At 42.8% G+C, this 144,179-nt stretch overlaps 5 protein-coding genes across 7 annotated transcripts; 2 read left to right on the top strand and 3 right to left on the bottom strand.

The window, feature by feature from the left end:
• The first annotated feature begins 4,495 nt into the window (after positions 1 to 4,495).
• On the top strand, positions 4,496 to 8,029 carry zmp:0000001048 (retinol dehydrogenase 8). Its single transcript, XM_056400457.1, has 7 exons — positions 4,496 to 4,637; positions 6,032 to 6,187; positions 6,290 to 6,451; positions 6,547 to 6,726; positions 6,821 to 6,914; positions 7,072 to 7,255; positions 7,375 to 8,029. Exons 2-7 carry the CDS (start codon positions 6,091 to 6,093, stop codon positions 7,582 to 7,584), a joined length of 927 nt encoding a protein of 308 aa, XP_056256432.1. The 5' UTR covers positions 4,496 to 4,637; positions 6,032 to 6,090; the 3' UTR covers positions 7,585 to 8,029.
• Positions 8,030 to 8,179: 150 nt separating this feature from the next.
• LOC130184513 (microfibril-associated glycoprotein 4-like) lies at positions 8,180 to 10,014 on the bottom strand. Its single transcript, XM_056400458.1, has 5 exons — positions 9,828 to 10,014; positions 9,528 to 9,725; positions 8,942 to 9,038; positions 8,553 to 8,720; positions 8,180 to 8,460 (listed from the first exon to the last, which is right to left on the bottom strand). The coding sequence occupies exons 1-5, from the start codon at positions 9,828 to 9,830 to the stop codon at positions 8,198 to 8,200; spliced, it is 729 nt and encodes a 242-aa protein (XP_056256433.1). The 5' UTR covers positions 9,831 to 10,014; the 3' UTR covers positions 8,180 to 8,197.
• A 617-nt stretch (positions 10,015 to 10,631) lies between these two features.
• notch3 (notch receptor 3) lies at positions 10,632 to 41,223 on the bottom strand. The gene is made up of 33 exons (XM_056400828.1): positions 40,891 to 41,223; positions 39,709 to 39,781; positions 28,554 to 28,696; positions 28,122 to 28,457; positions 27,364 to 27,486; positions 27,032 to 27,265; positions 26,791 to 26,946; positions 26,524 to 26,709; positions 25,306 to 25,419; positions 24,069 to 24,182; positions 21,546 to 21,779; positions 21,263 to 21,373; positions 20,964 to 21,156; positions 20,635 to 20,780; positions 20,168 to 20,401; positions 19,868 to 20,020; positions 19,521 to 19,749; positions 19,184 to 19,385; positions 18,899 to 19,055; positions 18,613 to 18,797; positions 18,358 to 18,490; positions 17,989 to 18,246; positions 17,769 to 17,881; positions 17,127 to 17,656; positions 16,697 to 17,023; positions 16,439 to 16,587; positions 16,122 to 16,350; positions 15,915 to 16,005; positions 15,588 to 15,756; positions 15,138 to 15,442; positions 14,870 to 15,017; positions 14,655 to 14,752; positions 10,632 to 14,557 (listed from the first exon to the last, which is right to left on the bottom strand). The coding sequence occupies exons 1-33, from the start codon at positions 40,949 to 40,951 to the stop codon at positions 13,058 to 13,060; spliced, it is 7,434 nt and encodes a 2,477-aa protein (XP_056256803.1). The 5' UTR covers positions 40,952 to 41,223; the 3' UTR covers positions 10,632 to 13,057.
• Positions 41,224 to 74,522: 33,299 nt separating this feature from the next.
• Positions 74,523 to 81,175, bottom strand: rdh8a (retinol dehydrogenase 8a). Its single transcript, XM_056402515.1, has 6 exons — positions 80,802 to 81,175; positions 78,245 to 78,406; positions 77,020 to 77,199; positions 75,976 to 76,069; positions 75,694 to 75,877; positions 74,523 to 75,536 (listed from the first exon to the last, which is right to left on the bottom strand). Exons 1-6 carry the CDS (start codon positions 80,905 to 80,907, stop codon positions 75,309 to 75,311), a joined length of 954 nt encoding a protein of 317 aa, XP_056258490.1. The 5' UTR covers positions 80,908 to 81,175; the 3' UTR covers positions 74,523 to 75,308.
• Positions 81,176 to 90,111: 8,936 nt separating this feature from the next.
• Positions 90,112 to 137,392, top strand: col5a3a (collagen, type V, alpha 3a). Of its 3 annotated transcripts, none has more exons than XM_056401097.1 (67): positions 90,112 to 90,431; positions 99,556 to 99,723; positions 100,057 to 100,270; positions 100,758 to 100,920; positions 105,840 to 105,962; positions 107,482 to 107,877; positions 108,809 to 108,928; positions 109,013 to 109,123; positions 109,229 to 109,282; positions 109,393 to 109,434; positions 109,914 to 109,976; positions 111,574 to 111,648; positions 111,824 to 111,907; positions 112,067 to 112,123; positions 112,486 to 112,539; positions 112,685 to 112,738; positions 112,864 to 112,917; positions 113,557 to 113,610; positions 113,864 to 113,917; positions 114,475 to 114,519; positions 115,806 to 115,859; positions 116,056 to 116,100; positions 116,369 to 116,422; positions 116,604 to 116,648; positions 117,064 to 117,117; positions 118,042 to 118,086; positions 118,498 to 118,551; positions 119,139 to 119,183; positions 119,315 to 119,368; positions 119,474 to 119,581; positions 120,061 to 120,114; positions 120,458 to 120,511; positions 120,634 to 120,678; positions 120,886 to 120,939; positions 121,281 to 121,325; positions 121,505 to 121,558; positions 121,696 to 121,749; positions 122,020 to 122,073; positions 122,203 to 122,310; positions 122,629 to 122,718; positions 122,989 to 123,042; positions 123,238 to 123,345; positions 123,671 to 123,778; positions 123,911 to 123,964; positions 124,169 to 124,222; positions 124,314 to 124,421; positions 124,554 to 124,607; positions 127,787 to 127,840; positions 129,429 to 129,482; positions 129,631 to 129,684; positions 129,800 to 129,907; positions 129,999 to 130,052; positions 130,141 to 130,194; positions 130,378 to 130,431; positions 130,544 to 130,597; positions 130,710 to 130,817; positions 130,932 to 130,985; positions 131,152 to 131,205; positions 131,294 to 131,401; positions 131,497 to 131,550; positions 132,332 to 132,367; positions 132,825 to 132,878; positions 132,980 to 133,280; positions 133,468 to 133,580; positions 133,724 to 133,792; positions 134,575 to 134,808; positions 135,042 to 137,392. In XM_056401097.1, the coding sequence occupies exons 1-67, from the start codon at positions 90,347 to 90,349 to the stop codon at positions 135,186 to 135,188; spliced, it is 5,598 nt and encodes a 1,865-aa protein (XP_056257072.1). In that variant the 5' UTR covers positions 90,112 to 90,346; the 3' UTR covers positions 135,189 to 137,392. The 3 variants fall into 3 exon arrangements, with proteins under 3 accessions (XP_056257072.1, XP_056257071.1, XP_056257073.1); XM_056401096.1 differs by having other exon boundaries at positions 107,482 to 107,889; XM_056401098.1 differs by lacking the exon at positions 107,482 to 107,877 and having other exon boundaries at positions 90,113 to 90,431.
• Positions 137,393 to 144,179: the final 6,787 nt, after the last annotated feature.

The following is a 144,179-nucleotide window of genomic DNA, read 5'->3' as shown; positions in this document are numbered from 1 at the left end:
TTTTCACATTTTTATGCCTTACTATACTATGACGTTTTTATGCCATACTACAAAAATTTCTGGAAAGAGTATGTTGGTGGTTAAGTGGTTAAAGCTCTTGCCTTACAATCTGAAGGTTGTGGGTTTGAGGCCTGCACTTGGCCTACCTTATGATAATACGTCATTTTTTTCCTTACTATACTATGACGTTTTTTGACATTAATATACTATGACGTTCTTTTGACATTTTTATGCCTTACTATAATATGACATTTTTGTGCCTTACTATAATATGACATTTTTGTGCCTTACTATGACAATTTTTGACATTTTCATGGCTTACTATACTATGACATTTTCATGCCTTAATATACTATGACGTTTTTTGAAATTTTTTTGCCTTACTATACTATGACATTTTTTATGCCTTACTATACTATAACATTTTTTGACATTTTAATGCTTTACTATACTATGACGTTTTTGACATTTTTTTGCCTTACTATACTATGACATTTTTATGCCTTACTATACTATGACAGATTTTTTGCGTTACTATACTATGACGTTTTTTGAAATTCTTTTGCCTTACTATACTATGACATTTTTATGCCTTACTATACTATGACATTTTTTGACATTTTTATGCCTTACTATACTATGACAGATTTTTTGCATTACTATACTATGACGTTTTTTTGACAATTTTTTGCCTTACTATACTATGACATATTTTTTGCCTTACTATACTATGACGTTTTTTGACTTTTTTTTGCCTTACTATACTATGACGTTTTTTGAAATTTTTTAGCCTTACTATACTATGACATTTTTATGCCTTACTATACTATGACATTTTTTGACATTTTTATGCCTTACTATACTATGACGTTTTTGACATTTTTTTATGCCTTACTATACTATGACATTTTTATGCCTTACTATACTATGACAGATTTTTTGCGTTACTATACTATGACGTTTTTTGAAATTCTTTTGCCTTACTATACTATGACGTTTTTATGCCATACTACAAAAATTTCTGGAAAGAGTATGTTGGTGGTTAAGTGGTTAAAGCTCTTGCCTTACAATCTGAAGGTTGTGGGTTTGAGGCCTGCACTTGGCCTACCTTATGATAATACGTCATTTTTTGCCTTTCTATACTATGACGTTTTTTGACATTACTATACTATGACGTTCTTTTGATATTTTTATGCCTTACTATAATATGACATTTTTGTGCCTTACTATGACAATTTTTGACATTTTCATGGCTTACTATACTATGACGTTTTTGACATTTTTTTATGCCTTACTATACTATGACATTTTTTATGCCTTACTATACTATAACATTTTTTGACATTTTAATGCTTTACTATACTATGATGTTTTTGACATTTTTTTGCCTTACTATACTATGACATTTTTATGCCTTACTATACTATGACAGATTTATGCCTTACTATACTATGACATTTTTATGCCTTACTATACTATGACCTTTTTTGACAATTTTTTACCTTACTATACTTTGACAGATTTTTTGCGTTACTATGCTATGTAGTTTTTTGACTTTTTTTTGCCTTATTATACTATGACATTTTTATGCCTTACTATGACAATTTTTGACATTTTCGTGCTTTACTATACTATGACGTTTTTTGAATTTTTTTTTGCCTTACTATACTATTATATTTTTATGCCTTACTATATTATGACGATTTTTGATATGTTTATGCCTTACTATACTATGACGTTTTTATGCTTTACTATACTATGACGTTTTTATGCAATACTACAAAAACTTCTGGAAAGGGTATGTTGGTGGTTCAGAGGTTAAAGGTCTTTCCTTACAATCTGAAGGCTGTGGATTCAAGTCCTGGACTTGGCCTACCTCAATATAATTTAACATTTTTATGCCTTACTATGACAATTTTGGTCATTTTCATGCTTTACTAAACTATGACGTTTTTTTGAAATTTTCATGCCTTACTATACTATGATGTTTTTTCACATTTTTATGCCATTTTTATGCCTTACTATACTATGACGTTTATTCCTTACTATACTATGATGTGCCACACTACAAAAATTTCTGGAAAGAGTATGTTGGTGGTCCAGTGGTTAAAGCTCTTGCCTTACAATCTGAAGGTTGTGGGTTTGAGGCCTGCACTTGGCCTACCTTATGATAATACGTCATTTTTTGCCTTACTATACTATGAAATTTTTTTGCATTACTATACTATGACATTTTTATGCCTTACTATGACAATTTTAACCTTTTTTATGTCTTACTATACTATGACATTTTTTGAAATTTTTATGCCTTACTATACTATGACGTTTTTATGCCATACTACAAAAATTTCTGGAAAGAGTATGTTGGTGGTTCAATGGTTAAAGCTCTTGCCTTACAATCTGAAGGTTGTGGGTTTGAGACCTGCACTTGGCCTACCTTATTATAATACGTCATTTTTTGCCCTACTATACTATGACATTTTTTTGCATTACTATACTATGACGATTTTTGACATTTTTATGCCTTACTATGACAATTTTCGCCTTTTTTATGTCTTACTATACTATGACGTTTTTTGAAATTTTTTTGCCTTACTATACTATGACATTTTTATGCCTTACTATACTATGACATTTTTTTGCCTTACTATACTATGACCTTTTTTGACAATTTTTTGCGTTACTATACTTTGACAGATTTTTTGCGTTACTATGCTATGACGTTTTTTGACTTTCTTTTGCCTTACTATACTATGACATTTTTATGCCTTACTATGACAATTTTTGACATTTTCGTGCCTTACTATACTATGACGTTTTTTGAAATTTTTTTGCCTTACTATACTTTGACAGATTTTTTGCGTTACTATGCTATGACGTTTTTTGACGTTTTTATGCTCTACTATACTATGACGTTTTTATGCAATACTACAAAAACTTCTGGAAAGGGTATGTTGGTGGTTCAGAGGTTAAAGGTCTTTCCTTACAATCTGAAGGCTGTGGATTCAAGTCCTGGACTTGGCCTACCTCAATATAATTTAACATTTTTATGCCTTATGATAATACGTCATTTTTATGTCTTACTATATTATGACGTTTTTTGAAATTTTTTCGCCTTACTATACTATGACATTTTTTTGCTAAGCTCTTGCGTTACCATCTGATGGTTGTGGGTTCAAGTCCTGGGCTCGGCCTACCTTATGATGATATGTTATTTTTTGCCTTACTATACTACTACTATACTATACTTTTTTGACATTTTCATGCCTGTATGACGTCTTTTGATATCTATTTACCTTACTATAGTATAAAGTTTTATGACTTTTATTCCTTACTATACTATTACGTTTTTATGACTTTTAATGCCTTATTATACTATGATATTTTTATGACGTTTTAGGCCTTACTATACTATGATGTTTTTATGGCTTTTTATGCCTTACTATCCTATGACGTTTTATTACTTTTTTGCCTTACTATAATATGATGTTTTTGTACCCTTTCATCCCTTACTATACCATGTTGTTTTTATGATCTTTAATCTTTTGTATACTATAACGTTTTCATGATTTTTTTGTGCCTTACAATGCTATGGCTTGTGACATATATATGATATATTTATACGTACATCAAGATTGATGTTATCATAAATGTCATCTATATATATATATATATATATATATTTATTTATTATTATGACATATATAAATCCACTGGATATATGAAGATATAAATTTATAACATATATGAAATACTCAAGGTAAAATGCAACTTCATTACATCAACATGTCCATTAAAATTTTTAATGTTTGTATATCATTTTCTTAATAATTTCTTATTAAATGTAACCATAAATGAATATATTTTCTATTTACATATATAATGAACATATTATTACAGTCTTTGGGATTGATATATATTTATGTAGCACAGGTCTATAATATAAACCTATAATATAAACAGACATACGTAAATAAATGTTTCTCTTAGGTAGGCATTCATGTCAATATATGATATATGCAATTTCTAACAGGTTTCATATGTAAGTTTTACATATTTAGGCTATACTGTGTACATGTATGATTTTACTTCATATGTACATATATCTCATATACGAAAATTCAACATATGTACATATATTACATTTGCATATGGGCATTTCTGAATGTAAATTCAGATATTCTATGTTAATAAACCGCCTGGTTGACGGCATTAAAAAGTCAATCTCTTTGTTTTGGAGGGGGGTAGCGTTCTTGAGTCCCTATCGATGCTGGGACCAAACCTACGCCCTTGAAGTTTTGTATTTGTGGAAGGTTTTTTATATTTACAGATTACACATTTACGTACGGTTTGTCAATGTGTGTCCACACAAATAATATTGAGATAAATCTACCTCGATAGCATACAGGCATGCATTATGTCACTCAGAGAACTACAACTCCCACAAACTGAGTCGGACTGTGTGACCCATTTAGGTAATCGCTCGGCTTATGTAGCCGTGTGTCCCCATATGACTTGGCCATGACGTCCCTCCTGCCTGAATGCTTGCTGTAGCGTTAGTTTATCGATCAACTGGTTTATCACGATCTCTGTTTCCCACATCTACCGCTGTGGAGGACGCGCTGCTCGCTCTACAGGTTGGTAGACTACAGAACCACCTACAAGCAGACCTACACGTCTGGACTTCACTGTAGTCAACTCGTCCTGTGGGGATTTACAGTTTCTTCAGTACTTACGGTTTATAGTGACCTCTTCGTATATTTGAGTCCCTGTGATGACACTGTAATGTATGTGCACTTTGGATGATATTGCCTACAATTAACTCAGTACATCACTCAAGTACTGTGCTCAACCACAATTTTGAGGTACTTGAATATGATCATTTTATGCAATAATTCATTGTATTCCAGATAGAAATATTATACTCCACAGATCTGACTCCACTACATCAGTTTGTAGTTAATTATACAATCTGATGCATTGTTATAGATCAACTTCCCCAGTGCAGTCAGGTTAAACTTGGCTCCAGCTCTGTGGAAGCAAATAATGGTCATAAAGAAGCAACTGAATACCTTCCTAGTGAATACTTTCATAAAAACGAATTACCACACACTGATGGGTGGGTCTGGATATCCAAAATTGTTATTTTTCTATTGTCAGGTTGTGCATTTCAAAAATACTGACCATACCTGTCACAAGGTTCATGTGTGAATTAAGGGCCTGTATGTACCATGCACTACAGCTGCTGTTGTAGGCATTCCTGGATAAATCAGATCAGAGCCAATATAATCTTTGAACAAATACCAAACTAGCCTCAGTGGTGCCTCACTGGGCCAAAGTCGGCTTCACACATCCAGTTACTTAATTTGTTGAATTTTGATTTAAATCAATTGTGTACAGCAACGGCTCTTCTACCTAGAAGTCGTGGTGCAGTTTTCAGTTTTCCCATTTATGTGTAAATGGCCAAATGTGATATTAAGACTGACTTATTATATAGATATTTGCAGTGCAAGCACAATGAGATTACATTGCAAACATCAAGCTGTAGCATTTGGGTCAGCTCCCAGAGGAACAAATGGTTCTCAGAAGATTTATTATTTTGCATCAGCATGCAGTGATTTCACAAAAGAAATAAAGATGATTTTTGCCTGTTTGCACCAAACTTGTTGGGAGGGATGGGCCATGGGCCAGGAAAGAACCCATAAGATTGTGGGCAGATTTGGATCGTTTACTATGAATTTGATGCAGTCCGGTGTGTGTTGTTTGACTTTGGCCTTGGCAGAGGTCTGTGCTCTCTGAATGCCCTTCTAGTTGTTACTGTGCTGTTGTTATCACTGTCTCACATCCATTTTCATGCACTTGCTCTGGGGATTTTTAGAAAAGCATTCAAGGCAAACTCAGAAATCAGTAACTGAACAAAAAGTTCACCAAAAGGGGAATTACAACAATTCAACACAAAATAACATAATTGATAACAATGACATCATATTGTGAGAGGAATATTGCTTGAGCTACATTTCCTTGTCCACAGCATTTTTTAACTGAGCATTCAGGATCCTCCTGACCCTTGAGATCAGAGGTCAAAAAGCCATGGGAACCAGGAGGGTGTTGGTGACTGGGTGCTCCTCTGGCATTGGCTTAGCTGTGGCTGCACGGCTGGCTAAAGATGAGTTTAAACGGTTCAAAGGTAAGCCATTCACTCTCCTCAACCAAATAAATGAAATACTGTAGATGAAAGAGATATTTAAAACTACTGACACCCAGTATATTCATTATTTATCTGAGGCAGTGGTTGCCACAATGAGGGATCTTGGGAAACGGGGGCCTTTGGAACAAGCAGCTGGTGATTCCTTAAATAAAACCTTGGAAATCAAACAGTTAGATGCCTGTTGTGAAGACTCCATCAGAGAGTGTGTCAACAGCCTGCCAGACAGAAGGGTGGATATTCTTGGTCTGTCCCCTCTCATTCTCAAAGACATTTTATAAGTGAATTTAAGCTCTCTCCACAAGCATACAGTGTAATAACAGGATATTCTGCTGTTATAGTGAATAATGCAGGCACTGGCATGATTGGACCGCTGGAGTGCCAAAGTATCGTCGACATGAAGGAGCTCTTTGACACAAACTTCTTCGGGCTGGCACGGCTGGTGAAAGAGGTGCTGCCTGACATGAAGCGACGGAAGAGCGGGCATATTGTGGTGATGAGTAGCGTCATGGGAATACAGGGTGTGTTTGTTTGTGTCAGTGAGATTTCAGGAGAAGCTAACAAATAAAAGAGCTCTAAGAGGTTACTAATAGGTTTCTTTATATTTCTACACAGGGCTTCTGTTCAATGATGTCTACTCTGCCTCCAAATTTGCTGTGGAAGGATTTTGTGAAAGTCTGGCAGTGCAAGCATTGAAGTTTAACATCAAGTAATTACAAGTCCTGAAAAATACATCTTCTTTATCAGCTTGATTCAGCCTAAAACTTGAGATATCTGTACGCACACAGCAGTAGGATTTTTACAACTTGTCAACTGTAATGCAGCAGCGGTCCTGTGTGTGTGTCCTTTTATATCTCTGTGACAAGGACAACTCTAGTGGAACCTGGCCCAGTGGTGACAGAGTTTGAAAGGAAAGTGTATGAAGATGCAGAGAAGATGGATCTATCAGGAACAGACGAGGAGACCGCCAAAATCTTCCGTGAAGTTTACCTCCCATACTCAAGAAAGGTCTTTGCCTCGTTAGGCCAGACACCAGAAGAAGTGGCCGAGGCAAGTGATTACAGTTTTGTTTCTATCTGAGTTTAAAGGTCACTAAAAATAACTGGATTTGTGAAAATGCACAAGGAGGTCCCTTCCAGTGTTGAAATGTTTTTATTTTTATCATTCAGCAAACAGTTGAAGTGATCACAGCCAAGCAGCCTCCTCTGCGCCACCAGACCAACCGCCTGTACATGCCCATGACTGCACTGAAACATGCAGATCCAACAGGTCGCCTGCCTCTGGACACCTTTTATAAGATGATCTTTAAACATGACAGCGTGTTCAATGCTACTCTAGGGGTGCTGCGCATGCTGCAGAAGAGGGTAGGGAAGAAATAAAGATTTGACTGTCGAGTTGCACAGACCATAAATGTTACGCTTAAGGAGTCAGTGATTGACTGTAGTGTAGTATATACATCTTGTTGTCACTGTATAATATCCAGCTGTAAGGTGACAGAAGTTTCCCTCTGAGGAGCTTGGATCGGGGGCCACTGGATGTTGTCTGTCTGTTATCTGTGTGAGACAGCAACTACAAAAATAGTAATGATTCCTCGTGTACTGTGTATATGCACCTGACATGTATTGACTTTATATCTTGCTGTGCAATATTTTAAACTTTTAAACTTTCTCCAGATATTTACAGGTAAATACTGTATAGTAACAGAAATGTGAAACATAACCACTCTTTGATTTTTTGCTCTCATGAAGTAACAATATTATATGTTTGACTGTTAAATTTTAAGGAAAATAAGAGCATGATAATAAAACCAATACAGAAATGATATGTTTCACAGTGCTGTAATGAGTCTATTATTACAAAAATAGTTAAGTAAGGAATGATAGCACCACACTGCATATGATCTTTCATATTGGCAGAGAGAAATCAAAGAAATCAATACATGACGAAACAAAATAAATCAGCCATATTTGAAAATAAGAAAAGAGTAAATATTTAATTGCTAACATTACTGTCACTGGCTCTTATCTTCATTGTAATGGCTTTCAGAGAATATTCATATCCTTTCCAAGACTCCCAATTGATTCCAATCCCAAAGGTTGAGCTGCCCCACGAGTAAAGACCATTGGCATTAACAGCGTGACATTCTCCATACCACCATCCTCCCAGGTATAGCGTGGCACAGTTTTTAGCATGAGTATCCTGGTCTTTGTCAAATGTAGAAAACTTGAGACCATTATGTGCAGTTAGTGAAGCCCCTGGAAAAAAGAAAAAGGAAATTGATTGATCTTGCACTTGCATGTTTAGTGACAGACACTGAACCTACCATTTCACAATCTATGAGACTCACCACCTCCTCCGTCTGTGAAGCCACTAAGACTAAGTTTGTAGCCCTCCAGCTCTGGACCCACAGAGAAGGTGGAATAATGGACAAAGGTCTTTCCCCCTTCAAAGTCTTCCATGTCTACCCTCAGTTGATAGCTCTTCCTCAGAGTGAGGAGGTGAATGTTCTCCAGACCTGGCAGAGAACATTTACACAAGGATGGAACAAAGGCACTTTGGAGAAAAGTTGTGTACACAAAAACAAAAAACAATTAAATTCATTGAATTAAAGTTTATTTTCAAAATCAATTGCTTTTCCTTCAGCAGTGTTATAAAGAAAAAACAATTTATACAATATACTTGAGAGCAACCATGCAATAACACCAAAATCTAAATCACCGATTTCTTAAGTCTTACCCAACCAGTATTCTCCAGATGCTTGTCCAAATCCAGTTCTGTACGGATCCCATCCACGGTAAAAGTTAACGGTGCCGTCCTTTCTTCTTTGGATGACCTGGAGTGGAATGTGTAGTTAGGGGCAGTGCTCCAATATAATGTGTCACCAGCTGTGCTTTGTTAAACTGGTCCTAAAAAGAATTACTTTCCCCCTACTTGATCAAAAAATATTAAGTTCAAATCATAGCATGCTGCTAAGTGATTTTAGATGTGAAAATATCAAATCCCTTTTTCTCACTCAGCTTATGCATAATCGAGCAAAGTAGTAGCCCAACCACTGTAAATTGAGGCCAAAGGTTCTATATTTACCTTACTTTTTTATGGCTAGATTTTCTTAACTAATGCTACTCGGTTGCTCAGTTGGCTGCATGTGTTGGCTAACCTAGCTAATTTCACATTAATATTTTTTTTTTCAGTTTTCTCACTGGCACTCATTTTTAATGGCCTAACATAAGACACAAAGTGCAATGAGATATCCTGCAGTGGAAATGAAGTCTAAAATTATTTGATGAACAGCCGTTAAAGGTTGAATAATAAACACACATACCGTCCATTTACCGCTATCAGGTTCATCCTGACAGCCCATGTCACAGTAGACCTGGACTGGGGAGACTGGTCCTCCTGGGTAGATGGTGTAAACCCCACTTTGACCGAAACCTCTGTTGTACAAGTCAGTGCAGTCAACTGGGAGAAACACTGGGGAGCAGACTGCCACTGGGATCAGGAGGAGTAAAACAATAAAATCCTGTAATGAAAACACAAAACCTGCAGTAAGAACCAGAAATATTTTCTCTGATAGTGTTTTAGTGAAAAATACAGTAAAGTGCATCAGTCACACCAAACTCACCATTATTGCTCTGATGTAGTAATTTGATGGTAATCCTAAGGGGTGTCTCCTAGTTTGGCACTGTAATTTTCTGGGTTTAATCTCCTGTATAGCAGACTTACAGAGCAAGCTGAACTTGAAGTAAACAGTCAGTAGTAGTAGTCTGTGTACAAGTTCACATACACATTAAAGCCTTGTTGATTTCCTTGGTTTGACTAATTACCAGTAGCAGCTGCTACTCACAGCCAAAAATAAATCAGGAGATTTCATTCGGTACTTATTTGGACAGAGGGGTGTACTAGAATGAGGAGTTGGTTATTTTTATCCCTATCTTTCTATCTCCATTTCAGTCTTTCAGTATGAAAGTACATTTGATGGAAGTGGACACAATAACCTGATCACCTACATATACAATCTAATCTAATATAAGTCTGCCACAAATACCAACATTGTGAAGCTTGCACTGTACATTGTTGATGTAAATTGACGCAGACAGATCAAGAGGTGTCTTGTGGTAACCTTTTTGGCTGTTGCTTGTATTGGAGCACAAAACAACAGGCAACATAGAATATAATGCAATCCTATACAATATTATCACAAATTCTGATTTCAGAAATCAAAAATTAATTATCAAACCTAAGAATCACCATGATAACACTTATTGTAGGGCTGTTGTATTGGACTGAACAAGTAACATTTCAGACTATAAAAATACCATGTAATTCATCTTAGCTACATCTCATACTTATGATTGTGGGAACCTGAATTCATGAACATCCTCCTTTAAAATATGAAATAATCACTGAACACGAGGACACAAAAAAATGTAGTTCCCTACAGTTTTTATTATAAGTAACTTATTTTACAACTTTTGACTGTAGAAAGAAAAACTGTGGAAAAGTTTTATGTACAATGATTTTGAACTACTTTTAAACAAGTATTGAAATTATTAATGATAGACAATATCTATGACTGTTCTAATAACACAAGACCAATAAAATATCAGTCACAGCCTCAGCTTCAAATAATGCTAAATGAAATACATTTTATTTTTGTCCTTTTTAGTACATAACAATCATTTTAGAAACATAAGACTTCTCAAGCAAGGATCTACCCAGAGCAAACATATTTACAAACAGAAGTTGGGAGGTTGAAATGTACAAAAACACTTAGTGCGACCTGGTAGGGAAATTAAAAAGACCAGATATATATAAAAATAATAAAAACAAAAAACAAACAATAAACAGTAAAATTTGAACTGGACTGTGAACAACAACATGTTTCCCAGGTCTGACAGAACAGTGGCTGAGTCTATAGTGAACAGGATAAAACAATGAATGGAAGATAAACTCAGTCTATGACACAGTAAGGGGGTGTATTAGATTACCACAATAGTAGTAGCAAAGAGTGGTGGCCTTGTCACAAGATGAAAATGCAATGGTTACTTTCTCAAAATTCTACAATTATCAATTGACTTTATGCTCAAATGTCCATAGTGTGTAAAAGAGAGGATGACCTCTATCCTGCACACTCAGGTCAGGATAAAGAGTTGGTCAGACATTACACAAGGTGTTAGTTGGATGACTGGGAGTGTCATCTCAGAATTTTGCAAAAGGTTAAAGGGTGCAGCACTACATAGTAGTGTTTTTAACTTCAGTCTCTTCTAACAATCATCTTAAGATGCAACTCCATGGCCCCTGGACTGCAAGCTACTGTAGATGCAGGGGAACTGTCCCACTGCATGCCATAAAACACCTCCCTGAGGAGTGACAGGGCATAAGCAGTCACAGCCCAGCAGCCACACCCTCACACTGACCACTTCTCCTCCACAGACAGTACCAGACACGAGGTGAGAGTGTCAACGAGACCTCAACTGCCACACATAGTCCAGGAATGTTTCCATATAGTCCAGGGAAGGACGTGATGCGACCTCACCAAATTAAACTTCCACCTATCTGTCATCTGGTTCTTTTCTGTGTTGGATGCTGCTGAAAAGGCACAGAGTCCAGACTCAACAAGACAGGCAAAATGTAGGAATGTTTGCAGGGAAGAGTGATATAAAATAGCAGCTGATAAGCATAGCTTAGTACATCCGAAGTGATGTTAAAAAAAAAGGTATCCATGGTTTCCACAAATATACAGAGTACAAAACAACTGGAACAAACAAAAAATTAATACACAAACTAAAAAAGGGCAGTGAGAGGCTGATTTTAGGCAAACAATTCTTTCTTAAAGTGAATGAAAACAAGCTTCAAAACTGAGGGTATCAGGGCTGGCAGTAGACCTGGAGGTAAGAGTCCTGTAAAGTCAGTGAGAAGCTGCAGATGAAATGGGAGCATTAAACCTAAAATTTTACTCTGCTCATTTATTTTGAAAAGTCATAAGTAAAATTGCCATGGATTAAATGCCACCCATGTATTATAAATATCCACGGTGGTTAAATGTTGTATTGTACCCACACTTGCCCTGTGAAGCTGGTCACTTGAAGTGCTTCAGAGACACTCATCTACATTCCTTTTCATAATACTCATATGGAAAATAATCAATTACCACAATTCAATCAAATCAGAACATATCACTACTGCTGAGCAACTCTCAATATATATTTGCTAGAGCCAGTTTATCATCTTTACCAGCTGTTGTTGGCCTGAATAAATATCAGTCAAGAGGTGAAAAGTCCTCTGTCTGTCTGTTAACTGGTCTGAATAATGAATTATATTCCTTTACCGGCCACACTGGCTAAATGTAGGCGGTCTGTATAAAATAAGACGGGGTGGCACATTATGTGAGAAGCTGGGGGACAGAAAGAGGGTGACAAAAACCTAAAGAAAAAAGCAGTTCAGAGAGATAAAAACAATAAATAAAAATAAATGAATTCCCTTCAACATTTTACTTTTTTCTCTTATCTACTTTTTTAAATGTTTGTTAGTTTAAAGGAGAGTATCCCTAAGTCTTTGAAATGAAAGACTTGGTTTTCTTCATATACTTTTTTTTTATAATAAAAAACAAGTCCATCTGTGACAGAATTACTTCATTAAATTGTCTGCTGTTTTTTTCAGACAACACACATTTCCCTTTACTTTTTTCTCTGCAACAATCACTAGCAGACGGTCCTTGTGATAAACATAGTCAATCCAAATCCAATGAAAATCTTGGAAACAGGCTGACACATAGAAACACAGACAGGCCCAAGAGCCAGTCCACAAATTCTTTTACCCCAGGTCCCTTTTCAAGCAGAGGCCATAGGATCTTCATGCAAACACCTGCATTTTGCCATTGGCCTCTGGGATTTGAGTAATTTGGGTCTGGGCAGGGCCAGCAACTGCTGGGCTGGGTGTGGAATCTGACCAATCGGAGACGCAGTGAGGAGAGGGGCTGGACCAGGGCTCAGGAGACTCTGGGGATGGTGTCAGATACGGGTGCTCACTGGGCAAATGGAGGTAATGCTTGGGCGTGGCATCCATTGCGGATGAGTAGCTGTGCTGGGAGGGAGGGGTTGGGTAATCCTCCGTTCCTGCAGTGCTGCTACTTGGCTGGGAGGGCAGAGCCTGAGTGGGCTGGGCTGCTGGCGTGGCTGCCTGTGGAGGCTGAGCAGGGGGCTGGGGCTGAGAAGGTTGCTGTGGCATCTGCTGCTGCTGGAAGAAGGATGGTGGAGGTTGTGAGGTCTGAGGAGTCGGTGGGGTGGAGGTGCCCATGCGGGCCATGCTCTGCTGGTTGGTGATGGTGTGGTTGATGAGCTGCTGCTGCTGCTGCTGTTGTTGTTGCTGCTGCTCAGCGATGGAGGGCAGCTTGACTGGGCTGATAGTGGGTGTGGAGGTAACAGGAGTGGGCTGCAGCATAGGATTACGGAAGATCTGTTGTTGGTGCATCAGCATGTTCTGCTGCTGCATGGCTGGGCTTTGGGGGTGCATGCCCGCCTGGCTACTCTGCACAAGATTCACCACCTGCTGACCACACTGGGAGGAGGGGGTCATCCGGTTGTGCCAGTCAAAGGGCACACTGACAGGACTGACCATGCCCATGTTGAGCCCCATCTGGCCTGAACTCAGCACATAGCCATGGTTGACATCAGAGGCCATGGAGACGCGTCCCTGCAAGGACATTCCTCCAGCTCCCAGGTCATTGAGCTGTGCTAGAGACACAGCAAAGGGCCCACCTCCCTCCAACATGCTACTATGTACCATTGGGGTGTTTGGAACAGACATGGAGGAGTGGAAGAGCCCTGGTGACTGCATCGCCACAGGAGAAGTGGGGTTGGTGATGTAGCCAGCGTTGCTAGCTCCCCCGTGGGGTGAGTCCAGTGAGTCAACTGGGGACAGGGTAACTGAGCTCTCCAGTAAGGCACTCTGCATGTCCAAGGTCAGCTTCTTATTGCGGGCCTTGACTGACTCCTTCAAACTGGAAGCATGCGGGCCTCCCAGGCTAGAACCCTTGGCCCCAGGCCGACGATTCTTCTTGCCCTGTGGGGTGTTCTTCAGACTAGGCAGGAAGGCACTGGGCGGGCACATGAGAGGAGACAGAGTGTGTCCACCAGTGAGGTGGTGTCCAGCCCCTCCATGGCCCTGGGGACTTCTCACTGTATTGTACTCATCAAGAAGCTGAACAATGTCGTGGTGCATACGCTCCTGAGCAATGTCCCTTGGCAACCTGTCCATATGGTCTGTGATCTCTCTGTTTGCAAAGTGAGCCAGCAGAACCTTCACAGCCTCACAGCTGCCCTCACGGGCTGCAAGGAACAGAGGGGTCTCCTCCTGAAAAGAAAAACAAAACAGAGGCAGTGTTAGACACATATATACCTCTAGTTAAGCCAATGCTGAAAGTGTGGTAACAGTGTGGTAGATGGTGTACCTTGAGATCTTGCATATCTTTGTTTGCACCGTTCTTCAGTAGGGCAACAGTTGCATCCACATTATTAACTGCAGCAGCCCAGTGTAAGGCAGATTTCCCTAAAAGAGAGACGACAAACAATGACATTACAAATCTATAGTATCCGTAAATATTGTTGCCAAACAGGAGAATCTGCTTCTGGACATTCACTTGAGTGAAACATGACAAACACGTACCCAATTCATCAACTGCATTGACATCAGCATGACAAGTGATGAGTTCCTCTACCATGCCCTCTACTGCCAGCCGTGCAGCCAGGATCAGTGCAGTGGAGCCATCGTACATACGGGAGTCGAGATCTGTAGCCCGGTTTCGGATCAGAATCTAGGATGGAGGGTGGTAAAGATTGGGTTCAACCTTATGTTTTATATAACATGTGAGCTAAAATAAGTTATAGGCATTTCTACCTCTGATGTGACCAATGAACAGCATGTGTTTGTTTACCTGGAAGACACCCTGTGCATCTGCAGCCACTGCAGCATGTAGCGGGGTACGTCCTGTGTTGTCCTGAGCATTGGCATCTGCGCCGGCATCCAGAAGCCTCTTAGCAGCATCAGCACGGGCGTAACGGGCAGCCAGGTGGAGTGCTGTCTCACCAGTCCGGTCTGTTTGCGCAGCAAGGGAAGCGCCCTGGTAGATCAGGTCAGAGATGATGTTGGCTGAACACTCCTCATTCTCTTCCTCCTCTGCTATCTCAGGCTCTAAGCCGCCTCCGCAGAATGATGCCAGCATCAGAGGTGTAAAACCATCTGGTGGGAGATTAAAACAGGTGTGGGTGAGTTTATGTCTATTCAAGTACTCAACATAACAGATCATACAAATGAAGTATAAAAAAGTATAAATGTGTAAATCACAGTTCTAGTGTGAAAACTAAATCATTATCTCACTACTAACCTGGGCCTCTGACATTAACGTCCATGCAGTCACTTTCAAACTCTCCTTGAGGTGGGGTGAGGGCCATGGTGGGAGGCACACGAATGTCTGCGGCTGCGAGGTGATGCTGTGTCCACTGTCTGCTGTCCACTGCATCTTCACTGTCCGAGAGCATACTTGGCTCCTCAACCTGAACACACACAATCACAGAAGGAGAGAACACAATTTCATGACTTGCTATAAATGCAGGCTGACATGCTGTTGCAAAATTTACATACAGAGTTTGTGCTTGTGTTTATGTAAATTGTTCAGGACAATTTATAAATGTGAAGTAGCTGCGTAACTGACCTTGAGCCTTTTTGCCTCGGGGCAGTCTGAGTCCATCCACTGGTCACTGTGATCTCCAAGGAGAGATTCCTCCACAGTTTTTGGCATGTGTCTGTTTTACAGATACAAATATGTTAAACCATGCTAACCCCCACCAAAAAAGTATAAAACAATTCCAAAGCACATTGCTAAAGCAATTCAGTTAACATTTGAACACAAGTAACTTACTTCAATCCCAGAGCATCCTGGCCAACAGGTTCCCTGCGGTTCTTGTTGCTGCTGGGTTCCTTTTTTAGGAAGAAGCCCTCAGGGAACCAGAGGGTGCTGTGTTCTCTCTTTCTGCGAGCAATCAACATGCCTATCACAAGGATGACTAAAATGAAAAGAGAAGCTATCCCCACCAGCATCAGCTTGATCCATGGGGGTATGGTTCCAGACTCAAATGGAACTTTTTCACCTGTAAAGAGAAGAGAAGTACAAATTACATATTTGCACCTCATTAGTCCTACAACTACTTTTTGTGTTCTTTATGTATCCCTACTCACCACGGGCTTCTTTGAGAGGATATGGGAAGCGGAGCATTTCTACAGCTGACAGGGCTCCCAGGTACTCTGCAGCACTGTCTGCTGTAGGGAAACAGTCCACGGAGTCCTGAATGCACAGACGGTTGTCTATTTCCAGGTACACTTTGGAGCTACAGGAATAACAGAGAGGCAGGTGTTTAGTATAATGTACAATCTACAATCTACAGGAAAGACTTCATGTTTTATGTTGTTGTTTTTGTAGCTGTATGCCTGACTGACCCGATGATCTCGTGATGAGGCTGCAGCTCCCTCTTGAGGCGTGCCTCTCGGCGGGTGTAAGGGAGGATCATGGCTTTTCCGTTGCGGTCCAGACGGAAGCGCAGTGAAGTGTGGAGGATAGCACTTAATTTCTGCAGAAAAGCTGTGCTGGTGCGGAGAAGCTCCTCTGGAGGCAGTAGGACTACCAAAACCAAGACACCATCAGCAAGGTCTTCTGGAACCTTCCCTGCGCAGTCCAAGCCATCCCAGCCGCACTCCTCTGTGTTGCAGCCCTGGTCACACCGCCCATCGGCATAGTGGTCGATACAGTAGGTCTCATATATTGGACTGGAGATGACACAAATAGAATGATCAGCTAAAGTTTATTTTTTTTCCCCAAATCAGCACCGAAAAAACTGGGGAATCCTGTTAACAGTAAAAGTAAACTCACTTGCAAACTTTCTCCTTGCTTTTGCAGTCAAAGTTGTCATACAGACAGTCCGGGTTGTTGCAGGACTCATCACAATGGCTGTTATTGAAGACACGCCAGCAGCGAGGGTCTGTACAACGAGCCCAAGGGTTCGCCGCTAGAGAGCAGTCGCCGCCGTCCCAGCGGCAGGGGAACGTGTTGCACTCCTTGTCACAAACACCATCGTTGGCTTTGCCATGGCAGTCTGCTCGAGGGCATGACGGCATTAGGGCATCAGTGGCTCTGCTACTCTGCTCACACCGCTTACCTGCCCAACCACTGGGACACTGGCAGTGAAAGTATGGGAAGCTGGTCTCTTCTGTGCACAACCCTCCGTTCCGACAGGGCTGGGAGGAGCAGCCTTCATTACTACGATGCTGACACTGGGGGCCGCCATAACCTGGAGGGCAGGAGCAACGCGCCCCCCTCGTGGTAAGTGCACAGCTACCTCCATTGTAGCAGGACAGCTCCCGACAGGACAGGCTTCTTTCACAATTGGGCCCAGTATAACCCTAAAGATAGACATCATTCAGGCACTTAAATTGTAAACTTTCAATACACCAACAAGAAAAACTGCACAGCACAAACTCTAATTAGGTGTTAGGTATATGAACTGACACTTACAAGCTGACACGTGCAAGTGTATCCCAGTGCAGAGCTGCTGGATATAGAACAGGCTCCTCCATTCTGACAAGGCTGAGACTCGCATACACTGAACCTGCTCTGACACCTCCGACCTAAAAACAACACATAGATGGTAAAGCTCCACAATTGGAAGAGAGTATTTTGCACAAAGAGAATGCATATTGAGGAGCCAGGTGGGAGCTGCTGGCAGTTGTCTAACCTGTGAAGCCAGGCTTGCAGATGCACTGGTAGTCATTGGGCAGCTGGATGCAATCAAGGCTGTTGGAGGGGCTGCAGGGGTTAGAGAGACACTCATTTATGTCTCCCTCACATCTTTCTCCCGTGAATCCAGGGGGACAATTGCAGCGGTATCCACCAACTCTATCCACACAGGTGCCATTGTTCAGGCACTTAGGGGGAGCACTGCGCAGCCTCAGGGGTGGAGCACAGTCATCTTCATTGATCTCACAGAGAACACCTTTAAAGGAGAGGATTAATATACACTGTTATATTCATTATCTTTTAGTCACATATCGTGAAGTCTCTTTAGTAATAAACATATGTTTCTGTTTAATATGTGCATGCATACCCAGTGTGCCAGGGGGGCAGGAGCAGATGTAATGTCCCACCAGATCAATGCAAGTGCCTCCGTTCTGGCAAGGATGAGACTGGCACTCATTGATCTCTATCTCGCAGTTCTGTCCAGTATATCCTGGCATACACTGTAATGATATGCAGATGACAATTACATAATCTCCACAACTGTGACGAAGCACTATGTGAATGCTGACTTTGCTGAATTCTGACAGAGAAGAGCATAACATTGATAAAGCAATGGACTCACATCACACTGGTACCCTCCCACATAGCCCCTACAGGTGGCGCCATTGCGGCAGGGTTTGTCTTCACAGTGGTCCACTTGGCTTTCGCAATAGCTTCCAGTGTAGTCATCAGGACATTTACAATAGTGGGTATTCCCAGTGTTGACACAGTGACCACCGTGGTGGCATAGGTCATCTGTCTGGAGCCCTGATTAGAAAGATTTGGGAGAAAATTGAACTTTAATTATCCAGTCATAACATAAACAGACCAAGATGTCTAATGTCATCATATACAGAACATCAAAATACCTCTCTGCCGCGCAGCTGTTTCGCATGAGACCCTAGGGATGTCACAGTAACGTCCAGACCAGCCATTACTACAATCACAGATGAAGTAGGCATCCTTTTGGCGACAGCGTCCTCCATTTTGGCAGGGAGATGAGCGTCTGCACCAGTCAACTGGTGTCTGAGTAGGCGAGGGGAAAGATGGAAAAGGATCAGCATTAATTGGTCTAAAAACTAACATGTATTAAATACTCATGGTCTTAACAATACCAAGATTCAAGTAAAGAGTATCCGCGAGTGTGCGTGTACCTGGCAGCGGTTGCTGGTATAGCCCTTGGGGCAGGAGCAACGGAAGGACTCTAGGGCGTCTTGACAGATGCCTCCGTTGAGGCACGGCTGGGAGTCACACTCATTGACCTCGTATTGACAGTGGGAGCCAGTGAAGCCTGAGCGGCAGGTACAGGTATAGCCATTGATTTTATCTGTGCATGTCCCACCATTGAAGCAAGAGCTGTGGAATATGAGTAAAAATATTGATTTAAATCTTCAAGTACTATCATCATATTCAATAGTTATATAAATGTTTATAAAAGCAGGTTGACAAAACACATCATGAGATATTTCAGAGACTCAAACAAAAACACACCTTTCGGTACAATCAGGGATGTTGGTTTCGCAGTGAATGCCAGTAAAGCCAGGCCTACAGGTGCAGGTGTAAGAGTTGACATAGTCTGTGCATGTGCCTCCATTTTTGCAAGGGGAACTCTGGCATTCATTGATCTCTAAAGCACAGCGAGGCCCAGTGAAGCCTGGCAGGCAGCTGCAGTGGAAAGAGTTCATACCATCTGTGCAGGAACCTCCACTTAGGCATGGATCTGTTGGAAAAAAAAGGAGAGGGCGACTTTGGTCAACTACAGTAAATGTGCATGGACCTGGTATTGTATTTCAGACAATTACAGTAATAAAGCACACTTAGTTTTCATGGCCACTCACTAGGAGCACAGTCATTGATGTCTGTTTCACAGGTAAGCCCAGTATATCCAGCTCTGCAGGAGCACACAAAGCCTCCAAGTGTGTTAGTGCAAGTCCCACGGTTCTTGCAGGGGTTTGAGATGCATTCATTCACATCTACGTTGCACAACTGACCTGAAAAATACAAAGGACAAATACAATGAGGTTTAAGTCAAGATTGTGAAAAAGTGTATACGCACAAAGACTTTCTGTAAGCTTCCAGACAGATTATCTCACGATATATGAGCAGGCACTGAGATACTAAGTACAAAATTTGCTTACCTTGCCATCCTGGTTGGCAGTTACACTGATATCCCAAATAGTCTGGTGTGTGGGTGCAGACGGCATGATTGGCACAGGGGTTAGGGGAGCAAGGTGTGAGGACCTCAGCACATGTGGGTCCACTGTAAGGCAGCTCACACAGACAGGTGAAACTTGCCACACCGTCCACACAAGTACCCTTGTTCAGACAGGGACTGGAAGCACATTCGTTGATGTTCACCTGGCATAGGTTACCTGTTGGAGGCACAGGGGAGACATTAAAATATATTGCAGGACTGTCTTGGCCTGACACTGGTGAATTTATCTGCACATTTCTAATACACCACTAGGGGGAGGTACATGCCATTCAGGAGGAGGAAGATGATAGAAGACATGGTAGGAATAATTTAGACTATGAGATGTTAATAAAGTCTATAAGATACTGAGTTATAACTTCACTTTCTTGTGCTACTTTGCCATCCTCTCACCTCTGAAGCCTTGACGACACTTGCAAGTGAAGCCATTGAGCTGGTCGATGCATGTGCCAGCATTCTGGCAGGGACTCGGCAAACAGTCGTTCCTGTCCAGATCACAGTTCTTTCCCACCCATCCTGGCTCGCAGTCACAGCGGTAACTAGAAATACAGGAGTGGTCAATTATCAAAAGATGCCAAATTGTAAAAGTGAAATAACAACGAACTGACGGGCAAGTTGAAACCTGTGGGATTAGCAACAACCTTGCAAAGTGGTGATACTTGTAGTTTCGCCTTGATATAACATGAATCATTTGACATGACGAAGGCTGTAACAGTTCATACCCGTTGATGTCATCCCTGCATGAGCCATGGACACAGGGGCTGCTGCCACACTTGTCCACCTGGGAGTAACAGTAAGGGGGCTTAAAGCCCTCAGGACACTGGCAATGAAATCCATTCTCTTCATCCACACATGTCCCCCCATTCCTACAGGGGCTAGATGCACACTCATCTATCTCCACATTACACTTGGGACCTGGCAGGAAAGATGTTAGATACAATCAAAGTGTGTTTGTCAACATTTCCAATCAGGACAAATTTTTTCATCTCACATTTGTGCTTTCATTTTAAGAGGGCCTTACCAGTGAAGCCAGGTTTGCAAACGCAGTCATAGCGGTTGATGCCATCTTTGCAGATGCCGTAGTCACAAGGGTTACTGGCACAATCGTCAAAGTTAATTTCACAGTTTGTGCCTGTGTTGACCAAGAGAAATTACTACTTTAGGCTTGTGGAAATATTATAAACATTTTACAGTACAGAAAGTACAGAAAATATAAATAAGCATATGACAGTGTAGCCCACAGTGTCAGTAAATTTGCTGTAAAAGTTGGTGAACTTTTAAAAATAATTAATTTTTCCTGTTACCTGAGGTTCCATGTTGGCACTGGCAGATGTACTTGTTGACCAGGTCCACACACTTGCCTCCATTCTGACAAGGGTTGCTGTGGCATTCATTGAGTTGGTTCTCACAGCGATAGCCTGTGTAGCCAGCATCGCAGTTACAGGTGTAGCTGGCAATGCCATCTATGCACGAGCCATGGTGGCATGGGTCGGGCTGACAGTTGTTGATATTACTCTCACAGAGTGTTCCTTCATAACCTAAAAGAGGAAAAGAGCATAAATGGAGATTCATATTAAGGAGAGATGGGAAAATGTATTGAAAGTCCATATATCATCACACAAAAACATCGCAAAATGTATCACTAGGTCTCGCAAAGTTTTTTGTGGGTCAGCTACTTCTTAGTTTTGCCATTATGGTAACAGAACATAGGTATATAGCCATACACTGTCAACCATACATGATTTTCCTGGCCTATTCCATACTTTGTACTGCAGAGGGCGCAACTGCCTTTATTATAAGAAAGCCGTCTCCTGAGAACTACACCCCTTAAAGATGGTAGCAGCAGGAAGCAATGCTAGTAATACAGACATGGAAAGTGCTCCACCTGCATTCATGGGTCATGGGTGTGGCAGTATTTTGTCTTTCCTGTGAAATGTGGGGAAAATAATTAAAGAGTTGTTGTTGTCTTGTAAGTTGTGCAAGACGATAATGCCTTATGCAACATCTAACACCACCAACATAAGCACGAATGTACACCTCTACCACAAAGACACGACCAAGGAAAAGAACAGCGAAAAGTGTCACGGGACCAAACAACAATAAAAAATAAAAAACTGCTGAAATCATTTTCTACCCCTCTTCCACAAACAAGTGAGCAGGCTAAAGAAATTACCAAGGCAACCAACCAACCTACAGCCATTTTCTATTATCAGAGAGAGCTGAACGGAAACACCAAGTTCCATCAAGCAAACACTTTTCTAGAATAGTCATACCAAATCTTAACAAAGAAACCAGACAATGTGTTATGGAAACCTTCAAAGTGACTAACTGTATTTTGCTAACAACAGATGGATGGACCTCCCCAGCCATTCAGAGCTATGTCAAAATAACAGCGCTCATTAGGAGGGGGAACTGGGAGATTGCTGACTATATCTTGAAAACTTGCCCTCTGTTTGAATCACACACGGGAGCTAACATTGCAGAATTGCTTCATTTGGCTGCAGTGGAATGGGAGTTGGACAGGCCATATCACAACACTGCCGCTGTGGTGACAGACAATGACAGAAATATGGACATTGCCAGATGGACACTGTCAGTTTCTTGCAGTTAGCTGGCTGTTCAAATGTTCAGCCCAGTTGTTTTGTTGACCCTTTATTTTACCCATATTTATTTATTTAGAGGTTGTCGTATTTTTGAGAAATAGTATTTGCACTTAGTTGCATATACATTTGTTTTTGTACATGTAAATCAACCCCGTGCCGAGTGTAAGTATTCTGGAGTCATACATTGTTGTCATTGAATTTTTAATTATATCATGATTGAATTGAATCTTAAACCCTGTATCATCAAATAATGCATCGTCCCATCTCCAATGTTAGGGCATTTATCTGACCATTTGACGCAGCAAAGCTTCAATCTTTTGCTCGACAACCTGATCTTGGCTTTCCCTTGTCCGTCTTAAAACATTTTTCTTCATTGATTTAAGTTTTTCCTTGAATTTCAGATTTTCCTCTTTTACCCACTTTACTTGTTATGGTGTTGAACTCCCTCTGTCCGTTTCTAATTTTTCTTTATAAAAACCTTCCAGAGTTTTGGGTTCTGATCACTGTGGTGCCTGTGTGTTAGACAACTAAGTGTTGGTTTGTGTGGTATGTGTGCAGCGCAGTGCTGAGTTGGGCAAAGCAGTAAAGAAGGGCCCTACACAGGCCTCCCAGCCCTGCTTTTGTTCTCAGTGGCGGAGGTAACAATAGACTGCGCCACGTCAAACAGGGCCACTTCACTCAACAGAAGGGGCCCAGAAACACAGGGAATACCAAGCAGCTGGCCACTGAAACAATGAAGCAGGCTCCTCCGTAGACATAGGTCCAAACAAACATGTTAAATATCAATACATACACACAGTCAGCTCATACATGCAACCTTACTATAGTTCACTGTATCAGGGCTTGCATTGAAACATGGATATGAATGGATGTAAAAGAATGAAAGTTAAGATGCAGCATAAGGTGGTGTGTGGGGGTTTAACAGATGAACAGATGTCGAGGTGATGACCAAGGCTCCTTTCTTGGCAACTGCTGGTCCTCAGTGACCCCATGATCCTGAGAGCCGATGAGGGAAAGAGGGGGATTAGGGGCCTCAAGTCAGTCTGCTTCGCCAGCAGACGTCCAGAAAATAGCTGACCCCCCAAAACACTGAACACTTAACAAAGACCAAACACAGCCCAACAAGTGGTTAAGGCGCATCTGCTCGTCTGCCTGGGAAGACTCCTTGAGCTGTGTACTGTCTACAACTGTTCAGTGACAACTATTAGATACAGAAGCCCTTACCTTCAGCACAGCGGCACTCGAACCCATTGGGCCGGTCGTAGCATTTTGCTCCGTTCTGGCAGGGTGTGCTGGCGCACTCATCTATGTCGATCTGACACATGGTGCCAGTAAACCCTGGGACATACAAACACATAGGTGAAGGGTCAGAAAGAGGGTCCAGTGGAAGGGTCCATGCTCAGGTCAGAGGGCAGTTCTGTCTGTTCTAAGAAGGGCAGGGGTCTTTGGCTAGATTAGTGACGTCTGGCTAAGGTTGGGTTTGAGAGTGTCTCGACTGGTTAAGGACATGTCATCCGTGCACTTGGACCAGTGCTGAGATGACCACAACAAATGCACCAGAAAATCTGTGACCTTGATAATGCTTTAAGTGCATGCAAGGTGGATCTGAAAATATATGAACAATGTTATCAGGTGGTATGGAATCACTGGGCAGCACAATGCAATTTATGCAGCTTCAGCGCACTTCAGGTTATAGTAAAGTTTGTCCGTACAATGCCTTCTCTACACACGACTGTGATATATAAAATTATATGGAATGTGTGGAGAAACTAATAATAATAAGAGTAGTAATAATAATAGTAATGAAAACAACTCAAATCTACTGTCTTGAAAAGCTTGAGAAACTGAGCAGGCTTGAAATCTGTGGGCACAGTGCCCAGACAGGGGTGAATTGGTGCATTGGTAGCACACCGCTCAGTTGATTAACAGTGTAAGGACAGTCTGTGTGTTGGTGCTTTTGGGAGGGGTGGGGTGGGGGGTTAGAGGAGACAGTGGGATTGTTTTCTCTTTTGGGGAACCCCCCCACCCCTCCTTCCTGCATCAGCTCCACTGGCTCAATAGCTAGATGGGGGGTGGTGGGGGGACGTCTGTCCCAGATGTAAATTGCGGACCTGGAAAAGAATCTCATTAGCAGGACTGCTGTTCCCCCCTCCTCTTCAGGATAGGATGAGGGAGACTGCTGTCCCTTCCACATTCCACAGAGGAGGGGAGCGGGGGTCACAATAGTGTCTTTGTTCAGGCAAGAGGATAGGCAGCCTTTTGGGCTTGCCTTTTTATAAGAGTGGTGGCACTCAACACCAGCAGGCAGAAATAGCAAAGCTGACCCTCCTTCTTCTGGTTCTGGTGGACATTTAAACTTTGGCTTTCTGTTCTTTACAACTGCTGCTGACACTGAATTGGACAGGTTAACAGGGAAAGAAATAAACACATGGAATAGAAATACAAGTCATAAAAGTCTCACCTGGCTGGCAGGTGCACGTGAAGCCATTGACCATGTCCCGACAGATGCCATCATTCACACATGGGTTGCTATCACAGTCATCAACATCAATCTCACAGTAAGTCCCCATGTAGCCTGGAAGACACAAGTTCAAACTGAATTTGCGTTTGTTCTTGCAGTTGAAACAGACTCACTGCGTTCAATTATGTACTTGCTGCTCTCTCGACCAGGTTACTCTTGAAAAAGAGATTTTAATCCCAATAAAACTTTAACCTGGTTAAATAAAGGATATAATAAAAATTAGAAATGTATGGTATGTCAGTTCAGGCCAGTATTTTGTGCATGCAATTGTGTGGACACTGGGGAAAAGATCCCTAGAGCATCCCTAGTGTTCCCACTCTACCGACCTGAAGTCACCACACCCTACTGTCCGTAAAGCATAAACCCTCCCTAGGTCAGTGTCCCATTCACCAGATGCATGTTATACATTCTTTGTTAGCAAACTATGGAAGACTCCTTCATTGAGGTGAAACAGAGTGTGGATCAGAGTGCTGCCCCTGAGGAGAGGCTAGCGTGGAATCAGAAATAATCAGCCGCTCCACATGAGCTTTGCCAGGCTGGCTGATGAAGAGGAGGGTGAAGAGGAAGGCCCTGTCTCTGGAAATGAAGGGGGAGGGGGAGAGGCTCTGGGAAAAGGCCTCTCTCCCTCTCTGTGTGTATGAGGGGTGCAAAGTGGAGCACAGAGGGGCCCTATTGTTCCGCTCCATTCCCACCACTCTACCACTCATTAGTATTCACAGCACACTCCTCCCCCTAACTGCTCGCCCTCTCTCACATCCAGTCCTATAGACCCAACTCCCAGCTCTAATTTGTATAGTTCCCAAAACCCCAGGATGCATGTAGGGCTGTGCGTGAGAGTTTCACTGTGTTTTTGTCACTGAGTGTCCAAACCATCACTTAGTCCAAGCTAATACCCTGTCTGGCTGTACAGTGTATTGAATGTAGAGAAGTGCCTCCATACCCCAAATGTTAATGGGAATGTATTACATAACAGTCTACACTGGCAGTCGGTATGGCAGCACTGCAGATAATGCTTCTTTAGAAGGTCCGGGTTAAATAACAAGCTGTTCCCCTCTGCTATGGTTTTTATTGGTTCAATGTGAATGCGTCAGGCTGAATTGAGATGTCCTGTATTGTTTTATTGGCAGTGCTGAAATATAATTTAACAGGTCTGAATACCTGGCATGCAGATACAGGTGAACTCTCCGATGCGGTCCAGGCAAGTGGCGTCATTCTGGCAGGGCATGGATAGGCATTCGTTTATGTCAATCTCACAACGTGGACCGGCATATCCCCGACCACACTGACACTGGAAGGAGCCCTCTGTGTTCACACATTTCCCAAAATGCTCACACGGGTTTGCACCTGTGGGTAAAAGGCTGGGGATCAGTACATGAAACACACTGAAAAGAGAGAAAGCGAGAGTATACAGCCCCAGTGACTTACCAATTGAACACTCATCCATGTCCTGGTTGCAGGCACCTCCTACAAAGCCAGCAGGACATGTGCAAATGGCGCGGCCGTTGAGAGGGTTGGTGTCACACACTGCCCCCTCATTGCAGGGGTTACTCACACACGCATCATCCAGATGACACAGCAAACCTGTGGACAAAGAAAGCACATGGCAGTTATCATCGATTTAGCAGCCAGGACTGCTCAAGAGGGGCATTTTGACTAACCCACATACCCGTCTTTCCAACTGGGCACTCGCAGAAGAAGGATGCTACACGGTCATGGCAGGTGGCACCGTTGAAGCAAACGGCTATGGCGCAGTCATCGATGTTCTCACTGCAGTCATCTCCAGTCCAACCATTAACGCAGACACAGGTATGACCGCCGATGGTGTTGAAGCAAGTACCCCCGTTATGGCAGGCGTTTGGTTGCATGAGACACTCGTTCACGTCCTCAGCACAAAATTGCCCTAGTGTGGTTACATGACAAATATGGAGTCACACATACTTATCATGACACATAATGTATATTTGAAGTTTATTTCAAATATGATAAACAGATCTGTACCTGTCCATTCCGGTGGGCACTGGCAGTTGTATGTATTTACTCCATCCACACATATTCCTCCATTCGAACACTTATGCCCTGGACAGTCATCCACATTATTCTCACAGTTGTGTCCTTCAAACCCTGAGACAGATGAAGAGAGTGTAAACATGGGAGTTTATTAAACATGCAGTGGTCCCTGTTCCAGACACTACACATTTCTACTGATAACTTTGAGTCGTATTTCCCACACTAGAGGAAGTGTGGGGCAGTGTGGGCAGTAAAAAGGTTCAGAGGGTGTCTGATTGTTTACATCTTCACATGACGGTTCCCATATGATGCCAGCAACAGCCGTGACTCCTGCCTGCTTCAGAGGTCTATACTCCCCACAGTGTTTGCTTGTTTTATAATCTCTCACAGTTTCAATGACTTCCTTTCTGGCAAGAGATATTTCCTGCCAGCTCCCCAGTGGGAAACCAGGAGGCCCATAAAGTAAATTCCTTCAGTTGTGAACAGAGCAAAGTAGAGTAGAGTGCAGGCGGGCTGCCTCTTCAACTCTCCCACCATCCCATCTACCATCAGTAGCTATTAATAGCAGACAGGAAGCTGACCTGGGACAGAAGCGTAAATCCCAGCAACAGCGCTAACAGCTACGTCATCAGCCTGAGAAAATCTGTATGCCTTTAGCGCTGTGTTGGGGGGCCTGGGAAAACAGTGGGCTCTGCAGACAGACTTTGATTCTTTGTGTGTTCTGTTATGAAAGAAGAGAGCTATTCTACCTGGTAGGCAAGCACACTCATAGGAGTGGTCGCTGATCTGTCGACAGGTGCCCCCATTAAGGCACTGAGATGGGGCACAGGGCAGTGTGGACACCTCGCATGTGCGCCCGCTGTATCCAGGTTGGCACTGACAGCGGAAGGACCCTTGGGTGTTAATGCAGATGCCGCCATTGAGGCACACGCCAGGCTTGCGGCACTCATCAATGTCATTGCGGCAGTTCTTTCCCTGGAAGCCAGGTGGGCAGGAACAGTTGTAGTGGTTATTCCAGTTGGCACAACGGGCCCCGTTGGCACAGGGACTTGTGGCACAGGCATCAATGTTCGCGCAGTCTTGGCCTGAAGATAAAATAGTGAATTGTATTCAGTTAACATGGGTACCCTGATCAGACCAAATCTTTTGAATGAAGACAAATTCTGATGGATGTACTGTACCTCTGAACCCTCTCTGGCACACACAGGAGTATTGTGGGATACCATTGACCACTTGGCTCTTGCAAGCTGCTCCATTCAGACATGGCGATCGATGACAGGGATCCTGGTGCTGACAGAGAGGACCAATGAATCCGGGACGACATCTGGACAAACAAAGTTACACATAGACAAATATTAGGAGGTCTTTGGACTGCTGATCAAAACATATCACAAGCTGACAAACTAAGTTATTTGAAACAGAGCTGTGACACTCCAACTCCATTGTAGCCCAATTCTCATCATGCTCTGGGTTTGGCAATCAAGGCCCAATGACACCTTGGCAAAGTTTCCTGCCTGACTCATGCCTTGGCATAAGTAATGTTTCTGGGCCCTGGGATGAATTTGTATCAACATAGCTTAAGTAGCCTACTAATCATGCAATGCATTGTTCATGGGATGAGTCACACACACACAGTAAATTCACAAACAAACTTTAAAATATGAAGATGGAGGGAGGCCGTCTTTCTGTGTCTTATAAAGCAAAGGCTCTGTTATTTCCAGCTGGAAAGCTTCAGTTGTCGGATAACATTCCTCCACTATTACAATTTTTCCACACCTCAGCTCTTGTTTCTGTTCTTATAAGAACACACCCAGAAACAGCAGTCTGGAAACTTAACAATTGCCAACCAATATGGACATGAGAAAATCGAGGACAACACACACAGCACACATAAACGGAATGGGAGGAGCAGCTGTGGTATTTGAATGAAACAACACATCCTCTGCCCAGTGACTTTATACTGACAGACCAGTGTGTTATCTTGATAAAACACTAATGGCTTGTCTACACACGAGGTGTTTTGGCCACATATTTCAGTTTCCATCTCACACATTTCTGATGAAACCGATATGCTTCTATTTTAATCTTAAGATACTTATATAACACAACCCGATGTGTATTTTTATGCCTCAAGTCTATCCAGCTTCTTCTTCCATTTGACGCATGCAACTACAGTGATTGTGTATTGCGCTATGAGCGCTGCCAAAAAGTGAGTGACTTACACTCAATACTGAACATATCCTGTGTAGACACAGGTGGAGGAGTGGAGCTGCTGCCCTGCTGATGTGCTGCTCTTGCTACATGTGCAGTGAAGACACTGTGCAAGCCTGACCTAAACCTGCTACACTAAAAAGTAGAGATAAACATATAAACAGGGCTTCCTACAGCCCTCTTCAGAGGTCCTATGGGAGTTTAGACAAGCTTTGGACTCACTAAGGGTCAATATGAGATGGTAACTCTACACCCAAAGTGGAACCACTGGCTGGGGACAAGGCCCCTCTTCAAACAGGCTGTTTGATGCTGATGACAGGGCAGTGACGGCTGGGTTTTTGCCCTCCCTCGGGCTCTATCGTCTCTTTCTTTTGAGAGGAACCCCTGGGCAGGATCAACAATAGGTTTTCATCTGTTCTTTTTTTTTTTTTTTTTTTTTTTTTTTTTTTTTTTTTTTAAACACAGGAGCATTACCACTAAACTGGTGTTAGTTCACCTTTTACTTTGTTTTTTTATCTGGTCTCCCCACCTAAAACATAGGCTAAAATATTTTTCTGGCTCTTGCTCCCGGCAAGGAGACTGAAGCTGTTCCAGGTTAGACTAAAGAGGATGAACTGATCCATATCTAGATTTTCACTGAAATAGTCTGCTTTCTTTGTGACTGGTCTGCGCTGGTTCAGAAAAACTGGAGGCCACTCAGTTTTGTTTGGCTTTTTTTCCAGACTTACAAAGACAATAGTGAAATGGAAGAGCCACAGGGCTGAGCATGAAGGAGCCAGGCACACAGGAATATCCACAAGAATGTGCATATACACAGCAACAGTGTACCAAAAGTAAATAGTTTGCTGGAATATAAAAATTAATCAAGGATCTAAGCATAACAACTATAAATGCCATTCGGAAAGATTTTCCCATGAAGATGGCTATAGTACAAGGTCAGCACTAAGGCGCTAAGACTTGGTTTACTGTTAAAGTGAAGCACCACTAGAGCTGGCATGTTGGGAGAGAGTTTGCACAGTTAATACAGCTACTCTTCCATCTCCTAAAGCCCCCCTGAACGCCAGCTTGCCTTCCCCTCCCCATACAACCCCCTCCTCTCACGCGCTGAGAGGTCAGATGTCAGAGGTCCCCCGTCTGATTGTGATGATAATGTCACGGCTGCAGGGAGTGGGGTGGGGCCACTCTGCAGGAGAGAATGTCTTTAGAAGGTGGAATTGGTGCAGAGGGTGACGAAGAGGAGGAGAGAGTGGTCTGGTCCGGCAAGAATGTCATGTCATATTTCCTGTAATCCCTCGTCCCTTGCTCTGAAAACACCGCACTCACTCCTGATGCACGATCCCCGTTGCCCGGGCAACCTCACAGACGAACAGGCAAGCCTGACACCAAACCAATCGCCCCTCCCCCTCACCACCCACCCTGGGTCCCCATGGCTATTTGTCATGGCTTGGCTGGGTTTATTTAGAGGCAAATTAACTATGTCTGGAATCTAGGGTGTCACTAAAAAATGAAACAAAAATGTGTCACAAAGAAGGCTGTGACAGGTCGGAGGAAGAGAGTTGCTCTTAGAGCTGAAAAATACAACATAAAGTGACAGTCAAATTCTTCTGAAGCCACTCTGCACTGTGGGCATTTGACTGCTGATGAAAGCCATAGAGCTACAGTCTGAACAGGCTGTTGTTCTCTGAAGACCATTGTGACTCTTTGTAGACAGAATAACTTACAACTGATCTAGGGAAGTATTGTGTGTCCAAGTGCATGTTGATGTTGCACTACAGAGACTAAAAGAACAAGGTACTTGGAATAAAGGTGTGTTCAGCTATGAGAATTAAGTGGTGTGTGTGTGTGTTAGTTTATATGTGTGTGCACGTGTGTGTGTGTGTGGGTGGGCGTGTAAAAATAACGATAGTAGTAATGTCTGATAAATTATTTCTCCTCCCATACAAATGCACAGTGAACTGAGAAGCCAAAACACACATTCTTTTGTCTAGACCTGACTCATTGCCAACATGCTACTCCCATAACACACAAATCAGAGTGCTATCAGTGCCGAGACTGTGAGAGACATGCAGCTTTGTCCTGGTGCAACTCTCCTTATCAGGCTCTTTACAACCTTGTGGATTCCACTGCCTCTGGGAACAGCGGGGCAGGATCTGTGCCATCGCCTGGGCCCAACCTTATTTGTGGCGGATGTACAAGGCAGGTGCAGGCTGCTGTTGTGCAATGGGCCAATGAGTCATATTTAGTGAGCGTCGACTTCTGACCTTTGAGGAAGAGAGTGCAGCAGATGAGGAGGAGGTCTTTGAGTGCAGCGGAGGGATGGCCAGAGTGGGTAATCTCTCTGTGTCAACACATATGAGGGTTTTTGCCAGCTGCTGCCCCGGCAGCATGCATCTGTCCGCATCTGTCAGTGTACCTCTGGGTGTCCGGCATTTACCTCTCCTGCCAGACTTTAAGCCAAAACAACTGTGCTGTGTTGCTCAGGGGACTAGTCCAGCAACCAACACGCGCACACACACACACACACACACACAGGCTATTTCACACCACTCAGGAGATGTAGTCATCCTGCACAAACACATGCATTAACAGTTCCTCGTAACACACCTTCAAGACTGTTAAGGAAAATCACCACTGCAACAAGGTAAACACATGCAACAATCACTGCACGCCCGAACACAAAGAAAAGAAACTTACAACCAGTCTCAGCGTCTGGGGAGGGGGAGTATTGTGAACCCATAAAAGAGAAGATCCATTGAGGAAATTATAAAAGAAGATAAAAGAAGGAGGAAAAAGATGGCAGATGTGTCAAACATTTAATGAAGAAGAGTTTAAAGAGCAAATAGAATTTTTTTTGTCATTCGAAAAATGCCATTCCAGCAGTGCGCTGTAAGAGCTGCATCAAGTATCAGGATCTTCTGACTAAAACCATTTGATTTAGGTATGTAAGTAAGTCCTGTCACCTATGCAAGTGTAAGACAATGCCAGTTTTCCTGCTTTCTGGGTCACTGAAGCAGGGTAACCTGAGCTCATCCTCTCCCATACAATAGCTGCTACTCTGCCAGAGGTCAGAGAGTGGCTCACCTGTGAACAAAGAGTCTGTAATCTCTGACATGGTTCATACACACAGTCATGCTCCACAAAGCAACAAGTATAAAGGAGTCTTCCTATCTCAGAGGGCATTTCCTGAGACAAATAGAGAAGAAGAGCGAACTATAATCTTTTGACTTGGGGCACAATTTTAACTTCTGTATTGCATGGGGAAGAGCTAAAGTTTTACAAATTCTTTCAAACCTAAAGTCACTAGAAAGAAATATTGGAATCTTTGGGAAAACTCTTTCAACAGTGACTCTTTCTCTCAACACAACCCTCTTTTCCTCACCCCCTCCTTCCACAAGCAAGCAAGAATCAGTTCTACTCCTTTATGAGAGTCCATACTGACACCACACTGCCAACAGGAGCCCATCGCCACCCCCCCACCCCCCTCCAACAGCCTCTTCTGCTCTGCTCTCCTCAGCTTGGCTCTCCCTTTCTCAGCAAAGAGCCAGATTGGGGGTTGGGGAGTGTTTTGTGGCCCAAATAAAAGAGCTAAAGTAGTCAGAACTCCTTTGTATAAAAGTGTTGGGGGGGGGGGGGGGGGGGGGGGGGGGCAGTGACCCAAACAGCTAGTCTTTCAGGCCTGGGTTTACACGGACCAACAGGCCTGGGCTGTAGCCTGGCAACAGTAACCCATGGTGAGAGAGAGACCGAGTGAGAGAAAGGGGGTGATGAGGGACAGGGTTTCGTAAGGACAGTTGGAGCACTTTAGAGGACTGATCCCCTACATATGCAGGTAGCACTGAGCACTGCGCGGGGCCCATTCAGTCTGGTAATTAACAATGATCATGTCTAAAAGGATGCGTGTTTCACAGTTTAATGTGCAAAGTTTGTTTCAATAATTGTGTTTAGACACACAATGGAGGTATTGAAGTCTCCAGGAGGAGGTTTCCAGAGCACCCCCCCGAGCATGAATATTAAACATGTGAAAACAAGGACATTTAACTTTCTCTTGAGGAAAAGCAGTGATGAATCGGCCTAAAAGGCTTGGAAGGCTGTCAGTGCATCCTTCTCACCTCTGATAGCCCCTTATCACTCAGATCTACACGTACAAGGATCAACAATGGATTGGACATCCCCTAAACTCTGCACAGACCTGCTGAATGAAGACAATAAAAATGTACCCTTGTTGCTGCTATGAAAAAGCTTGCCATTTTTACACTTGTAGTTCATGCACTATCTGAGCTAATTTGCCTCAAGTGTCAACAGATTTTTGGAAGAATCCTCCCTGACATTTTTCAAATAGCAGTGCATTTGCCCATAACCACATTGCATGAATCCCAGGGTCGAGGTCTTTCAAAGCATTCTACACTGAAGTCAACCACAAAAACCCCACCCAACCACCTAAACTGAACCAGATTTCTGTACAACTTTGAAATTGAAATTTAAAAGACCCTATCCCGAACCTAGGATGAAAGATCAACTTCAATGCCTTGTCCAATGTTTTCTCTCAAGTTAACCTTCAGAGAAAAAGATTATGTGAAGAAAGATATCTCAGCTGTTCTAATGGCCTGTATTGCTATTCATTTCACAGCAAACATTTGCTGCACAATGAATGTGCATTCAATAGCACGACAACAACATCTGATAAACCACACTCCAGTTTAATAATGTTAACAGAAACTGTTGCACAGATTGACTGAGACCAGCATAAACCGTCACATGCTTATAATCTTGAAAGAATGAGATTTGTTTATGGGGAACTGGTTAAAGCTTTTAGTGATGAGCAAAGGAGAACACCAGAGAGTGTCTATTATGTCAAGTGCTGTCACCCAAAGAAGTATTAGAGATGTTAAAAAAAAAAAAAAAAAAAAAAAAAAAAGGTGTTGGCCAGTCATATCTAATGACACATTTTATAAAACTAAAACTAATACATACACTAATGTAGAAATCTTGGTTTTTTTTCCCCATGTGACAAAGTATTTAAGTCCCAAAACCTCTGATAAATCTTAAATGAGGAAAAGGTAAACACTGGCAAAATGCTGCCTGGTAAAATCAAGATGTCTGTGGAAAGTGTGCTTGATGGAAAAGTGAATGCCTTTTCCTGAATCATTTAATGATGGACCCATCCCTTCCTCTTCTGAAAGGGAGGGAGAGACAAGGGAAATTTCACTGGCGGACCTCAGTTATTCCAATCAGGCCTGCCTGAATGTCTCTTCAGAAGTCATCGTCTCCCGGATAAGAACAAACAGCCAGGGGATGAGACTTCAGAGGCAGGCTTATCCCTACGTAAGTATGTGGTTCAGACATACATCGGCTCCAGAAAGAATAATAATCACAAAACCCAACTGGAGCTTCCTGTGCCAACTCACAATAATGGCAAAACTGACATTTATTACCACACAGGGTTAGTTTTCTGATGTGACGTGCGAGCGAGCCCACAATTTCTCATTTCCACATACTTGGATATAAGTTCCAAGTAATAAAGGATGAAGCAATTTTAGCACAATATAGCCATGTGGCGGGAAGGGAGGATGAAACAAAATGAAGCAAAAGATGAGTGAGTTGAGTGGCAAGGACACCCCGGTGCGCTGAGTAAGCTCTTTAAGCTTCTCTGATAAGACAGGATGTGCGTAGCAGGGAGGTCAGAAGGCACCACTTCCTGTGATGGGGCCTGGGAACCACAGCTCCCAGTCTCCAGTCATGACCTAAAGAGAAGAAGGGACAACAAACCCAAGTCCTCCTTCCTATGATGGCGTAATATCTTCTCCTGGATATGACCACTGTCATCCTATTAAGTCTATACTGGGTCTGCAATGCGTCAGTTTCCCTGGATAATGACATGACAATGGCTCCATCTGTCCGTCAGGACAACATGAGTGATATGGGCTATATACTGCCACACAAAATTGCAGAATAACTAATTGCAAATCAAACAAGTCATTCTAAACATCCCATTTTCAATGAGACTAGGCTGACAGTATTGTTAAAGGCATTCCTGAAGGGGCTACCAGGGTGAATGGATGTGAGGTATGGACAATAACCTGAAAGACCCAGAGAGACAGGAGGAATCTTTACTAAGCATTCCTTTCTAATCCACCATAAAGATGCCAAAGAAAACACTAGCCCTGAGGTGCTCTGAACAAAACTAACAATATAATCTGTCTGTATGTGCCTTGGCATATTTGTATATTTCCACCTCTTAGTGAGATGTGTTCCCCAAAAATGTATTTTTTCATCTGTTTTTGATAAAACAGTTAAGTCACATGTTGATGCCACATTTCCTATTTGGAAAGGTTGTGATTTCTCCTGAGAAAATGTGATTCTTTCTTATTGAAAAAAAAAAAAGGAGAAACAGTATGCGTCCTTTCAACTGAAACACATATACAGTTCTTGCTATTTTTCAAAAGTGAAATAAAGTGGGCAGATGAAAACTATTCACTAGTGAAACATCACTCTGCACTGTCCCGACAGTCTGCTCCCTATCAAAGTCAAAGATGTCCTCTTTCATCATGTTCTAAGAGGCTGGGAGTTGCTGCAGGGTCAGAACAAAACACTCACAATTTATATGGAAACTCTGCTCCTGAAGCAGAGGGCAAAGCATTCATAACATAAAGAGGACCACTGTGTCCATCCATGGGCCTCACACAGCGGAGAATCCCCACATTTATCTCCATTCATCTCAGAGGATCTGGGAGGAAAGAGTTGTTCATAATCTGTGATCTGCCACTGTGTTGAGAGACAGAGGCGGAGGATGAGCTGCCGGAGCTGGGACAACATGCAGAGAGCGAAAGAGCGGACCTGGTTGCTGCTGCACTGTGAGAGAAGCAACATGTGCTGGAGGGGCTGCGAGCTACCGGCTTCATTCCTCCACGAGCTTGTCTCTCACAGTATGGGGGCGGCTGACTGCTCAATGGCAGCACCTGGCCCTATGCTTCCCCTTTGTCAAGATCTGACTTCACTGGATTACCATCACAACATCCACCAGCTGTCCTCTACGCAGACCACCCCCCCACCCCCTCCGCTTCCTACCCAGCCTCCCTCTACCCATTCCCTACCCCCAGTCAGATCCCTCCAGCTGGATCCTCTCTGAATGACACCCTCTCAATCTGCCTAATTATCTCTCCTCTGGCCATGCCGCTGTGGCCCTCTCTAGGCAGCACATTCTGCTCGCGGGGCAGAGCTCGGGGGCCAAAGGCACTTCAACAGGACTTCCTGACTGCTCACCTAGAAGGCCCCACTCTCTGTGACAATATCAACTCTTCACTGTCAAGTTCAAAACTCTGGGCCACAGTAAGATCATAGGATGAGTATTCATTGTGTATCAAGTAGAACAGAAAATGTACACGAAACCCCACATGACAAGATGAGTTTGTGTATGTTGAAACTATGTGATGTTCAGTAGTGATATTTAGAACATGCTTGTAAAATGTTTATCATCAGAATAACCAGTAAATGCTGAATTGAAGATTGGCCGCAACTGAGCAACTTTATCTCTGAAGCAGACATGCAGAACTACAAGTTCTCGCCTCCATGTTGTAACTTATCTGCATGCATCAAACAAAGCCCGGTTTGGTAAAAGCCACACTCCCACCAGGGCACACAAAGATTCAAGAGAGAGAAGACTCAGACAGAGAAGCTTGTTTCAGTGCCTCTCTGTCATTGGGAATTATCTTCATCAAACTCATTTTAAATTAATTATACCATTTCCCAACACTTGTATGAGATGGTTTCTGAGCTCAACACATATCTGACCCCTGGTTACAACTGCAGTTGCACTTATGTTTCACTTTCCATGACGATGCAGTGGAGACTGGCAGTGAGAACAGAACAGGATGAAACCAGCAGTTGCAGGCAACATCATGGAGCCTGGCTGGAATAGTCAACCTTTTCAGACCGACTTTTACTGTGTCACTGAAAGAGATGAAATGGGTATCAGAAAGTTTGTTTCCTGAGGATTACTACTGTAATCCCCTATCAGCAACCCTAGACTGCGACCTTTACTAAGTCACCTGAGGAGGAAGCCAGCACAGCTGCAGACTCACAGAAACTAGCAAGATAGAGAAGAATTGAGAACTTTTTCTTGCATGTTAAAGCTATATGGTGTTGTGTCGTAGTTGTGTTTGCCAACAAGACAGGAGACGAATTGGTATCTGGGACAATAACAATGGCATCTACTACACAGTATTACTGTCACTTCAGAAGCTACTTGCCATAAGAAAATTTAAATAACACAGTGGCTGAACAATAAGCGGGACAAGATGACCATTCTCTTCGCAGAACAATGTCTGTGGTTCTGTGGAAGCTCTGTGATTTCTCTCAAGGTTGTTTTCTACTGGTTCTCTTACTTCCTGTCAAATGCCAAAACATGTATGTATGTGGATTTGTTTCCATCTTTCTAGTCCGTATCGGCCTCATTTTGCTGTGGCCTTTATTCTCTCCCTCTCTGCACCCTGTTTAGAAGGTGCCAGGTTACAGCCAGGTATCTAGTGAAAGAAAGGATCTTTTCTGCTGTTTTGGATCTCCTGTTTCTGTAGGCTCCCTGGGGAAGGGGTGGGGTGGCTCCACCACTCACCTCTGTCTAGGACTGGTCTGACCACTCTCATGTGGCCACGCTTCGCTCCATTGCTCTGCCCCTGCTATGGGTCTCTCTCTACACTGTGTGGTATGACATTTGTCCCCTTCCATTAGAAAACCTCTCCCTTTGCGCTTACTTCTTTTTTCTTGGCACTGGACCAGCATAGTGATTACAAATGCCCCAACTCTTACACCTAACACATACATGTACACAGCACAAAGGACGGGAGGAACACAAAAGATGAATGAATGAATAACCTCTTCCAAAAAAAAAAAGAAACAGTCCTTGTGATGTGACGACAGTAAGCCTACAGATTCTCTCTAAGATAAACATTGAGATTATTGAGTTAATTTTCAATAGATGACAGAATGTGATATCTGTGATCTGCATGGTGAAAAATGATGTCAGATATGCTGAAATAAAAAAGGTTCTGGCTGCATGAAATTATACATTCACTCACTTAGTGACACTCACCCATTTTGGCCTCAGCTAATGATTGAAAAAATGTGGGTAGTGGTTACTTGTTCCACATGCAGCCTAGTTACACATTGGCTAGTGTATAATAGCCACTACTGGCATAAATGCGTATATAGTTGTCTTATTATTTGCTTGTGAAAAGTGCATTCATGGCAATGGCTCCACGTTGACCCCTGCAGTATGGGTAAACTACCAGCCCACTCCAATAAAATAATAAATTTTACTGTTTTGCAGGGAAGCAGCTGGCTTCTGGCTGTTCTACAAATGACTGTATCTCCTCAATCTGAAACACTCAGGCATGTTTCCTAAACTAACACTGAAGGCTATTTGATTTGACTATTGTAATAGGTTCCCACACCCCACACACCCGCCACCTTCCCCCCCCCTTGCAAATTTGAAAAACAAAAGCCTTATCACTGCCAAAAGATGTGAGAACACAAAAATGCCCAAGGCAGGCGGGAAACAAAGACAATTCATCAAAAAAAAAGAAAAAAGAAAAAAAAAAGTTTTTTAAACCATTGAAATAAACTCAAATCGCGGGGAAAATACCCCACATTGAAAATAACATTGAAATAAAAACTGACAAAACACAGAAGGAAAGCTTTACTCATGCTATGTGTGGCATAATGCTGTGATTTATGTTTGACAAAGCTCCCTAACAGGTGCAAGAGATGAGTATGGCAGCCAAACATGTTGGAGCTTGCTGACGCTCATCTGCGTAGGCCTAATCAATTTGTCCTATCTTTCACCAGTTTAATGTGAATGTTGTAAATTACTGGGATATAAAGATGGGATGTTCACATTGTTTGAGACAGAGTATCAGACTGGAAAGCAATCTTTCCCCCGACACCTTTAAAGAACAAATAACAACATGTGTAAATCAATTTACACACAAGGCCTGCACTTTAGGCTTGAATGCCTTTCAAAGCTGAGTTTATGAAGTGGAGGCAGGAGAAAACTTGGAGGCTTTGTTACTGAAAGGAGACTTCAGCCCACAAGTCTTATCCTGGTACATCTTTACATTATGTTCCACTTACATGCATCGAGTGGGTGAATCTAAGCATGTCCCTCCATTTTCACAAGATCTGTATTTATCCACGCAACGGTACCCTGTGGAAATTGGAGAAATCAGTTAGAAAACCACACAATTGACAAATCTTTTGATGCACATATAACCCTTAAGGTAATAAATCACAACAAAACTACAAATAATGCCCCATTGGAATAGTCAAGGTATGGGAGAACTTGATAAACGTTCTGTTAAATATCATAAATTGATATAATGGGCTCCTCAGCATATCCCTCTAGATAGCAGGCCTTTGCCACTTGTGGCATCTTGCAGACACACCCGCATGGTTCTTGTTTACTTTGTCAAAAGCAGATAAAGCTTCGACTTTCCTCGATCGAGATACAGTCTGACATGTGGACACTGAGACTGTTTCTGCTTGGAAACAAGTTTATCTCAGAGACATTCATTTATCTGGCAGCCACTGCTCCACAGCTTCGAGGGAAAAAAATATTCAGCTGCTTAAAAGGCCTTTGTTCAGCAAGAACGAGAGTGGTGGGGGGGGGGGGGGCTGGGGGTCTTCGGCTCATCACCCCTTCGTAGGCTACAATAAAAACAGTTTTTGGAAACTTATTAAACATCCTTGCACATGTCCGCGCCACTCAGCCAAACTTTTCCAGTGCAGCTGATGTTGCAGGAGCTACTCTTTTTTTTTTTGCGCTTTGAGTTTTGTTAACTCTGTGGAGCAGCAGCGCTCATAGTGTCACCAGACTTTTCCCACAGAGGGAAAAACCACCTCTACTTCAGAAAGGTCAGATGTAATTTTGAAAAAATATCTGCTTCCTCCATTCAATAATGCCTGACCTATTCACAAAAAACAGCTGTGTGTGCGCGTGTGTGATATTTTGACACGTGATTGGGTGTAAACGTCTTCTGTAAGCATTATCTGTTGATTAATTATTCCAAAGAACTGAATGAAAACTGTAGATCTGGATTATCAGCTGATACTTGTAACTCAAACTACAAAATAAAAGAAGAAAATAAGAAGTTAAGGTCAAAATCAATTTGGCACAAATCATAGACCAGATAGTTAATGATAGCACCAATTTTATTTGGACCCGGACTGTGGATGTGCTGTCAAGACATGTTCAGTCAACCTGTGGATATATCCCACTCTTATGCTGCAAGTGTTAATTGTTTCAAACAGACTTACCTTCACAAATATGCATACAAAATAAAAGTGACAAAATAATCCATGGAATATTTCCTTCCATTTCGGTGGAAAAGTTTCCAGCGTTTCAAGTTGGGCTTTTAGTAAAAATACATCCTTTGTTTAGTTCACAAAAAAATAAAGGCTCCAAAATCGATGGGGAATTTTTCATAAAATCAGCCGGAAAGCGTAGCGTTATAGATCCCAGTCCCGTATTATCCTCCGCAGCTCGCCCACGGCTGCTGTGATTCTCGGTTTACCTCCTGAAACTTCTGAAAAACTTTTTCCTTCCCGATCTGTCCCAGCGTCTGGAGTCCCCGCCTCCTCTGTGTGTCTCTCCCTGTGTGTCTCTCTCACTCTCTCTCTCTCTCTCTCTCTCTCTCTCTCTCTCTCTCTCTCTCTCTCACTCTCTCTCTCTCTCTCCTCTACACTAGATAGTCCCTGTGCAGAGCTTCCCAACATTGGGCCCTTCAGGGACCCCTCCCTCCCACCATCTCACACACACACACACACACACACACACACACACACACACACACACACACACACACACACACACACGCACACACACACACAACCAAAACTGCAAACTTTGATGTATTACATTCCCTAAAAACCCAGAGAATGGTGGCAGTAACATACAGTGATCAGAGTTACAAACAGTTGAGGCAGTCACCAAATCTACCAACAGATATGGGCATTTTGCTGAGACACTGATGGAAAAGCTGCCATATCAGATTTGAAAGACACAAACAAATCTCTCGCTGACTCTCGTTCCAGGACCTACGCTGAATCAACAGATGTTGATGATTCTGTGGGTTATCTTAGAGCCATGTTGCTCTAAAACGACATAGCCTGCTTTGGAAAACTCAGAGAACTGATGGACCCAGTCTTAGGAAGGCCGGGAATGTCAAGAATTGTCGCAAACGCTTCAGAAAAAAACCTGAAATCCACTGGTATCTCATGAAAAGTGTTAATTTAGCATTTTTTTCTGCATATCCGGAACCACAGAAGATCTATTTTGATATAAAGACAATGACTGTGGAGGTTGGAAGACTCTGTAAGTCGCATAGGCAACATAACTAATAGGTTTTAAATTAGTGTTAAATTTTAAATCCAAATCAGATCTTTGTTTGGAATCTAAAAACAACAGTAAGCAACTATGAAGAAGCAGCTTCTTTATTACAGTAGCAGACTGGAGTTTGTCTGTGCAAGCTTACTTGTTTGTTTGTGTGTTTACAGTTGATGAATTGCAGATAAGGGAGTGAATTGTGTTTACATGGTGGCGGAGAGGCAGACAGCATTCCTATTATCCCCATGGCCCCATGTACGGAGTTGCAGTCCTGCTCCCTCAGCCTGCACCTCCTCAGCCTATGGCAGTGGACTCATTTTCTGCAGCCGGTGTATAGTGCCTCAGTTGTTCTGCGGCACAGAGCGGAGCCGGTTGCTTACAGAGACAATAGCCTTGATTTGAATCATAAAAGGAGTCCGGCATTATGACACAGTTTCTCTCTGCAGGGGAGGGTAGCACACTAATATTCAAGCACACTGCTCCTACCCCACCGTCTCCCCTTCTTCATCACAGTATTCCTGGTCCTGGCCTTGAATAAATTACAGGCATGGGTAGGGCCATGAATGTAACAGGCTGGTTTGGAGGGAAGTTCGTTAGTGCGTGTGACGTCATCTATAGGGGTCAGTGAAAAGAGCTTGTTAGGCCTCACAGACACCTGCTTCATTTGGCATCCACCGTGTGATGAAAGTTGGGCAGTGCAAAGTTTTCAATGGCTTGCTTTAGCTTTTTGTGCAGAGTGACATGATTACTTAATCCTGCATTCCTCATTAGCATTTGGATATTACTGCAACTGATTGAAAAAAAACCTCTTTAAAATCTCATGCAGGCTTGTGTCCAAGATGATATGTGCATGTGTGTTTTTCACTGTGTCTACAGCTGCAAGTGAAAACTAGATAGAGACAAGGAGGAAGGTGTAATAGAGTTTGTGTATATTACAAATAGGTGTAATAAGCTGATTTTTGTGCTTTCATCTGGCTGTGAAATATGTCTCTCACCCCCCGGGGATGTAGTAGACGCACTCCCAGCTCACTCTGGCAGGTGTTGGCAGTATTTTGACTGGCTTCCAGTTGGAGGAGGTCCCAGGGAGAGATTTCTCAGTGTGCTCAGGGACAGACAGTTGTATTTACAGTATGTTGATATCTAGGCACTCAAAGTCTACAAATGCCTCATGTGCCTCATCCTTCTGGAAAAACTGGAGGCCTTCATCATTCCATGGAAAACAGCAACAGCAACAAAATTTCACGACTAGAGGCTGTCATCAATCAACATATTATAGTAATAAGAATGTTCACAGAAGAATGTATTAAATATCCTAACATGGATTTCCTTAAATAAAATAAAATAATCATCAAAATTGTCACTTATAAAAGCAATTAAAGTATAAAAGACAAGATAGAACAATTTTAAATTTCACTTTGATGAAATTTTGAATATTTGGTTCTTCAGTTTTTCCTGTTAATGAATTCTCAAACCCAGTGTGTAATCAGACGTTGAAGGAGTGCTGCTGACAGGCCCCCAACACTTCCAATTTTCTTCACTGACAAGCTAAAATGCTTTTTGTTTAAGAGGAGTTCAATCTACACGGCTTGACTCCAGGAAATAAATACTCACTGAGAAAATTCCAGTTTGTCTTCCTTCTCTCTGATCTCATTAGTGGAAGTGGCTGTTCCAGCCCTTCCCTCTGGAAACATGACCTCTCCTCGATTGTTTGAGAAATGTAAGAGAGAGGTGATCTAAATCTTGTCTGAACAACAGCAGTGGGACAGCCTCTGGTTTCTCTACCATAGTCTGTAATGTGTTATTTCAATCAATTCTTAATCATATTACATCTTTGTCTTGTTATCACCTCTGTCTCTCACCCTCTCTCTCTCTCTCCCTCCCTCTCTCTCTACACACGCACAAATAAGTCAGTGTTTTGTTTGTATTCGAGAGAAAGTGTGAGAGTAGAAGCCCTGGCGACAGAATTCTCGCGCAGGACTCAGGGGGAATCTCCAATCACACAAACAAAGATGTGACAGGTCAGGATTTATAACTCTGATCTCTGTTGGACAGAGAGCGACCCCACCCCCCACGCCCGTCTTTGAACAGTTGTTAGCATTGCTCATCGTTAATCGATGAAAATATGAAGTAATAGCGGGCCCATCAGGGCACTGTAGTGTATACATTTGATGTAGATTCTGCCTTTGTAGGAGCACCTTTCTGCTTTTGTGTACCCAGCTGTACAAATTACTCTGTAAATCCTCCCATTGAGCATTTGATACCTTAGGATAACATGCACTATTGTGACACACATTCCTAACAGAGCAGCTTTTATACAAAAATGCATGTGAATGATACTGTGCGATTGCAGAGTCGAGAATGAAAACTAACCGAAGCCTGTTAGGTGAAGACCACCCATGGATGAGTACACTCATGCTATCCCCATCCTTCGTAACCCTGGCTTGCTTTGCACTCACACAGCAGGGGAGTGTGTCCATACACTGCAGGGGTCACTTAGGCCAATATAATATTATATTTCTCTAACATATTTGACTTTGCATGCCATTCTCATGAGAATTGAAGCTCATGGTAGCTGTGGGGAAGTTGAAGAATTTCTCGTCACATCTCGCATACACTGTCGTCTCTGTCATGACAACAGCACTGAGTCAAGCGGAGCTGCCAGTAAGAGCCTGCACATATACAGTGTGGTCAGCCAGCTCCCTCCTTTCATGCCCTGTGGCCTTTCAGAGCTAGCACGCTCCATGTGATAGGGGTGCTAACAGGCAGTATGTGCGGACACAGTGGACGTGATGACTTTACCACCCAGGCCAGACTGATTTATGTGGGAAAAGCCCTAAGAGCACCCACAGAGAGTGTGGAGAGGATTAGAAAGCCCTCTACAAAACCGGTCACGGCCAATCAGCAGCTGAGACCCCCTACAGACAGACATCAGGGGCCAATTGCAGCGCAGCGATCAATTTGATGATTTGGCTGCTTCAAAATTGTATAATGTCTTGTATTGTATGATCATTCAGGGTTTGTGGGTAAGCACTTTAGCTTGAAGTGCAGTTGGCTTCCAAGGTTTGAGGAGATAGTGGGCACCCTCCCGATGTTTTTTCTCTGGGTGTGACAAAGGCACAAGTGGACCCCATGCACACAACACACACACACAACTGTATTTCAAGGTGATAAGATAACTCCTCTTTGGTTTAGTGCTGTTCAAGGAAGATGGAATTTCTAATTAGGAAAGGAACACCTCCCTGCTCTTCCCAGGATCCTGTGCTTTTGTTTGTTCAGCTCCCTCTCCAGACTTTTTCAAGAAAATACACAGCAAAGAAACAGCAAAAATATTCCTGCGCATTCTGTTTTCAAGTTTTAAAGATTTTTTTTTCCAAGATTAATAAAAAAAAAAAAAAAAAAACATAACAGAAAGTAGCGAGGAATTATTTGGATTCGTACCTTGCAATGTTATCCTGAAAAGTGTGTATTTATGTTATACGTTCATGTGGTATCACTTGGTCTGATTGTCACAGTGTTGTCAAGTCAAAAAGTTTTGAATACACCATTTATGAGCATCTCTCTCTCTCTCTCTCGTAACATAATGTAGCCAAACAATTGGTCATAATTCACACTTAAGAAAAGAGGTTTCTGCTGGACTTGTGCCTGTATTCATACTTTCTGTATCCTCTTTCATTGTGTTTTCTTTATTCTTTTCCTTCCACCCAGTCTGACACGCACAGTCACACACGGTGACTTAGAGACTGGGGCTTTTTGCCTAAAGTAAACACATGTGAATGATGGATCTTTCCTTGGATTGTGGGAAAAAGTGTTTGACTTTCACACAAGCTCTCTAAACGGCTATTAAATTCTATATGTGTACACACGTTCCTGAAAAGGACGGGGACAGACAAGGAAGAAAAAATAATTTTTAACTACGGGAATATTTTTTTTTTTCTGTAGCTCTCCTCACTGTTCTGTGTTTCTTGCTAAACCGTTTACTCGGACCAGAAGACAGTGGGACACAGGGATCTTATGGAATTTGTAGGAATAATATCCTTCTCCTCCAAGATCAGGATCCTCTGTCACTAATCAAGACGGGAGAGAATTTCTGTCGCTTCCTTTTGAGATATAAATCTACGGAGGGGTGGAGAGCAGACGGGGACTCAGTGGCAGGTCTGGAGGCATTTGCATTCACAGAGCAGTGCGAATGGAGGGCAGAGAGCGCAATAGACATCTCTCTGCCGGAATGTATTTCAGACAGAGTTGGAGACTGGCCAGCTGGAGGAATTCAGAAAGCTATGACACTGTTTCCGTGTGAAATAGCTACTTAAGACCACTGTGAACAGCTGCCGGACAGTGCCACCCCCTCACCGCCACCCACCCACCCACCCCCCCTCCCCCCTATCCACCTCCTCTCTCCCTCCATGGGGCTGTAAATCTTGAAGGAGAACGGAGGTGCTGGCGACTTGCTGAAAGGGATCCAAGGAAGATCCTGGGGTTTAGTGCAAAAGGTCAGGTCTGTGTTAGCAGGCCCCCGGTGCCGAGACTCTGGGCTGATACCCGCTGATGACCCGACACACACGCTTGAGGCTGGGGAGCTGTCCACCCTCGGGGAACCATGGATCTCCACTCTGTTGGCAGGATTAATTGATCTGGTATAAGGAAGAGGGCACTGAAGGCCTGCTGCAACAAGAGGGCTTATCTTAACGAAAGGCAGAGGGTCATTTAAGCTATTTAACAAAAACATGTTCAGATCCATGTAATCTGACCAATAAAGCAGAAAATAACTTGGGGTTGTCTGCAGAATCATTGCAGTGACAACCTTGAAAAGTGTTTCAAGCGGCATATGTTCCACTAAAAATGTCAAATAAAAGACATATTGAGAAAAATGACTGAATTATAACTGCGACTGATCCCACATTTGCCTCTGAAAACCAGAGGAGAAAGACGTGGAGGGGTCCCGAGCTCTCTGTTCATCCTCTGTCCCTCCTGAGTCAATTGTTGGGGAAGCATGGTGTCAACCCTGCGCCATCAATCACCCCCTTTCAGAGGAGGGCAGACAAGGCGGGGACCCGCCCCCCAGGACAGGGGGGTGGAAGTTCTCATGCCCTCCCCGCCTCCTGAAGCCCTGCGCCCCTACAGACAGAACTTCGACAGCTGGTCTGGCCATTAGGGGTAGGCCGAGACCTGAGGGCCCCTGCACAGCAGCAACAGCTGCCAGCCCACTGCCCCCAACTGCCCCGCCAACACAGCTCTATAAAATCTGTATTAGAACAGCAATTTATTGTCATTCCTTTACATTCCTTCACAAAGATGGGCACATCATAGTCAATTCTTTTCACTTGAGAACAAGGGTATGCTGGTGAATATCTGTAGAGATTCATGTATGTTGTTTTTTGGGAGATGTGGTTTTGCAAATGTTATTCATTTAGGGGAACTTCATCCATTTTTGCCAGCACTTGACTAGTAATTATGTAATTTTTCTCTCAGTGGGTGGCTAGGTTGGTTTGATGCCATAGTTCAGTACTCATCTCATAGCAGAAGATGATAGTCTACTGGTGAAAACAAGGCTTAATGACCTGGTGATTTGTATAAATTACAAGATTCGTTAATGGTACTTTCTTCCATCTGGAAATATAAAAATACTTGCTAAAGCCAGAAGGACATGCTAATGGATGCCAAGGATTATTATTGGCTGTTATTATTTATATATTTATTAGTCATCAAGTGCTTTAATCAATCCATCCGTGATCTAATCTATACCTGCTTATCCTCTGCAGCTTGCTGGAGGCTGGAGCCTATCCTAGCTGAAACTGGATATTCATATTACTGAAATCTCCTGTGTTTGCATTGCATTTATTGTGTAATAAAACCTCACTAAAACTAAACCACACTTTATGCAACATACTTGTCCAAATGGTTGATTTTTATGATGTGATTTGTCATGCAAGCTCTTGCAGCAAAGTTCAGTCATTTTAGCCCAACGATGGAATCAGGGTATTATTTACCTGGCTGCGACTGTATTTACAATACAAATATGTTTGTGTCTATGTGATTTCAGATTGAGCTTTCATTTGAAGATTGCTGTTTGCAAATGCACACTGATTTAGATAAATGCATGAGTGAACTCAGTCTTCTCAGTGAATGTGTGTGTTCTGCTGAGTGAGAGAGAGAGAGGAGACTAGAGCGTTAGAGGAGATTACGCCACACTCCCTCAGGGTCCTTGTTACTCATGCACTACTGGCAGCTGAACGGTTCCCACACTTACACACTGAGGTGAGAGAGGCTGCACCCACAGCCCCACCTGTGCCTCTACATGTCCCAGCAGAGCCCTCGTGAGCTAGGATCTTCCTCAAGAAAAAGAACAGGGAGAAAACACTAAACCTGTCTAGTGTGCAATCAAAACAACAGCCAGTGAGTAACAATTCGAGTGCATCACTAAGGTATAATTACTACTAAAGTAACCAAGAATGGGATAATTAGCCTGTACCTGCCTACCCCCCCAAACAACCCCCTGCTTCATCTACACATACACATGCACATAACAAGATTTTTTATTTCCCACAATCATATAAATCTTCATCTACATCAGAGATAAAATAAGACAGCAGTTTTCAATTCTTCCAGTCTTATTGTAAGAAGCCAAGCAATGGATATATATTTGTTGTTGGTGTGTTTTTACTAAGTTGACCTGACTGGTTTTGAATGGTTTTTGATGCTTCTGTGATATTATGGCCTTGTAGATGGACAGTGTCTGGCATGAGTCTTGCCTACGCTGTCCAATGCGAGACTGATTCCTTGCCAAAATCAACAGGCCTGCCTGCTTTGTCGGCCAAGCAGTCTCTGATCGCAAAATCTGTCATGGAAGCCCCTGGCCCTTTTGTCCAAGCCCACTGAAGCAGTGTGAGATTACATGTGTGGTTGCCCCGCCACCCCCCACCCCAACAACCCCCACCCCCTCACAACCACCATTCTCCTCTTCATCACACTGGATTGGTTGCGGAAGGCAGAAATAGATTCAGCCAAAGATGTTATCGTACACAGACACGCCACAGCCGGTGCCGGACTGCATTAAAGAGTGGCTGATGATGCTCTGTGGTCAGCATAGGGAGTGAAAGCGAGGATCAATTCAAGAAAAAACAGGGGGGTGAATTTGGGAAATGGCAGGCCTATTGGACACAGATTGGAAGGTGCATGCCGCATTCCTTCCTCAGGCAACGGCTGGCCCAGAGGCACACTTGTGTGTGATAAGGAAATCAGTAATGGGATGAGACAGGGTGGGTCTAGAGTGAAGTGTTTGGGGTCGATATGGCTTAAGTGCTCTGTGCCTGAGGGCTGACTATCTTGCTTTTAAAAAGGAAACTCTTAAAGGATTGTTGGCCGGTCTGTTTGTAGCTCCAAACATAACCTCCACACATGCACACTCAGGCACAAACTACCCTAATATACTATCTTTTGTGACAGGCCAGTCTTCACCTCCTGTTTTCATATACTGAGATAAAACATAGGTCAATTTTAAGCCCAACTGACTGTCTCTTATCCTGTAACTGTTATTATTATTTTCTTTAGATATGCGTCACCGGGGTCAAAAGTATTTTTGAAACAAGTAATACCCCCGTTCAGAAAGACTTGATTGTGGTGAAGAGTGGGTGGAAGGGGTGGCTGACAGCAGCCGACATTCCACACCGCACCACCGAGGGGCAGAGAAAAGAGGAGGGCTTGCAGTAATTCCACTTTTATTAAAACATATTGAAGAAAAACATCATGCTGGTCTATGGCAGGAGGAGGAACAAAATCACCATGACGGCTGGATCCAACCTCCCTCCCACTATCTGGAAGTTTGTGCGTCTGAGCTTCCATGAATGTTTCATCTTTTCCTCTCAGTGCTCGCCTTCCTATTTTCCCCTCCTTCCTTCTCATCTTCCCTCTCCACTTCCATCTACTGTTGTTCAAACAGCTGTCCAGCTCCAGCAACCCACTCCTTTAATCTCTCTGTCTTCATTTGTACTCCCCGCCCATCCTCTCGCCCCCACTCTGTCAAACTCTTCTTCCTCTATTTCCTCTCCCATGCCTTACTATGTTCATCCACCTCATGTGAACCCCTCACAACGGCACAACTCACAGATTTTGCCATGTGGAAACTCTGTGATTCTACTCCCTTACTGCTTATCTTGTCCTGTGTTTGGCATGATGTCCTGCAGCTGTAGGTAAAGGTTGTGTTCCTGGGTGGATCCCAGGCTGTGTAGTGCTAATCTCCCCTGAATGGCCACTACACCATTATTGAGGCTGACTTTATTGTCTGGGCAATTTTACAACCATGCCTCTGGCAGCACTGACCTCAGTGACCTGGTCACTGTCTCCCCAGCAACTAATGAAGGGAGTGTGATAATGCAAGAGAGAGGAGGTTTCACCTCAGGATGGTGTGACTATTGGGCAGAGGGCAGACACCATCAGCCTGTCACAAATAACTAACATGGTCAATTCCTCTGTCCCTGCTGTTCACTTATATTAATCTTCCAATATCCATCGCCTGCATATGTGGCCCCCTGATGCTTCTAAGCCAGCTGGCTATTCCAAAGGAATGTTTAGAATATGAGGTCAGGAATGCATTATGCAGAGATGTACTGGATTACTCGGCATCCTGACAAAAAGTTAGACTTAGTTGCAGCTATCTTCCCAGGATTCGAAGGAAGAGAAAGGCCTTCCAGACAATCCAGACATTCCTGGTTACTGTTGTGTTCTCTCCTACTCTCTAATTTAAGAGCAGCTGTCAGGCCCTGCAAACCCTCAACCATCAAAGCTGGGTCAGAAGGTGGAGGCGGGGTGTGTGAGGACAACCGATGCCCCCTGTCTCACTTTTTTTCATTCCAAGCTTGTGGCACTGACTCTCAACGGAACACCTGTGGCAGGTAGGATAGAGGCTTGATTACAGGATAGGGGACAGACAGGCCCCAGCAGTAAAAAACAGAAGTCATTTAACTGATGGTCCTTATGAGAGAAATGTAGAGCTGGTCCACATTAATGTGCATAAATCTCAAGTCTTTACACTTGGAAACAACAAAATACTATGGAAACAGTGAGAATGATTGGTGGAATTAACATATATAAAGATTTAGATTTAAGTCTTTGTTTATTCTGTCATTCATATGTAGAACCTTTTTTACCAATCAACTGTGTTTTCAAATCTGTTCAGTCAGAGAGTGTTGGAAACATCAGGTGGTGGTGCAGCTCTCACGTGGACTTCAACCTTCTTTGTGGTTCTCACACCGGAAAGTAAAGGCTCCTGCTGGGTTGTTTGGACTGAGGCAGGCACCTGCAGGTTTGAGAAGAAAAACAGGCCTGAAATCACCTGTTGCTTGATTCATTCATATTCCTTTAGTCAAAGGAAAGAGTGATGATTGCACTGTAAGTCATGAGATCTCATGCCTCGGAGGCTTCTCACAGTGGCCATGGATTCCTCCCGACATAGGGAGCCATGTTTAACTTTAAGAAAAAGTAAAGCAAATGAAATGTTCTAAGAAAATTGGATGAAAGATTTAAGCATTTTTAAAATTAAACTCTATCATTTTATATAAAACTTAATTGTCATGTAAGAACATGATGTAGTGCTGTATTTGGAGCAACCCTGTGTGTTTAGGTGTGCTTATGGGCTGAGTTTCTCACACTCTGGTGAACATGTTGAGACTTGAAGTCCCTTGGGGATCCCAGATGTGGTCCACACTCTGCGCTGCACTAACCCCTAATTACACTATTGGCTCCGTTATGGGACGTAATTACTAGGAATCGTTGTGTGATTCAAAATAGTGGATACCAATTGATTTATTTCCTACTCCTGTCTCTAGTGCACATGCATGCACTCAGATACGCTGATAAGAAGCAACACTGACAGTCACTCACACAACACAAAAAATGTTTGTCTTGTCATAGGTGACTAATGCCGTCATTTATTTTGCAATGCTAGGCCATGCCACCAAATCCTCATTCATGCATGTTGCATTTGCTGTTGACAGATCAGTAAATACTGATAGCTCGACAGTCCACGCTGGGCTGTTGCAACTTAAATATTTTGTTTGACTCTTTGTGGGAATGTGGGACACAGACTTCTTCCTGCTTTAGCAGTGGGCTTTGGAGGTGGATCCCACATATATGAGAAAGGCCATCTTGGGGGTCTCCTTGACCTGCTCTCCCATGAAAGTGCTGTTTCGACAGCTTGTTCTAATTCCCCTGCCTCTCCAGACTCCTGTAGGACAAACAGGGAGGAGGAAGCACTGAAGCCCCACATCGCTACAATAAGAGCAGCCTCAGGGGCACAAGGAGGAAGAGGGTCAATGCAATCACAGTGGGGCTTGAGGCACAGGAGTGAGGGGGTCGCAAACAACGGAAATGGGTAGCCCACGCCCTCATATACTAGGGAATTTCTCTCCTTCACATGGGGTCTGCTCTTTTTGCGGTTTTACGCAAACTGGCCTTGAGTCCCAGACTGTTTGAAGTTCTGCTGAAACTTAAATCCTTGGTTAAGATCTCATTCCCCAGAGCGTGCCGGTTCTACCCTCAACTTTAATGTTTCCATGTGTAATACCGGTCCCAGTGACAGTGTGTAGGAGTGATCTTGATAAGGCAGTGAGAGTTCATTTTCAAACACAGGAGACAGTAAAGAAAATTGCATAGAAACATTGAACTGCATTTATGGATCTGTTACAATTCCTTTACAAAACAAACCACATTTCACACACCGCAATTAGGCACCACCACCTCTGCGGTTGCTGAAATCAAGACTAAATGAATGAATGTGGGGCACTGTTTAAATAATGATCACTTCTCATACTCAGTACAAAGACATCAAAGGCGAGCAAAATGTGGCAAGTCCTTAGGAATCCTTTCATTTACTTGAAGTCAGAAAGTCCCTCCTGTGACAGCACTGAAGCGGCCCGAGTGACTAATGCCTGGATTTCCTTTTCAGCACAGCCCTCACAAAATATATTTTCCATCATGTCATGTCTTGGATAAAGGAGCGTTGACTGGATAGCTGGATTTAGTGAATGATAATAAATGATGCAGGATGAAAAGTACAAGTCTTGTTTGCAATCATACAAGTATGACTAATTACAGTTTATTTTTGGTATCTTTTGGGAATGTGTATTGAAATGTATGACTTAAAGTTTATATTGGTTGTAGCATGGCCAAGTGCAGTTTTCAGAATTGAAATAATGTGATACTTGGAGAGGACAGGTCTGACCTTGACTGAGGTGAGTGAAACCTTTGAACAGGTGGTGGGTTCACTGTTGCACACTCTGGATTGCAAGTTATTTGGATGTTTGGTCTTCTCCCTCACACATGTGGCTCACACACAGATCTTCACCGCTGCTTTAACAAGGCCAAAATGTGTTTCATCTCTCCGTGCTGATGGGGGCTGCAGCCTGAACGCTGGCATGTTCAAAGCAACAAGAACTCCTTCAGTGACAGGCATCCAGGGCATACAATCCTCCTGATGACAGAAACACATGCTCTGTGTGGGCCAATGGTTGGCTTTATGGCCCTAAGTGACTCAGCCTGGCACCCTGCACATTCTAATGTTTTCCACCTTTCACTCATGCCCAGCTCTCTACATCCTCCCTTGGCTATTACTCCCATACCCTAATGAGACTTTCTCTTTATACTCCTTTCCTTACCAGACATGTTAAAGCCAGGTTACAGAGTGCAGCTTTCAGAAGCTCTGATGCCTCAGTAAATGAGATCTCAGCGTGTCTCATTTTAGATCTGCTCCACATGCAGATGGCAGGCTGTGTGTATTTGTTTATGCTGCTGCGTGAGGGGACTCTGTGTGGGAAAAGCTGCTCTCCATGGTTGGGATCAATGCGGGAGAGATAAGGGTGCTCAGTGGCCTTGGTTGAGCATGTACGAAAATCATTTTCTTGTGTGAGAACTTCTTCCCCATTTTGTAATTTCTCCATAATATGAGCAGCAGAAAGATCGCCCCGAGAACTGGTCTCTGTGTGTGCTAACAGGAAAGCATATAAGGGCTAAGGAGCGGAGCATTATCTAGACGTCCTCACTGGCGAAGTTTTACATCAGTGCGACATACAGTGATTTAGCAGCTGCTATATTTTAGCCTTCTCCAAAACAACAGATGTGGCTAGCAGAGGTCCAAAAATGCCATAAAACTACTACAAACAGCTAGTGTGGTGTAATCAGAGTCTTGTGAAACCAAACAATTGTGCTCTGGTTCCAAAAGCACAACACAAGTCAAATATCCACTATTTGGGTTTTTCCATTTCTCAAAAGGTTGCAGTTGTGTTACAACATTCTTGTGGAGGAGCCTCAAATGTTCTTGTCATTTCCTTCATCCAAATGGGTGAGTCTATACAACTTGTTTCTGACTTTGCAGAAAGAAATAACAATATGGATACCCATACGATTATAGTCCTTATAGATATATATATCTATAAGATATCTATATTATATAGATTATAGTTTTGTTGACTACTTTAGACAGTCTTTTAGAATTAGTTGTGCTACAATATAAAAAATAAAAAAATATATATGAAAGAGGGATTGTATTTTTGTAAGGTATATACCCAATATTTACTTTATCCCAGATTTCCCATACTTTGCAGATAATTACTCGGCTTTAGAACAACAAACTCTGCCAGTTTTGAAATTCTAAAAACACATTCATCAGGCTCTAGTGTTTTATAGAGAAGACTGAAGCAAAGGTATTGCTATGCATTAATGACACAAAATGAAGTCATCTAAAGCCCTTTTGCTGATTTACAATTTCAGTGTAAAACCTTTTCAAAACAAGGGAAACAGTGAATGTACCATGTCAGAATTTGGTTTGGTTTCTTTTTTTTTTTTTTGTGTGTGTGACATTTTCTCATTCTTTCTTTTTTAAACTGTGTGACAGAATAGTACCCCCCACAAGAATCCTGGAAGGTTTTGGTGTCCCTGTGTTTTTGGATCTTTCCCATCACCGATAGTGCTTAGTGTGGGAATCAAGGGCAGAGATAGGAGGATGTGGGAAAATAAGAACTGTGTCAATCAAACACATAACATTTAGAGGGAAGGGGCTCAGATAGGGTAGAAGCCCTAACTTCCTCTTCTTCCTTTTCCTTGAAACCATAACTTTGATCGCAAATCTTTCGCACCGTACATGTGTCAGGCCTCGAGTGCCAATAAGTCTCTGGGAACCCAACGGTAGATATAAGGATAAGTCAGCAACCTGTCCATACGTGATTTTCCATCCACATCTTCCACTCAAGCTTATCAAGTTGATCCTTATCTCTCACTTATCACATTCACTTTCTAAAAAAAAAAACACACACACACTTTTTGCACACTATACTCTGCCTGCTCCTGCCATGTAAGATTTACCATTGGGGGTCTTAACTGTACGAATCTCAGATATCATCCCTGCATGCAGTGTGAAGGCTGCTGAATAATGTCTCTGGGAACTGTGTGTTCAACCTCGACTTTTCCCTTCTATCTGTATCACACAGTAATGAAGGCCTTCTCTCTCTCTGCCTGAAAGCAAATATATATCACCTTTAACAGGCACACATTCCAGTGCTAGCACCATGGGAAAACACAAACTGGGAGCAGGACATTGTTTCCAAAGTGAGTATTAGGACAGAAAGGAAGAAAGGCAGGGGGCTGGTGGAGGGAGCTGAGTGAGAGAGAGAGCGAGAGAGAGGGAGAGAGAAATTTGATTGTAAAACACCACAGGCTAAAACCAAAGAAAAGGTCAAGCGAGAGAGAGAGAAATTCTTTCTTAAGGCTGTTTTAAATCAATACAGATACAAACTGAGTGACTTGAAGAAGTCATAAAGAGAGCATATGCACAGTGAGTGTGTCAGCCTCTGTTCTGGTCCTCCTTTTGTGGCGGTTGAAGCGACCCTGTGTGTGGTCTGAGTGGTTCCCGTCTTCGAGGAGTGAGCAGATCTCTCAGACACTTCAAGCTGCAGTCTCACACACAGCCGCTGATGAGCGCAGAGCAAAGAGAGGGAGAGGTCCAATAAACAAGGCCTGTTTGATCCAGCCGCAGCCCAGCAGCCTGCCAAGTTCCCTTTGTCTTTAGAGAGGACACCACAGCCGTCACACAGACTGCCGTCTACCCACTGCTCTTAGCTGTGGTGAGGGGCATCATTCACATGCTGCTGTGCCAGTGGAGTCAGACAGTGAAGGAGAGAGACAAAGAAGTGGCTTGAAAATGGAGAGACATGAAGAAGCATGGGCATTGCTTTGTGCAACCAAATGTGCATGTCTGGGTTTCTGTTCATCTCCAGTGTTCTCTGAACAGCTGCAAGAGACTATTGTGCAACATGCAGGTGATTAGGTGGTAATGCTTTTTTTCAGAGCCGTGATTGATTCAGCCCACTGCTGCTGGGGAGACAGTGGGGGACTGAGTGTGCAAATCCTTGCGAAATACACAGAGGGAGAAAGCCAAGTCCAGTAAATTTGATATTGTAGATAAGTGGAACCAGAATATTTGAGCTATTGTTCTGTTAGACAGTGATCCCCTCTAAATACTGAACTTTAAAAAAAAAAAAAAAAAAGAAGAAGAAAACAATTGGATCCTGTTGTTGCATCTTTAGTGGGACGCAAGTTTTAAATGAAACAGACGCAGTTTAACAATGCTGGTAATACAAATAATAAAATGTAACGAGAAACGGACTGTGTTCCAATGTTTCTTTCCATTTTCCTCATTACAAACAGACCACAGTCAAATCAGTGTCTAATTTCACTTTTTCGATGGTCTAGGTATTTGTACATCAGGAACATCAACTATGAAATCAGGCCTAAGAATTCACCTTACCTGACCCTAATGCATGCGGACAATAACTGTCAGTGGGCCTCTTCAGTTTCACAGAGTAAACAAGCCAAACTGAGATACTGTATAATGAAAATATGCCCCTCGCCCTAGTGATAGTTGGAGAGGCTACAGTTGAGTGGCGGAGCCGTGCTTATCTTAATGAAATACCATTTTGCGGAGCCGATCTTCTAAGTCGGGTTTTGTGTGTGCTGGATCCCTGTTTTCCTCTTTAGATAGGAGGAAACTCTAAACTGAGCCCTGGATCAGGTGCAACCAGCACAACTATTTCCCACAGTTGAGGCCCAGGCAGCAACAGCCAGATATCTGACACTAATCACCCATTAAAAGTATAATGCAGTTCTGTGCCAGGGGAGAGAGAGCGACAGTGACAGCTGCTGCTACCACATCCAACTGAGGGATTCTAGGAACACAGACAAAACTTCTCTCGAACACTGGGGGATTGCACTTTGTTTGTTTGTTTGTTTTTTCTAATTGCAAAGCTGCTTTGTTGTTTCACCTCAGAGTTTGACTAAATGAGACTGTGAACAAGAGAGAAAACGGATGAGACAATAGGGATTTCCGAATGAAGTGAATCATGGTGAGAGAGTTCGCTGTCAGTCATTCAAAAGATAAGGCAGGAAAAGGGTGTAAAGATGATCCTCAGATCAAAGCTTGTCCCTGTGTCTTCACTCCAGTATCAGTTTTCCTCCGAGCGTTTTTCATTCTTTGTTTCGCTTCTGTCTTTCCTCTTTTTAGTGGCCCTCTCAAGGCCTGATGTTATCCCGGCCTGTGCTTTCGTCACAGATCGGCGTTGGGTTTAACAGCATGCCAAAGAAAGGGCCGTTCCGCGGGCGCCTGCAAGAGAGGATCAGCGTTAAGCCAAAGAGAGCGGTTTCGGGGCAGTTTTAATGCAGCACCTGTCAGGGCTCAGCTCAGGCCCAGGATTCTGCAGGACCCTGCCTGTGCAGCTGTGCGGGTCCAGCCTGAACCTCGGCCAGGAACACAGGCCAGAACCCACTCTTTCCCCTCCCACTGGCCTCTGATCTGACACCACACATAACAATGAAGCTCCTCTGTGGGTGCTCTGACCTTAGCAGGCCTGTAATCTAATGATATGGAATATGTCTCTAGTGATCTAGTAGGTCCAGGAATGCAACTTGCACAAGAATGCTTGGTTTCAAAACAGTCTTATGGAGTTGTACTTTGAGACTGTGCAACAGGCAGAGCTTGTGTCAAAACATTCACAAGTCATAAGCCTTATCTGATTATATTTCTATCATTGCCTTCCGTTTTCTCTTTATACGCTGAACATAAAGAGGAGGAAGACAGACAACTTGAAAAAGAACAAGACAAATGAAAAACATAAAGTAAATCAAATGTCATACACAATCTCTGGAGACTAATTGTTTCAAACAATCAGCCAAAATTGCAATTGTATACATTTCAGGTTAAACGCGCACTCAAAACACACAAGTGTATGTTTTCTGCTCTGCTGAATGGAAAATGCATGGCCCCCAGCACCTCTCCATCAGAACACTGGTCTCTTGAGATAGGGAATATTAAAGAGGCCAATGTGACTGGAGGGCTCTGGGCTGTCCTTACAGGGCCGCCTGCTTGTGAATGTCCATTTATAACCAGATTGGTCCAAATAAGCAGAGGACGCAAGAGCTGCACTTTCCCACAGTGCTGCAGGAGGCCAACACGACTTCCCCTTTATAGTTCATGACTGCATGGAAACTGCACTCCCACTAAGAGCTCACAGAATGGGCAGACTGGTGGACCGTGGCAGCCCAGATAACACAACTTGACCAACACTGAATCTGATTAGCCCAACTTGAAACCAACCATGCACACTGATAGTGGCAGTGCTGGACAAAGTCATGGAAAGACTCAGAGCATCAGCCTGAAAATTAGATTCCTGCCACGCAAGTAATACATCCCTCAGTGTTTATTCTGTGGCCATAAAATAAAGGATTTTAGGGCAATGTGAAAAGAAATAGTTCCTTTATTTGATTTTCCAATATAGGTGTTTATTATATGTTGTCTCTGATGTGCATGTGATTTATATTTTTTAATTGTTTCTCATGCGTGCTTTTGTTTTTGTCCTCACATTGAAAAAAGAAGTTCCTCCTTAATAATATAACAGTCAATCAAGCAATCTAAAAATATCCTTAGAGTGCAAATCTTGGGAACATAATATTTTATTTGTGGGGAAGAACCCTGGATGTTTGCGCCAGACCCGAGTCCTTTATATTGTTTCGTGTGGCAATGACAATTTCAGCCAACTGCACTTTGAAATCATGACTACTTTCTGCTGCAGGTAACCGAATCCGCTCGCCACCTGCTCCCGCCCAGTTGTACCCAGGTTTGCTCTCCACAACAAAGCCTGTGTGACGTCCACATCGTTCCAACTCACATTTCCTACTCAACATGATTCCTCTCAGACTCCTCATCTGTATGCCTGTCTCTTTGAACCCCCCTTTTGTGCTGTTTTTTTCTGCAGCAGGTTCGTTTTGTGGGTATCTTATTTCTTATGCTGCAGCTTGGGGCCTGCTGCTTGACTGTGACGTTTTCGTTCTGGTTTTTAAAACTTCTGTAGCTATACACTCTGGAGGTTGTGACCCTTGTCTGTGTGTGAGTGACAGGAAGGAACGGAGTCTTTTGAGAGGATTTACTGTGAATTAGCACGCCGATTTGATGCTCTTTTTCATCGTGCTGTGTTCCGGCGAGAGCAGACTGCTCTGGCCCCTGTACAGATGGGCAGATTGCGTTTCAGCCACTTTTTTTTAAAAAGCCATGCGCGCAACAGATACATTTCAACAATGTCATTGGTCAACTGTCACATCTGTCAACTATATTCTTTTGAAGTTGGATTTTAAGAATATGTAAGTTGGGGGAAAAAACTAATCTCTTGGCGTCATTTTTCACATTAATCCCCTCTGTTTACAAACTCGTGGTATTCTGATTTCACAGATGGCAATCACTCACAGTGTGTCAAGGGGCAGGTTGTCTGGCCACTTCTGATATCCTCAACATACAATGGACAGCCAAAGACCGCACCAAAGTAATCTTTCAAGTATTTTCACATTTTCCAAGTTCAATTTGGAGAGAAGGGCACAATGGCTGCTGGTGGAGTGAGCCAGCTCTCTCTAATCAGTTTGGAGGGCAGCTGTGTAGCAAAGACTCGACAGTTACCATCCAGCTGGCTCAGACTCTGGGAACCCGGCGAGAAAGGCTAAGATGTACAAGCCTATGCATGGTCTCTCTCCGTCTCATTTTCTTTCTCGCTCACTCTTCTCTCCCTCTCTTTCTCTTTCACACTCGCACACAAAAACACAGCAAGATCGCACCAAAATGCACGAAGTCTTCGACTTTTACCCCCTGGTTAAACTATAATCTGTGGTTCTGTTCCAGGCCTTCTTCCAGAATTTACAGCATCATGTGGTCCGAGATTCCCACATTACAGAGAACTGCATGTGGTGTGGGCTGCATGTTCCGTTTCCTGCAGATTAACTCTGTATGGCTCCCTCTTTACTGTGACAGACTGAATCAATCTAATGTAAATAAGCATTCCTAACTTTCAACAAACCTATGGCCCCCGAAAAACCAAAAGCTCCCCCTTAGTTGAAAGTGAGAGAATTCCACCAGGAGATCTAAACTTCCCTCTTTCCCAGATCTCAAGCCTTGCCTTCCCACAGACGCCCCAGGCTCAGTGACGTTGACATTCAATTTCCCACATTTAAGAGTGACTAAAAAAAGCATCTTGTAAATTGCAACCATAAGTTGTCTCTCTTTTTCTCCTCCCACACACACACACACACACACACATACACAAGCTCTTACAATCCTAATGGGGGCCCTAAACACTGGGAAAACACAATTCTCCAGCGGAATAATTTGTCGTATTTCCCATTTCACCTGTCATGCTCTCAATCAGCAACACAGAAACACTCTGAGGGAAGCCAGCAGTGTTGTTCTGTGGGCTGCATACTGAGTTGGACCTTCCAGTGAGAAAACAAGTGGACTGGAGCACGAGGAAGAAAGAGAAAGAAAAAGAGAGCATGGAGTAGGAGCCTCCTGGCTGACTGCACAAAGGAGTCAGAGGTCTGTTCCCTGAGGATATGTGAGTTTGACTCCTCCACAGAATGAAATAGATCCACTTAGTGAAATCACTTCCTGTCAGTGTTTACAGGGTGGTAAGAACTTGGGTAAGCGCATGGGCACAGCGGGAGAGAAGAAAAAGTTTATATACTGTACGTGGCTTGTGTTGTAGAGCTTGAATAAACATTTTTGCAGAGTTTGGCTGTCGTTGTACAAGCAATTAGTCTTACTGTGAAAATTGACTTTGTACAGCTATTGTGGAGTCATTTTCCTACCCTTTGTAAATGTATATACAGTGCAAGCTTTATCTTGTTCAGAGAGGTTTTCTTTTAGGCTTGATGGTGTGGTATGGAACCTGATCTCTGTGAGATAGTCAGACAGTTTATCCTTCACACTCGTCCCAGCAGAGAGCGAGCGAGCGAATGGAGTGTGATAGGTGTGTTATTGTTACACTTTCAGTGAAACTATGCCAGCCCATTCATGGGGCCTTTCTGATAAAGTCGACATCAGAAAGACTCCACTACAACCGCAGTCTTATCTATTGTAGCATGTAGTAGGCCCACATCAGGGTTCATGGAAGTGTGTACGAGTTTACATGCAAAAAAAAAAACGGTGTCAGGCCAGGAGGTAGAATATGCATCATTAGTAGACACTACAGAGTACAGAGGAGGAGCAGGAGGACTTCATGGTCAACAGCAAGGTCAACGTGCAGCTGGATAAGTCCTGGTAGTCGAATAGTTTCTGATAAATGATTAGAAAAAAATGCAATGGTGGAATGTAACTATGTACATTTACTCAAGTTTTGTATTTAAGTACAGATTCACTTTATTTCTCTTTCATGCTACTTTATTCTTTTAATTCACACAGCAGTATTGTACTTTTTACAGCTTTAGTAACTGATTCATTTTCAAATTAAGATTTTACATATAAAACATTCAGTGGCTCATAAAATATGATGCCCGGTTACAGATTAAAATACCCAACAGCACATAAATAATTAATAGTATCTCTACTATGACCAACTACAACAGTACAATGCTACTAGTACTATACATACTTGTACGTGAATGCATCAGTTGTGTTGCGATCCAGTAGTATAACCTTTTTTCAGAATTATGTGTACTTTTACTCTGGATTTTTAAGAACATTTTGGTAATAATACTTTTACTTAAGTAACATTTTCAATGCAGGACATTTACTTGTAATTATTATATTACAGCATTACCACTTTTATTTAAAGGTGGGCCACGGGTATTAACAATTATACCATAACATGAATGTGAAGGAATGAAATATTGCAAAGAAAAACCACTTAAAACATCAAGAAAGTGAGCTCCAACACGCAGAAGACCACACAGGACAACTAACAAAGAGACGAGGACAACAATAGGATGACTTTGTGACATCTGTCCAGGGGCTAAAGATAAAAATAGCATTTTGGCTAACTTGCATTTACCTTTGCATCTATTGCATTTACAGCAAGATAATCAACGAGCTGTTCTTCTGTTCTGTTGAGCAAACAAACAAAGAAACAAACGTATTCATTTGTCTAATTCCAACTTCCTCCAAAAGCTTAGTGTTGTTGCTGAAGTACCTGCGTTTAGTGTTTTATATAGTATGAATATAAATTGGGCATAAAAATGAACATAAATAAATATGAATGATAGAAAAAATACAAACGAACAGGCTACAAGATAGTTACCAACTATATCACTCTGTCTTACCTCGCTGAACTACATCTAATCATTAACTGTATGAGAAAGTGAGCACTTCGATGTCCATCTATCAGTGGTGGAAGAAGTATTCAGATCCTTAACGTCAAAGTACCAACACAGCAATATATAAAAAATACTCCATTACAAGTAAAACACCTGTATGAAAAATCCTACTTATGTAAAAGCACATCAGTGTTAGCAGCAAAATGTAGTAAAAGTACTGGTTTCATCCCTCTCACTTATATATGACTTCAGTATTATTAAAACTGAGGCATCAGTGTGTAAGCAGCATGTTCCTGTTGTGGCTGCTGGGGGTGGAGCTAGTTTGAACTACTTTATACATAGTTTTATTTATAGGAACACCAAATAAATCTGTGGGGTCTTGAGATGATTAATGGGAAAGAATAAAAAAACAAATACGAATCTGTTTTTTCAGTTTTTTTGACTTTGACTGACTGTTTTTGGTGAGATGTTGGAACATTTGAACATTTATTGAAATGAAACCATGTGAGATGTTTAGAGGGGATTATCACTATTTGGGGGAGCTGTTAACAACTCATAGACATGGACCACTGGTTTATTCTTTAACAGTGTGTTGTATTTTGAAAAGATTTCATATTTTCCATTGTGTAAAATCCCCCTCTTAAAAGTAACTAAAGCTGTGAAATAAGTGTGGAGGAATAGAAAGTACAATATTTACAATATTCCCCTCTGAGATGTAGTGGAGTGGAAGTGTAAAAATACAAGTTCTTCAAAATTGTACTTAAGTTTCTTACAGTACAGTAGTTTATGATTTGCAGTCCAATTGGGCATATTCTGTCACAGCACAACTGTCACCAGCCTGTCACACATCACTGCTGCTGAAAGCCCCTCGTCTCATCTGGCTGACTGTTTAAAAAACACACAACTCTATGAGGGTCTTAGTCTAACAGAAATATTTAATAAACCCTGTCATGGTCCATAACTCACAATCCAAATGACCCTTAGTGACCCTTTCATCTTTATACTGTAAGACATAAATACACTACACTGACACAAACTGCATGCATCGTGATGATTCCATAAGAGGAGAAGAATTAATGAGGTATAAAGTATACTTATATGTTGAATATATTATGGGTTTCATTTCTTTATAGTTGTGCAGCTCAGTAACAGAGAGTTAATGCAGCATTGCCTTGTTGAAACTGTCAATTATTGTCAAACAATCTGAGGACGGCAAATAAATATGTCAAGACGAGTTATTTGACTCTTCTTGACATATTTATTTGCCGTCCTCAGATTGTTTGGCAGATTGTTTAAAAGAATAATAGAGCACTCTTTAAAGTAGTAGCAACAATAGTGGCAAGTCATCATCTGTAAAATGTGGGGAAAAAATAGTATTTCCATGTCCTTGTAGCCAGTTAATATTAGCAGACAAATCAAAAGCTATTTATTACAAAAATAGAAGAACTTTTTGCCATGACTATTTTCTGTTCTTCTGCTTTATCTCCTCATGTAATACTTAATGTATGTGTGTGTGTGTGTAAGTTTCTGTGTCACACCCACATTCTAAGAAAAAAAAAAAATCTGAACAGAAACTAGGGTTATAACCTCACTCTTGGCCCTCTGCAGTGGGGTTGTGAGAGCGAAGTTTCTTTCCCCAGGCTCTCTCCCACACCATCTCACCCCATTCCCCCTTTCCCTCCTCTGTATATGAGAAAAACCATAAATCACAGCCACATCCAGCTTCAACCAGCGCAGAGCTAGAAACTCACTCTGTTGCACTAACCGTGTCTTAGGCGCAGTGGTGTTGCAGAACAGATACACCTTTTGCAATAGGCTACAGCAGATGTGAAGGTTGAGTCATAGCAGCAGCAGCAGCGGTGCTTCGGGGTGAGGCGCAAAAGTGCCGAAAGCAATGATTGTTCGGGCTACACACTCAGGCACGCAGACACACTCACACCCCTCCTCCCTTTCCCCCTGACTTAAAGGCCAAAAACAACTACACTCGTCCCTCTCTTGGGCTTCATTAGATGGAAAAACATAAAAGATAAATAAATGAACTAACCCCAAAATTGTTGTGCTTGCGTGGGAGAGTTCAAAATGCCCCAAAATAGTCTTTTGTAAGGACATAGGAATGAAGGTCTGCATCTTTTCACCATACAAGGGCCTGTTCCCTGTACCCATTACCCTGCCGAAACCCTCCACCACACTCGCCACAGTGACCAGTCCGCTGTCACGTGGATCAGACTGCTGTGGCGTCCGCGCATTTTCTATGTGCTTTTGTTCTGTGGGATTCACTCGTGTGTGTGTGTGTGTGCGTGCGCACACACACACACACTTAATGCACACGCAGCCACATTTGATGGGGGCATCTGTTTTTCCTTCTGATTTGTGTGCATCTACATTCAATACGTACATGTTCCTGGGTTTCACAGGATGAAGTGGCTCCTGTTATTCTGGTTGTAATGAAGCATGTCCCTATTTGCACATGCCCACAATGCGTGACGAACATGCACACACACGCACGCACACAGAAACACAGTGACAGACATACAGTTAGGCAAATAGGCAAACAATCACAGGTTTCATCAGCAGCAGCTTCTTGGAAGTACGTCTTTGAGTAATCTGAGGAATCAATAGCCTCTGCAGAAGCAGAAGTGAAAGAGCACTTTGCATTAGGGGCTGGAGACTCCCACACTCCAGACCTTTTAGACAATAGAATGACTCAGAGACACAAACAAACAAGTGCACACTGATCATGTCCAGACACCCTCGATTTCGTCACTACAATCTTGCTGTGGTATCGCTGCACCACCCCACATTATGTGTCTGTACTTAGTTATGAGGCTTGTATACACCACTTTTTTAATGTGTATTTGCTTTTGTGTGTGTGTGTGTGTCTGTGTGTGTGTGTGTGTATAGGCATTATGTTTCAGTCAGTCATTCAATATGTCTGTGATGTCAACGCTGTTGCAAACATCATCAGCCCATGATGATTGCTGTGTTTATCTGTCAATGGCCAACAAATGGATCCAAGTGACACAAAGCGTATACAGTTAGAGCCAACTGAAATACTTGTCTGGCTCAAGAGAGTCAGTGGGGATAATCCTGTGTTCCTAGGCCCACTGACCTCCAGACATTTAGTAGTGTTGGCACGTAGCAGGAGCTGTCAGCCGAGCATCTATGGGAGATCTGTGTTTAATTTGCAAAAGCGGACCTTGCCAGAATACAGAAAGAGAATGAGGGAGACAAAGGGAGAGGGGGAAATAAAGCCAGTACTTTTGTGTGTGTGTTTGAGTGCCAAAAAGAGCTACATTTCTGAACTCTGTCGTGGACGATAAGGCCAAGGCTGGACGTCTCCGAGATATGCGTTTGTGACAGACACAGCCATTTTGAGCTTTTTAGTGGTTCTGAGTGTCTGCTGTGGAAATACTTGCGCAGGAAGGGAAAGGGTGGTGGGGGGTCCAGTACTGTTTTTACACAACTGTGAGCACCACACATCACAAACAGCTATAGTGCTCAGTCATTGAGAGTTTCTTCTAAGAAAACCGCACTATGAGCACAAGCCAGACCAACTAATCCTCACCGACGGTTTCAGTGTAGAAATAGTTGTTCTACTCTCAGTTTGTGTGTCCGGACTTGTCCGAGGAGGTGTGTGCAGCCAGTGAGTTGGGAGATGAAAGTGACAGGTAACAGTGATTTTTGTCAAGTTTTTCTGGTTCTACTCAGTGACTAGGACAGTCAAGCTGAGGCCTGCCCTCTTACCTCCAGCCTGGGAACCAGACCGGCGATGCCTGCTTGCCTAAGTGCCTGGCTGCTCTCGCTGTGAGCTGTTCCCATCCTACTCATCTGTTTATTGTTTTCCTGTGAGGGCTTGTGTTGTAAGAGGAGAAAGGAGGGGGAGTGGGGTGGGGGGGGGGGTGTATGGAGGTCAAGTTAGAGGGAATATTCTCCCATGTTTCATTGACAATACCTCTAGAGACTGGGATGGTGGGTTTTTGAACATGATCAGTGAAGTCATGAAAACTGTATATCTGAAGGGAACTCGGAAACATAAGTTCTCTGTAGCAGATTTTGGTTAAAACCTTGTTTGTTTTATTTTACTGGGCTTGGATTTTGAGGCAAGTGGTTTCACTTGTTGGTTTGCTTTATGTGAAGAAGAAAACATAGCAGGACACTAACCTCAGGCAACAAGACTCAGAAAACAAAGCTACAAAGGAGAAGCGTTGAAAATAAAAAAGCACATAGACACATGTGCATAATAGACAAGCATATCCCAGCTTACATCATGTCCTCCTTGGATACAAGCACATTTTAGCTTCAGGTTTGAACATCTAGTTTCACATGACTGAGTAGACATTACTCACCTCTTGTGAGTTATCACACTTCCAGTCAAGACTAATGTGCAAAGCCCATACTATGTTAACAATTTACCCTGTGACATGCATTTGTGTTTGGGCAGACTGAGTGTTAGAGGAATTGTGAGGCTAGCTGTGTAGCAGATTTTTTCCACCGCTGCCCTAAGGGATTCTGGATGGATCTGCAACATCAGCTGTGGGTTTTGTGTGCTGCAGAGAGAGTGGGCACTGAGTACATCTGACCTCTGACCTTCCCACAGCCTCAGGAGGAGAAGCCTTTTCGCTGAGAAAGGGAAGACCCTCTTGCCGGTCCCACACGGTCCTATCAAAGTCACATTCCAAGGGATGCTTTTCCCACCATGGACCAAATACATGTCTGTTCTTTGCTGGCAAAAATCCAAGTGAGTGGGCGATCACATAAGTGGGGTCTTGCCCAGTACTCATGGCAGACCTGACCTTCTGCAAATGCCACAGTTAGGCCATTCTCCACAGGTCAGGGGAAATATGGAGAGGGCCTGGTTTGGGAGAAAGGTCTGCTCTCTTTAATATGGAGTAGAAACATTTGTGTCTGATTCCATCAAAAATGTTTTTACTTTCAACTGTATTCACGACTATACTCCGAGATATGGGATATGCATACTATAGTATCACTAAAATGATATTTTATCTGTTGATTTTATACAAAAAATTTGTAAATGTTGATTTTTTTTTTTTGGTGACTGTTTAAACATCCAAACACCCCATTTAAAATGTAAGTTTTTTACCTTTTTAAACTATAATACAACATGAGCGAAATAAGCAGTCAACGCCATAACTGAGTATTTCCAATAATGGAACTGCAGTGAAGTCTCACAACAGATTCAGACAGCCAAGGATTCATACATCACATACCTAAGGAACCAATCCCGTAAACTTGGGACAGGGGAAACCTTGTTAGTACACAGAGCGAGAGTTTGTATTAGCACAGCCACTAACACTGTCTCAGCCACTACCAGTTGCAAGCTAACAAATAACATAAATAAATAAAAGATTCTATATGCGCTAACCATTCCTTTATGTCTGCTAGTTGTCTGTCTGATGTTTCCTCTAACACCAACCATCTTGATCAGCACCGCTCTTTCACCAGTCACCGAAACCTTGTCAGTACAGAGAACAAGAGTTTGCAACAACTCACTGCCGGTTACAAGCTAACCCACAACTGAGTCTGGGTCTGACTGAGTTTCAAACATGTGGCCAAAGCTGTTTCATCTGTCAACCTACCGCAAGCAGTGGTGGTGGGGCAGGGCACAAGGCCTGATCCAGAATTTCTCAATGAGCAAGTAAGCGTGGATGTGTATGGAAGTAGTACAGAAGCGTAATGCATTCACTTGAGAAAAAAAAAAAAAATCTGCTGTTTTTCTCTTAATTCAGAAAAAAACAGCACTTTTTCTTCCCGAGTGAATGCCTTACGCTATTGTGTGTGGTGATCACTATCTTAAGGCTCACATTTAATACATGTCTCCAATTACAAAAACAAGACTGGAACATTTGTTTTTTTTGTGTAGAGCAATTCAAAAACAGAATTATACTACAGTGATCAAAGACTCTATCTTGTTACCTCATTAATCCTGTGACCATATTTGTCCTCTGCATTGGGCCTAACCTATTTCAGGAGCAGTTGGCAGCCACGGTGAAGCGCCCCAGCACTTCCAGTTCTGCGGCGAATGGCAGTTGGCAGGGCAGGAGTGTTCATATTACCTAATGTGCAAGTTTTTTAGGGTGGTTGGAAACTGGAGCACCCAGAGGAAACTGAGGAGAACACAGGCACAACATGGATACTCCACGCAGAAGGGGCCAAGCTGGGTTTCAACATACGCATTTACCCAACACATGTTCTGTACAAATATAAAGGCTATCTAATGAATTTGTACATTACAATAGGAAGAAGGGAAAATTATTATGGTAAGAACATCGCATAGGTTACTGTGTCTATTGCAATATATATATTTTGAGGTGTATTATTAATCTTTAATGTAAGGTTTAAACAAATACAGAAAAAAAAAAGATCGCAATGACTGCTGGAAATGTACTTTAAATACACAAACACAAAACTGTTAAAACAAAACTTGTAAAACAAAAGGACAAATGTTCAGTACAGTCAGTGGAGGACACGCTGTGGGTTGTGTACACAGCGTAGGAAAAATAATCTTGCCTCTTGCGAGATCCAGTGACAGCGTGCAGAACGTGGAGTGACGTAGTGCCCACATCAATACGACCACACTCCACTGCCTGAAGAACAAGCATGTGTGCATAGGGTTCTCAGTCATATACTTTCCAACACTGAAAACTACTCTCCTATAGGATTCAAAAGAACCGGCCAGTTGGCACATGATGTACTTTGCAGTGTAGTATTTTGAATTACATTTCCAAATGAACAGAAGATTTTATTTTTGAATGTTGTACCTAACGTAGAGAACTGTGCGCAGTGTTTAGTTTCAAACATTCGTAACATTGAAAACTTTTAAATGTTCAACTCCTAATGAATAACTTTAGCATAAGCGTAGTTAAAATTGATTTGGTTCTGGTCTTGTTTTTCCTTGTAACGTAGCCATGGATCTGGAGGTGAGCAGTGTAGTGTGTATGCATTACTTTTTGTCAAGGAAACTGTAAACTTGAACATATGACATGGACCTGGGACATGAACCCCCGTATTTATCAGGAATCCAGCATAAGTCTACTCCCTCAGGGACTCTCCTTACATCACAACACTTCCCCCTCGAGCAACCGAAACCAGGCTGTGCACAGACAAGCAAAGTTAATGTATGCCAGGCCTCAGTTACTTTGCCTCAGGGAGAAACATCCACCATCTAGATGAATAGATGAGATAGAAGGAAGATGAAAGAGAAAAAAATAAATCAGAGGCCAAGGTGGGAAGAAGAGGCCCAGAGAGAATAACGGCATGGTGTGATTTTCTCTCTATTGCACACACACATAAATAAGAGTTAGAAGGAGAGAGTGTGTAGAAAATAGAAGTGAAAATGAATGGAGGCGAGAGATAGAAATAGAATCTAATTTGTAACATCAGTTAATAAGAGACAGAGTGACAGAGAGGGAGAGATGAAGGGTGAGAGGGAGAGCAGCCAAATGACAGAGGCGTGTTTGTGTTCTGATTAGGCTGAGCCAAGTGGAGGCGGCTCACCAATGGAGATAACCAACAAAGACATCGCTTCACTCGGGACAAGTCTACGAACATCGTTTCGCGGTCAATAGACGGAGGCATTCTTTTGTGTTTGGTGAAGAAAAAAAAAAAAAAAAAAAAAATCAGCTCGGGTGGATCCATGAATGCAGCACAAAGTTTACCGTTCATCTGCTCTTGAATGAAGCAGATGACCGACATGCCAACTGGTTTCAGAGTCCAGGGGCATGGAAGTGTGCACAAGAGCTGTTTTCATTTTTCTTATGCTTAGCTGAGCCACTTCTTGAATCCATGTTATTAACTGACATTTTGAATATCTATTCACTCCCCTCCTGGCTGCCAAGATGTGATGCACTCAAGCTGAATAAACAATGATGTGGTCTCTTTGGGCTAAGACAGGCTTCCTGGCATGGGTGTGCCCCGCACCCTGTTTAGTTTCTCATCTTTTTGGTTGGCGACAGTGAATGGATCAGATCTGTGGCAGTGCTGATGGGGTCCACGGTGAGGCTTTCTCTATGGCAGGCGGAATAGGCCTGGGATACAGCCACGGTTGCCAGGCATGGACAAACTTCAATAATGATAGACTCTCTGATGAGGTCACTGTCTGTCACACAAAGCCCCCAAAGTCTCTGTCACTGTGCATACTATAATCTATCTATCTATCTATCTATCTATCTATCTATCTATCTATCTATCTATCTATCTATCTATCTATCTATCTGCCTGTATCTGTCTCTCTCTCTCGGTCTTACTCATACACACATGCACAGACACATGCACTAAACTCACTCATGCTGCCAGAGGCACAACAGAAAAACGGAACCATCCCTGGGAAACAAATTAAAAGGATAATCATCTCTTGGTTGAAAATATTTTTTTCTCGGTGTCGGTCACACCAGAAAGCAAAAGCATATAGTTTTTTTTTTTCTTGTAAATTATAGTAAAAATAAAAATGCTTCACCGCACTAGATTCCCAGACGTCTAATTACAACATTGAAAGAGAGAAACAACTGATCCATGGTGGAAGAGGTTAGAAACCAAAGGAAAGATGATATGTTAGAGGAAGAAATGTGAGTGCACAGAATGGTGAGAAAAGGGCGATTTGTTTTTCTGGGATTGCCCACTTTATATGCACTATGTGTACCAATACAAGGTTGTGTGTTGTTTTCTCCTTATCTGTTAACTGCTTTTTTTTTGTGTGTGTTTTTTTTTTTGCTTTGCCCCTTGGCTTGTCTTGCCCACAAACAGGAGTTTCAGGTTTTGACAGAAATCTGTGCACTGCTATCAGCAGCTTTGCTGTCAGACTCCTCTTGTGGAATATTACACCAATCTTACCTTACTGTCCACAATGCAAACAAGAGGATCATGTTATCCCAGGTCAGATTACATCATCTCTAAACCCAGCACAATCACCCATCAACCCCTTGTTCGAGAATCATAATCCCCGCACACAGATTGAGTCCTCTAATCACAGTTTCACAGTCACTGGAACTGGTAATTTTGAGAAAGTGAACACAGCGGAACACAACAATACGGTAGTGGGCAAACTGAGGCCCAGTCTGGAAATTCCTGCTGGATTGTTTATGTGCAGGAAGAGCATTAGGGAAAAGGAACAACACTAATGTTGTAACGATAGAGACAATAGAGGTTCTGTGTCGGTAAAACAATGTGTATGACTGGCCAGCGTGAGCCAAGATTCTTTTGATTTATGTTCCGACCTCCAAAAGATCCTGAATAGATGTGCAAACAAGCAGTTCTACTCAGAACGAGAGATGATGACCCCCCCACCCCCACCCCCGCCCCCCTCTCTCTATGTGTGAATAAACAAGTGACCCACGTTGGGTCTGTGAGAGGTCACTGCACAGCGGAGTTATGGAGATGGACGGAGAAGAGGGCAGACAGACAGTGGGCCTCAGAGAGACAGAGAGAGAGTGAGGAGGAAAAAGAAAGGGAATAGACAGGGAGGGAGGGAGAAGGAGAGATAGAGGTTGTGTATTTGTTTCTCCCCCGTGGCCTCTCCTGCCCTATTAGACCTGGTCGCCCCAGGACAGCCACAGGGCAACTTTGGCTTCTCCTGTTTTGACTATATAAAGATTGATAGCCCCCCTCGGATCCCAGATCAGCTCTATGGATAGTAATATGTCCCATGTGGCCACATCCCCAGTCCCATGCAGCTGTGTTAAATAGTGGCTGCCCTCCACCTTGTTTTTCAGCTTTCATCCGTCTTGTTGTGCCTTGAATATATTTCTGATCCACAGGTCAGGTCATGTGGTGACTCTGTTTAATATTCTGTAACACTCCTCACAATTATTCAGATTGGATCTTTGATAGCAAGGGGAGTAGAGACAGAAACAGATAGTTGGAACCCGATTTAGATCCATCCTGACCTGGGATCAGGCTGAAGCACCATGTCTAGACACCAGTTCCACTTACTGTGATGCCAGCATCCCACAGCACCCAGACCTCTCTATCTATCTCTTTCTTTTCTTCTTGTGCTTCTTTCAAGCTTTCCCTTCCCTTTTGTTTGTTGCACAGTTTTCTGACATCTGCAGCTCCCTTTTGTTTTTGATCTCTGACTCCCCAGACTATCTCTTCACTCTCTGAGTCAGGCTTAGGTGCGGTTCTCTGGAGATGATGACAATAAAAGGAGGATACATACGGTAAAACGGTTGAACCTGATATGACCTGGCGACAGAGAAGGCAGACAGGTTGCAAAGCACAAATCCTGCTGACATGCCAACTTATTTTCCTTCTCTCAATGTATTAAATACCCAGAAATGCAAGTGGCATGTTAGTCAGTAAACAGCAAAGCTACATGCAGGAAGAGCTAATGTATGTTTAGTAGCTCAGTAATTGTGACAGGGTTACAATTAAGGGAAGACCCAACCACGTCACGCTACCCTCATTATATTGCAATTATGTTCTTGATTGTGAAACAAAGGTACACAACAATGGTTTGATAAGACCTCTTGTTTAATGAGACTTTGCTGTAACTCCTGTGTTCATTCAATTAGTAAACAGGTCCTCCATTCAGGCCCGGGCACCCCAATTCTCATTTTCCCAAATGCGACACACCCCCACCTCTCGCCGCCCCAAAATCCCCCCACCCACACCCTGCCCTTAGCCTTCAGCGTCCCACATTGGATCTTGGCATCCCCCTGAACATTCAGGACACACAGACTCCTCCCCCGACCTCCTCGGATCCCTCTCAACCCCTTCCCCTCCACCCCCTGCACACACACCCATTTGATTGTGATTGACAGCGTCTTTGTTCCATTGTGTGGAGCTGTCGCCTCTGATGAAGACACATACACAGAGCTGAGGCGCTGCGCTCATTGTACATTGCGAAGAAACTACAGGTCTGCAACCAGTTGCACTTTCCTCTGATGATGAGCTCTCTGCTTTGACCAGGTGACTGTAACTAGCCTGGACACGGCAGGGCACGGCAGGATGGGATGGGACAGGGTGTGCACACCGGTTAAACTCTGGTTAGGCTATCCAGGCCAGACCTCAGGCCTCTCCTAGTGTGGACCAGGGGGTCCCGGCCCGATGGGCTAAGGGGGCCAGCTGGAGAGGGAGGCTCAGGGCTGCGCAATGTGTCTGAGGAGGCCGTCATTAGGGTTCACCCCTCCTCAGGGATGGGAACCAGGTCACATTCTCTCACACGGCACAAAGCAGGGTGTGTGTGTGTGAGAGGGGTGGGGGTTCAAGGGAGGGGTTTTGATGGGGAGCAGGCCATGACCTCTTTATATCCATCAACAGATCACTAACTTGGCCCACAGACATGCTCATACAACATATTCACACACACACACACGCATGCATGCAAACACATGCTAATGTGCGCGTATGTGCACAGACGTGCACTCACAACAATGCTGATTTAAAAAGAAGGACGTGTTCTGCTGGAGGCCTTATGTGTGTCTTTACCTGAATATGGTCCCAGCAGCAGGTCTGATCGCTGGGATACAGTTGTTACATGAAAACTTTTATACAACTAAGGAATAGAAATATAGAATACAATATAGAAATTAGCCTTTCATAATTATCTGTATGAATTCATGTTGAATATTGAACTATTGAAACACATACTGCTCCAAATCCACGATTTAAACAAATATCCCTAGAAAAACATGATTGCAACATTGCATAATCACAATATAAAAATTTGAATTAATCAGTTCTATTGCACTTGTCTATCGGAAGCCACCGAGGACAAATTCCTTTACACTATTGCTCCAACCCTCTTGTTGCTGATCCTGTGAAATCCACAGGTTGATTACCAGGGGGGCAAAAAAAAAGTAAAACACCGCCCCCTCTTGTTAGCCAAGGAGTCGTGCAGACAGACGGAAGAACCCTCCGGAGCTTTCAGTATTACTAAGCATTATTGATCAATATGGTCACATTTTGTTATCGATATCATCACAAAACAAAAATAAATACCTTTGAGGGTAAATCAGAATTCTGTTTATTACTAAATCAAGTTGCTGGATTAAAAATATCTGACCCACCGCTTCACAAACCTTTAAATCCCAAAAAACATTCAGTTTATCAAAAGAAGATTAAAAATATGATTCAACAGCAGTTATGACCATGAGAACACTATGTTAATGCAAACATGAAATAAAGAGCACAACACAATAAAAGCAGATATATTCTTTCTGACTCTGTCTTACATGTTATAACTCTGGTGAGCCTGAGTGTACAGTTATCTAGCTACAAGTTATAGCATTATTATTTCTCTATAATGGTATTCTTCCTCTCTGTAACTGAGTTCATTTTTTGTGCTTTGTTGTCTGTCCATGGGACTTGTATCTCATGTTCTGTGTGTGTGTGTGTTCTCGTTCAAACAAAATAGACATCTGGCCACTTACACTATATCTGCTCAGACCCTCCCATATAGCAATGACTCAGGCGTGGCCTCCTCTTTATAATATGTATGTACAATAATCCGATGTGTGTGTGTTGTTGTTTTGTGTATGCATGTTTCTGTGAGAGCACATGAGGTCATTCTGCATACAACATCTCTGTGACAAACTTGTGCAATTGTGCATGTTTTCTGGCAAAGCTTATCATGGTGGTGTCTTTGAACTGAAAGGCACCTCCCCTCTCCAGGTTACTGGTTCTAGTCTACCTGCTTAGCCCAAAACCTCAGGAAAAGACACCGGGGAACTGATTGGGGTCAACAAACTGGGAGGGTGAGGTTAAAGGGCAGGATTGGACACCCTCTTCAGTTAGGTGAGATTGTGCGTCTACGCAGGCAGCTGCACGTCAGGCACTTGAGGATGCTCATGGTTATGTGCATGAGGGGGCCGAAATTGAAGAGCAGGTTGTAGAAGGTGTTGACAGACAGGCCGCCAGTCTCATCTGCATACTTTAAGGCCACAATGGGTGTGTAGAGGCTGTTGGTCAGATTCCGAAAGCGAGGGCTGCTTGACTCAATAACCTTTTTAGTGCACTGGAGAGACGAAAAACAAAAGAGGTTTAGACTGGATTCCATTACTCTGTAGGCTGTTTGAATGTTTGTACCAGTTAGTGATCAGAGAAACACAACACTGATTCTTGAATGCTGAGATAAATTCAGCAAAATGTGAGATAGAAAAGTGTTCCCTTACTTTGGCTATGTCCTCCGGTGTCTGGCCCATGGCTTCAAAAATATCTATGGATGACGGCAGGTAAACATCTTTAAAATAACGAACTGTGTCTGCATCTACTCCCGGATACTCCATCTTAGCCACATCCTCCATCATCTTGGTCTCAAACTCGGTGTGCACTGGGCCAGGCTCAATCATGGACAACCTGAGGGGAGTCAGATACGGAAAAGCCTAAGAGGGAGCACCTACAATACGGAGTGAAGACAGATGTGGAGGAAGAACAGAGGAAAGAGGGTAATCTACCGGATATTGAACTTCATCAGTTGTACGGCCATACTCTCACAGAACCCTTCCATGGCAAACTTAGAGGCAGTGTAAACATCATTGAACACCACTCCTGATCCGGGGGGGAAAAAACGGGGAGATAAGGGACAACATCACTGCACTGCATTATCACATTTCACAGTGTTGAATTATCAGCAGACATCAGTGACACATCATTTACATATAAAGACCTATTTGCACTTGAATCAACCAAAGGAAAAGATAACACAAGACAATAAGTGCCAGACAGAATATTACAGTAAAGTCAGTGTAGCTCAGTTGCGTGGGATTGACAACTTATCAGACACTCTTAACTCCACCCACCTGGCAAACAAGTTAAAACAAACACTAAAAATTCTTTGCAACTGCTTGCTATTTGCTGCTTGCCATGGCCTTTACTGAAAATGTAAGACAAAGATCGGCCTGCAATAACCACTTTAAAATAAATACCTGTAAATACACATTTTTCATTCAAACATTCTGAAAAACCTTTAACTTAAAACTGCTTGCAAACATTGCCCGCACTTCTTCTGGGAAACAAAAGCACCAAGTTAAAGATGCTACACTTGGTTGAATTGTTTTGAATTGTACAGCACTGTAAACTCTAATTTCTGACGTCATTATTTTCATTTCATGCTGAAGAATGGAACACACTGTATAATTTACAGCCCAGTATGAGTGATTTCCAAGGTTTCAGGCTCTGCACTGCTCTGTCCAACAAAAAGTTCAGGTCACCACAGATGATTTGCAAATTTTTCCTCTTAGTGTGCAGAAATTTAGAATAAAAAAATTCTCTTGCTTTTCAACTGAGCCTTAGACCAACTAATATATCAAGTATTTTTATGACTGCTGCCGGACAAATTGTAATGTGATGTTGGCGAGTGCAGCGCTCTTGTCTGCGACTGCATATTCAGCCTTTAAACGTGTCTTTTCGCAAACGGTTGGACATGTAAGTATCTGTTTCCGGTGATCCTGGATCAAAACGCTTTTTCCAATGTGTTGTTAATTACACACAGATCATACCCTGAAGACCCATGACGCTGCTCATAACAACGATGTGTCCTGAACGCCTCTTCTTCATGTCTGGCATCACTTCTTTGATCATGCGAACCACACCAAAGAAGTTGGTCTCGAACACTCTCTTCATCTCCTCGATGCTGATGCTTTCCACAGGTCCAAGCAAGCCCACACCTGCATTGTTGACTGACAGGAAACAGGCACACACACACACACACACACACAAACACATGCAGATGACACACTGCTCGTATCTCCAACATTGCAATTATCAACCCTTCTAAACAGGATATTGTCAACTTAATATGAACAGATAACAGAACAGTTTGCGCTGTTCACTCGGCCTTTCTACATGAGGTGAACAGATTGGAGATGGTATTACTTGATATTGCCACCAGGTGTCAGTGCGTGACAAGAGCAGAGAGGTGTGATGTAACACCACTGCATGGGTATTGAGTAATTGGGTGAAGGGGGATAAATTTCTTGGATTTAGAGTGAGATGGAGACTGAGTCATAAATAAAACCTTTATTCAGACTAAATGTTTAAACATAAGAACTGAAAGAGTCACCTATACATAAGTTATCGATCTAGCAACCTACAATTTACTGCCCCGCAGCTCAAAATGGCCATAAAATGACTTAAGGGCTTTTATAGAGCGATTGATCGGTACCAAGGACTTAGTTGTTGTTGATCTGCTGAGATTTCTGCGTTTAAAAGGACATCTTCTGCTCTTACATACTGGTTGTCCTTCTTATTTGCGCACTGGATGTTCATGGCTCAGTGTCCTCCCCCCACATACACTTCTTAATGTCAAGTGCAAAACCATAGAGGACAATTCTACAGGACAGTCACCACTGTTTCAAGACTGTTTCAGTTATGAATCTTAAAAAAACCATTGTCCTAAAGTTGTATTATCACAGTAATAACACTGTACTATGATATCATAAAGTCTGTTAGATTTTTACCCGTTTCTTGTCTTTCTCATGAAAAGTAGGATATCACTGTTTGTGTTAAATACGAGCTACTATAAAGGGAAGGTTACCATTCCTACATACAGTTAAGAAACTGAGTTATAGTCATACAGTAGATTACATAATGACTTTAGGTTCAACGTTGAAACTATTTAGCAACTGTAATAAAAGAAACACAACATTTTCATGCACATATGTTTATCCACACGTGTGGGTCAAATGGGAGAGGCAGACAAAGTTTCAGGTGTGTCTGACTCACTCAGGATATCAATATGACGGTCCTTGACATTACTGATGCACTGCTTGACCGACTCGTCGCTGCACACGTCCAGTGGGAGCAACATCAAGGTCTTGCCATATGCATCTCCTGCTGCTTCCACTAGCTTGTCCTTCTTCTTCAGGTCCCGCATGGTGGCAATAACTGATAAGGAGAGACAGAGAAGTGGGAAGTGTTATTAAACTCGTATGATGTGGCTTCAAACTAAAGAGCTTCTATAATACAAAAGAAAATGATTCTTTAGACTTGTACAGTCACATACCCTGGAATGAGAAGACATATTTAGGAATATATGGAGCACAGCATTAAGATGACTTTTTATTTGAGGCCATGTTTGTATATTTTACATTTCCTACTGTAGGGAATCATTAAGGAAATCATTAATAACTCTTTTCTGCAGTTTAAAAAAAAAACAAAAAAACCTTTACCCAGTGTTACACTGTTGACGTAACACTGTGAAACTTATGATCTGTGAAGTCACCACTAAACCGCTTCCTTAACACACACACACTCACATGCAAGCAAGCACACACGCAAACACTCAACAGTTGTGACAGAATCAGTTGTGCGGGTCAGAGTTCCTAGAAAAGACCACGCCTGTCAGTTTACAGGACACAGGATTGATCTCCTCTGAACTTTACACGCTGGGCAACATTAACCTAGACACAGCACAGGAATCTATCACGAGCAGTGACAGCAGCTATCAACAACAGTGTTGACTTGGCTTTCCCGGTTTCTTCCACGTTGTGTGCTCTGCTTACACTTTGCTGACTGACGTTATCTAGCAAAAGAAAAGAGAGACAGTGCTGTTCCACATTGGTAATCAGTAGGAGTAAACAACCTCTTATTCATCTAAATCCACCCGTTGTCCTTGACAGATAAAGGCAAACCCTCACCTGATTCATGTCTGAACAAAGACAGGGCTGGATTAGTGAGAGTAAAAGAGGTAATGCTAAGCTGTTGAGCTTTTGCATTGCTGTGAAATGTTACTCATGTAATATTTCATGATGTATGGTAATGAAACCAGACTTATTTTTTCAGAATCTTGCTTTGTAAGTGGCATGTGACTTATCTTTGCAAGCAGTCGAACACACACTATGCATTAATGACGTCTCAGGCACTCTAATTAAGTCTAATATTATGATTTGAGGACTGGGTGTCCATGAAGCAACACAGAGATTTACGTATTGGTAGAGACGTGAACAAGAGATCCATTGTTCCTCTGGCTCCTGCAGGAATTACTCTTGGGCAGCTTAAACATTCTTGAATGAACCCACATCGCATTACACACACAGAGGTCTTTTCGGGGGTTTCTCTGAATTCTGAGCATGTTACTGCAACTAATTATTACTTTATGCACAATGCAATATTTAATCTCTGTTGGATTTCCTAAAAACCCTGGGAAAAGAGCGAATCAGCTTCATAGCTCAGAGGTGGCCTTATTGAAAGCAGGTCACACTGCTCAAACCAATGTTGAGGGAGCAGTTAATCGCTTTTGCTAATCTATTTCACTGTAGGCCTAACATTCCCATCAGATCCCAGTGGCCCTCAAAGAAAAAGAAAACTTTAACTAACCTTTGCACACTTGCTCCTAAAGTTGCAAAAGGACAACACTAATGACTTGACTTGACTAACTTTTGTTACAGTGTAAGGTGAGTGTGGTAAAAGGGTAACACTCACTGACTGTAGGCTTACAGACAATTGTGTAAATTCTGCATGAAGTCGCACCTAACAACAAAATCTTGTCACAGGGGGTCTTGAAAGCAAACTCCTAACAACTGGGGTGGTGGTGGTGTTAGGGGTGGGGGGTGGGGGGTGTTGGTCTAATGCAATTCTCTCCGAGGCTCCTGACATGGAAACGTTTTGGATCCCCAGTTCCTAGATTGACATTAATGACGGCTGGGAAGCAGGAGAGGAGACGCACCGAGCAACAATGTTAAAGTGGGACACCCTAACTCCACTGTGCACCAATGAAGACTTCAAACAAGGCCCTTGCTTCAGAGTGAACTCTGCTTGTACAGGTCTCAAACTTTGTCCCCCTTTCAACACTCGCTCCAGAGAGGGGACTATAGGCACATTAGACACGGCACTAAACCGGAGCAGGCGGTCTACAATTCACTGCGATAAAAGGGGGCTTTGTGCTGGAGAAGTCACTTGAAAGAGAACTGACAAGACTCCTTTTATGATTCCGCCTGGCAAGCGGCATCCTTGCAGAGCCCTACCCTGGAAACTGCGCTTTCAAATGATAATAGTTGAACCAGAGGAGCGACTGAACCCCAGTCCTTACAAAAGGATATGGATCCGATACCATTAGGGTTAAGTATTTCAATGGGCACTACACGAAATCACTTATTTGCGTTAAGACGGAGCGTTGCGCATGAAACTCAACCGAACTTTGTGCGTAAAGGAGCCTTGGTGCAATAGCAGAGCTTTGCAGGAAAAAGTAAACACGGAATGGTTTTTCAGGCGAACCACACTATTATAGGCTTGCTACTAATAGGTTCGATCAAAGAAACAATGTAGAAGAAAGCGCATTTACCATGGTAACGCTTCTTTTCATCTTTGGCCAGCGTTACGGCGATTCGTAACCCGATGCCGGAGGAGCAGCCGGTGATCAGCACAACTTTCTGCCCGCTGTTCGCCATGATTTGTCCGGGTAGGCGCTGGTGTTTTTCAGCGGTCCTCTGCTCCGGATGGTCGCTGCCGAGGGAGCTACCGATCACCGGACTTTAAAAAACTAAAGCGGATCATGCAGCCACGGCAGCCATGTGAGCGTCTAATTCAGTCACATGTTCAATAAAATCAGCAAGCAAATAAAGACGTGGCATCGCAAACACCCCGTGCAGACAAGTTTGTAAACTTGATTGGTGCCGCCTGCCTTGAAAATGAAGTTAATTCCTTCAAAATGTGTGTGGTCGTGCATGCGCGCACGTGCGTGTTGTAGAGGGGGCAGTGCTTATTTGATTTCTGAGCTGGTGACCCCAACAACAAATAAATATAGGCTGCTATAGAGTATTCACCTAGTGATTTGCCATAGCTAATGCTATTTCCGCTTCTCTCCAATATTACAGTTCCTAATAGGACTTGTAGTTTTAGCACACCCGACTTTTATTTTATTTTATTATTATAAAATAATGAATTATATAATCTTTTAGAATTAAATTAAATTGAATTGGTTGATTAATTTAAAACAATCTTTTAAATTTGCTCTTATTTTAAATATTTGGGCTGAACATTTGAGCTAATTAAAATCACACCAATAAGAAATAAATAAATAAATGAATAATAATAATAATCCTCTTTGCCGTTGCCCATACTATGAACCTAAATCTACTGTCATTCTCTAGTTTATTTATTTATAAATCATCCCATGCTGACCTTAATTCTGGTAGGTAATGTTTATAGTAATTTACAGCAATGTGCTGCATTGTACTGACATCTGGTGGTAAGGAAAGGCGCAGCACACTTAAGAATCACTCAGGCTTCCTGAATGCATAATACCTCATCAAATGAATAATAGTACTAATTGCATCACTGTAAACACAACATTTACGGAATACAAGACAGAGAAGAATGGTCTGAGTTGAGCTTATCAGTTATGTCTCACTTCTGGTTTGTCAGCTGATATGGTGATTAGTGGACCCTGTTCCTGATGGATGTTGTAAGAGGCCAAAGTGCCTGTGATAAGATCTGAAACTAGACTTGTTTCTTTTCCTCTTATGAAAGACCACTGTGCAAGAGTTAGAGTCTGCTGTGTCTGATCCTCTTGCTAAATATGATGCAACCCCATGCAAACTAAAAAAGCACAGGAGAGCACAGTAAGTTTAAGTTTACCATTTGCTCTAGTACTAATACTCATAATCCCACAGCAGGGATCACTGGATGTTCCAAAGAGCACTCTGGAGTGAATATTAAGTGAATGATTTGGCCAATGCAGTCTGTGCTTTAGATCCTTCTTTTATTTTATTTTATTTTATTATTTATTTTATATTTTATTCTACTTAAGCTGTTTTTGCATCCACTTATCAAATGTTAAGCTACCTTCACATGATGGAAAACACAACTGCTGGGTGCCCAATTAAGGGTGTTCTGTGATCATATTTTTTATCCCCTTACTTTTTGATTTTTTTTAAATGCATAAATTCTTAATGTTTTAAAATATGTTATGTATATAATGTGATCATTATATAGGTTAGTGGAATAATTTGGAAATTTGTTCCTGTTTTATAAAATTAATTGAACTTGGATTAATGATGGATGTTTTCTCTACGTGATGTAACTTGATCTTGCAAGTCAATACTTCTGCCCTTTAAAACAAAGTTGTGAACACAAGCGCACAATGATGACAGGTTTTAATCCTCCTGCTTGGCTAACCCCTTTAACGCCCATTCCCATTTTAACATGTTAACACAGTGTGAAGCATCAAAGGCAGAGAAAGGAAAAGAAAAGAGAAAAGGTGAAAGCAGAGGACAGCGATTAACACACACATAAATCAATAGAGGGGCCAGTAAGAGAGGACAGGCTCTGGTCCCTGGGTTTTCTAGCCAGTTTGTCTCCTCTGAGGGTAAACTAAGTTTACTTATGGACAGGCCTCCATCGTGAAGAGCAGTCTTTTCCATCATAACTTTGAAAGAAGACATACTCCCGTAGGGAAGACATATTTTAACAATGACTGCAGTCCTGGCCTGATCCATCAATGGTCAGCCAGGAACCAGCAGGATGATGATGTGAGGACAGGTTCAGCCTTGCTGGAAAAAATCATCTTCAAGAATAAAATGCATACATAACTCAACACATAATAAAAAATCAATTTCATAGACCTCAATTCACCACCGCTTGTCATAAACTGTCTATTATTCAGACAACACAGAGCACACTGTCAGCTCACATAGAGTTCAGGCCCATTTTCCTCTTGCTGCCTCACAAAGCTGATGTCTGCTTATTTAGAACATCCCTAAGCCATGACCTATTTCTCTCACCGGAGAGTAGAAGTTTACAGCCGTATATATAATAAAGGTATAATTTGCATTGACACTGACTTGAAAACTTGCATTTTAGTTTACATATTTATATTTTACTACAGTTTGGATTTGAGGCATTTGGCTGACAGTCTTAACTGTCAACTGAGTGTAAAGGCAGAATAGATCATAATGAAAATCATAAGCAGCTAAAATAGTCATATACGAAAAGGGAGTCCATTTGAGCCATGCTGACTATTCATGCAAAATGAATTTGTCACAGAAAGTGTGTGCAGGATAGATTGCCACTAAGGATTGTTGCTTTTTTCATTTTCATGGCGGATCAGAAGGTGGTGATTTGAGCAAGTGTCATGGTCAGGGACAGAGAATGAAAAAATGGCCCTGAACCTTTGACCCAGACCAGACCACCAAAACTGAGCTAGCAATGAAAAAATAACAAATTGGCTATTTTACGGTCAATTCATTAGTTTGAAGTCAGTTCCAATTTAAGTAATTTGGCCCCTAATTTTTTATATCATGACACAATACGAGAAGGTATAAACTAACATCAACACAATCATGCTGTGGCCCAACAGGCTACTGATACTCTAGATGGCCTGTTGATCACTGGATAAGGTTCTGAGAGGGCGAGAGTAATCAATGTAGTAATGTAGTCGGGGGCGTTCCTGGCGTGCTTTCCCTTGTGCCTCCAGAGAAAGTGGACAGGTGTGGATGGAGATGAGGAGGGGTAGCCAGAGATGTCTACCAGCCTCCAAGCTATTGCTGTGGAATTCAGACGCTTGAGGCTCTGAGACACAGAGGGAGTGAGGAAAGAGACAAAGAGGAGGAGAAAGTACAAGTCCATACATGCGTTTCTATGACACGTGCTCTCTTTGCTTTTAAAATCCTGTTGTAAATCCTCCTCTCCTTTTCACCTCAGACTATATCCTTTCCATTTTCCCTGCTGGACCTCAATACCTATGTACCTACAGTATTTGACCCTCCTTGTAGCAGTCAATTTTTCAACATCCTCCCTCAGGACTTTTGCCTTTTCCCTCTGACACCTCAGAGCATACTCCAGCTGTGCCCTGAACCCAAGTCATCAGTGACCTCTCTATCGAAGTCCAAGTAATAGAAAATCACCCCCCCCCCCCCCCCCAATCCCCTGTAAACCCACTTTTATAGCTTAATAGTCAATTTCCTGTGTACTGACTTTAAGGATGCACAAGCAGATGGTCCTGGAACCTTCACTGCTTGTCCAGCTGATTTTATGAAGTCAGTGTCTGTTTGGAGTGATCATAATTAAAGATGAGCCATGTGATTAGATAGAGATGCTATTCTAAATATGCACATTTAACTATCTGCTTTAACAAATCATTTCAAATATTATCTCTTATGCATTCTTGTTTTTTAAATTTTACTAATCATTTCTAAAATAATATTCCACACCATATAGCAAGTGCATCGACTGACTTTCACTTGTTTTGTCCTCGTTTGTTAGTGGCATCTCCCTGCAGTGGCAATGGACAAGAGACAGACTGGCTGATACTGCTGGAAGGACAAGGGACTCTGGCTGAGTGAAAGGGCCCAGAGGACTGGAATGTTTGCCACAGGTCAGGAGTGGCGCTTTCTGCTCTTTTGTGTGCAGTCTGCAGAGGAGGTGTGGAATGCAAACTTCATGAGAATAGAGGCGAAGAAAGGGACGAAGGGATAGAGAAGCTGGGGGTCGGTGGGCGGGCGGGAGGGAGACTTAAAAAGCAGGGAAAGAATGGGTGCAAAGACTTCGAAAGGAGTGAGCTGGGAAAGTGTTTGAGGGGTTCCGAGGCAGATAGAGGACACCGTTAATTGAGAGAAAGTGCTAAAAGAGTTGCCCACGAGCTGCACCAATAGAGGAGAGTTAAAATAATTGCTGCAGCTGCAGACCACAGGCAATGTGCTTTGAGAGCAATGGCATACTGAGGATCACCAGTGAATGCCATTCTTTGAAACATTCATAAAGTTACAGCACATCATTATTACGTCATTTGTGCATTCTCAGACACATGCCTGTTGAATAGCATCACTCAAACAGTGAAATCTAGATTGTAGTTTTCATGTCATTAACTTAAATATGGAGGCAACGATTTTTGAGGCATGTATGTGCTTCATGGAAACAAGCTGAAACATTGCCACCTATAGGTTATTCAAAGGGCAGTGAAATTAGAAAGCAAAGAGAAACAACAGCGTGGTGCCAGTTACATCTGATCTTAGGCAAACAAAGTACACAAATAGATTCCCATGGGACTGTCCACTCAGGCACTGTGGCACCACGCTGCAGAAATCCTCTGACGAAATCATTTGCTCACTCTAAAAGTTCTCACGTACTCTGTAACCCTAACGGTAAAGCATATATCATTATATCAATGGAATTTACTCATTCATTATAAAAGCATAGCGGACATAATGAGTTTTCGGGCATATTTGCTTTAAAAATGGAAACAAATTTTAGACGTGTTCCACACGTTTGGAAGTTCCAAGAAATGATGTTTTGAATCATCTTTGGAGTCAGTATTTCGGTTTACCAGGTTTACCTCAAGTGTCCCTGCAAATACCACTTTTCAAACATAATCGCCTTGCCATTTAGAGATCAAAACAAAATCATGGGGTTTGGTGCCGTGAGCTAACAGTGAAGGAGGGTCCACAGCAGGGTAAGCTTGAGTGTGGTCGCTGGTTGAGTTTATTTAGTCTATTTGTTTGAGCAGTTCATTTAACAGACATGGTCCTTAGATGTTAATTAGCTTAGTCTCCGGTCCATCTCTAATGATTATAATTATCACCAGACTGGCAGTTCCTCTCACTGGCCCAGTGCAAAATGCAAAATTTCTGTATGCCTTTTTATGGTCCCAACTGTGTGGAGTGATATAACTGATAGCGTAGCTTTGCATCCAGTCCTATGCACAGATTCAGTTCTGATAGGGATCTCGCTCCCTTCAACAAAAGCTCAAGTACACTGTTTTGTTTTGTTTCTTTGCTTGTTTTTTTTTTCTCTTCGAATTCCATATACCACGATTGGTTAAGCTAAGTGTAGTAATGACGAAATACCAAGCAGGCAGCCTTATCCTGTCTAATGTGCACTTGTAGCGTAGGCAGCTAAACCCGGAATACCTGTTGCAGGATGGGTTTGTATCAGACGATGTGGTTTGGTGAAAACTCTCATGTAAGAACGCATGCTGTCTGATATATTGAGATGCTATCACCAGCAGTCAGTGGGTGGCACTTTCACATATCTCTTGAGGTACTTTGACAGATCAGGGGTTTTACCAGCCTCTGACAGATTAACCTACGTTTCTCCCCTCAAGCAAAATGTGCATTTGTTCTCTTTTGCCTTTTTTTTTTTTTTTTTTTTTTTTTTTTTCACTTGTACTCTCGATCAGTTAAGGATGTCAGATTGTTTTCTTTCTTGTATCGTAATCACTGACATAACCCACATTTTTACGCAAATTCTGCATAAAAGACCACATTTTCCATATAGCTTTATAGCTTTTCTTCCTCGTGACATACATGGCAGACAGATGTTGGCTGTTTCACCATGTGCAGAAAAAAAAAATTCATATCTAAGGTTCATTTACAATTCTGATATAAATGGTGAAATTAAGTGACAACAGATGAGCTGTCGGGCTCCACCACACACACAAACACACACACCCACCCACACCCACACACACACACACACACACACAAAACACAAACTTAGATACACAATCATCAGTCACACTCATCTTTAAATCCTCATTATGTCACAATAACAGAAAGTAATAACAAGTTTATCACATAATATACAATTCAATGACACCGCAAGCCCATTAAGGGTTGGTGTGGGATGCAAAATGATTTGTATGGTGGTTATTTCACAATGACTGCATATGGAAAAAAGGTTTTTTTTTTTCTTTGAAACATACATAAATCAATTTTTGGCAAGTTGAAAGTGTCAGTTGCTTCTTTTGTTTGGATGCATATTTTTCCTGACAGGGATAACAGTTGTCCTGTTCTCTTGTTCTGGCATGTTTTAAACACAAGGAGCAGACCAGAGGCAGACTCAGTCCTAAACACTCATCAGCTTCTCTTGAAGATTAATAAGGTTTCACTATGTCTCACGGGCCCTAAAATAAGGTGATGACAGATGACTTCCAGTCAACCCTCTCAGTGATTAAATGATAAGAAAAGTCCACCATCATTTATCAGCACAGAATGACCTGCAGAGGGAGAAAGAGATGCTTTTGATTTGTGAGACCAAAGATCACATGTCTGGTATGAACTTCCATTTCCAGTACTGTAAGCACAACATGCATCATTCTGAGGAATTAGGGAGAAAAACAAAATAAAAATGACAAGGGACTAAAACTAAAACAGGGGGGAAGTGCAGAGGGGAAACAGAAACACATCCTTAAGCTTTTCTTTTCCTTCTACAAAGTCTGTAATAGATTCATCTCCTGCCAAACCTCACCTGTGATTTTGTTTCTAACCACTAATCCATGAATACTTGTCAAAACACATGGAGTATAATTTCCTATCTTGGTGTTTCCACAAAATTTGTAATGTGAAAAAAAAGGGGCTCTGTGAGTTTCTGCAGACTGAGTATCAGGATGAAGTGACTTCACTCTCCATGTATAGCACTTTTTAGCAGCATTGATGCGTTTACACCGACCTGAAAAATGATCATCCGTTTACCTTACATCACTCATTATCAGCCTAATCTGTGAAACCCTCTTGGTTAATGGAAGTTGACAAAATAGTGGCTTGAGATGGATGGAACTACTTTATCATGTCATATGTGATAATGGAAATATATGTGTTGGGTCTCAGGCTCAATCAATGAATGTTTGGTGCCAGTCATGTGGAAAAACCAAAGTCTGGGTGAGGTTTGTCAAATATTTCTTCATAAACGACTCAGTGTTTGTTACAAACCCGAGTTTTTGTTATATTGTTTTAAAGAAGAAGTATCTGTAAGCTGTACAGGTCCAGTAGTTGGACAAAGGTACATAGCACATGCTCTGAAATATTTCTCACCCAGAGCTCAGACTACCCACTGGACTCTTAGTAACTATCTGCTAAAAGCTGCTAGGAATGTGGCCCTGACTCAGGCTGGCTAAGCTGGTACTGAGAAGGGAGATGGTGGGAGGTCAGGGGGTCCATTGTTTACCTACCAGATCAACCTCAATCTGTCCAGTTATCTGGATGTTTCTGCTGAACCCGCCTCTATCTCTCTTTCTATGTTCTTTCTAATCAGTCTCCGACATGTGCTCCCACTATTCAGTGTTTTTGAGGATCAGGAAATGTGTCTTTTACATTGCCAGAGGGTTCTTTATTTTGAAGAATATGAATACATAATTTATTTAGCATGAAGAAGCATTACCATGTTTTGCTTTCACATCAGAGCTCTCTGCGGGTCAGTGGTGTTTAATGTCTAATACTTTGTGGCTCTGAGTTGGGTTTGGCTGGGAATAATATGGAACAGTATCTTTGGATAAAAGAAAGAATTGTGTCTTTTAAATGGATGTGTTTCTCCTTCTCTTTGTGGTTTGAGTCTCTTTTCCCTTGAGAATTTACAGTTTGGCTCCAGCTCCCAGTTACTTTACAAAGGCCTGTTGTAGCTTGGACTCTAGAAAGCTTTTGGTCTTTGGTAATTTTCCAATTAGACAAGGTCTTCACAAGTCTTATCTTAGAGCATGTTTCAACTGAATACCACAGTCTTCTTGAATTAGTTAGGCTTCTGGCAGGAGCGTATTCAGCATCCACAAGTGATCAACACTGTATCAACTTTGGCAGAAGTTTTGGCAGATGATTGGGACGAATGTCCCCTGCAGTATGAAGAAGTAGGTGACTTGTCAAAACATATTACTTCTGCTCATTCCTCTCAGCAGTGTCCCAACTAAAACATTATTGACTTCTTGACATTTTATGCAAATTCTGCTCATATGATGTTATACCTGTAAAAACATGCTCAAATGTAAATATTTCTTCATTGTGATGAGGTTAAACAAGGACAAAATATATATTTCTGTTTTGTGTGAACATGAACTTTCTGTTGCCTGGTGGATTGGCCTATGTTGGGGAGCTTTAAAGGTGGGAGGACCACTCAAATTAAATGTAATGCTTGTGCAATAATAAATCTTATTATTTTAAATAATGTTTTTAGCCAGGTGTGACTGCCTCTGAACTAACAAAGCCGACCGATCTTGCACTGTCAGTAGTGAGCGACCTCTAACCTGAGATGTTTCAGCCTCCAGCCTCAAGCCCCAGCTCCATCTCTCAGTGGTCAAGCTCCAGCCCGAACAAGCATTGCTGCTGAAATGCTGGGATGAGATTAGGCTGATGGTGGAGATAACCTGCCCTGGTCTGCAAAAAAAAAAACTTGCTCATTGAAGTTTAATGTTTAGGAGTATTTACCTGCAGCTGTGAAGTTCACATACATCCTCAAGCTTCAAATGATTTGGTCAAACCTCTGATCTTCACTGTCAGGTGACACTTAACATGGGATCCATGGGCCAAATCCTTAGAATTAAATACAGAAATATCTGAAATGTTTGCATCATCATCATCATCATCATCATCATCATCATCATCTACCATGACCATCACTGTAAATCAAATAGTTTAATCCCTGTCTTGTTACAGTCTCGGTGGATGATAAAGTTTTCTACACATGGCTAGATCTGCAAAAATTAGGAAACTGCCAGGTTACCAGGTAAAACAGTTCCTATCGCCTCTGTTCCTAATGAGCACCCTTAAGAAGTGAGACCTAACAAATTATCGCGAGTAATAAAAGTGATTTATGACGGAGTCTTGTGCAGGCGTACCGCTCATCCATGAGTCCCAGGACACCGTCCTATGGGAGGGGAAGAGGCGGAGGAGGTGGAGAGCAGAGGGAGGGAGTGATGGTGAGAGGGAGAAATTGAATGAGAGGGACAGAGCGAAACTGAGAGGAGCCATCACAACAACAAAACTTCACCAACAATCAAGCAAGTGGAACTACGGACCGGCTTCTCTCCTTTTCTCACCGCATGGCTGCTTAGTTCCTGCTCACAGAACTACAGTGCAGTAGAAACTTGGTGTTTGCGGAGGCAGAGGGGGGTCTCCGCCTGGAAAGATGGACCATTTAGTAAGGACCAGGTCGCGCAGGAGAATATCGCTATTTCTTTTTATCCTGCTTCACGTGACGACCACACAAGCGGGTAAAGTATCAAGCTGCAACAACTGCAGTGAAATAATAAAGATATCCACGTAGAAGTGTCCATTGAAGTCTCCTTAGTGCTTTCTGTAAATGATGCACTTCTCCTTTATCCAGGTCTCTATTACTTTTTTTTTTTTTTTTTTTTTTTCAGACGCCTTCATTCATCACTTGGCCCTCGGCCAGCACAAAGTTGTTAGAACCAATGAATAATCTTTAGTCTCTGTCTGGTGCGGCTCACTTACAGGCTGGTGTGGGAGAGGCTGATATCTGTGCTGGGAATCTGTGTGAATGTTTGTGGTGATGCTGCTACTTGCCCCACAGAGTCGCTTCAGGCCGGGATTAAAACCGTGAGCTGGCGCAAATGACTTTTAGAAGTTGTCGGGACGTTTCAGAACTCTTCAAATTATGTGCAATTATGTATTATTTGAACACACACACACACACGCACGCACGCACGCACGCACGCACACACACACACACACACACACACACATTCTATTAATTATTCGCGTCGTTGCACAAAGGGGGCACGCTTTGATTCAAACAGCTTCTTTCCTGCTCCAGCTTGCATTGTTATTAACACGTTTCCAAGGTTTGAATATGAATATGTTTTTTTTTTTTTTTTCCTGCATGTGTCAGGTCAGGTGTGCCTGCAGCGACCTCAGGAGATGCATGATGTCATGTTTTGAGTTTGCTTGTGACCAGCGTCGGTTTACTGTGAAAAGATTTAGCGTTGGCTTGAGAAAGAGGTGAATGGTTGAACACTGACCGAGCTGAGTAGATTAAAATTCCTGTCATGGATCTGTTTAATGTGCCCTCTGCTCACATAGTTCTTAAGTGAAGGTGCTTAGCACTAACTCTCTTACTGCTTTAGTTATGATTATTCTGGCACATTAACATTTTTTTACATGCTGTGTCTGTCTGTGTGCCACAGTGTTCTGATGGACTCCAGTTTTTGATGCACTTTCAGGCATATTCAACGAAGCCTTGCAGCCATTTTCAAACTCCCCTGTTCCCCAAGACAGCCTGTAACAACCAGGTTGCGCATCTACACTGTATGTCATTTGGCCCGCTGCTATCTGTCACCCACACAGGCCTCCATGCCCCGTGGCCATGTCCTGAGTATCTTTGACTGGCAGCAGACTTATTTCCTTGCAGGTGCTGCTGTTTAGAGACTCCCTGATGGAGAGACATGCCCCAACAGCAGGAGTTAACCCTGTGGTCACCCTCGAGTGCTTTAAGATGTCTCATTTTCACTGGTGGCTTTTCCACATGCACCCACTTTAGGGCTGGCAGGAGCTGTTGGAATTTCATTGGCTGAAATAAAGCGATGGCAAAAGGAAGTGAGCCAACTGTCATAATCATATTCATGCGACACGGCGGCTGTGGTGTCCACTGCTCTCTAATGAGGGCCTGTGAAGTGAGAGGCTGAGATGATTTCAAATTGCATGGGACATATGGTGGCACTGATATGGCAGTCTTAGATTTGTGCATGTGGCTGATAATGCGTATGTGTGCCTCTGAGTCTGTGAGTGTTTGTGTGCATGTGTGTGTGTGTGTATTGCAGCGAAAGAATGTTTTCCCATATGCTTTCTGTGTGTGTTCGAGAGAGATGAGAGAGTACTTTGTAGTCATGTTTGCTGACAGGAAGTGAGACATTCTTGCAAACGTCCACAGTTAGTTTCAGTTAGAATCCTCTGTTCTTTTGCCTCAACGCCTTTTTTTTTTTCTGTTTTCTTTTCCTTCTTTTCTTTTCTTTTTTTTTTTTAAATGTTCCATTCAAAGTCTGTGAAGAGGGAGTGTTTGTTTTTATTTTATATGCATTATCACTTCATTTACATCATCTCCCTCCTCCTGCTTATGCCTTAATCCTTCACGGGTTCTATGACAGAGGAGAAATTGTGCATGTAGCCCCCTCACTGCGTCCCGTTTGATCCAACTTCCTTGCCAATCCCTTACCAGACTCCCAGAGGAGGGCGGCGAGCCTTGTTCGCCTTTGATCCAGCAGCAAATTAGTGGCAAATGAAAAAGGCAAGTGAATTTAGCAGGATAGAGAATAGGAAAAGAGGAATTTTTTTGATGCCTGTTACAGCTCTACTGTCTTCTTCTGTTATGAGCTTGTGTTTCTCTAATGGAAACATTAAACATCAGAGATGTCAGAGATGCTGATGTCTGTCCCCAGTCGCTGATGCCGCAAGTGTCACATCAAAATGCTTCTCAGACTTTTTGATGAGGCAAAGTGTTTGTAATTCTCCAAGTAAGTCTTTAATACGTAGAAATTATGCTTAAACAGTTCATGGAGCTGCAACTGCAATCTATAGTATTCAACACACATCTGGCATCCAGAAACTCACTAACTCCCTTCCCCTCAGGCTTCTATGGCTCTGTGCTTCTGATCACTGGATGCTTCAAGCAGCTTCTTGTGGCACCAGTTGCGAGGTGCTTCCTGTAGAATTGCAATGAGCAGACATCAGAGGAGCTGACTCCTTTGCAGTGTCCCTCAACATGTCATCTGCGTCTTTATCCCAGTTTATGAGCCTCAGAAGAGATTTATCACGCTCATCCATCTCTTCCACATCTCAGAGGTCACAGTAGTAAACCTTCCTACCGGAGCCATGTGTACGCTCTTGAAAAACAATATGCGACCCTCAGTGACATGGTGGCCCTGCTCATATTTACACTTCTGTCCTTTAGCATAGACGCTGAGCTGCTGCAGTAGAGGAACGTGTGTATATACCTGTATTACACATGGTGTGTGTAGCATATAGTGTTATGCTTTGATTTCGGCAGCGCTCGTGTTTCATTCCATAATAGCTGCCTCAGTGTTATGATGTCTGAGGGACTAAGTGATGGCTTAGAGTTGAAACGTGAATGGGCTTGGTCATGTGTACGCTTGCATGTTTGTGTCTGGGTAATCCTCTGTGCCTGAGGTCTTATATGCTGTATATACACATATGCTATAGAAACTGTATTGGTGCACCTTTGTTTGTATTTGTTATGGTGCTGTGTTACATATTTATGAGGACCCGATGAAGAGATGAGAAAAGATCTTCCAACATGAGGAAATTCTAAAGCCTCCACCACCTCTTAAAGGGAGTTCAGCGACTAGAAAGTGGGTCAGGATAGGTTAAGGGCCGATGTTAGGCATGCAGAGGAGATTATGGTTAGGGAATAGGTTTACTGTAGAATGTCCTCACAAATATAGAAGTACAAATGTGTGTTTCTGTGTGTGTGTGTGTGTGTGTGTGTGTGTGTGTGTGTGTGTGTTTGTGTGTGTGTGTGTGTGTGTGTGTGTGTGTGTTTCTGTGTGTTTGTGTGGACAGCCTGCCCAGTCTGAGGCCTTGAGGGGCAGGTGTTTTCTCTGCGGGCCAAGCAGCTTTTGGCCTGCTGGACCGACCTGCTGTGAACAAACATGAGCAGAACAAACTGTGGAGATTGAAGAATGTGGTGCTGATGAGAACTGGAAGGAAATGTGTAACCAGATTCCACCACAGACAGCGAGCATAAACAACAGGACACAGCCACTGACCTATATTCAGCAGAGCTCTCTCTGAATAAGCTAAATCATAATAATAGTGATGAATGAAGATAATAATAACAGCAAGGAGCAAACACATATGTTAGAAGAGGAAAGTGGTACTGGTGCAGTTTAACGCTTCTGTGCTTTGTTCCTCTGACTTCGTGTCTTGTTCAGATCTATAGCGAGTGAATGACAACGCTCTGATAAATAGTTTCTCTTGCGACATGGTCTTTGCCATCTTTGTAGTTTGCATGTAGAACGAGAACATTTCCCGCCGCTTTTCAAGTCAGGTCCAGTCTGCCCTCCACTCTTTCAGCGCATGCGCAGTTAGTTCAGCATGAAAACTCATGCATGTCTTCGTCTCGCCTCATGCCTACACAGGCATAGAGAGCATAAACTCGAATATTAATAATACGCTATTACAAATAATTTAGTATTACAGGCTACATGCTTAAAATGGATCAAAGACTTTATAACAGGCTGTACTGGTTGCTTTCATCATTGCTCTCATTGTCTCCCAACGATATTCATGACTTCATCATCCATATCCCCTCAGAACATGTTAAAAACCATTCCCAGCAGTCATGTGCACAGCCGCTCAGGGATAACTGGAAGCAGACCCAACCACAAAGCACTTTCAGGGCGATAAACATCGCTGCCTCTCAGTGTGCGGACTCCCAGCCCAACAAAAATGCCTCTGTCTCAATGTTACAATAGATTTACCTTTGCCATGGATGCTTCTAATGTGCCCCTCTGTGTTTTAATAACATGTGTTTACAAGCAAAAGAGTGTTTGACAGATAAAATAACAGTCATACAGAGAGAAATTATGAGAAAGGCAGAGGTCCAACGTGCTGTCCACCCCCCCACCCCACCCTCCTCTGTGGGCGTTATAAATGAGCTACATATAAACAGTGTTTGCAAATGGTTTGGTCATTCTGGTGTGACTGTGTGTACAATCAGTATTTAACTAACATTTGGCTGTTTGTGTGTTTAAATTTCCACCTATTCAGAGTGCACATTATCTTTCCTAGTCTCACAGTGTTGTTGTCCTCACACAGCAGTGACCCAGACAAAAGGTCACACCCACTGCTAATTAGATTAAGGCTATTCTTCATGCAGCCTGGGAGAAACAGTGTCTGGATTCATTCGATCACCTCCACTGGATCTGTCAGCAATTTTTCATTATTAATCACCATCTGTTTTACAAGGTGTCATGTTTGAAATCTTTTCTGAAGAAATGCTCACTCATCAGTAATGTTTCAATAAACAGATATTTCTAAAGGAAGAAGAGATCCAGAAAAGAAAAGAAAAGAAAAAGAATAACATACTGTAGATATATTTCAGCTTTATACATACGAATTTTGCTACGTCATGTTATTTGTTATAAGATGAACGCACATCTCCAAATCAAAGTTTAAATATCAGTCCTTTCCTTTCTCTCATCTCAGGGTGTGGTCCAATAATGTATCATGGGGAATTCTCATTGCCCAGATTCATACTGGCTTAATTTTTAGTTAAAATTCCCCAGTTCCCAGGCGCAATAGTTTTGGACAGTGTAGTATTGTGTGTGTGTGCGTGTGTGTGTGCGAGTGGTATTTTCAGGCAGAGCTAGGGAGTGTAGGTGGTGTGAGTCATAAACAGTGTCTTCACAGACATTAGCTCCGGACACACAGAGAACACATTATTGTCCATGTACGATTGTCCAGTGGTGCTGAGATGTGTGACCGCAGGGCATGGAGAGACTGTGGCAAGTGTTGCACAGCCAGAGAAAAAAACACAGATGTAGACTGTGTGGTGGCATTTGCAGGGGATAGAGCGTGATCTGTGAGGTGGGGTGCTCAGCTCCTTTTTGTCAGGAAAACTGCACACAGCACACTGTTGCTGGGCAGACGTGGTTGTCTCACGGTGAAAAGCTCGAGAACAAGAAAAAGGAAGACTCCAGAAATGTCTTATGCAGAGAACGCGCATTATTATGTACCCACACGCTAATCATACGCTGTACAGTGTGGGTGAGCTACAACTGTTCTCCCAGAATTGCCAGATGTTTGTGAAATGTGCTGGATGATTCAGCTGCTTCCCATGTACTCTGACCTTTTGGCGTGATTGGACTGAACACTGAGTCATCAGTCCTTAGAGATTCAACTATGCTATTTCAAACATTGTTGAACCGTGTCTTTAAGTGGCAGGGACAGCATGCTGCACACACAGGCCGGCAGAGCAACCACTAGTTTGCAAGTTTTGTTCATCTGTACCCGTACTCTTCCTCTCCCTCTCCACTTCCTTCCTCTTTTCCAAAGTATCTTTAGAAGTAGAATATTTGACAGGTGAGGTAAGGACACGATTAGCACGAAGACTAATGAGATGCAAGCAAAGCCTGCTAAGACAGTCAGTGCTGCAGGATAGGTGAGGAGACTGCAAGAACTGGCACAACTCTAGGTGACATGAATGGATCCAAAACAGGGAATAGATAGCTTTGCTTTATTGAATGCTGCGTGGATACAGACTTCATATGGCAGCCTGCCACTAGCCTGGGGTTTTCTTCTTGACGCCAGAGTCAGGGGTGGTGGTACTGAGGGGGATATTCCACAGGAACTTGTCATTCTTGTATCCAATGTTTTTTTTCTGCAGCAGCTATCAGGTTTGCAGCTTTTTAAGTCCAATGCACGTTTTTTTTTTCTTCCCACGTTTTGCGAATCAGCTTGCCAAACATATCCCTCAGCAGTTTATTTTGCACACTTGGGTGTGGGATGCCTGTTTTCTCCTGCATGTTTAACTGAAGGATCATTGTGAAAGCAGTTTCTTTTTTTGGGAGGAATTTCTTCTGCCTGTCTCGAATTTCTCCCTGTGGCATTGTTGCGCATTTTGACTCATTTCTGTTGTCTTGAGAGTGTCAGAGGTCAACAGTCTCTTGTAAGCCCACGGCTGGAACATGTTCAGAATTGGGAAACAGTTATCGTTAAAACTCAGTGGTCTGGGCAGAAATATCATCTTTGGATTGCTTGAAATGAATTGTGTTAGTTTGTTTTCTGGCCATTTTGTCAGGTGCTGTTCTGGATGCGTTGACAGAAACCGAAGAATCCTGTATAATTAGACCCATGTTGCTTCAGTTTAGAACATTATTCAGACTGTTCCAAACATAACTGCCTTATGACCCCTCTTCCTCCCTGTGCATGAGAGAGAGGGAGAGAGAGAGAGAGAGAGAGAGAGAGAAAGAACAAGGTAGATAGAAGATGGAAAGAGAGAGGAAGAGAGAGTTTAGTAGATTCTGATCTTTGACTAAAACACACCCTTTCAACTTTGCCATCCCAAAGGAAATTGAGTCTGAGCGATTGCAGTTAGGAATCAAACAAGGCCACAACAGAGCTATACAGAGCTCACATGGGATCAGACAATGACAGAGACACTCCTACCAATGCAATTAAATACAAATATTAAGGATTAGGACCCAGACATGATCCAAAGTACAAAGTAAACTGTTGCAATGAATTAAGTCCTCTGACAGACATGCAGATGCTTACATATTTAATGAAAAGTAATATAATTGCTGTGTCTTTGTTTTGTGCTTCTGAAGTGGCAGCCTGCTTGGGGGATTCAACGATGCAGCCTTTTTTGATGACTCACTTACTTTAGTAAATGTCATGAAGATGCGTTTGTTGCAATCCATTCATATTACTGGCCAATTTAAGCAGCACTGTCAACCTGTTTTATTTTTATTAACCATATGAGACCAAGAGACAAACAAGACAAAGACTTCATTTAATGAAGCGTGAAACAGAGCCATTAAGCCATGTTACGTTGGGAATGAATCTCCCTTAAAAAGTGCCCAAAAATGTGTAATCGAAAAAAAAGTTCAGATTCCTTATTCCTGATCTAAGTGTGGCCGACCGGGCCATGGCCTTTTAAAATCAATAGATACCTTATTCCATGCGTTTAGGTCTAAGTTCACTATCATGATGGCTGGAGCAGATTTGAAAAGCATCCTAAATGATGGTGTGTGGTTGAACATTTATTGGTGCCAATTGTACATTGTACATACAAGAGCCTGAGTGTTTTTGTTGTTAAAAGCCTGGAACTTCTATAATTATTTAATTTACACAATTTGTTCATGACTCTCTATAAATTCAAAATTCAAGCCCTGAGGTCTTAAATACCTTTAGATCTGTACCTAATGTTTTCCATTGTTGGAGCCTGGCTGTAATTCACAGCTTAACCTATTTACAGCCCCATTGCCATGCTAGGGGACTGAGAGGGCAAGCTCTCAAAGCTGCTTGGAATAAACGGCCTCTGCTATGCAAATAAATAATGCCATAAAATGTAACGCTTTGTTTTTCTGCAAGCAACGTCTGGGCAACAGTAAACTCTCTCCACATGTTTAATTAACGAGGAGAATAAAAGGCGAGCTCTGTATGAGCGGCGAGAGCTACAGGAGGCAATTTGGGTTTAGGATCCTCATTTCAGTTGCCTGGAATGCTAAGTGCTGAGTCGCCTCAAACAGACTCTCTATAGCAGCTGGTGGGAGACCGGCTGCACACAAAACTCTGATCCTGGCTAATGCTCACGGCAACACTTTATCAACAGAACATCTAATAACATGACCAGCAAACTGCAAATAAAGTACAAGCTCATTGTAATGAGAAAGACCCACCACTGGGAGACATGTCATATCTAGAGGGGCAGTAGTTGCTGTGCTCATTGCAAATAAGCATAATTATAATATAATTATAATAAAAATAATTATATCAATTGTAATGACAAATTTGAATAAAAATCAACTTGTTTTAATGAGAATACTATCAATTATCATGATAGTGCTGCAGCAACTTGCCTTATTCTGTCTTTTTTCAGGATGTTTTCATGCACTTTGAGAAAATCAGGCAACTGCTTGGGGAACATATACAATGACTTTACCCCCATTGGCAGAAAAGTGTATTTCCTAAGGTTTAATACAAAGCTTTCTGACTTGTTAGGGCAGATGTTTTAGCAGTGAGAATATATGAATCACTGAATCACTTATTTATGCAATTGAAGTGTTTAAATTATGATAAATGTGATGTGGGCATATTGTTGCTCTCTGGTGCAGAGTGAGCGGTGTGCAGGTGTCAGCTGTCAGGTGTGCTGCAGCAGGATTATGGGTTAGGCTGTGTACCACCCCTATCCTATAATAACACCCACAGAAGCCTGGCCACCTGCCGCCACATCTCAGAGGAGCTGGTCTCTTCCGACTCTGAGGAAGCAGGAAGCCTCCTCACTTTAAGACCTGCTTTCAGCCGCACTAAACCCTGCTCTTCAGCTTGGTAGCAACCAGCACTTAACTGAGCCAGACAACAAAGTGCTGTCACACTGGCAGAATTTAACTGTGAGTCTGACATGACTAAAAGCATGCTGCCACCATCTGCCACAAGCTCCACCCTATCATAAGTAGTTTTTTTTTTTTCCATACAATGGTAGAGACAGGAATTAACAGAAAGCAAGGCATCAGCTATTTTATCTTGTCTGTGAGCATGACATCAAAAGAAAAAAAAAAAAGCCATATTTCTTATTTCTTATATCTTCTCTATAACTGTGTGTAGATGGTTACTTTTTTCCTTTGTTTCTATTCCCAGCTGATCTCATTGATGTCCTGCGAGTGCTGGACCTGTCAGAGAACATGGAGGGGGTGTCCTTGGAGGCTGGTCTTTGCAGCAGCAGGAGGGGCATGGAGCAGCCGGACCTGGCCTACAAGATAGACAAAAAGATCCAGCTCAGTGCTCCCACCAAACAACTTTTCCCTGGTAGCCGACTTTTTTTTTTTTTCCCCTACTTGATCACATACAGCATAGCCTCCGGTCCCATCCTGCAATTAGAATTTCCAAAAATGGCAAAAAGCAATCAAATGTGTCACTTTTGTGAGTCAGTAAGACCTTTAGAAATCTGACTTTGAACTCCTTTTACTCCTCCTCGTGGGCGCTCGCTGCTTCCATGGGCAATATTTTTCATCATTATTATCTTTGCTCGGGTCTCACTGGCAGCAGGTGGTGTCTGCATGTTATAAAAATGTCTGCTTCCTGCTGTGCTCTCTCTTGTATGACTTAACAGCTTCTCTCCTCTCCTTTCTCCCCTCTCAGATTCCAAATTCCCTGAGAGTTTCTCCTTGATGGCTACACTGCGAGCTAAAAAGGGCTCCCAGTTCTTCCTTCTTTCAGTGTATGATGACCAGGGGGTCCAGCAGCTGGGGCTGGAGGTGGGACGTTCGCCTGTCTTCCTCTATGAGGACCAACATGGGCAGCCCACACCAGAAATGTACCCCATCTTCAAGAAGATCAACCTAGCCGATGGAAAGTGGGTAGTTTGAGGGCCTATAACCTCTCCATTACACTAGATATCAATAAAACATCTGCCCTTTCTGTTGATTTCGACAGCACATTGTATCTGATGTGTGTGTGTTCAGTAGATCAGCACTGTGTAATCTATATTAACTGTGCATTTATAACTTTCCCAAACCTTGAAATCTGAGGCAGCCCTCACATTTCTGCAGTCTAATTCATACGGCTCACTCCTCGTGTTTGAGCTTGAGTGACCTCAAAGAGAAAAAGGTGGTTGTGGAGCACTTGCTGCAATTGATTTGACCTGATCAAAGGTGTTAAGGAAATCAATCCTTCACAAGTCCTCTTGGGCTCAAAGACACTTCAGGTTTACTGCACTTACAAGAGGCATGAAACAACTCTTTACATCGCTGATTCTTTTGGGCATCAAATTTACCTTCAGAAACAAAATACTACATTTTGTTAACTGTCTGTTAATACTCACTCTGTCTCTGATCTGTCAGATGGCACAGGATAGCCTACAGCGTGCAGGACAAGTCTGTGACCCTGTACTTGGACTGCCAGAAGGTCGAGACCCTGGATCTGCTGCGAGGGGACGATGCTGTTGTCAGTACAGAGGGTGTCACTGTGTTTGGGACACGGCTGCTGGACGAAGATGTGTTTGAGGTAGGACATTATCAAAGCGCAGCAGCCCCTGAGAACAGACAATCACATGTATTATTTGGGTGTCACACTCTTATCCGATTCACTTGCCTGGTTTTCATTGGATTTAGTCAAATCCCCAGCAAGCGTGTGTCCTTTCCTGCATCTCTTACATAAAGATGCAAAGGAGGGTCAGTATGATGTGAACTTTGTGTTATTAAGTGTGTACGTGAAACCACGGGAGACTTTCACTGGGGTAATATACACTGCATATTAACATAGTCATCTGACAAGACACTGCAGGGGGACGCCTCGCTGACCTTGTTTTCATTCATATGAAGACTATAGACTATCACACTTTTTTAAACCAAACTGAGGGCGTTTAATCTGTGCTGCTTCAGACTTTTCTATGGCCAGTTGATAAAAGTTAGGAGTGTTTGGATCGTTTGTTGTTTAGATTAGAGAACCTCTCCCTGCTGCACCATTTGCCAAGCACTGTTCATACCCACATTGCTTCAAATTCTGTTCTAAAAACAAAGCAACTATTTGTGGGCTAAATTTTGGAGAAATGTGCATAAAAATGCACAAGAAATATAGAAAATTTGAATTTGCAAGTTCCCTGTGTAAATTGCATCTCCATACATCATATACTCTATGTGACCTATGGAGTATGATACAGTACAGTCCAGTTGTGCTGGTGAAATGGTGGGAAAAGCAGAGATATAAACTGTATTTGAGACTGTGGAATCCACCCACCACCACCCCCCACCCCCTACACCTTTAAAGCTACTTAGGAAAAGACTTAAAGGGAAAAAAAGAAATCACAGTTCAAGAGGCTGTGGGGTGACGAGGGTCTCCTGTCAATCAAGTGCTGCAGGAACAAAGCAGGGCAGAGGAAAAGAGGTGTTTGGGAAGGAGTTGGGGGAGGAGGGGGCGTGTTGTTCGTACATGCCCGGCCTCGTCATTGCAAAGCCAAGAAATGACACACACTCTTTGCTTTTTGGATTTGTCAGTTGGATCTGTTGGCTATAGATGTGTTGATGCGAGTCTGAATGGCCATCTGTGCATTTGGGCGCCAAGAAACACGTCTGACTGTTTGGTCATGTCTTGTGAGGGCCAAGGCTCATCCTCTTGCAGGATGAAATACTTGCTTCTTTCGGCTGCACATGTTGGGTTTTTGTGTCTTTCAACGAGAAGCAGGGGACATGTGTCACGGATAAAATCGTCGCTTTTGGTCATTTCAAATTGCGTCCGCCTGAAAAAGTTGATCATTTTCATCCTCTTGAAGTTGAAGTGCACTTCTTCAGTTAATAGCATTAGAGTATGTGCCCACACATGTATCAATATGCAACGGGAAAAGTGGAAGAGCAAGAGGATTTAAATGAAACTCTGGGAGTGATTCCAATTTCTTTTTTTTTTTTTTCAGTGCAGTAACTTCTATTGTCATAAGTCATTCTCTGTGCTTCACATGACAATATGCAACAACCGCTCCATTGTCATTCCCAGAGAGGCTCCACTCTAAATCTCTCGCCCACAGCATGAAATAGAGATCAGCTCAAGCCCCTTCCCCTGCTATGTCTTCGTGGCTCTGTGTCTGCTCAGCTGTGGAGCAAGAGAGAAAAAGGAAATATAGATAGAGGTGTAATAAGGTACACGCAAGTTTCCCCTCCGTGTCCCAATATCCCACAGTCTGCAAAAGGGAACATAGCGTAGTTAAATTTGACCAAAGCACAGAGGGAGGGTTGTTATCACTCCCCCATTGGCCTAATGGACAGAAACACAACCTTCTTCACTTTCTCCAGGAGGAAACCAGATGTCCTGACAGGTGAACACCTTCTAATTTGGGTTTTGAGTGTGTAGTCAATAACTACGCCCCCCCCTTAACCTTGTCCACACATTCATTTTACTTTCCCTATGCGCTAACTTAACCTCAGTTGCCCCTCCCGTCCTGCTCTCTGCTCCCCTCTCATACACTGACAGGCTCTCCAGTTTTCTTTATATTCCACTTCAGTTAGGAAATGTGTCTCTTTGTGAACTCTATAAATTCCCCTTTTCAGAAGCAATGGAGACCATTTCATCTTTGGCTATGCTCCAGAAACACTCCCATGTCCTTTTAAATCATTCTATGTGAAAAGTTATGATGATGATACTGTATTTTCTGTGATGACTAACCCAGATCCATCCTTTAGTCCAGCCTGTGCTGTTTTTGTGGTCACTGTGCTAGTGTTGTAGAATTAATAAATTGCTTTTTTTGGACCACATGAAAAAAATAAATAAATAAAAAAAAAAATCTCAAAAAAGTCAAATATTTTTTTCTGTTTTCGTTTTTTCATCGATACATGTGATGGTGAAATATGAGTGTCATTGTGTGCACGTATGCATTCACTGCCACAAGTATAAGCATCAGTGTTGTATACCTCGGGTGAGGCCGGTACCAGGGGAGGAGAGATTAAACAGGCTGACCTCTGGGCCTCTGTTCCCAGGCCCTGGTTCTGTGGGAGGAGGCCGGTGTTCCGGCCCAGTTCTCCCAGCGTGGGAGCTCAGCGTGGGAGCATGGGGACCGTGGTCAGCCACTAATGTCTCTATTGCTTCCAGATTGCATACAAATGACTACAGAAGTTTGGTGCTCAAGCTCAACACTCTGCTTGCATTTGCAGTAAAGCAAACATCAAACTGTCCACAAGTCTGCTTGAGCTCCTACTTGGCTGCTGTGTGCCCTGTGTCTGTGCCTCAAACACGCTGACTGCTTAGATAAGATCCAGCCCAGCGTTTATTTGTTAGGAAATTCAGATCCCCTCTGCCTCGATTAGTACTGGAAATTATAAATGTTTTTTGGCTCACTGTTACAGGCGTGTTGAAACCATGACTTGTCAAGCATATCATTAAAGAGCAGCTTTATTTTTAATGTTCAGCAACCACGCCGACTTATCACCCAAATCAGAGACGCACATCGAATCTGTCAGGGTCCGTTTAAGTCATATTTTGGGCTGGTAATGACTTATGTGTGATGGTGGTCATATGTTTTTGGTTAGATGTGAGCATCTGTTGCACTTTAAACGAATGAGAAGCATCAACAGGCTTTTCCATTACAGTGAGCATGTTTGTGGTAAACTTCCGGTTGCTCCTTAACCAACACGAGTTTGTGACTCACACAAGATATTTGTTAAGGGTTGAGATCTGATTAAGGCTGCAAATGCGCGGCCAGTGCCTCATATTAGGTCTGTCGTTTGGTAAAGCAGTATGAGGTGCTGGCTAGCGGGCACAAAACAAGTTATTGCAGACAGCAGGGGGAAAGCAAAGAGGTCACTCCCTGAAACACCAGTGAACTTTTGCCAGTGGAGCCATGCGTGAACTCATGCAGTATGTTTGTTAGCCATCAGAAACTTGTGGATTCAGCTGAGGTGTTTTCCTTTTCAGCACATCCTCACGTCCTCGTCAGATGTCCTTGCCCCCATCCTAAATGGGGAATGGCAGAGCACACATGATTTTGGGCAACACTTTACTCAGCAGAGAGCCCCTGCCAGGCAAGAAAAACAGGAAAACTTCTCTGTAGAAGTGTTGCCTTTGATCTCAAATTGAGATTGGATTAGATTGGATTAACTCCCTGTTGCCTTTCTCTCTCACTCTCACCTTAGAGTGCAATAATTTCCTTTGCTTGACACTGGCTTTTTGCCAGAGCAGGAAGAAAAAAAAAAAAGGATAAGTGGATAACAACTCCTTTCATGTTTGATGTATTAAAGCATAAATTAGTGTTTCAGCAGTCATTCCAAGGTTTACAGTTTTGCGTATGGTGATCCAGGCTTTGCGTAGACATGCAGTGCTGATAAGGCCTGATTTCAGCTGCGTTAGAAGATATATATCTGGTGGCAGGAAACGGAGAAGCGATATGTTTTGATTTATTTCACCTCTGGCCGCTAAAGCCTAATTAAAGAGATTACAATGGGACTGTAATTACCACAACATCGAGCAGTTAATCTGACTTAATTCATCACAAATGGCTGCCCAGCTGTCCCTGGATAACATTTCACCCGGTAATATGTTTGCAGTGGCCTGTCAGTTACATAGATTCGTATCGCTAATGTAATCTAAACCCTGTCAAACACAGTGCCATGGGGCTGCCTGCATTTATATTGAATTATTTTCCAACTTGCGTCTCACAGAGAATCATCTTACAGTTATTTCAGTTCATCTTTTCGATCTATTTTTTTTTTCTCATCATTCAACACATGATGATGCCCAAAAATAATGACAAGTGGCTAAAGTTAATTGGGCCACAATTGTTGTGTTAATCTTGTTGTAATAAGAATTTTTATTTATTGGTGACATGTAACAGAAAAACATCCGTAAAGCTCTGTGTTTGGTATCGTATTTGACAGTTCATCGACTAGTTATTTCAGCACTACAAAGCATTATGTTCTAAAGCAACGTGGGCAGAAGAGTGATGTTGAGGCCACAAAGCCAACAGAGGCTCTGGGCTCAGCACTGCAGGTTCCAGCAGTGCTGTCTCTGTGTGTGTTTGTATATACACACTGGCTACGCCTCCAGGGCAGGATGGGAAGTGAAAGGTCCTGACAGGGGGGTGAGAGAGAGCTATTTGACTGTTTTGTGTACGCAGTCAGGCCCCTCGTGGAGTTATGGAACACAGGGAAGCAGTAGTCAGTAGCAATTGTAGCAGCAGTAGCAGTTTTCCTTTTTTTGATGCCGCTGTGTTACACTTTGCCTTACATCTAGGTATGCAGCCAGTTTTGTCGTTCTCACAGCGTCTTCGGCGTACAAGGTATTGTTCAGTCGTCTTGTCCTCGCAAAATGTCTCTTCACAGTGCGGCAGCAGCTACTGAATGTTTCTGTCAGTGCTCCAATGGGGTTATTCTTCTTCTCCTGTACATTTGACTTCATAACATGACACTTGTTTGCCTCTCTGTCTGTTCCCTGGTTTATTTCAGGGAGATATTCAGCAACTACTGATTCTGGAGGATGCCCAGGCTGCTGCCAACTACTGTGATAACTACATACCAGACTGTGAATCTGCTTTGCCATACAACAGCCAAACCCTGGACCTGCAGGAGGTTAGTATAGTGCCACCAACAGGAGATAATGCCGACTGGAAAAACCCCCCAAAAAATCACAGGTTTAGTTTCACCTCAGTTTACTGCAGAGACATCACATGTATTGCTATTTGAACACAAAGTCCTGGAAATCTTAATTCATTTTATTTACTGTTTTATTGTGTTTTGCATATTCTTGTAGAAGAGACTCTTTTTTTATAATAAGTTTAAGCAATAAGATGTATTTCTACTTCTGACACTCATGTCAGGTCCTTTTGGCTGCTAAAGTGGGCTTGAAGAGGTGCTTGCATCACAGCCAACCAGTAAAAGGCGCACAAGCACGCCTATCAATAGAGCTATTTGTCCCAGAGACTCTTGATCATATAATTTACAAGCAGACGTCGGCCCCAGCCAAGAAGAGGTCTGAGCACAGTGCAAATGTACCAAGTGTTTTGCAAAAAGATCAGTCAAAGTACGAGCGTCTTCCTTCAAACGCAGCCAGCAGTGGAGCATTTTAAGCTCAGGTGTTCCTTTGGCAAGGAGCATACACACATCCAAACACACACACACACACACACACACACACACGGAGCCAAGAGCCCATAACTCAAACACGATATAATAGCTCTTCCCCTTCTCAAGGCGTGTATAAAAAATAGAATCAATCATGGATATGAATTACTGTATATTTCTTTGGTGGTGTGTGAAAGATAAAGATAAGGAGGAAGGAAGCAGTCAGTGGAGGTGTAGGTTTGTGTGTGTGTGTGTGTGTGGCTGGGCTTCGAGGAATACACAGTTTTAACCCATGAATTGCCTAATCTATGCGGCTATTTTTTTTAAGCGTATGCCACATGCATACGCTCGCATGTGTGCACACTTATGTGAGTGAACGTGTGTCTGTCAACTTTTGTGCGCAGACATTGATAAGGCTCCAGGCGCAGTCCATTAATTGTAGTGTGAGGCCATTCCGATAGTCATCCAGCTGGCTTTTGTAGAACTACAGCTGAGCAACGCGCTCTGTATCCAGAACATGTCAACATCTGTCACCCCACTGACCTACTTCCCATCATCCTCCCTTAGTCAAAGACCTTGTTTACAAGTGGATCTAAATCACGTCAGTGGTGTTTTTCACAGACTTGGCCTTCAGCGGCGTTTTCAGGCAGAGGCCATTCATATTAGTGACATGTAATGGACATCACTCTGGAGGACGACACAAGCCATATTTACTCATTTGCCAGAGCAAGAATTTGCAACACTTAGCACCTCTATAGGATCATTGACAGGGCGACCTCTGACCTCCCAAACAAATACGTCTTCTGCTTTGACTAAGAGGAAACAACTTTACATGTGTTTGTTCCTTCTCATTTCATGTTTGCTTTTAGGTTTTTACCAGTGGAAATCACAGTAGGTGTCTGACTTTGTAAAGGTGTCACAGGTCATATATGAATTGCTTTACTTTCCTGTTGCAGGCTATTTCTGCCATTGTTTTTTCATTCACAGCAGTGTTTGTCTCATCTTGCGTTCCCCTTTTTCATAAAAGAACTCCCAACTTGGGTCTGATGCCTTGATGCAAAGTGACCAGCCAGAAGAACCAAAGGAGGTCTCCAAAAAGGACAGGAAGGGCAAAAAGAACAAAAAGAAGAGAGACAAGGGCTCGAAAGGCAAGCGCAGAGGCAAGGGCAAGAAGGGATCCAGAAAGAAAAAGCATGAGGAGGAGGGTCTTGAGGACGGCTTCCTCACAGTGTCCACAACACTGCCTGAGTATCTATCCCAAGACCCTTTTGTGACCACAGTGCTGCCAGAAATTAAGAACACCCGAGAAACTGTCATTCCCACTGAAGTCTTCGACAAGACCCTCGTGGAGATGCCCACACACGAACCTGACTCCACAACCGAGGCACCCGCCGCGGTGCCCACTACAGTGCCTGAATCAGTGGTAACTGAGGAGGTAGACAAGTTTGCCTGTAGATGCCCTCCAACCTCACCCCTCCTGCCATTTGCAGTTCTAACCGATCACTCCCCTAATACCTCCTAACAATAGTGAGCACCTCTTCCTTCTACAGTTGCTTTCCACCACCACCACCACCACTAACCAGCACCATCCTAATCATCACATCCTCTACATCCCTAGCAGAAAAAGTGGTGAATGCATCTTGAATGAGAAATTGTTTATCTCACTCAGCCTTCTGGCTGTGTGTGTGTATTTATTTTTTATTTTTTTGCAGAACATGCACTACTACATGCATACTACTTTTCAAAAAAAGTAGTGTTTTATACAGTATATGTTTTCATGTACAGTATGTGGACTTACAGAATGAATATTTGGTTCAAGGTGAACATTGTTCTCAGATACCATATAAACTGTTTAAATCAAACTGCACATTATTTTGAATATGCCACCACAACTGTGCAGCCTTCTTTTTGTTTTTTTAAATTTCAATCAATTTTTAACTTGACACAGCAACAAACAAGAGATGCTTCTGTAATGTCTCCTTCATGTTTACTTTTGCTAATTTGCCAAGTAAACTCATTTTTCATGCTCATGCTGTTTCTGTAGCTGTTGCAGTCTCTGCCATGCTGCGACATGAATCTGATGTCGTCCATCAGCTAATTACACTCCAGCACTGTAATTAACTGCACACCTGTCGACCCGTATTCTGGATAACCAACACACTGCTATGAAATCCACCTGTTTTGCTAACATTCATAACACGCAAAATACGCCTTCACTCGGAGGCACTGTGCGCTAATGAGAACTGCTTGGTCTGCCCTGGTCCATCTTTTCTATGACTCATTCAAACCCGTGTGTGTGTGTGTGCGCGTGTGCGTGTGTGTGCATGTGTGTGTGTGTGTGTGTTGGCTTCCAGGAGGATAAGCCTGTAAAGAAGCCATTGGTGGAAGAGTATGGAGATGACCTTTACAGAGACCTCTATGATGATCTCTCAGTTTCCACGGTAACAGCGGGCCCAAATGTTACTGAATATGAGGTAAGTTAAATACAAATACAGTAAGTGTCCTCACCGAGGCATTTATAGTACCCGTCGCTAATGGAGTTCTTCATCCTTTAACAGCTTCTTGAATACGAAGATTTCAAGAATGACACAGAGTACGAGGAGTATGAAGCATACGAGGACGGCTTTGAATTTGCGGAGCGGGAGAGAGCACAGACGTGGGACGGACAGGTAAATTCTCATAGTGAACTCATCAAGTGAGTGGTCATGTCTTCAATTGCCTTTGTCGACTGATTTCTAACAATCCACATCTATTCATCTGTTTCCCCACCTCAGGGTAGCCTCAGAGCAGAGAAAGGCCAGAAGGGAGAGCCAGCTATTATTGAGCCGGTGAGCTCCTAGAGGCATTTCATGAATAGTCAAGTAGCTTTAGTTATGAGCATGAGAATCGGTTCACACTCTCCTAATGTACATTGCATTCTATCTGTGCTTGTTTCTAGGGTTCATTGGCGGTGGGACCCCCAGGTCTACCAGGGCCAGAGGTAAGCCTATTTTCTGCCTGAAAACAGGAGTAAATGGAAATGATGACTGCCGTCACCGTAATTATACAGGATGTGCCATAATGTGACCGTCCAGAAGTGGTGCGAAATGTTAAGAATTTTGGATTGTAGCCATCAGGAACGCAACTGTGGTGTTTTCATAAGGAAACAGGGTTTCACACCCAAAAGAGAGACACATGCGCTACAAAATGTTGCCATGCCAAATGACACTTAGTGAAAGACTGCTTTTTGAGATATTGCTTGTTTGTGGTTTTATATATTTCCATACAACAACTAAAAGTAGACCCTCACAAAGAAGTAAAAAAAAGATTTTCACTCAAAACTACATAAACAAATCTTGTCTAGCATTTGCAGGGTCGGAGTTTGACATAGAGGAAGATACTCATTTAATTATAAGCTAACCTACAGTATGGTGAAGCTCTTCAATGTTCGTTTGAGTGCTGTAAATGTGTCCTTCACAGGGGCTCGCTGGCCCAGCTGGACCAACAGGCCCTCCAGGACCCAGGGGAGATCCTGGTGAATTGGTGAGTGTGGCTTAGGGTGTGGACTGAATGGCTTAACGTCCAGTTGACCTCAGTTTGACCCTTTCACTTGAGGGACAGAGATTTGGGTCAGTCTGAAACATGTCCATGGGATCACGATGTCCTCGTTCACTGAACCGAACCTGCTGGACTTTGGGGACGGATGTTGACTCACACATGTTTGACCTGATTTTCTTATTTTGTGTGTCTGATTGCTTGGATAAGTGATTCATCACAATGGAACACACTCCAACACACACTGTCACACACACACTCTCTCACACAAACACAAACACAAACACACACACACACACACACACACACACACACACACACACACACACACACACACACACACACACACACACACTCACAGATGATCTGTCATTTCCCACTAGTTTGATGGTCTTTATCATTTTGCTTTGCAAAGCTGATGATGGCAGTTTATTACCATGCAGATCCCCATGGCTTGCAAGCTTTACATGTGTTCAGGAGCTATTTAGAGTTCATGTTCAGCCTACATAACAAATCAACAAACCTATTTCATCTTATTTTATTTATATTTTATTTTATTGAAGATGAAATCAAAAGAGATGCAACAGTGGTGAATATAGCTGAAATCAATGAGCGAGTACCGGATGAACAAATTGGATATATTTACAAATAATTAGCCATTGCATTAAAAAGAGAAAAAGAGTAACCACAAATAATTATCAAATTTTATCCTGAAGTACAGGGCTGAAATTAAGGTCTATACTGTGTATAAACCTTTGAGACTACTGGTTTTTAAGGAAGCATAGAATCTTTTTATTTGACTCATTCTACAACCAAAAACACTTGTACATTCTACAATGGAAAATAAATATTGCTCAGAAACTTTGTCTCTGCTCTGTTGCAGAAGTTCACACAAATGTGTGTTGCTTTGCTTTCACCATCTGTCCAGTTCATCATCTAGAGAGTCTGGAGACTGTGCTGGCGATCCCATCATCTGGAGCCTCTGTCATGTTCTTTTCCTCTAAAAATTTCAAGCTATTGTTTCATTGTAGGATGAACCCCTGACCGACCAGTCTGTCTTCCTTTGTTAATTACATTTTTCTCGCCACTGTGACAGCAATATACATTACTACTTCCTGCAGTAACGTATTGTCCAAACGCTTCAGAGGGGGTAGTGAATGAGAGAGTGGTCAGCTGTTGCACAAAAGGACCAATTTGAATACCTGTTAGACACTAATCTGATTCACACAATCTTTATGACTCAGTGCTACATTAAATGGAATGTCAAAATGGTCATTTACAATATGTAAAAACAAGATAAGGTAGTATGTGTGTGTGTGTGTGTGTGTGTGTGTGTGTGTGTATGACACACCCTGTGGAAATAGAGTAAAGGTTGTTTTTACAGTGATTAGATTGCAGGGATGTTTTTCTCTCCGTTTAGACACTCTCTCTCCCTATCTCTCTCTCTCTCTCTCTCACTCACACACACACACACACACACACACACACACACACACACACACACACACACACACACACACACACACACACACACACACAACCACATTAGTCAATGCTTATTCCTTTACTTGTCCTCTCTTTTCAGGGTCCCCCAGGACGTCCCGGTCTTGCTGGGGCTGATGGAATTCCAGGTCCTCCAGGAACCCTGTTGATGCTACCAGTAAGACCTTAAAGCACACTCATGCATGCTCATGCACACACAAACACTCAGATAGCTCACCTTTTTCCCAGTGCGGTGTAGTGGCATGACCACAAGGGGGGGCTGTGTGATTGAACTTCATTACATTTGGGAAATCCTGCAATGGGGACCGACTCCTCCCTGTCATTGCCCCCAGTTCCAGTATGGAGGTGATTCCCAGAAGGGACCAGTGGTGTCTCCCCAGGAGGCACAGGCACAAGCTATCCTGCAACAGACCAAGGTACACGTCACAGAAACCTGCACTTTGTTGCAATATTATAACATAGTGACTGTTGACAATTGCATTACACGCTCTCCGAAGGCCATTTCATTGCATATTAAAGACCAAAACAAACCATGTGCAGCATAAATAAACCACCCGGTTGTGCTTTTCTTCCAGCTGTCACTGAAGGGACCTCCAGGTCCAATGGGTCTCACAGGGCGACCAGGCCCACTGGTAAGGCACTCCTCTGTCCTTGACCAAATTTGCATCATACCTCAAGGGCTCCTGCAACCTTTAACCTCAGCTTCACATTCTGGCTGACCAGGCACAAGCTCTACTCTCTCCCCACTCTAACCTCATCATTATGCATGCTCAGTATGTTCCACTCTCTTGTGGAATCTACCCTCATTTTTATATATATATATAAAAAAAAAAAATCACTGTACGGTTGCAAAAAATGAACAGATTTTTAAGATGATTTGTTCTTAGCTCGTCTGCATTTTTTCTTTTTTTGGCGCTTAATTTGAGTGGAGTGGAATTTCCCCGCCCCTGTACATCATGTTTGCTTTAATGACCTTTTGTTTTTATTTTTGCAGGGTTTTCCAGGTCCCACTGGGCTCAAAGGAGACAGCGGAGACAGTGGCCATCCTGTAAGTCAGGGCATTATTTCCACCTCACTGCTAACTTCCTTCATACCACTCTTTTTCTTTGTTGCACTATTGATTTCCTTTTGTCCTTGTGCTTTCCCTATTACACCTTTTCCCATTTGTTTTGCTCTCTTCCTCTCTCACACAGGGACCACGTGGTTTGCCGGGCCCTCCCGGAATTAATGGAAAGATAGGAAAAAGGGTGAGATAGCTTGAGTATTGCAGTGGTCCACGCTGAAAACCTCTGCACGTGTCACGTTAAAAGCATACTGCGCCTGATGTACTGTAAAACAACATCCTGTTTTAACGGGACTGTGCATCTCGTAGGGGCGTGCGGGAGTGGACGGAGGTCGTGGAGCTCCAGGTGAAACAGGCTCTAAGGTAAGCCTTTTGAGATCTCACTGCACTGCATTGCAGTAGTGATAATCTCATCTAAATGAGCTAGACCAAGAACCCACCGATTTTATGTTTACATCCTTACTGCATATTTTTGGATACTAGTTTGTTTTGATATTTGTGTGAAAGCTACATTGCCAGCTGTCAGACCATATAACTCTATATATAACTATAACTATATATATAACTGATGTTGGTGTTGAGTTTCCATTAATCCATTTTCTCATTTCCATGAACTCAGCAATATCACACATGTTTAGGCAGCAAGGTCTTGCATGATAACAAACTATCTCCACTTGCAAGTGTAAGCCTTTAGGTATCAAGCAGCCCACAGCTTATTATATGTATTGACAATGAGGCAACTCAATACCTAACAGCTGCAGGAAGAGCTTAGTAAATAAATCAGGCTCCCCTGATGCCGGTCTGACAGAACAGCAGAGTCTTTATCAGTCAAAGCAGCATTTTAGCAGACCTACAGCTAATCTGAAAGCTTCCTCTCGCCGACACACACTCAGAGCAGATGGGAGGCTCTGCCAGGGGAGACTTTCAGTACAATTCTGCTAATGTTTACACATTATCGTATGTGTGCGTGTTTCAGGGTTTAATGCCTCTATTACTTCTCAGGGTGACAGGGGCTTTGACGGCCTGCCAGGTCTCCCAGGAAACAAGGGACACAGAGTAAGTTCGATTTGGTAACTTGACATTGTCACTGTATTTATTTAGTCCTTCAGATACCAGCGCGCTATTGCGGCACGCATGAATACCTCACACACCATATAGCAGATGTTTATTTGCATATTATGATCACGATGATCGTTGTGATTTCTGTGATGACAGTGTACACTAAAAATCATCTGCTTGATGTTGCTCTGCTATAAACAGAACAGTCCTAAATATCTTGAGGCTTGCAGCTAATGCTTTTATCTTGTAGGGGGACAGAGGAAAGCCTGGTCCTCATGGGCCTGTTGGAGAGCCAGGAGAAAAGGTGAGTGCACAGTACCTTATAAAATTTACTTGTAACAAAGAAAGCCTAGAAAACACACCCTGCAGCAGTGCTTTGTTTTGCCTCATTTTTCCATCACGCAAGGTTAAAAGGGGAATCCTTTCCAGATCAACGAATCAATTCTACAAACCATTTAGATGGTAAAGCACCACAGATCAAAGCAGGCTTCGCTCAAATAAAGTCATAAACTTCTGAATTTTTAATTTGGCTATGCTGGCCTGAGTTAATTCAGTATCAGGGCTTGCAAAAGAAATGAAAGCTAGGCAGTGCATCCCTGACATTGAATTGAAAATATGAAAGATAGAAGCTCAGTCAAGATGGTATCTAGCCACACAGGAGGGTGGAGTGAAGTTTGAGCGAGCGATCTATTAGTCTTTGCTGGAAGATAGTTGAGCCTTATCTGTCAGGCAGTGAATTTCTTTAATGAGCTATTTTCACAGATTATGTCTGTGGGATATAAATTTATCCACGCCTGGGGTTGACTCGGAGAGGTGTATGAGATTTATGTATTGAATTTGTTTCCTTCTTTGTTACTCTAGGGATCTGATGGACCTGTGGGGCCAAGAGGGCAGCCAGGTGAACCTGTGAGTAACCACATCTGGAAGAATATAATGTTCCCTCATAGATACCAACGTCACAGCACACCTCTACATTAAGATATGTCATGGGTATTGTTTCTCTACACTAAAAATACTTAAAGGAGAAGATGCATTTATTGAGTTCTCAGAAATACACATTTTCAGTAGTGCAGAATCACAGGAACAGGAAGTGATTTCCACAGCAAAGATTAAGCAGGGTTAAGCTTCAGCAGAACTTTTAGTCAAAATCTTACAGAAGAACTTATAGAAATTGTGTACAATAGAACAACAATGAAAAAGTTGGGCAGTCAAACCTTATTAATGCAATACCGCCAGGGTGTTCAGCCAAGCATTAGGAGAGAAAAGGCCACCGGAAACAGGCATACAGCTTGAAAACAAAAATATACACTGGCAGAGCATGCTAGTATATTCACATTCTGTCACAGAGATTTTACCTGCACAGTAACTTTGGATCATTGAGAGACCACAAAGATTTTAAGAGCACCGCTGAAGAACCTGTCATTTTCTTTCTGTGTATCTTTGCGGCGCACACCGGTTGATTGGTTATGACTCACACTGTATCTTTCTCCCAGTCGGTGAGGCTGGGGCTCAGCAGGGCTCTGTCCCACCAAATGGATCACTCAGTGCAGGAAGAAACAGAGCGCCATAAGACATGTTAGGCAAGCTGTGTTAAACTACAAAGACACAGGAAAGGAGGCGAGTTGGTTGTTTTGATGAGAGAGAGGCAGCGATGGGAAAAGTGAGACAGCGAGAGACAAACTCAAGACAGAAATTTGGTTGGTGGTGGATGAGATAAGAGAGATGGAGACAGGAAAGAGGAAAGAGGGAGATTCGGAGAGGGAAGAGATAAAATCCTGGCCTGAATGATTATATTTCCATATCAATCACTTCCCAGGAGATCACAGATGTGGCTTTGGAACAGGTGGCTTGGCCAGCCTACAAAGAGGGAGGCTGACAAAAACAGAGCACACAAACACATTCGCGCAAGCACAGACTAGCACAGTCTCTGTGGCTAACACATACAAAACCAGATGCGTATACACACACACACACACACACACAAACACACACACACACACACACACACACACACACACACACACACACACACACACACACACACACACGCTACAATATATTATCTGTCCCTCTCTGTGTTTCATTCTCTCTCTGTCTCTTTACTTCTGATGTATGATTTAGTATTCCAGACTCACTCCAGCTCATCATGTATGCAGGTTAGCTGCTGACTATTTGCTGTGTTTTGTCTCCAGGGTTCTCGGGGTCTTGTTGGGCCAAGGGGGCCACCTGGCCCACCTGGCCAACCGGTAAGTCAACATCTCCTTGATTACAAGATCAGAACTATTCAGTCTCTTCAACTCTATAAAAGGCCCCCTAGTGCACGGAATCATCAATATGCCACTGAAGATAAACCGGGAAGCCATTGAACTGTCTGGATCCAACTTTGACATTTCATCCAGGATTTTCTAACATCTTGTTTGTGTGCGTTTTTCTTTTTTTCAGGGTATTAGTGGAACTGATGGCGTGCAGGGGTCAAAGGGCAATCTGGTTAGTCCTGGTACCTTCATCATCAAATGATCTCATCCCCATAAATGCCATTATGTACAACTGATGACTGTAATATACGTATGTTCTAGTTTTCAGTGAAAATTAGTATGTGGGTAACTTTTCTTTGAAAGTGATCTCACCGACACATCAGCTGGAGTGGATTAGTCTGGCCTACTAATGAACCTGTTCACCAGCCATGTGACGATGAGCTTACGACAAAGGTCATGTGAAGTGTGTGACCACCAGTGTTTCTTGTTCTTGTTCTCAGGGTCCAGCTGGAGAGATAGGGCCGCCGGGTCAACAGGGAAATCCAGGAGTACAGGTACAGTCAAGCAAAGAAGAGTTAATCATATTTTCAGCTTTCCAGCATGTCAGCAATCTAATCCAAACTGCCAGCTCACACAAGGACATCCACACATATACACACACAAGCAAAACCTCAACGCCCAGCCTTCTCCTAGTCTTGTGACACTTAACCTGATTGATGCTTTGTTCTGGTCCAGGGCTTGCTTGGTCCTCAGGGTCCCATTGGACTGCCAGGGGAGAAGGTAGGTAACATGTCTCTCACTTAATTTCAGAATTAAAGCTGTGACTTTGTGACCTCTGTCATCACATACCCAAGGGAGGCAGGCTGAGCAGGACAGTACAACCCAGCCACTTCTGGCTCCCATTTAGACAAGATAAGGCTAGACAGCAAATCAATACACAAGAAGCACACACAGACACAGACACAGACACAGACACACACAGACAGGCTTACCAGACACTAGAGCCGGCCTTGACTGGTGCACTTCATGAGGCTACACTGGAGAGCAAAATAAAAAACTGCACTTAGTCATAAATACAATATGTTTGCTAGAGGAGCAGCAACGTGGCAAATGGGGTCTCTTAGGGATGAGTTGAGGTGTTCTGTCATATCTGAAGCTCTGCTGCAGTATTCATACCTGTCTTTGTCCTATACAGGGTCCCCAGGGGAAACAAGGCATGCAGGGACTACCAGGCATTGATGGCCCGCCTGTAAGTTCACACAGACACAGACACGCAAGTACATATATGCATACATCAGCACAAAAATACATTCACATGCATGCATCAATACATACGGTACCTTTGCACATCCAGTATCTAAAAACTTTTGGACCCAACCGTACTTATACATAGAGAGTCCCACTGAATGTAAATGACAACTCAGCTGCATCAATTGATTACTAATTATTAATTGACTACTAGAAGAGTCTGCACTTCATTCAAGCGATGCATTTTGGCACAGGTAGTTCATCATTCAAATGTTTTTTTGACAAAATAGGTGAAACATGCGTCCATACATCACCATATACAAGCAAAAGCTTAGGGCTACCATATTAGGACGACAAGAGGACAAGACCCGGACGACCGGGGTGTGCAGCTGGACATCCAGTACAGAAATGTCACAATAAAAGCCCATCACATGATGCTATACAAACAAGAAATACAACCAAACAAACTGTGTATGTAAACACATGTTTATATGAACACATATACAACCACAGGAGCTGGTTAATATAGAGTAGCCAAGAGGATAAAATTTGCCAACTTATATTTTCTGTTGTCTGCCACTTGGGGAGCACAGGAGTCATTTCTGGAAGTGATCCAAAGCAGGATGACAGTTAAAAAGAAAAAAAAAAAAAGAAAAATCTTCTTCTAGCTTTTCTCATCTCCAATAATTAATTTCAGATTGCAGTCAGACAAATTTGAATGAGCTTCACTTAATGCTTCTTGTATTGTTCTGCGAAGCTTTATGACACACAATGATATTTTTATGGTGCCTCGCTCTCAATGCCACCGGGGGTTTCCTCTTTGTCATTGGTCGGGCGCATTGAGGAATTTCAGTCAAGGAGCGATACAATAATGATTTATTTGCAGCACAGCTAAGTCAATTTGATTCATGTTTTTTTGCTTCAGGGTCACCCAGGAAGAGAGGGCCCCCCGGGAGAGAAAGGAATTCAAGTGGGTAACTGAATGTCTGAGGCTCGTCTTTTGTAGTGCCATAGCAAGATATTAAAATGCAGTTTCATGTTTTTTCTTGCAATCTGTTGTAACTGTGCAGTCACTCACGTTGGGTTACAATAAGGCTTTCTCTCTCATCATTATAATCACTGTGTTCCTACGATGTCATCATCTTTATTGTACAAGATCAGCGGCCCATTAAAGTCAGCAGCATGAACTCATCAGTATCATCCGCCTTTTCTGTTTCTTTCTTTCTTTCTGTCTTTTTTTTTTTTTTTTCTTCTCTTGACAATTAAGGATATGACACAGTGACTGAGTGCCTCGCTCAGTCATATCTGGACAGAGAAATATATTGCTGCTGGCTGTTGGTTGCTAAAACTGAAGAATGCTGTTGTTTGTGCTTTCATGCAGGGTTTACTAGGAGCTCAGGGGCCTGTCGGGTACCCAGGGACCCGCGGAGTCAAGGTGAGACATAAATTCATCATGATCTCAGGTGTAATGTCCACTTAGATATATATTCCCCTCGCGCAATTCGCTCTGCGTGTACGTGTCTGCCTGTGACGGACAAGCTTGTTTGAGTCTATGACTGATGGGTGACAGGTGGAGGGAAAGCACCACGGTTCTCAAGGGGACTGCTAACAACACAGCTAGGAACATTTGACGGGGAGGAGAAACATCAGAGTCAGATAGAGTGGAGCTGTGTGCCTTAGGAGCGGAGTGCAGTCCATTTTGACTGAGTGTGCTTTTGAAATTGAGAAATAAAAGTGAAGTTGTGATATGGCATTTCTGTTTGGCGTTTCCATTTGTCACATAGTTTAAGTTGAAGCCTGATCTTGTTGGCAATCATGTGTAAGGTCAGTAACTGCTCAATAACTTAGGTCAAGAGGAAATCAATACACCCCTATTAATCATTTCAGTGTTTTAAGATGAGGTATTACTTGAAATACAGGGAACCTTCGATTTCCAGCGTCTTTTCTTGTTCGTGGGCTCGTCAGTGTCAGTGATGTTGGATTCTTGTTAAATGAAGTGTTATTTTTCCCACTTTTTCACAGGGGGCAGATGGAGTTAGGGGTCTAAAAGGGAGCAAAGGAGAGAAGGTGAGTGAAAAAAAAAAGCTAGCAAGCCTTTCTTCTGCTACTTGTCAAACTGACACGTGATGAAATACGGTGGTGCGATTTATGATTATAGAGAATTTCACTAGACATCACCTCTCCTCAATGCATCACAGGGAGAAGATGGCTTCCCTGGGTTCAAAGGTGACATGGGCATCAAGGGAGACAGGGTGAGAGCGGACTTTAATCACCTCAGTATAATTTCCTCTCAGTTATTCTCCATCAGAATGGAGGTAAAACCATCACTTCCCTTCTGCTCTCATTCTTGACTTCAGGGTGATAATGGAGCTCCGGGTGCTCGTGGAGACGATGGACCGGAGGGGGCAAAGGGCCAATCAGGACCCATGGGAGATCTTGGAACTGCTGGGATCGCTGGCGAGAAGGTAAATTTTTTAAAGATTACATTTACATTGCAAGATAAGGTCACGAGAGAGGGGGATAGGGAGATTAAGTAGGCTGCAAATTCTAAGAAAAATCTTATCTAAACCTGCTTCATCCTGCTACATCCATTATAGTGTGAGGTAGTACAGTTACATTTCCTTAGCTCAGTTTTTAATCGTGACAAAAATAGTGTGTCTGAAAATCACTGAAATACCGAACATATGGATTTTAATGCAACCACATTTATGACATCTTCATAAAGCAAAACTGCCACTGAACCAGTGCGCCTGTTTAAGCATTTAATCTTTCTGTCATGACTATATGCATTAACGTAGAGATATCCTGCTGAATTGGTACATGCATAGTTAGCAGTATGTCATAAAAATCTTAATTAAATGGTTTTCATGCACTTTTTTATCTTTATTTGACATTTCTCCAGTTTATTTCTTCCTCCCCTCTAATTCTCCCGCTCTCTCTGTAGGGTAAACTTGGCGTGCCTGGATTGCCAGGATACCCAGGAAGACAAGGTTCTAAGGTGATTTAGCAGTGATGAGCTATCATGATCAGTGAATGTGTCCTCTGGTTCCTTTATCAGAGCTTTAACCAGCGAGATGTGTGTCTTTGACTGGACTGTTTCCTGTCTGATTAAAAATAAAGGATGACAAATGGCTTATTAAAAAAAGGCTATTTTATTAATAGTTCATTAGTGACATCAATTCATTACATGTTGATGAATGGTGTATTTAAGGCTGTGTTGGGCTCATGGATTAGATTTGCTTTAATTTGATACAGTAGTTAATTATACGTTAATGAGACATTGGGGGTGATGTGTGATGAATGGAAGGCTGAGGCTGATTAACCTCTATGTGTGTCTCCAGGGATCGCTTGGCTTCCCTGGTATGGCGGGGGCCTCAGGAGAGAAAGGACGAAGGGTGAGGACTGTACTGACATTTTAATCCACAACACTTGCTGACTTCTTAATATGTAAACTTTTCTCTATTGTAAAAAAAACAAAAAACTGAGTGATAAATAACTGTTAACCTCTACAATGCAGGGTCCAGCTGGTCAGCCAGGGTCTGGGGGCCAAAGAGGTCCTAATGTGAGTACATCCGCAGTACAGGTGTTATGCCTATGCACCATATTTTTCTCACCGTTTAAAGCTGCATTTTCTCTAATTAGAAACCATCACTTTAGCACAACTTGTGGGAGTGAGACACACTGTTACATCACTGCAGTGTTTCCACATCACCGGGCGTCTATCTTCCACCTACGTGTGCTAATCAGACGATTGTTTGTCTTCCAATAGGGAGCCCGGGGGGTAAGGGGAGCGAATGGGCCCAGTGGAAAGCCAGGAGAAAAGGTGAGGTCAGACTGACACACAGACACACACTCAGACATAAACAAGCACACACGCACATACAGTTACACATACATAAACAAACACCTGGCTTTCTCATTAAGTATTAATAAATGCGCCGACCAGGTTGGAACTGGTTGTTTCGCTTCTGGATGACAGGCCATCTGGTGCAGAGAGAATTCTCTGTCTGGCAGGGGAGGCTTCAGTTTACACTCTCACCTTCGAAGACCGTCTTGGGAAAGCTTAAAGATTTGTTGTCGAGCAGAAAGCTAAAAATGGTTGAACGGCTCATGTTTTCATAGTGAAACTGTTTTTATTTGTCATCTGCCTTGTCCACCTGGTAGGGTTCTGCTGGACAAGATGGTCCTCAGGGATCCCCTGGAGAACAGGTAATCTTTTGACTCTCAGATAATACTGCACATACAGTGCACACACAAGACCATAGACAGTCTGAAAAACAATCTTGGTATCACAGATACCGTCTCATAAATCATTGTAGGAGAAGCATCAGAAAATACGATCTGGGGTTTGGGTCAGAGTTTTGATAATCTGTGTTATTATTTTCTAGGGTCCTCAAGGACCACAGGGAAGGAACGGTGAACCAGGACCTAGAGGGCCTAATGTGAGTGGGCTAACATCTACTGAATAGTGTTTGCCCTGTGATTTCATGTTTTACCTCATTCCACATTTATGCTCACCTTTATTTATGTTCACTTTATTACAATGATGTAAAAAAAAAAAAAATGCCTCTGTTTTTAGGGACCACCTGGAAAAGATGGGTTACCAGGTCACCCAGGCCAGAGAGGGGAACCAGTGAGTAGCCTTCACTCTCAGTAAAGCTACATATTTAGTATATAGCATCTTCCTCTATGAGGTGCACAACTCAGCATTAACTTAGAGTCGTCATGACCTACTATATGTGTTAACACAGCAAAGAAGTCAAAATTTATGACTTCAGCATTGAATTATTGAAGTTCAGAGTGCACAACACCTTACCCTGCCCACAGTCTTCAGATTCTTTCTACTCCCCCTGTTTCAACTCTTGACTGCGAGTCATCAGATTCACTTGTTCTTATTCTTCAGGGTTTCCAAGGCAAGAACGGACTCCCTGGCCCCCCAGGTGTCGTTGGACCACAGGTAAGAGGATCAGCCCATGGTATATTGGTTGATTCTAAAGCAAACAGCTGTTTATTTCAGATAGCATTTTTTTTTTTTTTTTTAAATAACTGTATTGTGATGTTTGTTGTCTACTTTGATTGTCTCCAGGGCAAATCTGGTGAGACAGGGCCAACTGGAGACAGAGGCCATCCAGGTTCACCAGGACCACCGGGTGAGCATGGTTTACCGGGATCTGCCGGAAAGGAGGGCGCCAAGGTGAGTGGTTTTCATCATAATGTCAGGATCATAATCACTTACCAGCATCACCTTATTATTGTTATATTAGATACAATCCAAGGACTCTCTCAGCACTGCCTGAATATCTTATCTCGTTGGTCTCATCCTATCCTCTAATTTGCTAATAAATAAGAGAGGAAACCTTGCTGCGTTGAGTGTATTATAGCTCATAAAAGATAAATGTTCCTTCTTGGTGTGACTTGCTGGTTGCTGTGATTTATGAACGCATAAGGGCCTGCTGTCTGCTGGCTACTTGCCTTATATCTAATCACATGTGTGTGTATGTGTGGTTACCAGGGAGACCCAGGTCCACCAGGAGCCGCTGGGAAAAGTGGCCCTGCTGGGCTCCAAGGCTTCAGAGGGAGCAGAGGGACCCCTGGTGCAATGGTGATACAAGATTACACAGATCTCAAATCCTCCCCTTCTTTCACTGTCTGCTTCAGATTCTCCTGAAATGTGAAGATGATAATTAGATCATAAATCAAATTTAAAACCATAAAAGCATGCCTATTACATAAGAGTTACACAAACTGAAAGTCTGTTGTAAAAAATTCAACCAAAGCAATCGTAAACTACTGTCATTCACTGATCATACATCTTGTAATGAATAAGGTTGTCACCTGATTTTGAAGGCTGTTTATATCTGTGTCTCTCCAGGGTCCCGCAGGTCTGAAGGGAGGAGAGGGTCTACCTGGCATTGCAGGAGCCATTGTAAGTCTGTTTTTATTAAATTGCTTCCCATCCCATCCCTTGGTCTCTGTTCAGCTGCTATGTAATATAGGATGCGAGGGCATAAGAAGCAGGAGGCTGTTTCCATGGTGATCAGTGATCGTGACCACCACATTAAATCAAAGAGTGAATCATGTGACATACTCACCTAACCTCACTGTCTCCTCTTATTTCCAGGGTGCTACTGGAGAGAGAGGCCCTGCTGGGCCGGCTGGTGCTATTGGGCAGCCAGGACGGCCCGGTGGCGTGGGTCCTGCTGGGCCGATGGGAGAGAAAGGCGAGCCAGTAAGATTTGGAACATTGCTAATTTTATTTCTTAGGCAACAACGTCCACTAGCACATAGTGTACCATCACCTCCCACCAATGGGTAATAAACAACATTTGCTCTCGCTTCGGAATGTGTCATCATGAGACAGAGAACAGTAGAGAGGTAAAAGAGACAGAGAGAGCAATACAGAGGGAGAAATATGAATGTGATCAAGTCTGCTTTCTTGGGTGTGAGTTTCGTTCCTGGTACGATACATTAATCAAAGTGTCATACTGCTGTATGAGGATAATAAGTATTTTAGTATTTGCTGGATGTGTGCTGTTTTCCCATCTGTTCCCTAGGGAGAAAAGGGGCCTGTGGGGCCGGCTGGGCATGATGGGGAACTGGGACCTGTAGGGCTGCCAGGGGCTGCAGGACCTCCTGGGCCTCCAGGAGAGGACGGAGACAAGGTAGTTACACTCACAACTAGAATGGACTGCAGCACTGCTGAAGAGTGCTTGATGATTTTGGACTAATCTTTTTCGTGTGTGTGTGTGTGTGTGTGTGTGTGTGTGTGTGTGTGTATGCATTTGTTTCCATAGGGAGAGACAGGAGGACCTGGACAGAAGGGCAGCAAAGGAGACAAAGGAGAAGCTGTGAGTCTGAATTTTATGTCCTAACGTCACATCATTACTTTGCATCACCGGGAGGTAGAGGGCAGACTGGCTTATAATTGGTTTGGAGTAGCTCATTCTAATAATTTTGGCTGCACAGTGCATTCTCTGGTGGAACGAGCAGATGGTTTTAATCACGTCTTTCCTACAGTGAATGTGTAGTGAACTGTCCCTCTGCTTTTCTAGGGACCCCCAGGACCTGTTGGAAGTCAAGGACCTGTGGGCCAGCCAGGACTGCCAGTATGCATCATATGAAAGCATATTATCATATGATAATTTGGTCCGGTTTGTACAGTGTTTTACAGTGCTGACCTGAGCATGTATGTTTCAGGGTGCCGATGGTGAGCCAGGTCCTCGTGGGCAGCAGGGCATGAACGGTGCAAAAGGAGATGAAGGACATCGAGGCTTTAAGGGGGCATCTGGTCCCTCTGGACTACAGGTAAAAATTACTATCAAATCCAAGGCTAACTGTATCTCCTGGTCTCATCTCTGATTTGACATGTATTCTTCAGTTTATATCCGTTTCCATGCCATGCCTGAGACTGCTCGCTCACCATATCTGCATTCGCAGGGAATGCCAGGACCACCAGGGGAGAAGGGAGAGAGCGGGCATGTTGGCTCAATGGTGAGTCCTGCTCAGCAATCACCGCACATACAACACTCATCACAAATCTGCGGCTATGGTCCAGTGTCAGTCTCAAGTCTGTTCTCAACACCACCTTTTTGACATCTTGCACTTTGCTTCATGATTATTATGACTTTGACTTGTCTCGGTCTTGTCTGATATTGGATATCGACTTGACTTTTCTACAATTTCCAAAAACCTTTGAATGTTTCTCCAGTTCATCCACTTTTCTGCATTCCTCCTCAGTATCAAAAGCAGTTTCACAGATCTTAATGAAGATCAAGCGTCTATGCATTCATTAGTAGACAAACAATAAATTCATTGGTAGAAAGGTTTGGGCTATGATGCAAATACTGTCAATCTACATTGATGTTTATGGTTAGGAAACTCCTTAGGCATTATTTTATGTTTGTAAAGTGATAGGCTTCTATTATGACATCAATAAATTGATATATATAGTCATTGTGGGTGTGGCATTCCAGATGTTGGTGTGTTTTGGTTGTGGTCTGATGAAGAGCAGGGGTCCTTGAAATGTCTTTTTTTTTTTAATGATAAATAAGTGATAATAGGAGCCCTGCAGCGGTTGTTGTTTTATTGTTAGTTTGTATTTTGGCTCAGCACCTGCCCCTTCTCCAGTTTGTGTTTTGATTGTTGCCACAAGGTGCAGGTTTTATTCATGCATAACTGCATGTGACAGCTCTATCCAAGTAACAAACATACACCACCCCCTGTGATTGAAAAAAACAAGATGATGCACAGACTAAGATACAGAATAATGTAGTAAAAGTCAAAGAGTAACTCACTGTAAAAATCAAACATCAGTGTTGATGCCCCATTAGAAAAACAATTATCAAGTATGTTACTATAGATGTAATTACAATGCTGGGTAGATAATGCAGCCCAAAATACTCCCAAACAGTAAAGCAATGCCATTGTATTATAGAATACATCTCATACATAGTTAATTAAGATGAGGAAATGAATATTTTCTAATTAATAATGAATTTGAATATTAAATTTGAATTATAAATTATAGGAAATTTTTTTGTGTAATTAGAGTATTGTGTAGGTTCAGCAGCCTATGAACTATAGCTGGTACACAGACAACCCACCACAGCTCATTAAACTTTAATTAGTGCCACTTATTTAGTTTGTTAGCACCAGCTGTGCTGATCCTGCTGCTGTTGGTCATGGTCATGAAAGAACCTTTTACTCTGCAGATAATCAGAGGAAAAGGTGTGTTTACCGCCCTCAAACTCCAGGCAGTGGTCTTGAGTGGAGATCAGTTTGCTCTGCTCCTTGATTTGTCTTAATAATGTTTAGCCATGGTTTTCCACTGAGCTCAATGTAATGCAAAAAATGAAGACAGATTCATTTAGATGGAGAAATTTGTCTGTTCTCCTCACAGACTGTATGAACTAAGAGCTGTGTTTTTCCACTGTAATGGCCTTGACAACACTGACAGTCTCACCTGTTGAGAAACTGAGGAAGCTTTTGTGGTTTGCTAAGAATAGGAATTATTTTTAAAAGCAAAGACAATTTCACTTGTCATAACAGAAAACAATGCTAAGGTTTCACAGATAACATTAATTATGGTTCTGCTATTGATAATTATCCTTATATGCCAAGCCAGTGAGCTAGCATGCACAAATATCAAAGCCCTGGAATCGCAAACCTAAATCTAATGCAGCTATGAATAACTATAAAGTTATCATTCATATAGTACATTCATACAGTGTCACATAATGACAGCTAACCAAAGCTTGCACTTTGTGATGTGTTAGACAAGTAGTGGACATCCCACATTAGCTCTGCTAGCTAGCAGGTAACTTTATGGTAACCCATCAACCATATTACTACGGAGTACTGTATATCAAATACTGTGTTATTATTCTGGCTATGAAAAAAAAAACTGCCTATGTGAAAAAAACACTGTTCCTCTGTCTGTTAGCACTGGTTATATCTTTCTGTTAGCTTAAAAAAAATTAGATCCACAATAATGATGAAGAGAAATAAAAACCTTCAAACCTGTTAAACCTTTCAACCTATAACAATCTCAAATGATCTTTTCACTGCGTGATAGATGTTCAAGGCTGAGAGTGAATGACAAAATAGACCATGACTTAATGTGTTGAGAAAGACAAGGCCAGAGAATGAAGAGGTGGCCCTGTGTGTAAGAGTGAAGGAAAGGAAAAAAAAAGAGAGAGAGAGTGACAGAAAAGAGGCAGTGGAGCAATGGAGTGGAAGGAAGAGGTGGGGGCACTGATTGTGAGCAGGAAGACGGTGTGACAGCTGCTAATCAGATTAGCCTCAGCCTTGGCTGTCTAATGAGCATCCTCCTTTGTGACAGTCATCTCACAACGCTGTCAACCATGAACACAGGCTCAACAAGATTCTCTATAGCCTCTCTTCTCCACAGTCAGATTAGGGAGGGAATGCATCAAAATGGAACCAAAACAAAAGAGAAAGAGAAAGGGAGGGGAAAAGAGAGAGAGAAAGAGGGAGAGAGAGAAAGATGCTGTGGACTCAGTGGGGAAGTTTCATTCATGTGTGAGCGTTGCGGATCACAAAATTCTCCCCTCTAATGCTCAAGTATCTCTCTGCCAGAAGGATATGTGTTTCCTCTAGTTCCACACAGTCTCTCTCTGGGCAGATTGTCTGTCTGTCTGTCTCAGTGTCTTTACAACACAATGCTCCCTCCAAGACTTCAGAGTGATTCAGAGCACAGCTCCACATCTACTCAACTGAAACTGAAGCCGAGCACAGTTAGGATTAATTGCTTGGCGCTCTCTTGAGCTGCACAGAAGACTCAAATCACACGCCGTCACTGTGGTTGAGAGAATATGGTCTTGCACATCACAGACTAGAGGTTTTCTTATTAATAAGAGAGAGGGGGAAGGTGGGAAAATGAGAAAGAATCAGAGCCTGTGTCATATTGAGGGTAATGACCTGTCTGGACGTCTTCATCATGTCACTACGATAATGATCATAGATACTGGGGCCATTACATAAGCAATTCACCATGGGCTGACTTCTAACTCGCATTAAATTTAGGAGGCACCAGCCAACCCTTAGCTAACATTCAGTTTGTATCTCTTTGTGTATTTTATTAATACAGTATATCCTTCTTGTCTGCACTGAGATCCTAATAAAAACATTTCATTTCTCTCTCTCCACAGGGTCCTCCAGGACAGCACGGCCCACGAGGCCCTCAGGGGCCCATTGGTGGAGAGGTAGACTTTTTATGTGTCATTGTTTTTTATCACATATTTGGGTTTAGATGTGGGCATGACTATCATGATATATGATGGAGACAGCTTCATCGAGGGAGGAGAATACTCAGAGGGGCACAATTCAGGCTTTATTGCAGATTATATCAACAAGCTGTTCATGTGCATCTTCGTAACACAACTGTAAATATCCCTTTCCGTCTTGCTCTAAACCATAATTCTAGCAAAAGCATTTCAATGAAACATACACAGACTGCACAACAAGTGTTAAATTAATTGAAACGATAGATGCACCAGCATGGTTTCGTTCATTTGGTAATTTGGTCTAATTAGCATAACCGAAGCATTACCAAATATTATAATTGATTGTATCATAATGAATAAATGTGCATACATTTTCATAACTTCTATCAGATTTTAGCCTCATAGCCTTGCATTTTTAAGTCACTGAGGTCTGAAAATTCTTATTGTTTATTCTAGTTCTTTTTCACAAGTATCATCAAGGCTAAATCATTATTTTTGCTTATTTCATTTTTGTATATTAAAAGGTTTGTATTAACCTGACTTCATTCCACATACCCCGTGCACATATTGGAGCCATATTTTGAAGTGTTATGAAGAGTCATAAAGAAAACATGATGAATCATCTTTTGAGTCTAGAAGACTCCCATTCAAGACACAGTCGTATCTCAAGTTCAAACTGAACAGTAGCTGATCCTCACACACCACAGATGATTATATTTTCCAGCCCCTCATTTCTACATATACGGCCTACCCTCTGCTGCGTTTGAAACTTGAATTATTAAACAGTATTAGGATATAATCCCTAGGAGAGAGTTATATTTACTGCTCTATGAATCATTAAGATGTATTAGACTATCATCCCTGAGAGGCAGTTATATTTACCTCTAGTAATGGCCGTCTCTCTGCAGCCTCTCATACCAGTCAATTATTCAGCAGCGAGTTGCAGAAAGCTGTGTGAGCCACGGTAGTGCTTCATCACAGGAAGCATGGAAATGCAGCGGTGCAGAGATGGTGGGATCCATAAATGGACTGATACAGGAAAAGTGGAGAAGAGTAGGGAAAAAAAAAGGAACGTGGGGGTGGGGGGTACCGGTGATGGCATGTGAGGAAAGTAGCTGACAGCAGGAGCTCGGTAGTAGTGCTTGGCTGTACTCAGCTCTCATGTTTGTACACTCTACCGAAGACATGCTTTTACTGGGTTAGTCTCAAGGCACAAAGCACAATACACTGACATGACATGCGAGCACGCTAACACGCACAAACACATACACACTCACAAACAAACAAACTAACTGAGTCACACAGTAGGGGGCCATTTCCCCCTCCCTCAATCAGACACTATCCACATTGCAAACTTGACACACTATTTATCCTTGTGTTGTGATAAATATGTTCCAGTTTCAGCGTTCTGTTAGCAAAACTGCTGACAAACCAGAAAAATAAATAAATAAATAAATAAGTACTGCACCAAGAACTTGATTTTCAAGAAATCAAATGAATATTTAAAACTTGCCCTCATTTTTATAATATTCTGGTTCAAGTTGTTCTCTCTCTCCTCCTGCTACAGGGTGCACCTGGAATGCCTGGTGGAGTCGGTCAGCCTGGACTTGTTGGAGAAAAGGTCAGCATTTCCCATCAGCAACTACGCCGCGTGTCTGTGCACATACAGTAGAATGCTGGCGTTTTATGAATATGGGCTTGTCTGCCGATGTGTGTGTGTATGTGTGTGGGGTGTTTTTTGGCTTTACTGAATGTCCCCTCTCTACCAGGGTGAGGACGGTGAGGCTGGAGACCCTGGATCAGTTGGAGAGCTTGGCACTGCTGTGAGTCGCATCACCTCCATTCCTCACTCCTGGCTTCCTTACTCAAAGTCATCCCTTCTTTCCTTTATTCTCCTTGCCCTTTCAATGATTGTCATCTGATTTGCTTGTGTCCCAGGGTGCTAAAGGCGATGTGGGGGAGAAGGGTGACTCTGGCCCTCCCGGTGCAGCTGGGCCTCCAGGACCCAGAGGAACACCAGGCGAGGACGGACCCAAAGGCAACCTTGTGAGTCTTACTCTCTAGTTCAGTGACTTTTTCTTGCTCTGATTGTCAGGTCAGTCTGTTAATGTCATGCATATAATGTTTTTACCCCTAGGGCCCTATTGGATTCCCCGGAGATTCAGGACCCCCTGGAGAGGCTGGTGTCAATGTGAGCATTATTGTTATGGTTATTTTAGTAGAAATTGTCATTCACTTCTTTTTTGATAACTTCTCCTGTATGACATTTCTTCATTTAGGGAATAGATGGTGCACCAGGGCCTAAGGGAGACAATGGAGAACCTGGCAAATCAGTAAGCAGTGTCTTTTTTTTATTAATTAATTTACTAGCAATATTATTATCTTTTGTATGCTTAGGTAAAGTCTTTATCCTCTGACACAGTGAAATGTAAAGTCTTCATTTATGTGGCTGGGCTTTTAGTGTTTTTATGACTGGATGAAAAGGTGTTTTAGTTTAAGTAATTTTTCTCCTGCAGGGACCCCCAGGAGCCTCCGGAGAGCCAGGTCCTTCAGGACCTCCTGGACGGAGGGTGAGCTTAGTGTATTGCTTAAGTTTGTATGCATGTGTATGTAACTCTGTGTATTTGCTTTAGTTAATAGCTCTTGTCATTATCTTAGCAAGATTGCCTTTCTCTACCTCAGGGTCATGTAGGTGCTGCAGGAAAAGAAGGGAAGCAAGGCATGAAGGGAGCCAAGGTAAGGATGAGGACTGGCACTCAGTGGTTGAATATGTCGCCTTTTAACAAAATCTTTATGATCTTTTTGCTGTTAATGTTGTCCTGTCTGTCGCTCTCCCTTTTTTCTGTAGGGGACAATAGGAACCCAGGGTCCAGTGGGTAAGACAGGCCCAGTGGGGCCCCAAGGACACCCAGGAAGGTCTGGCCCAGAGGGGTTTCGAGGCATCCCAGGTCCTGGGGTTAGTACACCACGACAACCATCCGATTTTTAACAATATGAGGTCCTTTCTGTGTTTATGTTTAATTAATGTTTTGGCATAGTGTAATCTCCATTTCCTCTGCTTATTTTACAGGGTGAACAAGGTTTAAATGGGCCACCAGGACAAACTGGACCTCCAGGACCAATAGTAAGATCCTTATATTTGCCTGATAATGGAGCCTAGCAAATGAGAGGGGGTTTGGGACATTAATAATGATAAATCGGGATTCAAACCCAACACAACCAAACCAGATTTCATATACCGACTCTATAGCATTGATGTGACCAACTAATGCATCTGGCATCGTTAACAGGGGCCTCCAGGACTTCCGGGATTAAAAGGAGACCCTGGAAATAAGGGAGATAAAGTAAGTGTTTAGCCTTTAATATAGAGAACACTGTGTACCAGTGTAAACCATGGGAAACAATGCTAATGAACCATACATCTGTCTGCAGGGACATGGTGGGTTGATCGGTCTAATTGGCCCCCCAGGAGAACCTGGTGAGAAGGGAGACAGAGGCCTGCCAGGGAACCAGGGTACACCGGGGCCTAAAGGAGATTCGGTACATATAGTTGCAACATGATGTGTCCGATACATATGTAGAAGTAATATTCCTTTACCAATTTACCAGCAAGATATGTTTGTTCTCATTTCTAGGGTGGTGTCGGCTCATCTGGTCCCACTGGCCCACCAGGACCACCAGGACTGTCAGTAAGTGACACAGCTGTTACAAAAATATACTTTTCTATGATCCAGCTCTATGAGATTATCTTTCCAGCCACCACATGTTAAGTTCTTTGATTTTGCCGAGTGTTCAACACAAAAGATGTGACAATACACAGATACTTTATAGGAATTGTTTAGTAAATACTTAAAAGAGGTAAGTAAGAGATGGAAGAAAATTATTGCTATCTTAGATGATAAAAAGAAAAATTAATCTGTCTTCTCAACACAGTGGAGTGATGAAACCTGTTATTTGCTGATATTATGTGTGTATTTGTGTCAAAGCTGCATGTCCAAAAAAATATAACCGGAGAGTAGTTTGAAATTGTAATTGTTGAACTGCCCGCATGAAGTTTATACCCATCGTCTGCTGCATCTCGTCAGTGCAGATGTAAATGTAATTTGTCTCAGGCATCAACCTTTTAGTCTTTTACAAAGATTGTGCAGGTATACAACAAACAGATGCAAAACAAATGTTAAGGAAAGAACACAAGAGCGGCAATGAAGCTTTTAGATACTGTCACTCACTGATTTAAAAAGACATAAAAAGATTTTGATCTCAGTCCTGTTATTGATTTTCGATGACTCAGTCGTGAGAGTTCAGACTTTGACCATAACCTGTCCTGTTGCTAAGCAGGCGCTTCATTTTCCAGTGAATAGCTGATTACTATTTTTACTTGAGCGATTACACAATTTTCCAACTTTTAATAACTTTTACACTTTTATTTATGTTTTTTATTGTTTGCTTACGTCTCCTCTCCACTGTTAGGGTGCAGCTGGTCAGAAAGGATCGAAGGGAGATTCGGTGAGTCCAGTAGTCTGTCTTATTTATACATGGCCACTCCTGTGCTCAGGCCTCAGCTTGGTTCACAGCTTCTGGGAGCATATGCTGGGGAAGAGAGCAAAAGTGTGTTTGTTGGCTAAAATGTACCACGCTTCATAACCATAATGCTCTACTGTGTTTACTGCATGTCTTTGGAACTAAAAGCCTGCTGTATAGCTACTCTTGCCTTGTGTGTGATTTTTCCATCGGGTCCCTTTTAATAGGATTTGGTTCTGGTGTGTGTGATGTTATGAAAACCACTATAGTGTGTCTTGAGAGCCAAGGCTTTGACCGCAGAGTGCTGATGCACAAAGCTGGATAATCCTATAAAGCAGCAGCCATATCTGCCTGGATAAAGCCGGGGTTTAGCCAAGTGGTGTGAGAGAGGCTCCAGGTGAGACATGATTGACACAAACTTTTGTCCTCCTCTATTCTACAGGGTGTTGTTGGTCCCAGAGGAGATCCAGGCCCTGCTGGCCCCCCAGGACCCCCCGTGAGTACATCCAATGATCCACATCATGGCTTTCTCAGTGCCAGCTTCATGCCCTTTCTTTTCCCTTTCACCTCTTGCTCACCTCTCTGTGCTTCCTCCAGGGACCCCCTGCTACAATGGTTGAGCCCCTTCCCATCAGGGAGGGCAGGCGGAAGAGACGGAGGCACTCTGATCGTGGAGGAGGAGCAGCCGCGGCCAGGGAGGAGGATGTGGATCTGGACATGGAGGAGTTCCTCCAGGGAGATCAGCCTCTGGAGGACGCTGAGGGAATGGAAGAAGTCTTTGCTACCCTCTCTTCTATGAAAACTGAAGTGGAGTTGATGAGGAGGCCCTTGGGAACCTTCGAGAGCCCTGCCCGGACCTGCAAAGAGCTCATGATGGTTCATCCTGATTACAAAGATGGTTAGCATAAACATAATATGATGCCTATTTCACCATCGACTGGACACGTCAGAAATGAACATATTCTTTAACATACATTCTTTTTTAATTAAGATGCTGTTTGTCATTTTGCCAGCTGCACTTTATCAATTTGTTATATTAACATCTGGCACTTGATTGATTGATGTCTGCTTTGTGCACTTTGTAGGAGACTACTGGATAGATCCTAACCAGGGCTGTAACCGAGACTCCATTAAGGTGTACTGTAACTTCACAGCTGATGGAGAGACCTGTCTCTACCCCGACAAGAGGATTGAGATGGTAAGTCTCCAATGTCACGCTGTCAGCCTTTACAAAGCCGACCTCATCACACTGCATCAGAGCACAAATAACTCCTTACATCCCTTGAGCCTAAAATTTTTACACAACATCCTCCCTCTCTCTCTCTCCCTCTGTGTGTCTAGGTGAAATTAGCAGCGTGGAACAAAGAGAAGCCAGGAAGCTGGTACAGCCAGTACAGGAAAGGAAAGCAGGTACAAAAAAAAAAAAAAAAAAAAACAAAATAAAAAAAAACATCAAACCTCACCTCCTACTATTAATTTCAGCTAGCTCCGGAACACCAGGCGGTCTTTTTCAGCTAGCTAATTGAGAGTGTTCGAGTGATATTCATGCATGTGATTGACACTGATGTGTTGGCAGGCATGTGTGTGTCTGTGTGTATCCACCCATGAGCACGTGACTACATGTGAATGTTTGTGTTTATTTGCTCAGTGTACAATTAGGTATCAGTTCATTAGTCTATGTGCAGTGAGAGAGCAGATTTTGGTGTTGCCAGCGGTTGTTTTCAGGAGTGCCGCACACAAAGTCATTGGCAGCTCCGTCTCACTGACTAGTATTCAGGGCAGCACGCTTAGAGCACTGGCTTTTCATGCGCACCTGATCAGAGGTCTCATAACCCTCTCAGATAATCACAGAGCTGCCAGTACAATTGCAATTCATTGGATTTCTTTCTCACACACAGTGCCTGGATTTGCTTAGATGTTTTTTTTTTTTTTTCCTTTAATTTTCTTAGTTTTCCTTTCTGCTTCACTTTAACTGGCTTCTCTGATTCTGGGGAAAAGTTGCTGTAACTTTTTCAATCTTGCTTACAAAAATCTCTTCATAAACACAGGGAGATGTGACGGAAATACGATGGGAACCCAAACGTTTCTGATACAGTCTCTCATTCAGTGAGATCTCGTGTCATTTCAGGGTAATGGGTTACATACTCTCTGCCTCTGTCACACTCTAATGTCTGTGTGTTTGTGTCATCCAGTTCTCCTACAATGACAGGGATGGGAACCCTGTGCATGTAGTTCAGCTGACTTTCCTGAAACTACTGAGCGCCACGGCCAAGCAGAGCTTCACCTACACCTGCCAGAACTCGGCGGGCTGGTTTGACAACGCCTCCCGCTCCTACCAGCGTGCCCTCCGTTTCAGGGGCAGCAATGATGAGGAGCTGATGCAAGCCAAAAGCCCCTTCATCAACGCAGTGCATGATGGATGCCAGGTCAGTGCTGGGACATGCCAGGGACAGGGACTAGCTGGACAAACAGGAATTAGCCTTTATGAAATTAATGTGTTTATCAGTTGTGTTGCTCCTGTCAACTGGTACATGATTCAGTAAGTGGGCACTCATCAAATCACTGACTTGAATAGGGGTTTAGGACTGAGTGGAGAGAGCTAGTTAGTTGAATTAAGCCGAGCAAATTCTAATAGCTGGCTTTAATTTTTCTCTTTCAGTTCCGCAAAGGTCAGGACAGGACTGTTCTAGAGATTGACTCCCCCTCTGCAGAGCTGCTCCCTATTATAGATGTGGCTGCAGCCGACTTTGGCAGCAGCAACCAGAAGTTTGGATTCCAAGTTGGACGAGTATGCTTCAGCGGTTAACATCTTGCCAGCAACAAACGAACAAACAAACAAACAAACAAACAAAGAAAAAAGACCTGCACAGCAAGTTTTTAGTGAAAGAAACTGGACTTTTACCGCTGGCCCAATCAATATTTATTACATTATGTTCCTGTATGTGGTGGGTTTGTGGTATATTATTTAAGATTCTTCAACAGCCAATGAAATAGGTTCTATGGCTTTACAACAGCAATAAGAAGAATGGCACGAAAGAGGACATGCAACAGTGGGCACAAAGCACATTTACCAAAGGGAAATATTCCAGTTAGATATATTTAATTTTAAGTGTTTTTGTTTGTTTGTTTTTTTTTGTTTTTTCACTGAGTGTGCTCTAATTGATCCTCAAGAATTATGAGGACCGCACCACTTGACAATGACCACGTAAACGAGACGGATCCGTCCGATCTCTGTCATTCTGTGGTATGGGTCGGTTAAGTGGGACTTCTCAGATCACAGACGAGGTAGTTGCTACCTAACGTTTTACAAAAGACTGAGACTGAATAAATCAGAGAAGTCGTCATACTCATTTGCATGCTCGGATTTCACTATAATGACAATTGCATAGCAGCTGTGAACTAGCCTAGCATATTAATTCCACACAAGCGCCATAATTAATTTCCTGTGTGCAGGAATGATAAATTGTCCTTTTTACCCTTCAACTGCAGTTTTTCGCAGTGAATTACCTTGATTAGTATTCAATAGGTGTAGCTAGTTACTGAACCCGACACTTACTTGAATGGATAAGGTTGTTTCCTGCATTGGACTGCTTCCCTCTATGGGCTTGATAAGAAGCTATTTGAGCCCCCCATGTTTCAACTGACTATAGTACTGTACATGTCAGACTTACATCCTTTCTACTGTGGTATGTACTTGCTTTGACATACTTCAGAAACTAGGATGGGGATGTTTCAGGGCAAGAATTAAGAGAGATTAAAATGTTCTCTGTTCTCTAGTCTTAACTGCAGTCCTTTATACCGAGAGACGTTTTATGCTCTATGTCTTGAAAGCATTTTAGAATTGCTGACATATCCTGTTTTCACTTTTCTGCCCTACTCGAGAGGTTTTTGCTTCTCTGTTTTGTTCATATGTTGAAATTTGGAACAGCATATGCTGCTCGTTGTTCATTTGACACGATTTGCTCTTTCAGTGGTGCTAAAAGATGATTCTGTGATTTTTGTGTCACTGTGTTTGTGTGTCTCTGTGGGCAGGATTATAGGACTGGAGAGGAAAGGGGTTATTGCTCTTTCAGCAGCACCAAACATCCTCAGAAGCTGGAGACATAGTCTGCTGTGTGTTTTTTTTTTTTTTTTTCGCACGTCTTCTGGCTGATTGTGCCAATTTCACAGGGCCGGTGAAAGGAGGTTAGGGACAGTTCAGAGCAATGTGGTTGATCGCTTGAAAGGGAAAATCCACTCTTAGATCAAAATTGAGACTGTGCTGCTCCAGCAATTTTGGATGGTAAATCCAGTATCTACATACACAGACATCTATTTTCCCGAAAATAGAAATTACAAGAAGAAGACTGGAATTTCAGTAATGCTGTAACATTTTAAGAAGTTGATCCACTGCAGATGTTTTTTCTCAGACTGTTATTTTCAAATAACTTTTTTTAATTGTAGAGCTATGAATCAGAAATTGTCCTCACATCCCGGTACAACTACTACGATTGCTATTATAGTGTCATAACCAGTGTTCTGTATCGGTGGAGCAGCTACAGGATTTGTCTTTAGATTACTTTGTTCCCACAGTCTGTCTCTGCATTTTGGCTTGAATTGTCTTCTCTTCTTCAAATTAGCAAATAGAGCTGTGAAATATTACAGAAATGACATATGTACTGTATGTGAATTCTATTTTTACGGTTCATTTTCCCTCCAGCAAATGAAATTTCTTAATGCTCTGCTCACCTCCTCCAACTCAAACAGTAGACTGTGTACCCAGCAAGTGCAATTTTGCAATTCACTCCCACTGCTGTATTTGTTTCATAGCATTTTAACATTCCAGTGATTAACTCCTCTCCTCCGGTCTCCATCCTGCGCTGCCCCTCCTGTGTATAGTGTTTGTTGTACTAATTTTATATACTGTACAGTTATTCTGAGGACTTTATGAGCAATAACCTGTTGCCTGAATGAAAAACAAAATGTACTTGTTCAAAAATTGATGTGCGAATAAAAACAAACAAGAAATCATTCGGTTTTCTTTTTCCTCCCCGGACCCCCCACGGGTGGGTCAGAACAACATCCATGAGGGCACGTGGCTGTCTGCGATGTCCAGTGAACGTTTAATAGGCAAACAAGGCTCTTCATTACCAACCAGTCTGCGACATTCACTCAACAAGCTCGCAATCAGCATCCCCACACAGCTGATGTTATCAACTGTGATTTGCTCCCCAGTTCATTTATTTCAATTAGGCCTGTTTCAGTCCTCAAGAGGGGAGGTGGGGAGGAGACCGAGGAAAGGGAAGGATGGAAGGATGGATGGATAGTGAAAACAACAGAAGAGGTCAGTAATAAAATGGCTGAGGATAAGAAGCAGGGGTAGGAGATTTGGTCGTGTTTTGGTGGCGGTAGCACCGGCTGGGCTGATTTATATCTATGTGAGACAGACAAAAAGATATGGTAAATGTCCCAGTGACTTTGTGTTTTAACAATTTCATCGTACCCCCATATATAATTCTTTCTCTTTGTTATCCCGTCTGCCTTCTTATTTCTGTTGCTACCACAAACGCACAATCATTGCTTTTTGCTGCATTCGCTCACAGCCATGCACATCACACACAAACTGTAAGCAAAGGAGTGCGCACGCACGCACGCACGAACGAACGCACGCACACACACACACACACACACACACACACACACACTCTAAAGCCTGTTCTCTTGCACACATTAAAGTACAAGACACTTATCCCCTTTGGGGCCCATTGTTCAAGGTTAGCATCAATGGCAGAATAAAGGTTACCATGTTATTTTTTTTTTACCTCCTTTCTGCTCTCTCCCACTCAATTGAATTTTAACCACACTAAGCTCTTGACCAGGAAAGGTCATCTGTTGCCACTACCTCAGAATAATGATCAAGCAGAAGAGCAGTGTGACTGTCAATATGGTATTTCACAGCACTATGCCCTTTCTCCTCGCTCGCATTCCATCCTCTAGTGCCCATTGTTCCTGTGACATTGTGTCTCCAAAGTCTTGTTTCTCTTCTGCTGAGAACTGAACCTTTGTTACATAGCATCGCTGTACTGCTATGTACAATTATTATCTCGGTTGAGAGCTGAAAATCTTTATTCTAGACTAATATACACCATGACTGGTGGAGGCACGGCGTGGGACCACTGCAGTGGCCAACAAATAATATCTCATTTTGAGTGCGAGGGAATAGTCTGTCAAGGCAGTGCGGCACACAGACACACTTCCCCTGGAACAAATTCAATGCAAAGAGAGTAAATGTCTCACACGTCATAAAGCGACAACACGTTCCACTTTCGCAGCACTCTACCCTCAGAATTGAGTTGTCAAACATGACAATCATTTGGAAAGCATTGGTACACAGACTCTCCACTGTGCCGAGATAAACCAGCTTGAGCAAAGCAATAACAAGAGCTCTTCATCCAGCTGATCCTGGAGCTCAGCTCTGTGAAGTCTGGCTGAATCCCATGGAATTGCAGTCCCACGAGAGGAAATTTTTTATTTACGCTACAAATACAAACATACAACATCTATACAACAATGCCGAAAAATGCGGATGAGTGAAAAAGCTTGTAGGATCAAGAAAACAATCTCAATTCTAGAAATGATATGATGTGTAGTTTGCTTTTGTTTTCTGCTGTCATAAAAACATAAATACTATCCCTCTGTTCTCTCGTAAACTTTTATAAAACTAGATAAGAGTACAATATGAATTTATTATTTTATGATTCCTTTACATGTTCTAAAACCTACAAATTGATAAAGAACAGGTTGAGATTAAAGGGGCTCTCTGTAAGTTTTCTCTGCTGCCAAACGTGGTTTCTTGCCAGGAGAGGGGGGTGGTGATTGGCGCTTGATAAAAGCTTCGGCCATTGTTGCATTTACAAAACAAAGGTTAAAATACGCCCTCTGAGCAGCGCTACACCTTCATGGCAGATCTGAGGCTAGAGCGAGTCACTTTCGGGAAATGACGAGACGGCCCGGGGCTAGCTGGTTAGCGTGCTAAAAAAGATGTGATAGAGACAAGAGTTAAAATTGACGTTGCTCTCCATCGCTGGAGTGAAGTTTGATGCTGAACTCGCAACATTTCCTCCAGACTGGCTGTTAATGCTAATGTCAGCTATGCAGCAAAAGCAAAACTTACGAAAAGCTCCTGTAAAGCCTTTAAATGAAGAGGACAGATAAGGATTGCTTAACATTAACATTTGTAAAGTGAAAAAACATCTGAACAAGTGGTTGTGACTTTTGAATTTCATGCCGGTGAAACATAAATAAGTTGAATTTTCTATCAAAAGGCAAAGTAGGCATATTGATTGAGAGCACGATCTCTGGGAGACAACTCCCCAGGTAGCGCTCAGTCTTTTAATACACTCTGAACAGGATTGTTGTAATATCTTTGTGGTATCTCTCCTGCCGTATCTAGAGGCTGAATCTGACGCACGCTGATGTTCCAACATTATCTGCGTTAGATACAGGATATCTGCTGTTGCCTTGTTGTAAGCTTCACCGTGCGGATCTGAAAATGTTAAGGTGTACTCTTGAGCTAAGCTCTCAGTCAACTCTACACTGCTGTTCCCAGCTCTTCCGTCAAGTTTTTGAGCTTGGAGTTGTGGGTCTGTAGTAAAGTGCTGATGAGTAGGAGTACATAACCAACAGGCTGCGAGATCCTTAGTTGCTGCATGTTGGAAACAAGACTGCCTCTCTCTTTCCATCTCTCATCTCTCCCTCTCCCTCTGTGTGGCTCCGTCTCCCTCATGCTCCTCTCACATCTCTGCCTCATTATTCTCAAGTTGAAAATGTTACAGATTTTTCTTTGTTGGTTGTTGGACTGTCTAGTCTCCCTCCTGTATTCTCTCTCTCTCTCTTCTCCCCTGCCCTCAGCTCCTCTCCTGTGACGCTGATTCTAACTAAGCTGAACGTGTCACAAAAGTCACAGTGAGAAATGAACAACTTAAACAGACATTCAGATTAATGACAGCGAGTCAGCGGAATATGAATATCCATATTTCCGGGTGAGCAGGGACGTTCCCTTGGTCTCAACACACATCCACCCGAATCCGGATGTCGTGTCACAGTAGATAACAGCAGAAATTATTTTCCACGCCGCTGATGTGCGCGTGAACGCTGCTCTCAGTTTAGCATCTTGTACTGTACGGTGGTGGAATGGCTCCGATCATCTCTAGCTTGCGACGAACATGCTCATGACTTTCACACAGACACACAAACACGTGCACAGGCATTTGCATCAAGGAGTATTTGCGGCTGAGCGGCGGTGTGGGTGGGTGGGGGCTCTTATTAGTGTGCATGCAAGCACCTCTCCTGCCAGGTCCCATCTTCAGCTCCTTTATCTCACGGAGGGTAGAGGGAATCATTTCCGTAGATGCCTTTTCTATCAAAAAAGCTTATCGACAAAGCTAACATTAGTAAAGCAGTTTGAAAAAAATTACTTCAAGACGAGGGAGGGCAATAGAAATCCCTGGGCGAGTGGACAAAGAGCTTGGTGATGGTTTGGAAGCCCAAGGCCCTGTGCGTCTGAGAGAGTGTCAGATGATTATCTAGCAGACAGAGAGCCCAGATTCAAACACACAGCTTGAGAACACCCCCGCCGCCTCCTACGCACACACACAGACACACAGACGCCCTACTCCTAATTTGCCGTCTGCTGCAGCTCTCAGCATCCACAGCCACAACCACAACCACTACTACAGGCATGCCATCCTCACTTAACTTAGTCCTCAGTTAAAGGAGGACTGAGTTGTCTGCAAGCTTCCCCCAGACACCCAAAGTAATCAGTGGTGTCTTATTTACCAGAGTAAGGGGAGGGACATGGTGAGAAACAGGGAGGATGAGGGGAACGAGAGGGCAGGAAGCGAGAGAAAGAGAGTGACAGTCAATCACTAGACACGCCTGTATTGTATGAATCACTCAGGCCAATTTAAGCAGGCACAGCTGTTCATAAATCCAAGGCAGACAGTGTTAATGAACAAACTTAGCCCTGATCAGGAAAACAGGAGGAATAGTCACAGGAGACCTGTATTCGGCTTTGTGTATTTGTGTGTGTGTGTGTGTGTGTGTGTGTGCTTCTGATTTGTTAGCGAGTGAGAGTAAGTGAGTGAGTGAGTGAGTGAGAGAGAGAGAGTGGTAACTGCATGACCCCATCGCTCAATAGAGATGATTTTCTCCCATAAATCAGCGGAGGCAGCGAGGGAACGAGCGCTCGAGAGACAGAGACGGAGTGATTCAGCTGTGGGAGTGCACTGGCCCAGACCTCAACTGAAAAGCAAGGGAAACTAATCGTTTCCATTCACCTCGATGAGTCTGGCTGCTCTGTGTCTGTGTCCTGCATGCAAAGACATCCTCTCCACCTCTCACTCTGTCACCCCTCCGCCCCGTTTCCCCTTCACTCTCCCGCCCCTTTCTTCTCCCTGTCCTTCTTTCTCCCTCTCGGAATGATCAATGCACCCTGTCCTGTATCAGTTCCTGTAGCGGCACTGACACGGTTGTTATTCTGTCATGGAGAATCAGACGTGGCAGCATTTCATGGGCACCTGGACACTTTTCATAAATCTTGCAAGGCAGAGGTGAGTTGCAGGGGAAGCAGAGCTTGTTGCGTGACAGAACAGGGAAGAATTGGTATTCAAAGGCCTCATTTAGTCTAAAGAGAGATATAGACAAAATACCTTGTTTGAGGTATGAAGGTGCTGAAACTCATATAGTGGTTGGAGGCAGCAATGTGTTTTCTGTCACTTGCACATAATTGCAAATGCCACGAAATCTCTCTGTAGTTATACGGGCAAAATAGATAAGGCCGAGTAATCAATAAACTTGCTGAGGGGGTAAAGTGCATCTCTTTCTATCCACTCGTCGGTGCAGCTGGGAACGTTTGAATTATGCTTTCATATGTTTCACAGTAATGAGTACAATTGGGTCTGACTCTGCTGCTCTTCAATAATTCAGAACCAACCTGAGACAGGAAGCAATATTCTGAATCTGCAATTGGGAATTATTCTCGCAGTCACTTGTTTTTCTACGTCTGTCTTTCTCACTAACTCTGATTTGCTCTTTCAACCTAGTTTTTCTCTTTGTTACGTACTGTATATATATGATCACACATTGCAGCTCAAGAGACCCATGCCTTCGCTTTAACTCACTCACACATGCACACATGCACACATGCAGCGCATACCCACAGTTTGGTCACACAAAGGTGCTACTGGAGGGTTTAGTAATCAGAAGGAGTTGGGAATGCTGAATTACTAATAATAATCATTGTATAATGAATGATATAAATCTTTTTTAATCGAAGCAGTATCTGATAGGATGATCACTTCTCAATCAGCAGAGCACCTTGAGTTCAAAAATGATGGCAACTATGTGCCAAGGCCATCTCTAAAATTCAGCATCTCAACTAAATACAGCAGATTGTTGAATATTGTAAAGATAGAAGTGTCTGTCTTATGTCATAAACCCTGACCTGTTTTTCTGGGTTATAGTAGACAAGTATAAAGGTAAGAAAAAGCAAGCCGACGTTAACATAAAGCCGCTGTCATTAAGAAAAGTCTTCGTGCGGCTGTTTCATTTTCTTTGACTGTCCCACATACTGTGCAGCACAAACAGAGGTCTTTAGTTAAACCCCTACTCCCCCCTGCATTTCCTCTAGGATACATCAAACAGCCATTTCTAGTCAAGTCTCATGTGCATGCCTGTTTCAGCATCAGATGAAAGTGCAGTGATGTACTGACTGACTCCTTTGCTGCCCGAATAAACCAGAGCTTCTCTGTTTAAACCACAGCGCTTCAATTTGAATTCTGTTGAATATGCAGGCTCCAACGACGCTCTCTTTGTGCTGTATGTTTTTTGTTTTTTTCTTTTACATCTTTACACGTGTACAAGTATTACGGTTATGTTGTAGAATGAATGTATGCTTGCGTTCCAGAGACTGTGTGTTGATGTGTGATGCCTAGGCTGCTGCCGAGCTAATGAGAGACTCTGGGTTTCAGGGTTTCAGGTGCTGGTGCTTTGAGAGAGAAGGTGAGTGACAGGGCTCATGAATAGTGATGGCCGACAGCTGCTCATTAACCAAGAGACTGTCTGTCAGCCAGCAGACTGGAACGACAGCCCTTCCCCTATGTGTACACACACTCGCACATAAACACGCATAAGCACGAAAACACATAAATGTATGCACAAGCCCATGCAGATGTGCCCACGACCACATGCATGCATGCATGCATACGCGCATACACACACACACACACACACACACACACACACACACACACACACACACACACACACACACACACACACACACACACACACACACACAGAGATCATCACCCCTTCATCTGGTCCTCTGTGCCTGCTATGGAGTGGAGGCCAATCCTGCCTTTCCCCTGACAGCATGAGTGCAGTGTGCCTATTACCTGTGTGCTCAGACTGCTCCCACTGGGGCAAGACCCTTAGTGAATATGGAAACACCTGCCAGATGTAAATTCTGAATGAGGCCTCAGAGTGCAAAAAGGTGCAAAAAGGCTACAGAAGGAGCGATATTCACTTTTTTAAGTCCTGTCAAACTATTGTGTTAAAGAAATTCCTGCCACCTTTATTGTCTGCCTCTGACAACCTGGCAAGAAAGTTAAAACTCTACCACAAGGTGACCTAGAAGCTGTACGTACACACGTGTGTTTCATTAGTTTTATAATTGTTTCACGTTGCTCTTCAAAATAAATTGCATACAGAATAATTCTGCAATCCAGCGGTGATTGCATAGTTTTACAAGGACATC

The sequence above is a fragment of the Seriola aureovittata genome, chromosome 17 (assembly GCF_021018895.1).
Source record: "Seriola aureovittata isolate HTS-2021-v1 ecotype China chromosome 17, ASM2101889v1, whole genome shotgun sequence".
Classification (NCBI taxonomy): Eukaryota; Metazoa; Chordata; class Actinopteri; order Carangiformes; family Carangidae; genus Seriola; species Seriola aureovittata.
This window is presented reverse-complemented; position numbering and strand designations above follow the sequence as displayed.

Bases quoted from the DNA above. Each gene is read 5' to 3' on its own strand.
- zmp:0000001048 (XM_056400457.1), top strand. From the start codon at position 6,091: ATGGGAACCAGGAGGGTGTTGGTGACTGGGTGCTCCTCTGGCATTGGC. The intron at 6,452-6,546 runs GTCTGTCCCCTC...CTGCTGTTATAG, and splicing joins CAGAAGGGTGGATATTCTTG to TGAATAATGCAGGCACTGGC. The intron at 7,256-7,374 runs GCAAGTGATTAC...TTTATCATTCAG, and splicing joins CACCAGAAGAAGTGGCCGAG to CAAACAGTTGAAGTGATCAC.
- LOC130184513 (XM_056400458.1), bottom strand. The intron at 8,721-8,941 runs GTAAGACTTAAG...GTTCTCTGCCAG, and splicing joins ATCTGGAGAATACTGGTTGG to GTCTGGAGAACATTCACCTC. The intron at 8,461-8,552 runs GTGAGTCTCATA...TCTTTTTTCCAG, and splicing joins CTTCACAGACGGAGGAGGTG to GGGCTTCACTAACTGCACAT.
- notch3 (XM_056400828.1), bottom strand. From the start codon at position 40,951: ATGGAAGGAAATATTCCATGGATTATTTTGTCACTTTTATTTTGTATG. The intron at 21,157-21,262 runs GTAAGGCCCTCT...CTTTCCTGCCAG, and splicing joins TTGCAAACCTGGCTTCACTG to GTCCCAAGTGTAATGTGGAG. The intron at 14,753-14,869 runs GTACGTGTTTGT...TCTCTCTTTTAG, and splicing joins CAATGCAGTTGATGAATTGG to GGAAATCTGCCTTACACTGG.
- rdh8a (XM_056402515.1), bottom strand. From the start codon at position 80,907: ATGGCGAACAGCGGGCAGAAAGTTGTGCTGATCACCGGCTGCTCCTCC. The intron at 75,878-75,975 runs GTAGATTACCCT...GACTCCCCTCAG, and splicing joins CTGATGAAGTTCAATATCCG to GTTGTCCATGATTGAGCCTG. The intron at 75,537-75,693 runs GTAAGGGAACAC...TCGTCTCTCCAG, and splicing joins CACCGGAGGACATAGCCAAA to TGCACTAAAAAGGTTATTGA.
- col5a3a (XM_056401096.1), top strand. From the start codon at position 90,347: ATGGACCATTTAGTAAGGACCAGGTCGCGCAGGAGAATATCGCTATTT. The intron at 115,860-116,055 runs GTAAGTCAACAT...TCTTTTTTTCAG, and splicing joins CTGGCCCACCTGGCCAACCG to GGTATTAGTGGAACTGATGG. The intron at 124,223-124,313 runs GTATGCATCATA...TGTATGTTTCAG, and splicing joins TGGGCCAGCCAGGACTGCCA to GGTGCCGATGGTGAGCCAGG.